The sequence below is a fragment of the Diceros bicornis genome, chromosome 29 (assembly GCF_020826845.1).
Source record: "Diceros bicornis minor isolate mBicDic1 chromosome 29, mDicBic1.mat.cur, whole genome shotgun sequence".
Classification (NCBI taxonomy): domain Eukaryota; kingdom Metazoa; phylum Chordata; class Mammalia; order Perissodactyla; family Rhinocerotidae; genus Diceros; species Diceros bicornis.
This window is the reverse complement of record NC_080768.1, coordinates 34722588-34840140: the sequence shown is the minus strand read 5'-3', so window position 1 is coordinate 34840140 and position 117553 is coordinate 34722588. Positions and strand designations below refer to the sequence as shown.

The window sequence follows — 117553 nt, the reverse complement described above, 5'->3', positions numbered from 1 at the left end:
ACAAAGAATTCTCAAAACTCAGCAGTGAAAAGACAAACAATGGAGCCCAAATTTGGTTTCAATACCATTCTTTGATAAGAGGAACAGGGCTTCTCGGAGAAATAACTTATTCTAGGACTAGAACAGGAAATATACAAGATGAGCCTGGAGAATCTTCTAGCACCAGAAAGGAAGGAAGGGCTCAAAAAAAAAAAAAAAAAACCCACACACAACGTCAAAAGGACACAAGTGAAAGCTCCCAATGGCTCAAGTGAGACAATTTGAGGAACAAATAAGATCATATTAGATCAAAACACAAAGTATAAAATAAATATCTATGAGTCCATACTGATATAAATGATTAAACAAACAAATAAATAAATGGGAGAGAATAGAAAAATCTCCCTTGCAGGGAAATTCCAAATAATTTATGTAGATAAACACCCTCAAGGAGGTGGAGGATGACTCCCCACTTCTTAAGAGTGAAGCTGCGTATAGTGACCCTCTTCCAAGAGTACAGCATGAAAAAGTACAAGTAACTTTACAGTGGAGAAAGCTGGCAAACACGACCTCAGCCAGCTGATTAAGGTTAACATCAATAGTGTAAGTTATGTTTATAGTATCCAGATTTGATATATGAGAAGGGCACTTACCTCTGTGGTCTTCCTCCCAAAAATCCATAACCCCTGTGTAATTATGAGAAACACATCAGACAAATCCCAGTGGAGGGGCATTCTACAAAATATCTGACCAGTACTCCTCTAGACTGTCAAGGTCATCAAAAACAAGGAAAGTCTGAGAAACTGTCACAGCCAAGAGGCTCCTAAGGAGATATGACGACTAAATGTAATGTGGTATCCTCAATGGGATCCCAGAAGAGGAAAAGTATGTTAGGTAAAAAGTAAGGAAATTTGAATAAAGTATGGACTTTAGTTAATAAGAATGTATCAATATTGGCCCATTAAGTGTGACAAACATACAAGACTAATTTCAGGTGTTAATTAATAGGGTGAGGGGCATACGGGAACTCTGTAGTATTGTCACAATTTTTCTGTAAATCTAAACTATTCTAAAATAAGAAGTTTATTAAAATATATCTAGTTAGAAAATGGGCAAAAGACATGAACAGACATTTATGGAAGAGGATACACAGATGGCAAATAAGCACATGAAAAGATGTTCAACATCATTAACCATTAAGGAAATGCAAATTAAACCACGAGATATCACTACACACCTATTAGAATGGCTAAAATAAAAAACAGCGACAACACCAAATAGCAGCAAGGATGCAGAGAAACTCATACACTGCTGGTGAGAATGTAAAATGGTACAGCTACTCCAGAAAATTACGTAGTCTCCTAAAAAATTAAACATACAACTACCATATGACCCAGAACTGCATTCCTGGCATTTATCCCAAAGAAATGAAAACTATATCCACACAAAAACTTGTACATGAATGTACATAGCAGCTTTATTCATAATAGCCCAAAACTGGAAACAACCCAGGTGTCCTTCAACAGGTGAACAAACAGTGGTACATCCATATCATAGACTACTATTTAGCAATAAAAAAGAACTACTGATACAGGAAACAGCTTGGATGAATCTCAAGAGAATTATACTCAGTGGAAAAAAGCCAATCTCGTTTGGTTCCATACTGTAAATGGTTACATTCTGTACAATTCTCCTTATATAACATTCTTGAAATGACAAAATTTGGAAATGGAGAACAGATTAGTGGTTGCCAGGGGTTTTGTATGGTGGGAAAGGACAAGCAGGCATGACTATGAGAAGTCAACAGGAGGAATAACTGTGGTGATGGAACTGTCTTGTATCTTGATTGTATCAATGTCAACATCCTGGTTGTGACATTGCAGTCACTTTTGCAAGATATTACCATTGGGGGAAACTGGGTAAAGGGTACACGAAACTTCTGCATTATTTCTTAAAACTGCATGTGAACTTACAATTATATCAAAGTAAAAATTTTAATTTAAAAAATATAGTACTCCCAGTTAAATCTGAATTTCAGAAAAACAATCATTTTTAGTATCAGTATGTTCTATGCAATATTTGGAACATACTTATACTAAAAGATGATTTGTTGTATACCTGAAATTCAAATGTAACTATAGTCTTATATTTTTTCTGGCGATACTACTCTTGGCATTAGCTTACCAAGATAAAGTATATATTGCAAATAAGAGAACATTTAAGGGGGGCTAGCCCGGTGGCATAGCAGTTAGGTTCCTGCGCTCTGCTTCGGTGGACCAGGGTTCGCAGGTTCGGATCCTGGGTGCGGACCAACGCACCGCATGTCAAGCCATGCTGTGGCGGCGTCCCATATAAAGTAGAGGAAGACGGGCATGGATGTTAGCCCAGGGCCAATCTTCCTCACAAAAAAAAAAAGGGGGGGGGGCCAGCCCCATGGCTTAGCGGTTAAGTGCGCGCGCTCCACTACTGGCAGCCTGGGTTCGTATCCTGGGCGCGCACCAGCGCACCGCTTCTCCGGCCATGCTGAGGCCACGTCCCACATACAGCAACTACAAGGATGTGCAACTATGACATACAACTATCTACTGGGGCTTTGGGGGAAAAAAAAGGAGGAGGATTGGTAACAGGTGTTAGCGCAGAGCTGGTCTTCCTCAGCAAAAAGAGGAGGATTAGCATGGATGTTAGCTCAGGGCTGATCTTCCTCACACACACACACAAAAAGAACATTTAAGGGTTGGCTGAGAGAAAAATGTGCCCTGACCCCAGAAACCCCTAAATCCTCACTCTCAGCAGCTGGCACCTCACCTCCTCTGCCTGACATTTTATTACAACAAATGTGCTACTGCCCACCACTCCTGGTAAGAAAAACCACATAGAGTATAAAACCCTCCTATTTTCACACAGGATTGAAAATTATCCAGATAATCTTCCCTTCCAATTTCAGATTTAAAATAGCTATCCTGCTCCAAGAAAGATTATGAAAAAATAATAACTAAACATAGTAGTCAGGAAACATTTTCTAGCAACAATTTTGGGTCTCCAATATAATAACACTGTAAAAAACACAACCAAGAACTAATAGACATCAGAGAAATATCTCTAACATGATAAAGGTTGGAGATTAAAAGAGAAAGGAAAAAGCTACTTTGGAGGAAATCCATTATTCAAGAAGAAAACATAAAGAAATTATTATCGATATCCTCAGAGATATAAGATGCTACAACCACAAACAAAAGCAGAATCCCATAATAAAGGAACACAGAGAACAAAAATTCTTAGAAATTAAAAAGTCAGAAGAAATATAAAACTCAATGAAGAGTTGGAAGTTAAAGGTTAGTAAATCTCCCACAATGCACAGCAAAAAGGCAAAAAATGAAACAGAGAAAAGTAAATCAAAGAATGAGTCTAAGAGGTCTATAACAGAAATAGCAGGAATTCTAGAAAGAGTTAACAGAGATTACGATAGTAGAGGAGAAAAACTAACAAACAAACAAAACAACAAGAAAATTTCATAGGACTTAAGGGCATGCGTTTCCAGAATGAAATGTGCCCAGCAAAATGGACAAAAACAGACCCATACCAAAGCTATACTGTTGGGAAATTTCCGAACAGAGGGGACAAAAATATCCTACAACCTTCCAGAAAGAAAAATTGTGTTTTCTATAAAGGATCACGAAAACACATTTTCAAACATGTAAGATGTAAAAAATTATCTCCCATGCACCCAGGAAGCTACTAGAGAACATTCTCTACCAAAATGAGGGAATAAACTAAGAAAGGGAAAGACATAGGCTACAGAGAACAGGAAACCAACAGGAGAGGCAAAGAGAATCCCCAGGATGAGCTGAAGATCCCAGAATGATAGTACACACCAGGAACATACAGTTCTCCAGTCAGAAGGCTCCAGGACAGACTTCTTCAGGAGTTTGAAATGGATAAAATATGTCTGAGCATCTTAAGAGAAAACTCAGACAGATGATGGAGGGTTTGAGGTCAAATTAGTCATAAGTACATAAGCAAACAAAATAAATAAGACCAATGATTAATTCCATGGAAAAAAGGAGTTGTTCAGGAACGGGAAAAGTAATCACAGTTTACTACATGACTGTGCTCTGGTTAGGTTTACACAGTCATAATAACGTACAACAAAATTACCATATAACTAGATTGAGAAATTGGGGCAAGGAGGACTGAGATGTGTGTATGGTAGCGGCAGAGAGATAAACCTAAGCCTTCATGCTCTATATTAGAAAACCAGTAGGAATGACCTAAAATTGATAAAGCAAGAAGAAGCAATACAATTGTTTTATTTAAAAATATGTAGATAATTTTTTTAAAAACTCAATTGAAGGTAGTTGCTTTTGTAGAAGGAAAAACGGGAGTGGGAACAGGAGAACGCTCCTTTTCATAGAATTGACTCTTTAAATTCCTAACTTCCATAGAATTATTTGAGTCTTTAAACTCATAACTTTTTTTTTTATAGTTTTATTTATTTATTTATTTATTTTTCCCCCAAAGCCCCAGTAGATAGTTGTATGTCATAGTTGCACATTCCTCCAGTTGCTGTATGTGGGACGCGGCCTCAGCATGGCCGGAGAAGCAGCACGTCTGTGCGCGCCCGGGATCTGAACCCGGGCCGCCTGCATCGGAGCGCACGCACTCAACCGCTACGCCACGGGGCCGGCCCGAAACTCATAACTTTTTGAAAAAGAAAAAGAAAAGATGAAAAAGAAAAACAGTCATCAACTATCTATCCCCTAAAAACCTGTTTTATAATGTCAATTTAATTTATATCCTTCAACTTTTTTTAATCTGCCTACCTTTAATGGTATTACATTAATCAACTAAAGAACTGTTTTCAAAATCCTATTTTTGAAAGCATTTAAAAGAATTCCACACCAACAATGTAGACACAAGCGTAACTCATCCCCTAGATACTTCATTAGAGCTTATCTGTCTAAATGTTGATGTCGGCATTTATATTTGGAACAATAGTGGCTTATTATAAAGAAAACAGTTGTGTTTAACATGCCAGGTCTGGGAACTTTATTCAAGATTTTAACAAAAATTATCCCCAAAGTAATATAAATTTAGACACTTTTAAAAATTCCAGATGTGAAATTTCAAGAAAATTTTGAATTCAGTCTGGAGTCAATACTAAGTCAAAAACTGAACCAAATTCACAAATCCTAAATACTATTTTCTGTCTTAAGTTCATTCTATTTTCTCAAACAGGTTACCAATTTAGTTTTCCTTTCTCTGATATTGGTATTTGGAATCATTTTAACATAGTTTACATTTTTAAGTTCTAAGTTTGTATTTATCCTGAATATCTTATTATTATTGAAAATATAAATCCAGAAGTGATAACCCTTCCTTACAGAATTCCAATTAATAAATGTAGAAAGAATGAGAGAAATAGAAAATCACTGTTAGAACGCCACAGTAGTAACTGACACAAGCAAGATCTGCCAATGGATACGAAAATGAGTGGGCAAAAGTTTAAGCAGAAACGGGACATTTGCATAGTCTCAAAGTATCTCAAGCAAATATTTAGTCATTACAAAGGAAAAGATAGTAAGTTTACAGCAGAGAATCCTAGCAGACACCACCTTAGGTAGTGGTTAAGGTTAACAACACCAGAAATACACTACATCATCAAGTGTCATGATATACTGTCACAGACTGGAGGACACTACGTAGACGACTCAATGCAAGGTAGGATCCTGGAGTGGATCCTGGAACACGAAGAGGACATTAGTGAAAAGACTAAGACAATCTCTACTTTTTAAACTCTACTTTAGCTAATAGTATTGTATCAAGGCTAATTTCTTAATTTGACAAATGGTCTGTGGTTATGTAAGATTTAACTAAGGGGAAGTTGAGTGAAGAGTATTCAGAAACCACTATTTTTACAACTCTTTAGGATGTCTAAAATTATCTCAAAATTTAAAAAAATAACTGTTAAAAAACATACACACACATATGTATATATGTGCATAATGTGTGTGTGTGTGTATATATATATATATCTATCTATCTCAAGTCTTCATGGAAACTGGTATCTCGGGCACTCAGTTAAACAATAATGTTCTCTCCTCAATTAGTCATTGTCTCACTGGTTTACAGTAACATAGCTTTAGGGTTTTCCCTCTTCTAAATTTTTAGTTTCAAGTAGAATTTTCTAATTTTCATAGAAAAGCCTCTTTTAATATTCCTATATTAGGCCAAAAGTAAAAATCATAGAATAAAAGTATCACCATATTATCTCATAAAATCACTCATCCCAACCATAAGACCCAGCCAATATTTTTACTCCATTTCTTCTCATCATATAATATGTTTGTATTGTTTTTGTTTTGTTTATAAGGAGAGGAGATGGCTGACAGATTTATCACTAATAGACCTGGCAGTCTAGGAAAAAAAATTACCACTTGGATATCTTATTAAGAAACAGCTGTTTTCCCAATAACAGATACTGTATACTAGAACTCACTTCAGATGTAAAAAAGTAAGTTATTTACTAAGTCTCTTCTATATGATAGCATAAAGCTACCCAAGCAAGCCCAGCTGAGACCCTTTCACTATCCCTTCCTTAAATTTGGCTCTAAAATGACTGTTATTAATGGTAATAAACATCTTTTTTATAAAACAGGCAATACTGTCTATGCAATTTATTCTAGGGAAATAAACATCAAATCTACCTTTAAAAGAAGAAAATAATTTCCCACTCTAGCTATGGCTGATTCATTCCCTGAGCATGAATCCTCTTTTACTCTCATTGTTTTTGACTATAAACTAAGCTGAAATCTGTTCATAGGGATCTTGATGGTGAAACTAATATTTTAGATGGAGAATAGCCTTTCCAAATACTCTTATTACTTTACTTCTGCAGTTACTATTTCTACTCACTGTGGCATTTAATTTTTGATCTGTATCTACCACAGTGCCCCATATGGAAGCAGCAGTAGTGAAAAGATAATTAAGGAAAAAAAAAGAAATTTTAAAGTGAATCTTTATCCAAATACAATAAAAAAGCAAAAAAGGAAAATGGCCACAAACATTTTCACTCCTATGCTCATGCCATTTCCAAATTCATCTTTCACTATTAACATGCAAAGTAGAAGTGGGAAAACTCTAACCTAATGATGTATACAAAAAAGGAGACAATTTACCTCAGGAACTCACTATACATTGCAGTATATTCAAGTGATGAAAAGATATAAATTCATTCAGAATTGCCATACTATCTGGCTGTCAATATAGTCTCTTGAATTATTATATTAAACATATTACTACAAAATGTACCAAGAAGTAGAGAATAATACTATATTTGTGAACTGCAAATAACAAAACAAAACAGAGGTCCAAGAAGGCTAAAGTCCAAGCTGTAATTTACACATGAAGTCTATGCTGAAAGCAGTCACAATGTACAAAAATGCGACAAGTAATCCACATGTTTAAAAAAACAGAGCCTGTTTGTCTCAGATTATATCCCGTCTCACCCACTAGGTTTCTGTTAAGCCTGTTACATAAAGTATATTTCCTTCCTGCTGATAAGAAGCAGCTTGCAGATATCCATAAATTTCTTAAGGAGTGAATCTACTTGGCAATGTTGATAACTCCACAGTTTCCTATTACATTCATTGGTCTGAAAACTGAAAACAACTCATAATTAAAATGTTCTTCCAAGTCTTTTACCAGTTTTCAAGTTTTAAATCAAAGAAAGTTGGAATGTATTGCTTCTTGTCATCAACAGGCATTTCAAAAGAGGGTAATTAACCAAAATCAAGAGTTCTTTGGTCAACTCAGTAACAGGCTTCCCCTTTGTTCTAAATCTTTTCATAATCCTTTTTTTTCCAGTTTTTCCAGTATGGCCTGAATTTTACAAACAGCCTCTTTCCTGGCCTGCCGAACAGAGTCTCTGCCCCCAGTTTCAACTGAATCCAGTTCCAAAAGTTCCTTGGTTAGCATTTCCTCCAGCAGCCAGTATGCTTTGTCTGTCTTTTTTCCTACGAACTCTTCTACTTCTTGCTCAAGATACTGGACCTTCTCCAGCACGTGTATGATTTTTTTAATACTTGGAGGGGTACCTTCATCTGAAGATAAACACTCTTCTGGAAGATTATTACTTTGATCTTGATTGCTGGGATGTTCATTGGTGGCATTACCATACAGCTGGGGCTCAGCACTATACTGGACTTGGGAATCCAAAAGATCTGAGTTATTGCTCACTGTTCCCGAGGACTCGTACTGATGGACAGTGCAAGGAAAGCTGTGCCGGTTCATGCCTTGATCTGATTGACTATAGGGGTATGAGGAATCCTTAGAGTGGGAGAGCAGAGAGGGGAAAAAAGCCATTTTAATGGGAATCCATCAACATCAGATTTGTTAGCCCACATCTTTCACCTGACCAGGAAGGTACACGAAAAGATTCCCCACCAATAAAACTAGACCTCCCTCCTTAATCATTTGAGAAAAACATAGCCCTAAAAAGATAAAAGGGAATAATGCCCTGTCAAGTAAAAGACAGAGAATTCCTGAGTATAATGGCTGGAACCTACCCTGAGGCAGGTCATCATCAGGAACACCTCATAATCTATCCTTACCACATCACAATGCATTCAGTGACTTAATAAATAGGAATTCGGCAGTTTTTCCCCTAAAGAGTTAAAACCTTAAGACAGATCTTGAAAAGGAACCTAGACAAAGGCAAATGAAGTTGAAGGCTACAGTTTAATTAAACCATATGATTTCATATTAGTTTTGTCTTCTGTCTATAGGTAATAAAATAGGTAATAAAATGAGGTAATAAAATACAATCTTTGATTGTGTTTAACATTCAGATAGTATTACAACAAACAGTAAATGAACATTTTCCTGTCTTTTAAAAAAAAAAGAGATGTGAACCTAAAACTGCTCTAAAAATGAAATCTAGTAAAAAAAAAAAAAAGAAAAAGAAACTTGGCTAGGTAAAAGTATAAGTAGTAGTCACCACTTTTTGCCATTACTCCCCATTTAACACAGACCAGTGCAGAAAAGTCCTGTGTTGTGCTCTCTTAATTACCCAAATGTCATCGAAAGAACAATGTTTAGAAGGTCATCTACCTTGGGCTGCTGGGGTGGGGGTGACGGAGGTGGCTGAGGAGAGCCACTGCTAGGCCATGGCGAAGTACTTTCACTCATGTAGAGATTCCCAGGTGGTGCTGAGGGTGCAGCTGAAGGCCAGGGGTAACGGGTTCCCATTCCGTAAGCACCAGGAGAAGCCCATGAATCCTCTTGTGGTCGTACAGTTGGTCCTGGTTGTGGAACACTACGATTACCATCCCCATAAAGATAATGGGGCAGGGTCATTCCAGGGTTCTAGATTGAGAGGAAGGAAATATGCTCGTCATTGCTACAAAAAAAACTTAAGTAATGAAAATATTCTAATATAAACAGATTCTGAGATGCTCCCTCTCTGCTTAACAGAGTATACTTTAGCTGCTACTGGGCTAAATTATAGCATCTCTACTCAGTTGCAATAAATTCTCCAAGCCTAACAAAGCTTGGTTCCAAAGATACCAGGGGCAGATTTGGCGATGATCAAACTCAGAAGGAATAGGGCCTAAAATACAATGGCTGAAGCATAACATAATTCTGCCCCATAGATATTATAAATAAATAGATCCATATGCTATAAGGAAGTACAAATAAAGACATATTAGAACTTCCCCTGACGTGAACAGAGAAATAAACATGGTATCATTTATAGAATATTAAAAAATATAAACCCAGAAGAAAAATGCTCACCTGTGAAGCAGGATATCCTGGAACCTGCCCCCTAAGAGGGGGTGCTTCAGTCTGGCAGTCCTGCTGGGGATATATCCAACGAGAGACTGGGGTTGGGCTGTTGCCAGGTGAACGGTAAGTGCTTGGAACCTCTGTGGAGTAATGGGTCTGAGTATATCCAGGTGTGTAATAAGCCCCGGAGTATGAGGCAGTATTTGTCCCGGGGCCAGTGGGGTATGGTGGGCCATATGCTCCATTTGTATAAGAATTCAAACTCTGTAAAAGAGTGAAGTTAAGAGAAAAAAAGATGAATCAGTAGAAGAGTTGAATGCCCCCTGACTTAATATCCAACTGTGAAAACCTTGAGAAGAAAAGAGAACAACCAATGAAAATATGAACTACGTAAGGAATCTCTGAAGCATTCGTTCTCTCATATATTATAATCATATACCATATATTAAACTCAGATTATCACTTTAGAGTCTGTGTCATAACAATGGGCGAGTATATTGTGATGAATGATGAAGTGATGGCCTTAGAGCAGTGCTTCCATAAGCATACCTAACAATTATACCTAACAGCAGAGAACTTGTACCCACAAACCAGGGAAGGGATTCTGGGAAAATGGCTAGAGAAAGAAGAAAATAACCATGATACAAGAGAAAGAAAAAAAGACTATAGAGACAGACCTAGCTCTGCCATAGGCTTTGTATTTAACCTCTCTGAGCTTCAGTTTCTCCACCAGGAAAATGGAGATCATAAACTTATCTTGCAGAGTTATTGGGAAAATTAAATGAGATGACATACAGAAAATGGTTAGCATAGTGTCTGACACATAGTATGTTTAACAAATGGTAATTACTTATAATATCATTGCTATTAGTATTATGGCAAGGTCAAGAAATGAACCCAAATCGGACTCCAAAGCCCATGTTCTTTGTACTGTCCCACTCTGCTTCCCAAATAATAACAGCAGACAACAGAGACACATTCCTCACATATTGCTTATTGTAGTTTTGAATCACCTATCCAGACTATTATTGACACCCAGAATCCTCAGTTTAGTAATCCAAACAAGATTAAAGCTAAACTCTAAATTTAGATGATTACCTTAATGTATTCTATTAATTTCTACTTTACCTTTTTAAAATGGTGAAAACAGAGAATCAAGTTTTCCCGTACTCATCTTTCTCCCTAAGACTACATAATCTTTCCCACTTTAGAGAGAAGAATAAGAAAAGAATCCTGTGATGTTAAGTAGATTTATTGTGGTGATCATTTCACAATGTATACAAATATTGAATCATTATATTGTACCTCTGAAACTAATACAATGTTATATGTCAATTATACCTCATTTTAAAAAAAAAGAATCCTGATATCTTGTACAGTTGTTAATGACTTAAGAAAATGAAATTCAAATTTGATTCCTAATCTAACACATCAAAAAGTGAGATGGACTGAAGTGGAAAGGAGGTCATAATTCTGTGGGAAAGAACCTAAATTCTTAGCCATACTTTTATGGCAAGAAAATAAAAGACAGGCTATTATCACCACATGGGCAAAGAATTCCATGCAGGGACAGGTACAAAAAGAAGATCCAGCAAGGCATTCCCCGAGCAGAAGGACAATGAACCACCCCTTTGTTAAAGCCACTATGAGGCTGTTAAGGTCGTCCACCTGTAAGTTGCTGTGCCTAAACAAGGAATCCCTTAATACAACATACACAGTTGGAGATTTGATAGAATATCATGTGACTTTTTGTACTGTTATTCAATTTTTAGAAATCCTTCCTAAGGAAATGATTCAACTAGAGAAAAAGGTATAGGCATGAATTTGTTCATCATAACATTATTTATAATCACACAAAATCGTAAACAACCTAAATGTCCTATAATAATGGAATGATTGAGTAGATTATGGGCTATTCATTGAGGGAATTTTATTCTGTCTTAAAAATTCACTGTTAGAACTGACTAAATATTTAATGATCTTAAAGAATTATTTTTAGAGTTTTTTTCTTTAAATTTTAATATGGCATTGTAATAATGTTTTTAAAACTTCCTTATATTTTAAAAATATGTACTTAAGTATTAACAAGAGAAATAAAATGATGTCTGGAATTTGCTTCAAAATACTCCAAGGATATAGATGAAACAAGATGGCACGGATTGATACTTGTTGAAGCTGAGAGATGAGTACATGGAGGTTATAATGAACGCTATTCTCATGACTTTCCATTGTGTTTGAAAATTTCCTTAATATTAAAAAAAAAGGAGTCCCTGTTGTTTCACCTTATAACATAGAAAGTACATAGGATACATGAAAAGTCTTATAAAAAAGTATATGTACAATAAGTTTAACGCTGTTAAACATGATAGGGAAAAGGCTGAAAACAAATATACCAAAATATGGATATATTAGGATAGCAGAAGAGTGTTTTTTCTCCTTTAATTTTCCAAATTTTTAATAATAAAGTTGTATTACTCTTCATAGTAAAAAAAAAAAATTTTATGCTATTAAAAATTTCATGAAACCCTAAGTGTGTCTGGAATGCAGTGGGCTGCTAGGACCACAGCTACCTCACTGGTGTCCAAGCAGACTATTTTCATGACAGGAAACTGTGTCTCAGGACAGTGAGCTATGACATGAAACTTGTCAGCTGACACAGCAACAGACAAAATCTGAAACTGAGCAACTACAAGAAGAATTAAATAAAATCTGTGATAGTTACTGAATTTCTGTAAAAGTCTCATTCTGGATTCTAGGAAAATATCAAGAGACCGGAGCTCTTAAAACTCAGAGAAATTTCAACTCCTGCTCTTGCTCTAGATATAAATATAGTATTCAAAGTCAAAATAATGTCACACCATATGGCATCTCACGGTAAGCTAAAGATTATCCAGTATGAAATATTTCCAAAAGCTGGTTTCACAGTTGATGGACTGTTGTGTAGATGTAGAATTCAAAGAGGAGAAAAGTGGTCAGGTTTCTCACCCAGAAAGCAATACACTGCTCAACGGATTCCCTTTCCATTTGGTATATGAATAGCAAACAGCAAGGAGACCCAAACCAAGCAAAAAAAAAACAAAAACGATTTCCTCTATCACCACAACTCCTCCTGCTGTGCTTATCTTGAAAACCAGGAAGGCTTCACCCAAAAGTACTCCAAGACTTCATAATTATCAGCAGTCAACAGCTTGAATTTCTCCTATTACTCATTTTTGGAATTGCCAAATCTATTATCATCGACCGGTTGTTTCTTCATGCAGTATCTCTACTGATAGAACTACTCTAATTTTTGTCTCACAGGAGCTCCTGACCACAGTACTTAATAAGCTGTATTTTACAACCCAGTTCCCCTTTAAATTAAATGAAAAAGTGTTACAGGTTTTGACCAATGTCTTTTTGTATCATGATTTCTCAATTCAGATTTATAAAAGGACTTCAGTTTTCTTTTTTAGAACATTTCCATTCCCAGGCACTCAGTGTTCTGTGGTGTCATCTCCCAGAAGCCAAGAGAATATCGTCTTTATCAGAAAATCAATGTGAAAACATTCGATGCCTTTCCTCCTCTAGGAGGTACATGGAAAAGAAGCTTTAGAAAAACAAATTGCATTAATGACTAGAGGATTTTAAACAAACAAAAAAACCAAAATCATTATTAGAAAACCTCCAAGTTTATCATACAAATTACTTCCTGGTTTTGAGATGGCTTCATGAGTTCGTACCTTCTTTTCCCAAGTAGCCACTGGGTCGACAGATCACAGAGCTGCAACGTGCATATTTACAAAAGAACATGGAGGGGGCCGGCCCTGTGGCGCAAGTGGTTAAGCGCTCGCGCTAGGCTTCCAGGGCCCCGGCTTCGCAGGTTCGGATCCTGGGCGTGCACTGACGCACCGCTTATCAAGCCACGCTGTGGCGGTGTCCCATATAAAGTGGAGGAAGATGGGCACGGATGTTAGCTCAGGGCCAACCTTTCTCAGCAAAAAAAAAAAAAATGAGGATTGGCATCGGATGTTAGCTCAGGACTGATCTTCCTCACAAAAGAACACGGAGTCAGGGGCCAGCCCGGTGGCTCAGCGGTTAAGTGTGCACGCTCCGCTGCGGCAGCCCAGGGTTTGCCAGTTGGGATCCAGGTCGCGCACCGACGCACCGCCTGTCGAGCCATGCTGTGGCGGTGTCCCATATGAAGGGGAGGAAGATGGGCACGGATGTTAGCCCAGGGCCAGTCTTCCTCAGCAAAAAGAGGAGGATTGACAGATGTTAGCTCAGGACCGATCTTCCTCACAAAAAAAAAAAAAGAACATGGAGTCAGAAGACTATGTATTAACCCTGCAGTTGCTAAAGATGTTGGCTAAGGATGAACTAACGCTTATATTTCAGAAATATTTCAAAGTTTCTAAGTCTTCTTCTGTAAAGCAGCTTGGCAGCACAGCAAAGAAAATATAGGACTTCCTGGTCCAGTTTCAGAGCCCTGATACAGAGGCCAAAGAGGAAGAAAATGCCTTTGTGGCTTAAGAAGACAGACTTCTTTCACCTCCAGAAGTCCCTGATGGAAATGAAGGAGTCAAGAGCAAATAAGAAGCAATCTTAGTTTAAAGAACTCAGAATACTTCATGAACTTCATCAACAGTCTGGTGAGACAGTATCTTCTGCCTCCAGAAATACAGCCTCTGTATGAGAGGGTGCACGCCAGTGCTGCTCACACACGCTCCATGAACCACCCTACATGCTCCTCTCAACAATCCTTACTATCACCTAAAGAATGAAGCTCTGAAAAATGAGGCAAGCTGTATTTCAAAGATTGCCCCCAATACCCACATAGCACATAAACTGCACCTAGAGTACAGCAGGCTAATCAACTTTGTGGACTGGTCAGAGGCCTTAGCAACAATTAACAGCTTCTAAAGAAATGGATGTAAATTCCACACTCTCAGGAAAAAAAAAAAAAAAGAAAAGCATGAAATTATGCATTCTTGTTTTATTAGGGCTGTTTCTGAATTAGAATTTTTAAGATTTATAAAACCTACCAAACAGAAGAATGATTATGTGGTAAGGCTAACATGAGGTGACAGCTAGAACGCAAAGGAGTGAAACCACTTAATTTTTAAAAAAGGAAACCAGTCATATCTACATACCATTACAGGAGGCTGTTTTGGTCAGAAGATATATGCGCAATCCCCATGTGATATTCCACCAGAAAATACACACGTGCTAATACACGTGTATGTATATATACCTTTGGGTTTAGAATCCAACAACTTGTATATTGTATCTAAAAGCTCTCTCACATTATTGCTGTTGCTTTAAAAAGTCATTACTAAATTATAAGTGAATCTTTCTTGGTTATATATAATATATACATGTAATAAATTCCTTTACTTAAGGTGGAAAAATGTCATGTCCTAAGAACAATCTTTATCAATAAGATCAATTGATGACATCAGAAAAACTAACATTGCTGAGAAAAATTGTGACTCATGACTTTAAGGAGTTTTGTCGTCTTCTTATATTAACTATAAAGGTAATGCATATTACTCCTATTGACCTATACTCAATCCCAATGAAAATCCCAGCTGCCTTTTGTGCTGAAATTGACAAGCTGATCCTAAAATTCATATGAAAATGCAAGGGACCCAAAATAGCCAAAACAATCTTGAAAAAGAAGAAAGATGGAGGACTCACACTTCCCAATTTCAAAATTTACTACAAAGCTATAGTAATCAAAACAGTTTGGTGCTGGCATAAGGATAGACAGACAGATCAATGGAACAGAACTGCAAGTCCAGAAATAAACTTTTACATTTGAGGCCAACTGATTTTCAAAGTCTTTTCAACAGATGGTGGTGAGACACTTGGATAGCCACAGGTAAAAGAATGAAGTTGGCGGGGCCGGCCCTGTGGCTTAGCGGTTAAGTGCGCGTGCTCCGCTGCTGGCGGCCCGGGTTTGGATCCCGGGCGCGCACCGACGTACCGCTTCTCCGGCCACGCTGAGGCCACATCCCACATACAGCAACTAGAGGGATGTGCAACTATGACATACAACTATCTTCTGGGGCTTTGGGGGAAAAAATAAATAAATAAATAAAATTATTAAAAAGAATAAGTTGGACCCTACATCACACCATATACAAAAATTAACTCAAAACAGATGACTGACCTAAATGTAAGAGCTAAAACTATTTTTAACAAAAAGTCTTAGAAGAAAACATAGGCGTAAATCTTTGTGACCTTGGCTTCAGCAATGGTTTCTTAGGTATGACAATAAAAGCAAGAGCAACAAAAGAAAAAATAAATTAGACTTCAAAATTAAAAACATTTGTGCTTCAAAGAACACCATCAAGAGAGTGAAAAGACAACCCACAGAATGAGAGAAAATATTTGCAAATCATATATTTCATAAGAGACTTGTATCTAGAATATATAAAGAACTCTTAAAATTCAACAATAAAAAGACAAATATCCCAATTTAAAAACAGGCAGAGGATCCGAATAGATATTTCTCCAAATAAGATATACGAATGGCTAATAAGCAAATGAAAAGATGTTCAACATCTTTTTCAGTCATCAGGGAACTACAAATCAAAACTCCAAGGAGATAGCACTTCATACCCACTAGATGACTAGGAAAAAAAAAGGGAAAATAACAAGTATTGGCAAGAATGTGAAGAAACTGAAAAACCTTCATTCACTGCTGATGGAACGTAAATTGGTGCAGTTGCTTTGGAAAAGTCTGCCAGTTTATCAAATTGTTAAACAGAGTTATTACCATATGACCCAGCAATTCCACTCCTTTGTATATACCCAAGAGAACTGAAAACATTTGTCCACATAAAAATTAGTACACAAATATTTATAACAGCATTATTTATAACAGCCAAAAAGTAGAAAAAACTCAAACTTCTATCAACTGATGAATGGATAAAATAAATGTGGTATATCCATAGAATGGGATATTATTTGGTCATAGAAAAGAACGAAGTATTGATACACGCCACAACGTAGATGGACATTATGCTAAGTGAAAGAAGCTTATCACAAGAGATCACATATTATATGATTCCATTTCTATGAAATGTCCAGAATAGGCAAATCCATAGAGAATAACAAGTAGATTACAGGTTGCCAGGGGATAGGAGGAGGGAAGAATGGGGGTGATAGGTACATAGTTTCCATTTGGGGTGACAAAAATGTTCTGGAATTAGACAGTGACGGAAGTTGCACAACCTTATGAATGTACTAAAAACAACTGAATTGTACACTTTAAAGGGTGAATTTTATAGTATATGGCCAAACCACAAGTATGTCACATTAGGCAATAATAATGCCTGCTTCTCAATTTTAGTCACAGGAATGAGGATGACACAAGTAAAATAGAAGTTTGTGATAAGCAGTAACGTGAGTTTTTCTTTATTTCACATTGCACTATCTCCAATCAACCTTATGCTCAAGTTCACATATACATGACCATTATAAGAAATCAATTGCTTTCATATTTTCCTTAAGTAAACAAGCAAATCTGGCTCTAACTTTAATAAATTCTTCTGGCTCAAAATCAATCTTAAAAGATATATTACCAAATTAATGAGAAAAAGAGGAACATAACTTTTTTTAAAAAATTACTCAACCCTATAAAGAAAATTATTTCTATTATTTTAGCCTCCACATCACTAGTAAATCAGAAAAGAACTGAACATAGTATTTGACTATTTGAAATCTATCAGGAAAATTACATTAGTATAGTTTATGGTGATCTGAAAATTTATCTGCAGAGAACATCAGTCTACAGAGAATTCTGACTTGGATCTAAAATTCAAATTCTGTGAAAGCTGCTTAAATACAGCTGCTTTAAAATTGTATACACTGCAATCATGTTTTTAAAAAATTATTTGCATATAGAAATATGGTACCTACATAGAAGAAAATAATAGAAAGAAATAAGCAAATATGACAATTATTGCTGGGATGGCCAGAAAATGGGTGACTAACTTTTTAAACATTTCCTCTTTGGTACAACCACTGTGAAAAGTAATCTGGCTATATTTAATAAAGATGTACATATCAAAACCCAACAATTCCACACCCTAGGGAAATTCTTGTCTCATATGTGTACAACAGAAAAGTGAAAAACAATGTCAAGTAAAAAAAGAAAGCTGCAGGAGAATGCTAGTACGAAATCACTCATATCAAGTTTAAAAACATGTTCAACGATACTATATAAATGTATATACAAGTAGTAAAAACACAGAAACATGAGATAATAAATATAACTTCAGGAAATGGAAAGAAGTGTTACGTTTGGTTTTAATTGTATTTGTTTTACTTCTTTTTAAAAAATCTGAAACATGGCAAATCTAACAGTCGAAAAAGCTAGGTACTGCATAAAAAGATGTACATATTTTCTGTACTCTTTCAATACACCTGAAATATTTAAATATTTGTCATAAGAAGTCAAATTTTTTTGACATCAAAAGCAAAGGCAACAAAAGCAACAATAAACAAGTGGGACTACATTAAACTAAAAAGCTTCTGCACAGCAAAGGAAACCATCAAGAAAATGAAAAACCTACTGAATAGGAGAAAATTTTACAAATCATATAATCTAGATAAGGGGTTAATATATAAAGAATTCACACAACTCAATAGCAAAACAACAAATAATCCTATTAAAAAATGGGCAGATGATCTCTATAGACATTTTTCCAAAGACATAGAGGTGGCCAATAGGCACATGAAAAAGTGCTCAACACCACTCATTATCAGGGAAATGCAAATCAAAACCCCAATGAGATATCACCTCACACCTGTCAGAATGGCTATTATCATAAAGACAAGAAATAACAAATGTTGGCAAAGATGCGGAGAAAAGTGAACCCTTGTGCACTGTTGGCGAGAATGTAAACTGGTGCAGCCACTATGGAAAACACTATGGAGGTCCCCCCAAAAGTTAAAAATAGGACTACCATATGATCCAGCAATGCCACTTCTGGGAATATATCCGAAGGAAATGAAAATATTAACTCAGGGCCGGCCCCGTGGCTTAGCGGTTAAGTGCGTGCGCTCTGATGCTGGCAGCCCGGGTTCGGATCCCGGACGCGCACCAATGCACCGCTTCTCCGGCCATGCTGAGGCCGCATCCCACATACAGCAACTAGAAGGATGTGCAGCTATGACATACAACTATCTACTGGGGCTTTGGGGGAAAAATAAATAAATAAAAATTAAAAAAAAAAAAAAAAAGAAAATATTAACTCAAAAAGATATCTGCACCCCCATGTTCACTGCAGCATTATTTACAATAGCCAAGACATGGAAGCAACCTAAGTGTCCACCGATGGTTGAATGGATGAAGAAAATGTGGTATGTATATATATATATATATATATACACACACACACAATGGAATATTATTCAGCCATAAAAACAGAGGAAATCTTGCCATTTGTGACAAGATGGATGGACTTTGAAGGCATTATGCTAAGTGAAATAAGTCAGACAGAGAAAGATAAATACCATATGATCTCACTTAAACGTGGAATCTTAAAACCTCACAGATACAGAGAACAGATTGGTGGTTCCTAGAGGCTTCAGCTGGTGGGGGGGGGGCGGTTGCAGCAGGTAAATAGGTGAAGGGAATCAAAAAGTACAGACTTCCAGTTACAAAATAAATAAGTCATGGGATATAAGGTACAGCATGGTGACTATAGTTAATACTGTATTGTATATTTGAAAGTTGCTAAGAGAGTAAATCTTAAAAGTTCTTATCACAAGAAAAAAAATTTCTAAATGTGTGGTGACAGATGTTAACTAGACTTACTGTAGTGATCATTTCATAATATATACAAATATCGAATCATTATGTTGTACACGTTATATGTCAATTATATCTCAAAAAAAAAAGCCAAATTTAAAAAACATAAGTACATTTTAAGTTTGTTGTTTCCAGGTCCTGAGAAATAATCCATTATGCCTCTAGCTACTTTTGCTATAGGTAATATTTGCCTAGATATTTCCTTATCTCTGAGCTAAAAACATTAAGATGATTAAGATAGAGTCCATTAAATAACAAAAGCCCCACACATCATTACTATGAAATCTCCATAGGTTTTGAAAATAAATCAATTCATTAAGAAAAAATTCAGAAAGCCTGTCAATTTTAGACCATACCTGGCCTTGCATTTCTGGTCTTACAGGATATGTACTTGGGTAAGGAGCCCTAGGTCGTGCAGGAGTATTCCAATAGTTAGAATTGTAGCTAGGATATGGTGGCTGCTCCTAAGACAAAAAAAGGAAAATAAATTCATTTTTAATAACATTCTTACATCATTCTGAAAAGTTGATAGAGGCAGGTATAAGTATCAAAAAAAAGCAATACAGCATTATTCACTCCAGCCAAGAACTGGAAGCAACCCAAGCGTCCCTCACCTGATGACTGGATAAAGAAGATGTGATATATATATATATATATATATATATATATACGTGTATATATATATATATATATATGTATACATATATATATATATATATATACACGTATATATATATATATATACAATGGAATACTACTCAGCCATAAAAAGGAAAAAAATTGTCCCATTTGCAGCAACATGGATGGACCTGGAGGGTATTATGTTAAGTGAAATAAACCAGACAGAGAAAGACAAAGACCACATGATTTCACTCATATGCAGAAGACAAACTAACACACGGACAGAGAGAACAGTTTGGTGGTTACCAGGGGGAAGGGGGTGGAGGGGTGGGTACAAGGGGTGAAGGGATGCATTTATATGGTGACTGACAAACAACAATGTACAAATAAAATTTCACAATGTTATAAACTATTATGACATCAAAACAAAGCGCTACAGACACAAAGCAATAGAACCCCACTGTAAAGTCACTCCTTATTAAATTGATGGAGAAGGTATATTATATGGTAAGTCACATGCCCTAGAAGAAAGCAATTATTGACTACCTAGTAGAAGGCTGTTCTTATGCATTATGCCAATGCTGCCATACCAACTGATATATAAAAAATTCTACTATGTCAAGACGATTAGCAAAACCAGATACCTTAGATTCCTTTATCCCTCTCCAACCACTAATCCCATCACTACTAATTTAATTAGTGCAGCACAATTATAGTTCTTTGCCATTGTTAAGAGTAGCATTTACCCATCTCAACAACTCTGGAACTTGAACATGTTACTACTAAGCTTTACTTCAAACACATCCATCTTCAGTACTCGTTTGCCTGGCCACACTCTAGTTTTTTTGTATTCCTCTACTCTCTGCTATGGCTAAGCTTTCTGCTGGCAGCCTAAAACTAACTCAGTTTCAGAAAGTGAAGTAGAACAATTACCACTCTAAGGAAAAAATCTAGCTATGACATTAATCTCTACAGCTTTTCACTCCAACTCAAAAAAGTTAATGCAATGATTTGCAACAAGCCAATAAACCCTATAGTCTCTGATAAGAGACTACAAAACTTTTCAGAGTCTGGTTTAATATAGACATGTTATTCTATAAATTGAGTTATTTTGCTTTGAACTTTATAATTTAAGTATAGTTTTAAACCTAAACAGGGCCGGCCCCGTGGCTTAGCGGTTAGGTGGATGTGCTCCGCTGCCGGCAGCCCTGGTTCGGATCCTGGGCGCGAACCAACGCACCGCTTCTCCGGCCATGCTGAGGCCGCGTCCCACATACAGCAACTAGAAGGATGTGCAGCTATGACATACAGCTATCTACTGGGGCTTTGGGGGAAAAATAAATAAATAAATAATTAATTAATTAAACCTAAACAGAATCTGAGAATTTTTTCTCAATATTGGTTTCACAAAGAAATTCACTGACAGCTGTAATCACTGAGAGTTTAATATCACCATCTTAGCTTAACTACACTACTTATCAGTTTCATAATATTTTGTTTTCAAAGCAAGTAATTATTCCATATGACATTACACAAGCTGGGGAAGTAACATCTCCTTTATATAGAAACTAGATCCTAACTACCAAATTTCTCAATCAGGCAAATTCTCCTGATTAATGTCCTCCCTTCCACCCTCTGGTTAAGGGGTGAGTATTTGACTAATTAATTGATTTCCCTCTACCAAGAATTTGAATCTTGAGTAAAGAAATGAAAAGACGACAGTGGAAGCCGACTCACCCAGGGGTGGTGACTAATACCTAAATCCCCAGAACCACCCTGGTTTCTGTTCTTTCCTACTCATTCTCTGAGGTACCCACATTTTTACTACTTCTCCATCCTCCCATCCCTCACCCCCACCATGTCTTCACTTCCTTCCTTATTCAGCTTCCCAACACCTTAATCCCTTGCCACTCTTTCCCTCACATATCCTCACCCTGCAAAAACCTAACCCAGTTTAAAACCAATCCTCTGCTGACTCCACACCGTCCTTCATCTAAATATTGGTGGAGAAAACATACTGAGCTCTCTGGTTTCACTGTAAATTCATGACACACCTTAGCAACCATACTACACTTCCTTAGTATGTCCATCTCACTCTCCAAAACAACTATGTCTCTCTTCTTGTCCCCTTAAATCTCCAACATCCTCTTATCCCACCCCTCATTTTTCAACTGACTTTATCTCATATTTCACTTTAAAAAAGAAAAAAACAATAATACAGAAACTCCTTCATCTTCCTACTTACTAAATCTACCAATGTGCCATATCTGTCACTGTCTTCCCAGAAAGCAGGAATGAAATGTCTTTGGTCCTATTAAAGGCCAATCCTTCCACACAGCTCTGGACCACATAAACTCTTACCTTCTAAAGAACCTTACTCCTGCAGTTACCTCTACTCTTTCATGAGTATCTATTTCTCCTAGTAGAGCAAGTCATTTCCATTAGAATACAAACCTGCCCTCAAGACTATCCTAAACAAATATTAAAACATATTTTTAAACTACCATAACAGTGTGGCAAGTGATTGGGTGTTTAAATAAACAAGATTAACAATAACCTGGTAATTGCTGAAGATGAGTGATGGATATCTGGGAGTTTTATTATACTGGTCTCTCTACTTTTACCTATGTTTGAGAGTTTCTATCACAAAAAGTTAAAAAACAAAACTGTAGGGGCCAGCCCCGTGGCTTAGCGGTTAAGTGCGTGCGCTCCGATGCTGGCAGCCCGGGTTCAGATCCCGGGCGCGCACCAACGCACCGCTTCTCCGGCCATGCTGAGGCCGCATCCCACATACAGCAACTAGAAGGATGTGCAGCTATGACATACAACTATCTACTGGGGCTTTGGGGGAAAAATAAATAAAATAAAAATTAAAAAACAAAACAAAACAAAAAAAAAACTGTGGGAGCCAGTCCGTTGCATAGTGGTTAAGTTCACACGCTCCGCTTCAGCGGCCTGGGGTTCGCAGGTTCAGATCCCAGGAGCAGACCTACGCACCGCTTCTCAAGCCATGCTGTGGCAGGCATCCCAAATATAAAGTAGAGGAAAATGGGCACGGATGTTAGCCCAGGGTCAATCTTCCTCAGCCAAAAGAGGAGTATTAGCAACAGATGTTAGTTCAGGGCTAATCTTCCTCACAAAAACAAAACAAAACTGTGGGGCAGGGATTGAAGGTAGACTTCCCTTAAATAAATCCTATTTTGTTCGTTTGACTTTAGAACAATCATAAATATTTTACATAATTATAAAAGATAATTAAATATTTTTAAATCCCTAAAAGAAAGCAAAACAAACCAAAAAAAAAAACACTGAGCGTTGAATTGATAGAACAAGCTCACAGAGAGAAACTATTTCAAGTGAATATAAAGCAAAGTAATTTGACCAACATCCCTACTGGGATATACTCTATAGACCAAAAACAAAAAGAAAAACAAACAAAAACTTGAATTTTTTTCAGGAATCATATTAATAATTGCCAACATTGTTGGTATTGTCATTTTGATACTGTTGTGTGGGTACTGTAGTTGCAAATGAATTACTATGTTGCTGTGGTTGGAAATCAGTATTCTCACAGTGGGAGATAAGAGATAAAAGAATAATGAAATTTAAAACCCTATAGTCCTTAATTTGAATTGGAAACATGAGTTTGAATTCAAACTGTATTTTATCTTTTAAAAAAAACTAACAAATTGATAACTAGACATAAAAAACAATTAATTCAAGTAACTCCTGAACAGTTTTTCTTTTTTTCTTTTTTTGTGACGGAGATCAGCCCTGAGCTAACATCCGTGCTAATCCTCCTCTTTTTGCTGAGGAAGGCCGGCTCTGAGCTAACATCTATTGCCAATCCTCCTCCTTTTTTTCCTTCCCCAAAGCCCCAGTAGATAGTTGTATGTCATAGTTGCACATCCTTCTAGCTGCTGTATGTGGGACGCGGCCTCAGCATGGCCGGAGAAGTGCTGCGTTGGTGCGCGCGATCCGAACCCGGCCGCCAGGAGCGGAGCGCGCGCACTTAACCGCTAAGCTACTGGGCGGGCCCCGAACAGTTTTCTGAATGAATATCCTTAGTGGTATGTCTTCTAAAGGCAAAAGAAATGCAAAGAGCATTACTCACAACAGCCAAGGCTTGGAAACAACCTAAACGCCCATCAACAGATGAATGAATAAAGCAGACATGGTGTACACACACACACACACACGCACGCACGCACGCACACACACACACACACACACTGGAATACTACTCAGCCATAAAAAAGATGAAATCTTGCCATTTGTGACAACATGGATGGACCTTGAGGGTATTATGCTAAGCAAAATAAGTCACACAGAGAAAGCCAAATATGTATGATTTCACTCATATGTGGAAGATAAAACAGCAACAACAAACACATAGACACAGAGAATAGACTAGTGGTTACTGAGGGGAAGGGAGTAGTGGGAGGGCAAAAGGGGTAAAGGGACACATTTGTATGGTGATGAATAGCAGCTAGACTTTCAGTGGTGAACACAATGTAGTCTATACAGAAGTCGAAATATAATGATGTACACTTGAAATTTATATAATATTATAAACCAATGTTACCTCAATAAATAAATAAGTAGAAACGTTTAAACTTTACATAGAATGTTAGTAGTAGTGATACAGTAGTAGTTATATAATAGTAGTTTTAAATTACTGTTTTAATTTTTAAACTATTTTGTGTGTATTGTAGAATAGAGGAAATAAATAAATAGAGCAATGTTATTGGGAACCAGTATTTTCAAAAGGGAAAGGAAAGATAATATACTGAATGGAGACAGATGAGGAAGAACCATGTATGGTAGGTTTCAACTAGAGGATCAAGTATAAACTCACATATTTCAAACATGTAATTTAACTTTTTATGCCCAACAATTAAAAGTAAAAGTGACAGTGTGCCAAGTCCAAACAAAGGATTTAGGAGACAATGCAAATTCTAGCAACCCCTTGCACTCCTGCCCTCCATCAAGAGACCAGCATATCCCATATGGGAGCTGTGATTTCAGCTTGAGTCCCAGAACACAAAGGCATATGGGCAAACCTAAACCCAACCTGGAGCCTGGAGAAGAGCCATTGCAGTGGACTCACAGAACATGAGCAAGAATACATGTTTATTGTTGTAAGCCACAACCCTTGGAGTTTTTTTTTTACTACAGGAAAGTCAACTAATGCAATAACGAAATATCAAGTTGGTAACATAACTACACAGCAAAAAGAATAATTTCAAATGACTTTTAAATCACATTATTTTGGGGACCAGCCCAGTGGCGTAGCGGTTAAGTTCACCCATTCCACTTCAGTGGCCTGGGGTTCACCAGTTTGGATCCTAGGCACTGATCTACTCATGGATCATCAGGCCATGCTGTGGCGGCATCCCACAAAGAAGAACTAGAAGGACCTAAAACTAGGATATAGAACTATGTACTGGGGCTTTGGGGAGAACAAAAGTAAAAGAGGAAGATTGGCAATAGATGTTAACTCAGGGCCAATCTTCCTCAAAAAAAAAAAAAAAAACACACACAATAAATCACATTATTTTGACTGTACATATTCTAAGGACAAGCTGAACTGCAAAGAAACCTAAACTGCATCCATCAGTTAATTGTTAGTCATAATATTGGCATTATCATTTTTATTAACAGCTTTATTGAGATATAATTCACTACCATACCATTCATCCATTTAAACTGTACAATTCAATGGTTTTTAGTGTATTCACAGCTATGTGCACTCATCACCACAATTAATTTTAGAACATTTTCAAAACCTCAAAAGAGAACACTGTACCCTTTAGCTACACTCTCCTATCTTCCCATTCCCCCAGCCCAATGCCACTATTAATCTACTTTCTGTCTCTATAGATTTGCCTATTCCGGATATCTCATACAAATGGAAGCATATAATATGTGATATCTTGTGACTAGCTTCTTTCACTTAGCATAATGTTTCTGAGGTTCAACTATGTTGTAGCGTGTCTCAGTACTTCACTCCTTTTTGTGGCCAAATAATACTCAACTGTATACAAATACCACATTTCGCTTACCCACTCATCAGTTGATGGGCATGTGGATTGTTGCCATCTTTGGGCTATTACGGATAATGCTGCTATAAACATTCATGAATAATTTTTTTATGTGGACATATGTTTTCAGTTCTCTTGGGTTTACACCTAGGAATGGAATTGCTGGATCATATGGTAACTCTGTTTAACAATTTGAAGAACTGGCAAATCGTTTTCCAAAGAAGCTGCACCATTTTACATTCCCATCAGCAATGTATGAAGGTTCCAATTTCTCCATATCCTCACCAATACTTGTTTTTTCTGTGGTTTTGTTTGTTTGTTTATAGCCAACCTAGTGGATGTGAAGTAGTTATTGTGGTTTTGATTTGCAGTTCCCTGATGACTGATGATGATGAGCATTTTTTCATGTGCTCATTGGCCATTTGTATACCTTCTTTAGAGAACTGTCTCTTCAGATATTTTGCCCATTTTTAAATTGGGTTATTATTATTATTATTTTTTTGTGAGGAAGATCAGCCCTGAGCTAACATCCATGCTATTCCTCCTCTTTTTGCTGAGGAAGACTGGCTCTGAGCTAACATCTATTGCCAATCCTCCTCCTTTTTCTCCCCCAAAGCCCCAGTAGGTAGTTGTATGTCATGGTTGCACGTCCTTCTAGTTGCTGTATGTGGGACGAGGCCTCAGCATGGCCGGAGAAGCGATGCGTCGGTGTGCGCCCAGGATCCGAACCCGGGCCACCAGTAGCGGAGCGCGCACACTTAACCGCTAAGCCACGGGGCCGGCCCTAAATTGGGTTATTTACAGTTTTATTGTCCAGTTTTTTATATATTCTACATACAAGTCCCTTTTCAAATATAATTTGCAAACATTTTCTTTCTTTTCAATTTCTTGATAGTGCCCTTTTAACAACAAAAGTTCTTAATTATTATAAAGTCCAATTTATCAATTTTTTTCTTTTGTTGGTTGTGCTTTATGTGTCTTATCTAAGAAACCACTGTCAAATCCAAAGTAATAAAGATTTACCCCTATGTTTTCCTCTAAGATTTTTCTAGTTTTAGCGCTTACATTTAGGTCTATGATCCATTTTGAATTAATTTTTACATATGGTGTGAAGGTCCAACTTTATTCTTTGTATGTGACTATCCAGTTGTCATGGCACCATATGCTGTGCCATAGACTATTCTTTCCCTCCAATGAATGGTCTTGGCATCCTTGTCAAAAATTAACTTACCAGGGGCCGGCCCCGTGGCTTAGCGGTTGGGTGCGTGCGCTCCGCTACTAGCAGTCCGGGTTGGGATCCCGGGCGCACACCAACGCACCACTTGTCCGGCCATGCTGAGGCGGTATCCCACATACAGCAACTAGAAGGATGTGCAGCTATGACATACAACTATCTACTGGGGCTTTGGGGAAAAAAAGGAGGATTGGCAATAGATGTTAGCTCAGGGCCGGTCTTACTCAGCAAAAAGAGGAGGATTGGCATGGATGTTAGCTCAGGGCTGATCTTCCTCACACACACACAAAAAAATTAACTGACCATAGACACGTGGATTTATTTCTGGACTTTCAATACTATTCCATATAAACATATAGGTTATACGTGCCTTTTTATTTCTTTTTCTTGCCCAATTGCCCAAGCTAGAACCTCCAGTATAATGTTGAGTAGAAGTTGCAAGAGCAGATATCCTGTCTTGTTTCTGATCTTAGGGGAAAGCAACCTGATCCCTTTATCAGGTTGAGGAAATTTCCTTGTATTCCTGGAGCATTTTTATCATGAAACAGCGTTAGATTTTGTCAAATGCTTTTCTACGTCTACTGAGATAATCATAGGGGTTTTGTTTTTTACTTTATTTTTATGGTGTATCACATTAATTGATTTTCATATGTTAAACCAACCTTGCATTCCTGGGATAAATCCCACTGGATCATGGTATATAATTCTTTTTATATGTTGCTGGATTCAGTTTGCTAGTATTTTTTTTGAAGATTTTTGCATCCATATTAATAAGAGATATTAGCCTGTGTTTTCTTTATTTGTGATGTCCTTGTCTGGTTTGGGTATCAGGGTAAAAATGGCTTCATAGAATGAGTTTAGAAGTATTCTCTCCTGTTCTATTTTTTAGAAGAACTTGTGAAGAATTGGTTTCAGTTCTTTAAACATTTGGTAGAATTCACTAGTGAATTCACTAGCCCACCTGGGCGTGTGCTTTGTGGGTAGTTTTTTTATTACCAATTCAATCTCTTTACTTGTTATAGGTCTATTCAAATTTTCCATTTCTTCTTGAGTTCGTTTTGGTAATTTGTATCTTTCTAGGAATTTGTCCATTTCACCAAAATTACCTAATTTATTAGCATACAATTATTCACAGTATTCCATTATAATCCTTTTTATTTCTGTAAGATCAGTAGTAATGTCCCCTGTTTCATTTCTGATTCTAGTAATTTGAGTCTTCTCTCTTTTTTTTCTGGGTCAATCTAGCTAAAGGTTCATCAGTTTTGTTGATCTTTTCAAAGAACCAGGCTTTAGTTGCACTGATTTCCTCTATTATTTTTCAATTCTCTATTACATTAATTTCCACTCTTATTTTTATTATTTCCTTCTTCTGCTTGCTTTAGGTTTAGTTTGCTCTTCTTTTTCCAGTGTCTTGAGATGGAAGGTTAAGTTATTGATTTGAGATCATTCTTCTTTCTTAATATAGGCATTTACAGCTTTCAATTTCCCTCTGAGCACTACTACTTTAGCTGAATCTCCTAAGTTTTGGTATGTTGTGTCTTCATTTCCATTCATCTCAAAGTATTTTTTATTTCCCTTTTGATTTCCTCTCCAACCTGCTGGTTATTTAGGAGTGTTTTATTTAATTTCCACATATTTGTGAGCTTCCCAAAGTATTTCCTGCTATTTTCTCCCTCCCTCCCTCCCTCCCTCCCTTCTTTCTTTCTTTCTTTCTTTTTTCCCCCAAAGCACCAGTAGATAGTTGTATGTCATAGTTGCACATCCTTCTAGTTGCTGTATGTGGGACTCGGCCTCAGCATGGCGGGAGAAGCGGCGCGTTGGTGCGCACCCGGGATCCGAACCCGGGTCGCCAGCAGCAGAGCGTGTGCACTTAACCACTAAGCCCAGGGGCTGGCCCTCCTGCTATTAATTTCTAATTTCATTACATTATGGCTGGAGAACATATTTTGTATTATTTCTATCCTTTTTAAGATTTGTTTTATGGCTGGCATACAGTTTATCCTGGAGACTGTTCAATGTGCACTTGAGAAGAATGTATATCCCGTCGTTCAGTGGAGCGTTCTCAAGATGTCTATTAAGTCTAGTTGGTTTACAGTGTTGTTCACATCATCTATTTCCATGTTGATCTTATGTCTAGTTGTTCTATCCATTATTGAAAGTGAGGTACTAAAGTCTCTATTATTATTGAATTGTCTATTTCTCCCTTTATTTCTGTAAGTTTTTCCTTCATTTATTTTGGTATTTTGTTATTAGGTGCATATATATTTCTAATTGTTATTATCTTCCTGATCAATTGACCTTTTTACCATGTCCCTCTTTATCCCTAGTAACATTTTTTGTTTTAAAGTTTACTTTGTCTGATGTTAGTATAGCCATTCTAGCTTTCTTCTAATTACTGTTTGCATGATAATTTCTTTTTCCATCCTTTTATTTTCAAGCCATTTGTATCTTTAAATCTGAAGTGTGTCTCCTACAGATAGCTAAGAAAAACCTACTACTCCTATGTTTCTCCTTTACTCTCACACTACTACCACATTCACAACACTTCTGATACAATATGTGTGGGGTTTTTTTCCTCACACTAAGCAATTCTGCACCACCAGCTGGGTGTCTTACAATTTAACTCAATTTTGACACTATCTTCCCGGATATAGCATTAGATCCCACAGGTTAGGGGCTCAGTCCCATGAGACTGCCTCCCACTAAGATGCACAAGTAGTAGGTCCGTAGGTTACCCACAACTTATGTCTGACTTGCTACAAATTAGAGGTTCCACTGACCTTCTCCCCCTTAGATTTGATTATTTGCTAGAACATCTCACAGAAGTCAGGGAAACACTTACAGTCATGCACAACATAACGACATTTCAGTCAACAACAGACCACATATACAACAGTGGTCCTTTAAGATTAGTACCATAGGTACTAGGTGTGTAGTAGGCTATACTATCTAGGTTTGTGTAAGTATACTCTGCGATGTTCGCACAATAACGAAATAGTCTAACAATGCATTTCTCAGAATGTATCCCCATTTTTAAATGACACATGACTGTACTTACATTTACCAGTCTATTAAAGGATATGATCAAGGATACAGATGAACAGCCAGATGAAGAGATACACAGTGCGAGGTCTGAGAGGGTCTCAAGTGCAGGAGCTTCTGTCCCCGTGGAGTTGGGGTGCATTATCCTCCCAGGATGTGGATGTGTTCACCAACCTGGAAGCTCTCTGAACCCCATACTATTGGTTTTTTTTGTGTGTGTGTGTGAGGAAGATCAGCTCTGCGCTAACATCTGCCAATCCTCCTCTTTTTTTCCTGAAGAAGACTGGCCCTGGGCTAACATCCATGCCTATCTTCCTCCACTTTATATGGGACGCCGCCACAGCATGGCCTGCCAAGCGGTGCATTGGTGCACACCCGGGATCCGAGCCGGCAAACCCCGGGCCGCCGCAGCGGAGCGCACGCACTCAACTGCTTGCACCACCGGGCCGGCCCCTATTGTTTTTTTATGGAAGCTTCCTCCTGTAGGCATGATTGATTATTAACTTCATTTCCAGCGCCTGTCTCCTCTCTTGAGAATGGGAAGTGGAGCTGAAAATTCCAAGCTTCTAATCATGGCTTGGTCTTTCTGGTGACCAGTCCCATCCAGGAGCCATCCAGGAGACCACCTAGAGTCACTTCCTTAGAACAAAAGACAATCCCATCACCCAGTAAATTCCAAGGGATTTAGGAGCCCTGTGTTGGGAACTAGGGTCACAGGCCAAATATTAGAACAAAAGATACTCCTAGTGCTCTTATCACTTAGGCATTTACAAGGGTTTTAGGAGCTCTGTGCCAGGAACCCACGGCAGAGAACAATATAAATATTTTTTCTATTATCTCACATAAGCATATAGTCGAGTCTTTTTTTTTAATCTAGTCTGACAATCTCTTTGATTGGATTGTTTAATCCATTTGCATTTAATGGTATTATTGATATAGCTGGATTTACATCTGCCATTTTACTTTTTTGTTTTCTATATCTCATGTCTGTTTTTGTTCCTCTATTCTTCCTTTACTGCTTTCTTTCGTATGAAGTGAATATTTTCTAACATAGCATTTTAATTTATTTAATGAGTTTATATATGTGTGTGTACGTATGTATATATATATATACATATATATACATATCTTTCCTTGACCACACCCAGCTGTTCAAGCTCCACAAATTTCCAGCTGATTTATCTACTGTTTTCAACAAGACCCTGGGACATAAATGGCTCCACAAACTGATTCAATCAAATTTGGGTTTCCTGGAGGGGATATTTACCCAAGTCAGTGTTTGAGATTTGTTCTGACCCCAAAGGGCTCCTCCCAGCCATCTCTTTCCTTGGTTCTCTCCAGCAAACTAGCTGGCCTACAGTTAGTTCATATCTCTAATCAATCTACCAGTTTCCTCCCAGGTGCTTTTAGCAACAACCTCCACAGTTTTTGAGAATATCCTTAGGCTTCAGCTTCTCCACACTCTGTTGCAAATAAAGTCAGTTCCTTTGGGAAAAGATTAGGAGCTACCTGTTTTACAGCATGCTTCTGCCTCCAGATAAGATGTTTGCACCATGCTCTGCAGCTAGGTTGGAGACAACGGTGTGCTTCTCTGAGAGACACTCCTGCTTTAAGAGCTGAGCACCTAGCGGAAAAAGGGCAGCAGCCTCAGGGCTTCTCAGCTTGCCTTACAAGCCAGGGTAAGGGTGATTAGAGCACCAGTATTCTCAGCAGTGCCCTGCCCAAGGTAAAGCCTCCATCCCCACAGTAGGGATGGGGCAGAGGAAGGGAAACACCACTGCTTGGCCACGCTTACCCAGAACTTGGCCTCAGCAACGGTAGCTGGGGCAAGATGAGAAATGTTAATGTGCTGCCCCTCCCAGGATGATAACCTCTGACTGGGACCTGCAGGAAGAAGGAGCCCTGTTTTCTTGGCTGTGCCAGTCTGGAAGAGAGTTTTTGTCTCACTAAGCTGGGAGAGGGGAGGAATGGAGTAGGTCTTGGTTCAGACAGCACAGAGTCTCACTGTTCTTACTGAGTTTGAGTAAATTTTCTGGAATAAATGTTTCTTCATTTGCTATAATCCCTAAGACCATTTCCAGAGACTTTAATTGGTTGTGTTTTTTAAATAGTTTTCACCAGTTTCACTGGGGACTGGGTCCACAGAGCTCCTCATGCTGTCATGCCAGAACTGGAACCTGGCATTATTTTGAACTTATTTTATATATTATTCTAAGGTTGTGAAAGTATTTATAATTATCTTAATATTGTTAGGAACCAAGATTTTCCATACGAGAAAAGTAATAAATATAATCAAAGAAGTAAAAATAATCTGTAATGTTAAATTTGAATATAAACATGAACTCATTTTTCTATTTAAAAATACTTATTTTATAACTCTGTCCCTTGAAAAGGTCCAGAATCCATGACAACACAATAGCAATCAGAACACCTAGCACTCAAATACAACCTCTGTACCAGTTATTAAGCTACTGTCTCTCAGCTCCAAACACAGCATTCTATAATTGGCTCTGTGACGCAGCATTGGGAGTCTGCAAACATTTCTCCTGTGCCACTTGCTTCCTATTTGATTCTGCCAATACACGGCATTAGGTTTGAGGAGGGGGGAATGGACTCGCTCCTTCCTGTTTGTTTGCTTCCTTGCTGTTTCTGTCAGCATCAGCCCAGCAATGCCCTTCAGCCTGGAGGCAGCAGTCAGTAGCAGTCTCCAGATTTTTCTGGTTTTCCCAGAACTCCCACAGAGGTACCAGCACCAGCTAGGCAGTGCCTCCTCCTGGGTTCCAGCTCCACCAGGCCATTCTTTCAAGTTTCCAGGTTCTAATAACTCCCAGCTCTTCTCTTTATTCCTCAGCCCTAGGAGTTGTAGCTATTTCCTGCCATTACTATCTTCTGTGTTACTTCCATTTTCTCTTTTTGCCTTTTCAGATCTCCAATACTGATGTAATTAGTTTCCTAAATCAAATTCTCTCTTATAAAAGGACTAGTGTAGGTTCTGTTTTCCCGCCTGGATTCTGACATATACAGCTTCTAAATATAATTCTCCATTTAAAAAGAATCAACCTTTCTTAAAGGAACGGCTGATTATATGTCTGAGACAGAATATACACAAAATGAGCCTGGAACATCTTGTACCAAAAATCAAGGAAGCTGTCAAAAATCAATGGGTCACAGGCCAGCCCATGGCTTAGCGGTTAAGTGTGTGCGCTCGGCTACTGGCGGCCCGGGTTCAGATCCCGGGCATGCACCGACACACCACTTCTCCAGCCATGCTGAGGCCGCGTCCCACATACAGCAACTAGAAGGATGTGCACTTATGACATGCAACTATCTACTGGGGCTTTGGGGAAAAAAAGGAGGAGGATTGGCAATAGATGTTAGCTCAGAGCCAGTCTTCCTCAGCAAAAAGAGGAGGATTAGCATGGATGTTAGCTCAGGGCTGATCTTCCTCAGAAAGAAAAAAAAACATCAATGGGTCACGTCAAAAGGACTTAGAAGCCAAGAAGGGGCTCCCACTGGCATAATATGGGAACATTTAAGCAATAAAAAGAATGACTGCAACTGATTGAACACATCCAAAATATTGAATACATACATATATTATGTAAACGAACTCATAATGATACTTAAAAAAACAAATGAGAAACACAGTTCCTCTTCTATAACTTTAATGGAGTTTAGAGAAGAATGAAAATTAAATCTTCTGTCTTATCCTAGGAGTCTTTTTTTTAAAAAGATGGATCAATATCTTTACCTTGATTGTGACAGTAGTCACATGACTGTAGGCATTTGTCAAAACTCACAGAACTATATCTTTAAAAAGGTAAAATTTACAGTACGTTAAATATACCATAATTTTTTAATGAAAAAAAAGAATGTACTCAATGAAGTGGTAAAAATCATATAATTTTATTGTCTTAATAAAAAAGGTTGTCTTCACTTTTTTTCCCCTTTTGGAGAAAATGGAACAAATCTAAAAATATCCCCAGTAACAATGAAAGTCTGCAGCTCATGGCCCTGCTAACGTGACACTAATTCTATGAAATAGCATTTGGTTTAACAGGAAACTGGCTGAAGCTGATCTCTGTTCTATACATCAAGTTGCCAATTTTGTCATGTACCTAACTCTTTCCTTTTTTGGTGAGGAAGATCAGCCCTGAGCTAACATCCGTGCTAATCCTCCTCTTTTTGCTCAGGAAGACCGGCTCTGAGCTAACATCTGTTGCCAATCCTCCTCTTTTATTTTCTTCCCCAAAGCTCCAGTAGATAGTTGTATGTCATAGTTGCACATCCTTCTAGTTGCTGTATGTGGGACGCGGCCTCAGCATGGCCGGAGAAGCGGTGCATCAGTGCGCGCCCAGGATCCGCACCCGGGCCGCCAGTAGCGGAGCGGGCACACTTAACCCCTATGCCACGGGGTCGGCCAGTACCTAACTCTTTATAAACTTTTTATTTGTTGTTGACTGAAACTAGACAAACGTGATAAAAGATGATGTAAACTAGAAAAGATAAAAGGTTTTTGCAAGGATAATAATGTGAATTAAAATTTTTATAGCAAAGGAAATTTGATTAAAATTATGCAAAAAGATAATAAATTTATTTAATTTCTTCTAAGAAGAAATACCTAAATCTCAGATGAAGGCTAGAACCAACCCCTTTCATATTTATCTTAGAATTAACTAGTTTTGTAAGAAGTGGATATATGGTTAAATTTACAAAGTGACTTACCAGCATGCACCCAAAAAATAACCCCAGCCCAAACAAATCTAACAGTAAAGGAATCTAACTTTGCGGGTACTAAGTTCCATTTACAAATTTGTTTAAATTTTTCACAAGAATTAGACAAAAATTATTGGAAAAATACATTATAAATTATTTTTATAGCTACATATTCCAAAATCACTGGAAAGCAATTTATGCTCCTGTATGACTATCATCACAAAGTTTTTATTTTCAATCTCATCTGGATCTCTTCCATGCTTCTCTACAATTCCTCCCTTTCTCCTATGTAGCACCTGTTTCAAACATATATCATATCAAATTCCCAGCTTACCCCATCCCACTTCCTTTACTCTCAGATGACCTAGCCTCCTACTTCACCAAGAGCTATAAACTCCCTCAACGTCCCTCCCCTCCAACTCCAAACTTACTTTTTCCCCCACTAGCTCGGAAGACATTTCTCAGCTCTTCTGCACTTCTTAATCTCCCTCTCCCCAAACCATATTCCACTCTTTTGTTCTCATCTTCTCAATCTACTAGGTTACTCTCAGCTTACAAACATATTCAAGCCACCTAATCCTAAAAATCCTTCCCTCAATCCTGGTTCCCAGTCAATGGACCACTTTCCCATTTACTAACAAACTTCTGGAAGTATAGTTTACACTAGTTGTCTTCTCATCCAAACCTCCCAGTTATTACTTTCCTATTATTTGAAACTCCCACCACTAAAGTCATTAACATCTCTTTAATTGGCAAATCCAACAGCTTCTTCTCAGCTCTCGTATCACTTACCTGCAAAATAACTGCGTCCTTGTTTGGTTGCATCACATGACTTTCCTGATTTTCCTCCTGTCTTTCTGAGTCTTCTCTCTCATTGTCTTCTTTTGGACCCTCTTTCTCTGCCACCTATTTTAGACTCTCAAAGATCTCCCCTGGCAACATCACCCAGTTTGGTAATGCAGTTATGCTTCTATTTGATGACTCTCAATCTCCAGCCCCCATCTCTCTCCTGAGCCCAACATCTATTGTTTTTGTTTTTTTGTGTGTGAGGAAGATCAGCCTTGAGCTAACATCCGATGCCAATCCTCCTCTTTTTTTGCTGAGGAAGATTGGCCCTGGGCTAACATCCATGCCCATCTTCCTCCACTCTATTATGGGACGCCGCCACAGCATGGCTTGACAAGCGGTGCGTTGGTGCGCGCCCGGGATCCAAACCAGCAAACCCCGGGCCACCACAGTGGAGTGCGCGCACTTAACTGCTGTGCCACCTGGCCAGCCCCAACCCACAGCTATTGTTTTGCTCCTACAAAAAACAACTCCTAGATGCCACAAAGACTAAACTTCAACACCAAAAAACACAAACAGAAAACCACAAATTTCTCTCTAATCACTTGCAGACATTGCATCCAGAGCTTGCACATTGTAACCACTTGTGACTAACTTGGCTTCCAGCAGAAATGAACTGAAAGCTGTACATAAACCCTTACCAAGTCTTTGTATTTCGTATTTTTTTAAGCTCCTCTATTAACGAATCATTAGTTCTTTTGGTACAAAACTAAACCATATCTTGCCCAAAACACCTGTTCCTCTTCCTTTTTAATTCCTACGAAATCTTTATTCCTATGAAATACTAAAACCTCAGAAGCACCTTCTGTTTCTCCTGCATCCCTCACTTCCAACTGATATATACCTTTGAAAATGTCTCAAATCTATGCAACTTGTATTGAAATGCATCCAAAAAAAAAGATGAGAGAGATGTAATAAAGCAAATACAATAAATGCTAATTACAGAATCTAGGTGGTATTCACTGTAGAATTCTTTCAACTCTTCTGTTTGTTTAAAAATGTTTACAATAAAATCTTGAAAAAACCCTGTCTACAATCAGACACTGTTCAAACGCATGCCCTTTTACTCTCTTCTGAACTACCCTGGGGGCCTAAGTGAGCTCTCTGTCCCCCATTCCTTCCCGTTGTAATCATCCTCCAAGACGGCTCCCAATGATCCCTGCCTCCTGGTGTTCATACCCTTGTGAAGTTGCCTCTGACACTGTACAAGAGTTGGTCTCTATGACCAATAGTATACAGCAGAAGTGATGGTATATCACTTGCGAGATTAGGTTGTAAAAGACTGCGGCTTGAGGCTACCATCTCAGCTCGTGAGCTCGCACTCTCCGTCTCTCTCTCTCTCTCATGACTTATTCTGAGGGAACATGTAAATCACCTGGGATCTTGTTAAAATGCACATTCTGGTTTGGCAGGTCTGGGGCATTTCCAGCAAGCTCCTAGGTGATGCAGATGCTGCTAGTTCAGGGATCAAACTACAGTGCTGCAAGTATAGCTAACAAGGTAAGAAAAGAAAGAAAGCAAGGAGCAGTAGATTTCCATTTTTTTCCCTGCCATATTTCTGTACTTTAATACAGTCAAATCTTTGTAGTGGTTCAGTGCAACATCACCTTAATATATTCAATTCTATAGAGCAGTGCTTCTCAAACGTGCGTGTGCATATGAATCACCTGGGGAACTTATCCAACTTCAGCGGTAAGTCTGGAGCAGGAAATCCTGAGTCTACATTTCTAACAACCTCCAAATGACACTGAAACCTCTGGTCCATGGACCACACTTTTTGAGTAGCAAGGTTTTTTAGTTGTTGTTGAGGAAGATTCGCCCTGAGCTAACACCCATGCCAATCTTCCTCTATTTTTCAGTATGTGGGCTGCCAGCACAGCATGGCTAACAGAGCAATGTAGGTCCATGCCGGAACGGAACATAACCACTAGACAACCTGGGCCACCTTGAGTAGTAAGGCTTTAAAAGGCTCCTATACCCTTTTTTTTTTTAGTTTGACATATCTGATTATATAAAAATGTAAAAAATATGTCAAAAACCACAATAAAGTTAAAAAAACAACAAATTTGGGGAAAAAAATTTGCCACATCTGTGACAACATGCATAACTTTTGCATTAATTTTCTGCTGCTGCATAAGACATTACCATCCTATACTGTTCAAGTTTCAGAAACATCAACCTGAAAGATAAACTCTTGGGATGGTTTACAAAGGCCCATTACACATTCTAGCTTTATCTCCAACTACTACAGCACCGACACCCACTCTATATGCACACCTACACTCAACCATACCTTACAACTCCCTGCATAATACTAAAATCTTATCTTCTCTAACCTTACTCCAAAAACACACTTTTGTTTTAATAATACAGCAAGCCCAAGTAGAAGTCATCAGTTTAACGGTCCTCTCCTCTTTCCCTTCAACTGACCTTCGGTCTAGTTTGCTACTTATAGGCCAAGCATTTTATCACTCTACTCTAACATGGGACTAAACTCCCATGGCCTACTTCTTCCAGATTTAGACAGAGAAAATATGGACCTTTCTTCACAATTAAACTTTTATTACTACATGTTTTTTCTCATGCAATTTTTTAAAGATATAACTAACAAACCATGAAACTCACCCTTTTAAAAGTGTACAATTCAATGGTTTTTAGTATATTCAAAATTGTGCAATCATCACCACTACCTAATTCCAGAATATTTTCATCATCCCCAAAAGAAATCCCATACCCTTTATTTATCATCCCCAACATCCCTAATGCCCCAGCCCCTGGCAACCACTAATCTTTCTCTCTACAGATTTGCCTATTCTGGACATTTCATATAAATAATATGTGGTCTTTGTGACTGGCTTCGTTCATGCAGCATGATGTTTTCAAGGTTTTTCCAGGTTGCAGAATGTATCAGTACTTCATTCCTTTCTACAGCTAAATAATTTCATTCTACGAATATACCATATTTTATCTATTCATCAATTGATGGACATTTGGGTTATTTCCTTTTTTGGCTGTTATGAATAAAGCTGCTATGAACATGCGTACACAAGTTTTTATGTGGACATATGTTTTTAGTCTTCTTGGTTATATATCTAGGAGCAGACTTGCTAAGTAATATGTTAACTCTATGCTTAATGTTTTGAGGAATTGCCAAACTACTTTCCAAAGCATTGAACCATTTTACATCCTCACCAGCAACGTATGGGAATTTCACTACTACATTTTCAACCAATGAGGATGTTATAAATCCCGAACGAAAAAAGAGGTGTGCCCCCCACCATATAACAATAATTCTCTACTAGGAATACCGCATTAACAAAACAGAAGTGTATTTCCGGCAGGAAAAAAATGTTATAGGGTCGGAGTATATTGAGCAAGTGAGTTAACCTCTCAGTGCCAACGGTTCTTTAATCGTAAAATAGGGACGCTGCAATGACATTTACGTTACAGTCGCCTTGAAATTAAATAAAACAATCCAGGTAAAGGTGCTTTGATTGGTGCGTAAAGGTGACTGATTATGCGTGATTCAGTCCTGGGCAAAGCATTAAGGGCAAAGGGCTAAATGCTCAGCTTCCTCCCCTCCCTTCGTGTTCCTTATCCGCGGGAGGGGTTCTGAGTGACGGCGGGGGCTGCAGCCACCTCCCTTCTCGGGGAGAGCCGGCCTGATGATCCACGCAGGATAAACTGTTAGAGCTCGAAAAGCAGAGCCAGGTCCCCCCAGCCCAACATCCTTCCAAGGCGAGAGATTCCGCATCCTGCTACTTAGCTTAGCAAGCCAGCGCAGGATTTTTTCCTTTTTTAATGGTAATAGACACATTTATTATGGTCGCAGCAGAAGAGGAGGGGCAAAGAGAACACAAGCATATTCTGCCACCCACGATCCCAGTCTGTCTCTCCAACCCCCTCATAAGGAAAACAAATATGAAACCCGATCCATTACGAACTCTGGAGGTGTATCAATCGCAAGGGTCCTCACCTCCCCAAACTCCCCTATCGGATCTCCCCTGGGAGATGGCGCAAAGCTTACCTGGTGGCTTCCTCCAGCTCGCCCCGGCTCCGGCCAGGCGCCTCCAGAGGGATAGTAGCCATCGCTTCCTCCGCAGTCTTCCGGCCAGGTGGTCTCAGCCGGGCCGCCCCCGCGCACCCGCCAGGAAATGGGAGGCTGGGGAGGTTCAGGGCGAGGAGGATATAAGGGCGGAGGTGGGTGCACGGGCACATCTCCAACCCCAGGTCCGTAGTAGCGGCCATAAGACGGACCGTCACTGGGGCCGTACCCCGAGCGCCTCAAGGCCGACATGGGCTCCACTGCCCCGAAGCGCTTCCCGCCCCCCACGGCCGGCCCATTGCGCAGGCGCCTGCGGCCGGGAAGGACTGGACAACAGTGAGGGGGGGGTCGGCCGACAACAGCCAATCCGAGGCCCCGTCCCGCCCCTTCGGCTGCCGAGTCCTGAGAGTGAAGGGAACAAGGTCGGTGAGTCTGGGGTCTAGGAAGCGGGAAAATGAGGGGCGGCGCCGTGTTCCTTAAAAGAGAGAATAAATTTTCGCACCATCTATCCAACCTAAATTCCTCCTTTTCTCAACAGGGATGGAGAAAGGGTGTCCCAGGACCGCCCGACGGTCCCGCCTCTTCCTGAGGACGGGCACGTGATGCCGGAAGTGGGTGGCGGTAATATGGAGGAGTTTCCGGCAGGCCCCGGCGGCTGAAAGCCGGGGCAGAAGTGCTGGTGCTGGTCCGGGTTCGTGTCCCGGTCCCGCCCAGGCGGCGACTGCGGTAGGAAGAAGGAGGTGTTGCACGCGCTGGCCCGCCGCCGCTATACATTGCAGCCTTATCTCAGCTCAAAATGAACTATATGCCCGGTACCGCCAGCCTCATCGAGGACATCGACAGTGAGTAGCCTGTCTCCTCCGGGTGAAGTCTGGGAGTCTGGGGTGAGACCCTTCCTCCTGGGCAGGTGCCTCTTCGGAGGGAGCTCGTAGAATGAGTCTGGGGCCGGGGGGACAGTGTGGTTTTAGCACAGCTCTGGATGTTCGGCGTTGACATCCTCCACGGGATGGAGGAGCCACGGGACACACCGTTTGGCCACCTCCTAGCCTACTATCTCTGCCCTGCCCCTCGCAGCCTCCGCCAGTCCCCGGTCTGGTGAGGCACAAGCTGTAGAATTCATTCCGGCTGCCGAAGGACGCGGCTGCTGAGGCCCAAATACGCAAGTTGCGCCTCCCGCCCCGGTCCACTATCTTGCACCTGCGGTATTTCGAAGTACCAGATTGTTACGGGTGGATGGATGAGAATACTTAGAGAAAGCATTCACCAAGAAACGAAAACAGTCAGACAACAGCAATTGGACTTAATTGCAGTAAACATAGGCTTTATGCTGTGTGGCCATTTGCAATCTTCTTTTACAGTGAGAGTCTTGAGCACGTTCAGGTTATGGTAGTAGAGACCGCTACCAGACAAGATCTTGACTTTTCTGGAAAGGCTGAGTCACCTCAAACTTCTTTTCTTTTGTTAGACAATTTTCTTTTGCTTTTACTGAGAAGACCTCTCTTATTGTTAGTCATTGTCTTGAAGAGGAGCTCAGTCCTGTAAAAAAGAGAAGCCACTTAGGGTTGTCCTGTCTTTCCTTTTTCTAAGCTCTCATCTGTGAATTATTCCTCAAGCAACATTTTTTAAATCGTTTTAATTGTGTGATCTGTCTCATTAACTTGTGATTGCTGCCAAATGGTTTACATACAATTCCAAACAAGTTACAGCTATATCTACAGTTAGTATGTATGCAAATTGAAGAGTAAGTCTATGATGAAATTCTCTTTTTATCGTTGTCTGAAATCATTTTTTAAATCCAAACTAGTGATTTACCTATTGAAGGAAAATTTAATGTAAACTGGACCAAATTCATATATAAGTAACCACTGTACTGTGTCTGCATTGTGTAAGCCTATCTGTATTGTGTAATGAAATGTTCAATTTTAGTTGCATGAGAATGCCCTTTTGCCCTCACCTCTCTTGTTATATATCTGAATTATTCGAGGCCCCTAACACATTCTGCCATTTTACTAAAAATAATTTTTATTCTCAAGTCCTCTAACCCCTTCTTTGTAGGTTCCAAGCCCCCTCCTTTACTGAAAAGTTTGAAGCCATTTCGTATGCCCCTTTCACTGCCTCCTTCACACACGCACGCTTTCCTCCGCTCTCCTCTGTCTTTCTGTATTTTCACCCATCCTCTCATTTGAATAGGAAGTATTCCTCCCTTTCAGTTTGTGTCTTTTATTATCCTTTCCTCCCACTGCTTCTGGAAATTTCTTCTATTGATATCCTTTTTTTCTCATATGTCCTCTCTTTCTCCTCCTGTATCCTTCCCTTCATGTATGTTCTTGTCTATCCAACTGAATTTTTTTCTCAGTTGTGTCTCCCCATCAAACTCCCGTCCCTTTTTCTATATCTTTACCCACAAATCTCTTGAGTCACCTCCATTTTGTCTCTACTTCCTGACCACCTGCCATAGACCACCTGTATTATCCCTGAAATCTGAATTTTGTTGTCAACACATCACTGAAGCTGCATTATTAAAAGGCATCAGTTTGATGTACTCTTCTGAGCTCTTCCTGCCCCTCTGCAGCATTGTGATACTATTACCACTGGATTCTTAATTCTCTTCTCTTGATTTCTCCAACAATGATCCTTACTCATTTTCTTACCTCTCCGACTATTACTCTTCCCTAAAATAGATGGTCTCGGGTTTCATCTTTGGCCAGCTTCTTTCTTTAAATCTCTGGGGACTCTCCTGGACTTAAATAGTTTTATATTAGCTCTTTGTGGACTTATCCAACATTGCTCTAATTCTGACCTCTTTGGCATTCCAGTCTTACATTTCCAGCTGCCTGTTGACTTGTCTACATAGGTGTCCTGGTAGCACCTCAGAATCACCAACAGCTAATAATCTTGCAGCCTGAGCTTGCTTCTTTTACTCCCAACTTCCCTAAGTGGTCCTCCCTGTCATGGGACTCAAAATCCATACATCATCTTTACCTCATCTCTTCAGCACCCCACTCTCTCACACATACCCACGTATACAAACTCAATTAGTTGACAAGTCCCATCACTTATAACTGCACAGTCTCAGTCGTCTCATCCTCTCCCTTCTCATCTCTACCTTGGTTCAGGTCTCTTCTTCACGTCTCAGACTCTGGGAATAGCCTCCTAAGTGCTCTCCCTTTCCTACCAGTTCAATCTTCAGTGTTTTCTTATTCCCTATGATGTCAAATCCAAACTCAGCGTGCTCCCAGGACTTTTCTGACTTTGTCTCCTGTTATTTCCCTTCACACCCTCAACTTTTAGCCAAACATTGATACATAACCCTTTTTTTTCTCCTTTCTAAATTACAGATTTCCCTCCCCTTCCCCTTCCCTGTTACTCTTCCCATGGCCAAAACTTAACTACCTTTCAAGGTCCAACTCAGATACTTCCTCCAGCTAGGTATAGTTTCTCTCAGTCTCATGTAATTAAGATTTGCTTTCTTGTGGCTCTTAATTATAGCCCAAGGAAGACTAAATTCCTTCAGGGAAGAATCAGTGTCTTGTTTCTCTGGTCTGCATCTAGAAAGTACTTTATGCATGGTATTAAAGAAATGAATGAATGAATTTTGCCAGCTATTCTAGTGACTGGCTTATTGTCATTCTTCAGTATCAGCTCAGAGTCACCTCTTCAGAGAGGTTTTCCCTAGCCATCTCTCTTCTGTAGCTACTTCCCCTGTCTCTTCATACTGTCTTGCTATCTTGTTTATTATTGCGTTTTACTAATCACAATAGCTCATTTTTTATTTGTTTGCCTTCCTTCACCAGGAATATAAGTTCATAAAGTTGGTGACTTTCTGAGTCTTATTCTCTACTGTACGTCTACGCCCCAGAACAGCACATAGTTCTCAATAAATATTATTGAATTTTTGCTCTAACTTATTATCAGCATCCTCATTTGACATGTCCGAGGCATTGTTTTTATTTAAAACCTTCCCTGATTCTAAAGTGTTAAATGGAACCTCTTCTAAGTTGAGGTGAAAATAATTCTAGAATTAAGATCATAAAGATTATCTAGACTAAATGTCTCAATTTGCAGATATAGAAACTGACATGACACTGAGAGGATTTAACTGTCAAGCATCAGCGTCTAGAGCCAGTCAGTCAGGCTTCTGACTGCTCAGCCAGGCCTTTTCCCACTGTGCGACACTGCTCTGATTCTTGTCACCACTGATCTTCTAAACCCAGAGCTGTCTTGGTCCTCCCTCTAATTTCCCAATGAACTTCTCTATAAATACATTAGAAGGGGAAGTAATAGAGCTTAAACTGCTATTACCTTTATTTTTGTTGTTACCCTGTAAACTCACTGAAGGTGTTTTTTAAAGATCTTTTTTCCTCTTCCCAGAAAAGCATTTGGTCCTGCTTCGAGATGGAAGGACACTTATAGGCTTTTTAAGAAGCATTGATCAATTTGGTATGTATTAGTTACAGACTGCTCTTATACTCTGGATAATGAGGGCTGCCCATTGTTTTTTTGTGTGTGTTATTTCATATTGAAATTTATTTATCTGCAACTTTTTCACGTGTCTGGCATAATGGAATACTGTTTTGAGTCATTACATCATTGTTTTCTAAATTATGATTAGGTGGTTCAATAGCTTGTATTCATAAGCTTGTATTTCTAAAACTGGTTTTCACTAGAACATAGGATTACAGTGTTTTGGCCTATTTTATTTTCCCCACTAGAGGGAGCCAAATGATAGACATAAACTCAATCCACTGAAAAGGTTGCTCATTTTATGTTGGCTTGGGTGTAACTACTCTTCAAAGCACTTGCTGCACTGAAGGTAATCCCTCCCTGTCCGATGAAAATGTGGTAGGAGGCATTTCCTGAAGCTTTTGAGGGACCTCAATATTAAGCTCAAGATACTACACTTAGGGATACATTAGACTCAAGAGTCTCCATCTCTGTTTTGTATCCACCGTTTTTCTAAAGAGATCTGTATTTGCTTCTGTTTGAAGGAACTTCGCAGTTCATATCAACATTTGCTGGACATCTGCTAGATCAGTGAATTTCAGCATGAGGAAAAACAACATAATTGAAATACTTGTAAGAATGATAGAAGATAAGAGCATAGATATCTGCTTTTCTTCAAATAAGACAATACCAGTTAAAAAAAGAAAAATAATTATTCTTAACAGATTGAAGTTCTAAATTTTAAGTCAAATTCATCAGACTACTTTGAGGGAAAAGTAGTAAATACTGACTTTTTACTCTCAGATTACCAGGTATGGTTATCTGACACAGTGGAAAAATAGGTTATTGCTGTATCATAATCCATGGATACTTGCATTGGGTTAAGTGAATCTTAAGTACTGAAACAAAGTTAAATCTTTGGTAAATCACATACACATACCCATACAACATAAAAACACTGTTTACTTCTAAAAAATCAGAGTTTTAATCTCTGCAGCTGTAGGTTTTAGAGTCTTCTTAGTGCCCTACTTATTTATGTTTTCTTATAGCCATGTTGATATTAGCAATTAACTGATAAAGGAATTTAATTTTCTTAACTTATTCCCACCATCATCCATGTGTTAATGCAACATAATTCCAAATACTCTCTCAGTTTGTAATTGTTTTAAAGTCTCCTACGTGCTATGTCTTGATGAAATAAGAGAAGATTGTTTGAAATTTTAGCTTTTCCCAGAATTAGAAAGTTTGGAAATCATGTTTAGCTAAATCTATTATACTCAAAATAACTGATTGATTGAGTTATGGACCTTTACCCAATAATTTAAACTAAATATCTTTGTTTCTTCCCTATACACTTATAGCTAACTTAGTGCTACATCAGACTGTGGAGCGTATTCATGTGGGCAAAAAATACGGTGATATTCCTCGAGGGATTTTTGTGGTCAGAGGAGAAAATGTGGTCCTACTAGGAGAAATAGTAAGTGAAAACTGTTAAGCTGCTCTGGGTCTTAATAATCATGCTAGTTAGGTTTCTTTTTGTCTTTTCAAGAAGGAAAAATTATATTTTCCACATTTCACCCAGCTTCTCACAGGAAACCGCCAAAGTAGCTTAGGAAAGCTACAGAGAATAATTAACTTTGTTTCAGTGCCTCTTGGCATTTTAAAGATTTTGATCCCATTAGCAGCAAAATATCATTGATTTTACCTGATACCATAAAAAGTATCATCCTATACAAATGTGTTCATTAATATATTATTTCTGTTATCTATACAGCAGAAAATTGAAAAACTTGATACCTATCAAGAGAAGAATAATTCAGTAAAGTATGGTTTATATACATTGGAATATTTTGCAGTCATTTAGACAACAATTACAAGTAGTTTTTCATGACATAAGGTTAATTAGCAGTGTTTGGGCAGGGGAAAGACACATTGCATGTACAATGTGATATCCATGTTTTTAAAGGGGGGAAGGGGAAAGAATGGCTGTAGGAGAAGCCTTTCTGTTAACTCTTCTGAGAATGGAGCTCAGCTTCACCTGGATCCTTAGTTCACAGCCGAGGAGGAGGTACCTGTGTATCTGTGCCAGGAAGACCAGCTGGCAGGTGAAAAGTTAAATCTTCTAAAATGGTGTTACTGTAGGTCTGTGTGTGTGTGTGTGTGTGTGTGTGTACATACATACACACAACCATACATACACACATATGTGTACATATATACATACACAACTATTAGAAAACTATTTTATATATATAAAACTATTAGAAGTACTCAGACATTTTTAAAAGAAAATAAAACTTGATTTCATGTTTTACATGAAACATTTATTTAAAAAGAGAAGTACCTTATTTAAAACCTTTGACTTGATCCTGATTATTGCTTGCTTCTGATTATTCGGTTTGCCAGGAAAATAAAAAAAAAAAACTGTGGCGTTTGCTTAATTTTATCTTTTTGTATTTTGTTTTTAAATTTTTCAATAATGTTTCCCAGTACTTGGCCACATCTTAAGTCATGTTTACAGAAGTCTTTGGAGTGGAGTGGTTTGGTCCATAGCCATTTTTTAACAGTAAGCCATTTGAGACAGTAAGGAGATAATTCTGCCAGGGTCAGCTTGGTGCAGAGACTCATGCTGAAATGGTTAGCTAGAAATGACTAATTAATACTATCAGTACTACCCAAGTGGTGCTATGAAATGTATCAAATACCTTTTTCTAATTTTTAAAATATTTTTGTGGTTGATATTTTTGGTTCACTTTATCATTTCTTGCATATTTAAGCAGCAGCAGTTGTCATCTCCTTGTATTATGTAAACGTTGAAATAAAGCGCTATAGAACCCACGGGTGTGGGAGAGTCAGGGTAGGGAAGGACTGTAAAGTGGTCTGCCAGCATATTAAGAGGGGCTAACTCATCTCTGGGCAGTAGGATTATGAGTGATTATTTTTTCCTTTTTTTATAGTTTTCTGAATTTAATTTTAAAAGAGGAAACGTATTACTTTGCTATCAGGGGAAAAGATTTAAGTTAAAATATTTACATATGCTCTGCTTTGGTTTTATAGTAGCAAACATCACAGAAATGTCTTCCGTGCCAGTTACATTGGCACAAATGTGCCCCTTTGTAGATAGATGTGTATGGGAGGAGAAGTGGTGAACTTGTGTTTGTTCTTGAAGACTCATTGTTTCCTAGGAGCTCTTTTGTGAGAAAAGTGCTCTTTTTTATATGTTATGGTTTGGATGCTGCAGAATTTTTACAGCGGTATCACTGAAGAAATACGGTTTGGGAATGCTTACATAGTTATATGAATCAGTAGTCAGTTTGAAGAAATTAAGTACAACCCTAGGGACACTCATACCCAGAAACCATATAGATTCTGCAAACATTCCGTTGCTTAAGAATTCCTGGATTCTGCTTCAAAGGTGATGATGCACACAGCCTAAAGTAATAAGACTGGTTGTTGGGAAGCAGCATAACCACATGAACAGCTCAATGAATAACATTGAAAAGTCCAAGAGGCAGTACACTAAGCTAAGAACATTATCTTCTCTTCAGCTGCTACCCATGGGTTATGAGGGCAGGTTACACTTGATAATATATATTTTGCTGGGTGCAGTTAACATTTGACCCAGGGCAGGGCTTGCTTATGTAATTTGTGTGGCTTTCATTCTGATCTCTCTGGTGAGAGTCCTCCATCTGATAGTCACGGCCTGTGGGTTCTGAGGCCTTGGCAGTGGAGATGATTATCCAGTGGTAGGCTGGAACATCTGGAGAGTTTGCGTATGTGTCATGCTTTCCCAGAGTTTTATGATTGAAAGTTGTAGAGGAGGATGAGAAATAAGAATACCCTGTCTGTGTAGGCTTTCTGTGTTACAAAAACATAGAATAATACCTGTATGTTCATGTTAAGGAGAGTAAACTCAATCTATAGATAGTAAGATACTTTTATAGTAAGGTTCTGCATTAAAAGATTAGTTATGAAATGTTTATAAGGTGTTCAAAAATAAAAACACTAAGCATATGATGCCATATTAAGTGAAAAAAATTACAGTCAATATTTGCATTGAGGGGGATTTTTTGGAAGGATAGTCACACAAATGTTATCCCTCCATACTGGAATTGTGGATAATTAAAAAATTTTTTCTGCTTGTCTGTTTTCTAAATTTCATAAAATGAGCATGTATTTTTTAAATAAGGGAAAAAATAATTCTTTTATCAAGCAAAAAAATTTTTGCTTGATAAATTAAATTTTTAATTAAAATAGTGGGGGCCGGCCCAGTGGCATAGCGGTTAAGTTCACACATTCCACTTCGGCGGCCCAAGGTTCGCTGGTTTGGATCCTGGGCACAGACCTACTCACCGCTCATCAAGCCATGCCAAGGTGGCATCCCACATAGAAGACCTACAACTCTACAATTATGATACACAACTATGTACTGGGGCTTTGGGGGGAAAAAACAGAAAAAGAGGAAGATTGGCAACAGATGTTAGTGCAGAGCCAGTCTTCCTCAAAATAAATAAATAAAATAGTGGAGAAATATATTGGGGCCAAACTGGTTTAGTAATCTGACTGGTCTGCTCAGGTTTTCTCTAGAAAACTTGTTGCCCTAGAGGAGAAAGGAGTCTTGTGTTATAATTTAAAGACTCCTAGTTAATGCAGCAGAGGGACAGTTTGTTGCCTTTGTGGGGGGAGGGTGCTGCTGCTTTGAGTCAGTATTCTCTTACCTTCTTAATGAGCAACCCCTGGAAATTAAGCTGACTTTGATGATGTAAAAATACAAAACTTATCTAAAGCCATCTTGGCCTCAGTAACTTCTCCCTCGGATTCTCTGAGGTTGGGGAGATGGCTGTTTATAAGAAGCCCTAATTTTTTTTTAAAAGAAAAGTAGTCCTTGACTAATGTAGGACTTGGGATAGCCTAAAGCTTTGTTATTACACACGGCGATACTGTTCCCTATTACCACATTCATATAAGCATGCATGTAGTATGTATGTAGTATGTAGTAGTGGGTATGTGGTGTAGTGGTGTTGCTAGCCATTTCTTTGTAAAACGTCTCTGTCCCTAGGAGAAGGCTATCAGCCCTGTCACAGGTATGAAAAATAACCCGAGCGTGATAGAGGAATCCATTTGCCTTTAGATCTGTAATGTGTTCTATTCTTGGTCATCAGCTGAAGTTTTTCGAACCTGCTTGTTTTGTAGGACTTGGAAAAGGAGAGTGATACACCCCTCCAGCAAGTGTCCATTGAAGAAATCCTAGAAGAACAAAGGGTGGAACAGCAGACCAAGCTGGAAGCCGAGAAGCTGAAAGTTCAGGCTCTTAAGGATCGAGGTCTCTCTATTCCTCGAGCAGATACTCTGGATGAGTATTAAGTCTTTTGCTCAGAGGCTGTTGCTCTTGGGGAGCAGGAGCTGTTACTGAATGAAAGTGACATCCTGGTCACCTCACATGTAGAGACTGCAGAGTTTTGAAAAATCATTTTTATTTTGAATTCTTTCACATATGCAACATGAAGAAATCAGGTGGCTTTTTTTCTCCTTTTTAATAACAAAAGCATTGTTTAAAGAAACGGTGGTATGGACTCCTTTCACACCTCACTTTGGAGCCAGCAGCTACTTCTTCATATTGCTCTTCTCGTTCCAAATTAGAGTTTACAGGAGACGTTCTTCATTTACTTGTAAATAAAATATGAATCTCAAAACTGTCATGTTATTTCCCAAGTTTGAGTTGCCTCCAGTGAATAAAGAAAATTAAGTTTCTGCTCTCAAAGATATAAGCAGTCCATATGCTGGGATTTCCCGCTTCTGTCACAGTTCCAAGTTGCTAGTTACTTATAAAGGAATATTTTCATGCTAAATGTCTTGAGAGTCCTCCCTTCTCCCCTTTGCATGTCTTTATCTGATAAAACAAATTTTCAGGCTTGAGATCCTGCTTCACCAACAGCTATTCCAAACTACGTTCCCATGAGATCCACCATTTTACTAAGGTGATTTTTTTCTCTAAATCTTCTGTTAATTCAGTTAGGTTTTCTAGTACTTTGGATTGAGTCTTGAGCCTCTTATGCTGCCATCAAAAAGGAGCACAAATAAAATGGGGTTTCAGTGACTGATACATCTAGGTTATTCTTGGTCAACATGTATCTCAGCTGATAACCCACCGTGATGCCACTTTTCTGGTATGATGTTGGTTGCATAGTACATGTAACAGACTGTACGTTAAAAGAGTACAGTGTGGTTTAATGGACAATGTACTGAACTAGGAGTGGGAAGACATGGGTTAAAATTCTGACTTTGTTCTCTCTAGCACCGTGGGCTTGAGCAAGTCAGTTATCCTCTCTGATTCTCATTTTTTTAACTGTAGAAGTATTCCAGATACTGACTTTTTATAGTCTGTTGAGCAAAGACATCCTTTTCTTAAGATATTTATATCTAATTCCCATGTCTGAATTATTTTATAGTATTAAATATACTTAACATTTTATGAGCTCAGGTTTTTTAATTTTTTTATAAGATGCATTTTATTTTTTATTTATTTTATTTTTTAAAATTTACCATCTTAACCATTTATTTATTTGTGAGGAAGATCAGCCCGGAGCTAACATCCATGCCAGTCCTCCTCTTTTTGCCGAGGAAGACTGGCCCTGAGCTAACATCCGTGCCCATCTTCCTCCACTTTATATTGGACACAGCCACAGCATGGTCTGACAAGCGGTGTGTCGGTGCACGCCCGGGATCCGAACCCGGGCCGCCAGCAGCGGAGCGCATGCACTTAGCCACTATGCCACGGGGCTGGCCCCTCAGGTGTTTTTAAAACTGCCCAAAATTCCTATAAACCATTTGACTGCTGGGCTATTCATCATTGGGTTATTTTTAAAGTAGATAATTTGTGAAGAAATAGTTGGACTTAATGATTTATCTGGTGTGTTTTGCCTTTCATCTTACTGTTTTAATAGCCAGAATTTGATAATATCTCCCCACACAAAGGGAAAAAAAATCCATCACCAACTTTTGAAAAACAGAGCTATCTTCACCTAACTACTAGAAGATATTCTTGGAGGGTCAGCAGAATTACAGCATCTGTTTTTCTGAGCACCACTGTTTTAGAACATCTGACACCTTCAAGAGATTTGGATTCACTATAGTTATCTTGCTTTTTTCAGCCTCCTTCAAACGGAACTCCAAATGTAATAACAAGAGTTATGATTTATTCTTATGTTAACAAAGAGGAAAAGGGACTTAATTTCCACAATAGGTCAAGAATTTCCAAGCCATAGCAAGGTTTTGATCATTGCTTTCAGACCCTTGTCACACAGACAGCCGCTAAGAACTGGACCTAGGGCCGGCCCTGTGGCTTAGCGGTTAAGTGCGCGCGCTCCGCTACTGGCGGCCCAGGTTCAGATCCCGGGCAAGCACCGACGCACCGCTTCTCTGGCCATGCTGAGGCTGCATCCCACATACAGCAACTAGAAGGATGTGCAACTGACATACAACTATCTACTGGGGCTTTGGGGAAAAAAAGGAGGAGGATTGGCAATAGATGTTAGCTCAGAGCTGATCTTCCTCAGCAAAAAGAGGAGAATTAGCATGGATGTTAGCTCAGGGCTGATCTTCCTCACAAAAAAAAAGAAGAACTGGACCTAAAGACTGAGACTAGACTATGTGCTTCCTTCCTCTGAGTCTCGAGGCTGTTCTCTCAGCTTACCCGCAGCTCTGCCCAGCCCAGGCGTTTTGCAGTTACTGAAATCGGGTGCTTTTTTACTGGACCACTGCTGGTACTCTCTTCTCTTATTATTAGACTTCATATTCAACCTCAATTCATACCTTTGTTTTATCTTAACAGTTTCTTCCAATAGTGGTTCTCATGAGGCTGCTTTCAAGGGACAGATAACGAAGATGAACCGCAGCCCCTTTGCTGATCATCTTTATTCTGGTGTACTTGAGTGCAGCGGCATATCTCTTGCTCTTCCAGCTGTGCTGTTTCTTCTTCCTTGGCCCTTGACCTTACGTTGCTCGCTCTTAGCTAAGTTTATCTGCTCCCCTCGCCCCTCTGATAAACTCCCAACAGGCCCTGAATACTTAGTAGAGCCAGACACCCTTGTATTGTCCTCTGTGGAGGGCTTCTCAGGGAAGCCGTGTCAGTGTAAACCCCAGAGGTACTACACTGAGGTGAAGGCTGGAAAAGGGTCTCATTTTGCTCACAAGAGTATGGGCTGACAGGCTCAGGCAGAGCGTAGTACAGATGGCAGATGGCGTGAGCAGGCAGAGCAGGCACACCAGGCAACTGCTGTGGGCAGTTCCCAGCCTCTAGTCTCAGAGCCATACATGAGATAGACGGCAGCACTGCACAGCTCAAGAAATGGATCTCGGGAATTGTACCTGGCAAGAAATATTAGGCAGTTAACGAACTGTTCCACACCCCCTGCCCCACAAAAAAGAAATTATACATATGTACACATGTGTATGTGTGTACATACCATGGGCCATTTTATCTCCCTCCAAAAGTCATGCTAGGAGATCAGCTCCATCCAACTTCCTTTCCCCCTAGGAACCAGCATTCCCAGTTAGGTATCAAGAAGGCATTCTCATCGTAGATGTTGCAGGCCGATGCTCTAATGCTGAACCAACCCTCCAGCTTTAAGCTAAAACCAACCCTGCTCATAATCAAGGAAAGAAGAACAGGGGACAGTCTAGTCTGAGCCGTCACCTTGGAGTTAATGTGAGCTGAACAGGAATGTCATCTGTGATACAAGCTCACATGCACACGTGCTCTACCAACGCAACTGACTCCTCAAGATCACCCCCAACCTGTTAGGACTACACTAAATCCTAGAGAGGTAAGGTTTTTTCCAGTGAGGCTGAACATGATCAACCTAGTTTAAACCCAGGTTGCAATCTAGGTCTTGAAATGAATTTAGTTGATTATAACCAGCATTTTTTTTTTAACTTGGAATAGAAAATAGAGTGCATCACATATAATAAAATTAGGTTGTGTGTGAAACTTGTTATATGCATGTACACAGATATTGGCAATATAAAATATGTTACTGTGGATAGCTGTCAGAAACATTTGAAAAACACTCCATTAGTTTGTAGTAAATTTTTATATGTTTATTGCAAGTAGGAAAAAAAAGTACATGTCCATTCCCCATCTTTCATCTCAACCCCTGAAAATCACCTGTGCCCTGGATGGGGCTGGAATTTGCTATTCTCTGTGCTTAGAATCTAAACACCTGCCCCAGATATTGGCATGAATCCTTCCCTCACAATCTTCAGACCTCTGCTCAGATTTCACCTTCCGTAACTACCTCTTTTAAATAGCAGCCCTCTCCCTCCTCCCACCTATTTCTTTTCCAGATTTTTCACCATAGCAATATCACAATCTGACGTAAATTTTACTTGTTTACTATCTGCTCCACTCCCCTACTACAATGTAAACCCTTAAGCACAGGATTTTTGTCTGCCATGTTCACCACTGTATTCACACATCTAGAATGATGCCTGGAATGTATCAGGTCTCAATATATATTTGTTGAATTGAAGGACGATGGATAAATGGATGGATGGATGGGGGCATGCAGTGAATCCAGGCTGGTAAACCAAGATGCTTCAGAGACCAGTAAGGCACCAAAAGATGAGGACAGCTGGACCCACTGAGCAACCAGGAGTTGAGTAATTAGTACAGATCCTTACATTGAACATGGAGGTGTTCTCCTACCGTGGGGCAGCCTTCACTGTAGACCACACCCTTCCAGGTGTGAAGAGTTTGGAGAGAATTGGTGTAAAAATGTCTGACAGAGCATCTCAGGGAAACATCGGGTTGGGGTGGGGGAGGACTTGTCAGCGTTGCTGAAAGTAAACAAATACTCGTCTTCAGCCTGTTTTCCTCCCAACCACAGTGCCCCACTCCCATCTTGCATGTCACCCCTCCGGGGATCCCCTGGATAAGAACAAGGGACTGCTTCATGGGAGCTTGCTTTTACCAACTAAGCAGGTCTTGTATGCAGTTGCGTGATACAAGATCAAAAGTAAATTTTTCTATCCCCTTCCTGAGATCTTCTAGCCTGAAAGAATTAGAAAACCAACCCTGGAAAACAGAGCATCTCTGCCATTCGCTCGTCCCAAAGCTCTGGACTGGGCCACCTTAGTTAAGACTCCCCAGCCGTCTACTCCTCCGGTTCTGCCAGGGCTACTGAGAAGCAGAGAATAAAATCAGGTCCTTCTTTTATTTTCTCTTGTCTCACTTCACTGCTTTGCCTCTCTTTTCCCCCCTCATCCTCCTATTTTCTACCAATTCTTTTTTAAAAAAAATTTTTCCCTAACTCCAGCCACTCAGTAGCGGGTGCTGCCGCTTGGGATAAAAAATGGCTTCCAGTGTTGCTGCTCTGGAAGCAGAATTGAGTGGTGTGGGGGCACCTGCTGGCCAGCAGCTGGAACTAAAAGGAAGAGAGAGGGCTCAATGCTAGGTGTATCTCAAGGGCAGAAGCCCAGATTGCCTGGGAAACCATCTCCAAGATCCAATTTTATTGACGTATAATTTATATACAGTAAAATTCACTCCCTTTAGTGTACAGTTCTATGAGTTTTAACAACAGCATATAGTTATGTAACTGTGGGAGATCAAGATTTGGCCACCCTGAAATATATCTCTTTACCTTGATTGTTTTCTCTGAGGAACATTTGACCTCCCCCACTAACTGCCTAAAGAATTTGACATGGTGGCTCCTTCCTGGAACAGATCTTCTATCATGATGGCTGTAAAGATAATGTAGGATAGAGGTTACAATAGGAAAGGCACCAAGCCTCTTTTATCAAAAACTCTGTCTCTCCCTGACCACATTATCTATAGATGACCCTGAAAAGAATTGTCCTCCTGCCCTCTGAAGTCCCAGGCCACTACCCACCCCCAACACGCTCCTCGCCTTTAGCTGCAATACTTAAGCAAGCAGCTTAGACAGAGGGACAAGTTGCTCATTTCTGAGTTTCTCCCATGTATACATGTTATTAAACTTGGTATTATTTTCTCCTGCTAACCTGTCTTGTTAATTATTTGGCCAGCCATAAGAACCTTAAGGAAAAGGGCAGAGGGAGATTCTCTCTCTTCCCCTGACAGTTTTGGCGTAGTCGCCAGGAGCCACACTGGCTGGCAAGTTGCCTTGTCTGGCTGGAAGACCTGCCTTCTCCCTGGTCTACTGCAGATGATGAGATATGGGAACGCCTGACGAAAGCCGGCAAAAGGTAAGACTTCTTACCACGTCAGCCTCCCGGAATCTCTATCTGCGGGGTCCGGCAGAAGGAAGTGGTGAGAATTTTTTCTCTTTCTAAATTTAGATTTGCAGGAGAAAATATTTGGGAAACTAGTTTCTTGTGCTTTTAGTGACTCTTGGTTTAAATTTGGTAGAGTACTCTTGGTTTTGATCTTGATCCTTTTTCCTCCCAGATAGTCTCTGTCTTGTTCTGTGTCCTGAGAAAACTTGGCTTTGTGACCAGTGAGAATATTCTCCTCGGTCTCCACCATACGGAAGGTGCATTTACCGGGGTGCCCCTTGGTGATCAGTTGAGAAGACTGGGGTTCCGAACTGTCTCTTTGTCCGGCTGTGCCAAGCTCTCAGGGGAGTTTGTCATAAAGGGACCAGTCCATAAGGGCTTTTGTCGTCTTAACCTTCATTGCTTGTTAGTGCTGGAAAAATCTCATTCCAGTATCGCCTGCCCGGTGTCACAGATTAGTGGGTCTGTGACTGGAGGCGTCCCACACTATTGTGGGAGACCGGAGACAGCGTTTTCACTACACCATCCTTACCGCCTGTGCAACGAAGGTCTTTATTTTCTCTGAATTCTTTGGGAGTGAATTCTGTGGATCATGGGGGCTACATCATCTGCGCCCTCACCAGGGACGCCTCTTGCATCCAGGGTAAAGATTTATTCTAAGCGTGGAAAGTTACCTCCAGGTCTTTCCTTAAAAAGGCTTATTGCATCGAGTCACTATTGGAATAAATATACAAATGAAGATCCTACTCGTCAATGACCAGACGACGGATCCTTTGAATTGGAAAAACTTCTAAATTGGGGGGAAAAAAATGTTTTGAGAGCTCTCACACAATTGTTTAATTGGTACCTAAAAAAAGGCCAGAAAAAGGAAGGGCAAAATTTAAATAGCCTTAAGACCTTGACTCAGGTTACAATTGAATTGAGAACATGTAAAAGTGTAAGTGTTGATAAGATTATAAAGGTTGGAATGTTTGAGCTAATTTTATATAAAGAGGTTACATCAACTTTGCCTGAGTATGTTTTAAAATGTCTGACTGGGAATGCTTCCCTTGTCCAAAATTAGAAGACCAAGACCTATTGATAAAAAATCTTAATGATAACTATGTTTAAAGGTATAAGAGGTGATGAAATTTACATGAAATTTTGTAGGAAAAAACTGATGTTATTTCTATTACAGAACTGGTTAACAAAAATAGTAATTTAAATGATGGCTAATTTTATCTGAAGTCTTATGAAGTCTTGTAGGCAATCTAAATAATTATTGGGAATAAGTAACTAAATAGTTGTGAAAAAGATGAATGTTGGATGAACTTTACACAATAATTATGTGTTATGGTGGTTACAGCTTCCAAACTCTTTTTGGTGACTTAAAACTTTAGAGTTTTGCTAAATTTTATGATAAAAATTCACTGAGTATCATCATTTCCAAATAAGATATTAGACATTGATTGCTAAATGTACGTTTGTCTACTTTTGGCTTTTCATTACAGGAAACCTAAAAGGTGTTTTGGGTCTATTGATAAACACGTGTTTTATTAAAAGCTTGTACTATAAAGTAATCTATTTCTAGAAGTTATGAAGTGTTTATAAATTTTCCAAGCCACAAGATACTAATGTAAAAGAAAGTTTATAATTGTTTACTTAGTTTTTACTTACAAATTAAAGTTTCTAAAGGTTAAAATTTCTAATTAGTATATGTGATCGAAGCTACTAAAAATTAAGAAAAATATGTCTGTGTACAAGGAAAGTAAGATGTATAAAGGTACAAAGAATGGAAATGTTTTGTTTGGTTGATTAAGAAAGATAAATTTGTCCTCAAGTACTAGGAGGGAAAAGAAAGACATGGGACAAATTCTGAATGTAAAAAGAAAGTTATAGGTTTGTGGAAGAGGAATTCTGGAAAAGGAGTTTTTGCATGGTCAAGTTAAATTCATTAAATTAATGAATTTAATTAAGTAAATGAGTTTTAATAGCAGAAGTAAGCTGGTGCAAAATTAAAATTTCTCTTAAAAGGCTAATTTGCTTAAACTTGATAAAGAGGTTAGAAAAGATTTTTCTTTACCTTTGGGTAAGTCTACCTCAAAGACAAAAAAAAAAAAAAAAAAAAACTGTTAAAATAATTTCCTGTGTTCAAAAGACTGAGGTCTCTCTTAAGGCTTTTTGGACTGTTAATGCTCTGTTTGCTTTGACTTTTTATATTTTTGACAAGCTCCCCAAAATTCATATCTTAAATAAAGTCTTTTTTTTTACTTTTTTTCTTTGAGAATTTTCAAAGGGCCCTGAAACTTCTCAAAGAAATTTGCTCTTTTCCTATAAGGAGGAAGATACTAAACTCATTAGGCTTATTCAGTACATTAAATTACATGGAAAGCATTGTCAGACAAGTTATGATAAGCCTGCTTAGGTGGTATTATGTGGACAAATGTTATTGACATAGGTGTTTTAAAATTGTATAACATTACTGAAATTCTGATCTGTCCTGGTTATCAGTCATAATTCTGGTTATTATTATTTTAAAATGTTGTATGTCACAAAATTAACCAAATTTCTCTGTCAATTGCCATTTTGAGGTCTTGTTGTTTACAGACTTATTTCTTTGCTCTAATGCTTTTGCAAAATATGTTTCAACTTCAAGAAAAATTCATGGAAAGGACTCTGACAGTTACACTGGAGTACAGGCTTCTGATAAACTTGCTGATCATAAAACTGAACTGGGTAAGAAATTACAGAAATCTGATGGAGAAACTGATGACTTCATGAAGCCACTAACAAAAAGATTGGGATCAAAAATGGATTACACAGGACTGAATGAACTGATAAGGATGATTATAAATTTTATGATTTTTCATTTGAAGTATTGCTGAATTTTTAATGTTTTGTTTTTTCAGATTTAAGGAAAACTTTTTCTCTTTTCTCCTGAGCTAGCTATGACTTATAGCAATTTGGTAAATGATACTTTTGTAAGTAAAATTGAAATATTTATCTTTTTCTCTCTACCTGATCCCTCCAGGATTTGGAAACTCTTAGTAAGTGAGTACTGTTGTTTTCATGGCAATATAGGTATTTGCATAAGTTCAATAAGAATCTGTTCTCCTTATAACAGGACACAATTGGAAACACTGGTTATATTACCAAGGTTGTGACTGGAACATCATATTTGCGATATAACCATACAGCTTTTGAGGAATGAAGATTGGACTTTATGGAATAAAGCCACGTGGAAATATTGGCCTGGTACCTTATGTTCCAAGCTGCCCTTACCAGGATAAGTAAAGAATGTCACTTATCTGGTACCTTTGAGGTACAAGGAACCTCAAAATATTTTGGGGGAACCTCGGAAGAGAGGAATTCACCCAAATCTGTAGGTATTACAGGCGAAGTCTGATGACAAAATCCTTGGCTTGGCTTTCCTGGCCTTGAGAGGCCTTTGAAGTTCAATGTGAGATTCCTTATAAAAAGTTCCAGCAAAGCAGATTTAAAAGAGCCTATGTGATCAACGGCTATTCTTGCTGTACTTATGTAAATAATTGGGCCGACTCTATTGGAACTAGACTTATTTTGCAAACTAGTTAGTTTTAATTTGGCTATCTTAATAAAAATGAGGGTGATTTTAGAGAGAAAAATTATATTTCAGTAAAAACTATAGTATACATTTGCGGATATTAGATCCTAGTTTTGTTAATTGTCTTTTGAGGTTTTTGTTTTATATCTGTTGACTGGACTGGATCCTGATTTCTTCTAGTCTCCTGAAATATCTGGCTACAGAGATCCAAACTAACGTTTTTGATTTTTTCCATCATTTTCATTTGGAATCACTGAAAACTGAACCTGCCCTTTTTCCTGAAGCCTTACAAAGTGAAGCCGATGGACTTGATATAAACTTAAGAGATTACCCGATGACATCATCAGAGACATTTTAACCGCAAAAGATAGTTTGACGCTGACATCTAAAAATCTTCTTAACTGGCTGTCCTCTAACTCAGAAACTGCTTTACAACTTGCTCCAACCATTAACCTTGTTTTTCTTTTGTTTACATAGAAATGCTTCTATTAAATACTTGATTGCTTGCTTCCACAATATAGGCGTAACCTTGAGAGCCCACCTGCATCACCACCTTCCAAAAGGAACTTAATTGAACTGATCTATTATCAGGTCTAAGAAATGTGTTCAGTGAGATGAAACAATCTACCAACTCAGCTTCTGGACTATGAAACTTCTTTAAGTTTCAAAAAGACTGTGAAACTTTTAGTTTCAAAGGCGGGACTGTGGGAGATCAAGATTTGGCCACCCTGAAATATATCTCTTTACCTTGATTGTTTTCTCTGAGGGACATTTGACCTCCCCCACTAACTGCCTAAAGAATTTGACATGGTGGCTCCTTCCTGGAACAGATCTTCTATCATGATGGCTGTAAAGATAATGTAGGATAGAGGTTACAACAGGAAAGGCACCAAGCCTCTTTTATAAAAACTCTGTCTCTCCCTGACCACATTATCTATAGATGACCCTGAAAAGAATTGTCTTCCTCCCCTCTGAAGTCCCAGGCCACTACCCACCCCCAACACGCTCCTCGCCTTTAGCTGTAATACTTAAGCAAGCAGCTTAGACAGAGGGACGAGTTGCTCATTTCTGAGTTTCTCCCATGTATACATGTTATTAAACTTGGTATTATTTTCTCCTGCTAACCTGTCTTGTTAATTATTTGGCCAGCCATAAGAACCTTAAGGAAAAGGGCAGACGAGATTCTCTCTCTTCCCCCGACATAACCATCCCCTGCCCCTGCCCCTTTGTATTTAACTTCTCCCTCCTTCTGCAGCCCCAGGCAACCACTCCTCTGTTTTCTGTCCCTATAGTTTATGTTGGCAACTAAAGCAAATTTTTCTTAAAATAGTGTACAGGTCAAATAAAATATCCGGAAGTTAAATTCAGCCCACTTGCCTTCAGTTTGCTCTTCTGGTTTAGGTTATTATGAAAGACAGAAAGCTCTAACTGTGTTCCCTGCCAAAATCCGTGGGCAAAGAGACCTAAAGTCTGGCTGACCTGCTGGAAATGGAGAGTGAAGGGCAAACTAGGGAACCATATATAATTTAATAGTTGAGTCATCTTTCATCACCCTGAAATTCGTGCAGTGACCACTACATGCCAGGTATGAGAGGCAACCATTGGCCCTGTTCTTCAGAGACAAACATGAGATTTTAAAAGGTTAAGCTGTATAACCAAGAGCACAGACTAGACTGCCTGATTTTGCATCCTGGTTTCTTAATAGCTTTCTGAACTTAGTCAAGCTGCTTACCCAGTGCCTCAAGTTCCTCATCTATAAGATAGGGATAATAATAGTACCAACTCCTCGGGTGGTTGATATAAGGATTAAATGAGTTAATACGTGTAAAGAGCTGGCACAGACGGAGTGCTCCGTGTCAGCTTTGATAATCTGCTGAATCTCCAACACTGTGCCAGACTCTTGGGAGAGATTCCATACCCTCAGTGAATTTTTACTTACCGCCTCCTTTGTACAAAGAAGAAGGATACTTGTGAAATAATGGTGCCAACTCAGATTAAGGCATGAAGTGCTGGATTACATAAAATGCACTGTGAAGGGAGGTAATCCATAATTACCTCAAGCCCAATGAGTCAAACTTGCCTTAACGTTCTGCTGCCATCTCACAGTGGCCCCTTTGGAGGAGAACACTCCACCCTTTCCATATTAAATAAGCATATACCCTATAAGCAGTCCAGGGTTTGCTCTCATCTCCAGGCTGGCCACCCTTGAGAGATGGAAGAAAGTCTCTACTTATTGAGAATCTACAAAGTACCAGGCTTTATGCTTTCCAATTTATTAAACATTTATTCAGTATCTATTAATTCTCTAGCACTGTGCTAAGTGCTGGGGATTCAAAAACTTGGAAAGGATCCAAGTCCTTATGGCATTTACAGGTCGTTATGGAGCCTACAGACACATGAAAAAGGGAGAGCTGCATGTGTGGGGCAGGGGTATATGGGAAATCTCTGTACCTTCCTCTCAATTTTGCTGTGAACCTAAAACTGCTCTAAGAAAATAAAGTCTTAAAAAGATGTGTATGGGGGCTGGCCCCGTGGCGTAGTGGTTAGGTGCGCGCGCTCCGCTGCAGCGGCCTGGGGTTCAGATCCCGGGTGCGCACTGACACACCGCTTGTCAGGCCATGCTGTGGTGGCGTCCCATATAAAGTGGAGGAAGATGGGCACGGATGTTAGCCCAGGGCCAGTCTTCCTTGGCAAAAAGAGGAGGATTGGCAGATGTTAGCTCAGGGCTGATCTTCCTCACACGCGCGCACACACACACACACACAAAAAGAAGATGTGTATGTGTGTGTGTTGGGGGGGAGGCAATAGTCTTATTGATACTACAATAAACATTTATCTAGAGGGCCCAAAGGAAAAAGTATTGAATCTTAATTAAAGAGTAGAGTGACTCACTGTTCGCAGATGACATGAGTCTACATATAGAAAAGCCTAAAGAATCCACCAGAAAACTGTTAGAAATAATCAACAACTACAGCCAAGTTGTAGGGTACAAAATCAACTTACAAAAATCAGTTGAGTTTCTATACACTAATAACGAACTAGCAGAAAGAGAAGTCAAGAGTACAATCCCTAACAACAATGTACAACCAAAATTTCACAATGTTATAAATTATTAAGACAACAATAAAATAAATAAATAATAATAATTCACCACAGGGGGGAAAATACAATCCCATTTACAACCACAACAAAAAGAATAAAATATCTAGAAATAAATTTAACCAAGGAAGTGAAAGACCTATACACTGAAAACTATAAGACACTATTGAAAGAAATCAAAGAAGACATAAAGAAATGGAAAGCTATTCCATGCTCATGGATTGGAAGAATAAACACAGTTAAAATGTCCATATTCCCTAAAGCAATCTACAGATTCAATGCAATCCCAATCGGAATTCCAATGACATTCTTCATGGAAATAGAACAAAGAATCCTAAAATTTATATGGAACAACAGAAGACCCTGAAAAGCCAAAACAATCCTGAGAAAAAGGAATAAAGCTGGAGGCATCACAATCCCTGTCTTCAAAATATACTATAAAGCTATAATAATCAAAACAGCATGGTACTGGCACAAAAACAGACACATAGATCAATGGAACAGAATTGAAAGCCCAGAAATAAAATCACACATCTACAGATAGCTAATCTTCGGCAAAGGAGCCAAGAACATACAATGGAGAAAGGAAAGTCTCTTCCATAAATGGTGTTGGGAAAACTGGACAGCCACATGCAAAAGAATGAAAGTAGCCCATTATCTTACACCATAGACAAAAATTAACTCAAAATGATTAAAGACTTGAATGTAAGACCTGAAACCATAAAACTCCTAGAAGAAAATATAGGCAGTACACTCTTTGACATCTTTTTGAATACCATATCTACTCAGGCAAGGGAAACAAAAGAAAAAATAGACAAATAGGACTACATCAGACTAAAAAGCTTCTGCAAGGCAAAGGAAACCATGAACAAAACGAAAACTGGGAGAAAATATTTGCAAATCATATATTCGACAAAGGGTTAATTTCCAAAATACATAAAGAACTCATACAATTCAACAACAACAAAAAAACCCGATCAAAAAATGGCAGACGGGCCGGCCCCGTGGCTTAGCGGTTAAGTGTGCGTGCTCCGCTGCTGGCGGCCCAGGTTCGGATCCTGGGCACACACTGATGCACCGCTTCTCCGGCCATGCTGAGGCCGCGTCCCACATACTGCAACTAGAAGGATGTGCAGCTATGACATACAACTATCTACTGGGGCTTTGGGGGAAAAAATAAAATAAAAAAAAAATTAAAAAATGGGCAGAGGATGTGAACAGAGATTTTTCCAAAGAAGACATACAGATGGCCAACAGGGACATGAAAAGATGCTCAACATCACAAGGTGATGAGATATCACCTTACACCTGTCAGAATGGCTATAATTAACAAGACAAAAAATAACAAATGTTGGAGAGGATGTGGAGAAAAGGGAACCCTCATACACTGCTGGTGGGAATGCAAACTGGTGCAGCCACTGTGGAAAACAGTATGGAGATTTCTCAAAAAAATTAAAAATAGAAATACCATATAATTCAGCTATCCAACTACTGGGTATTTATCCAAAAAACATGAAGCTACAATACAAAGAGATTTATGCACCCCTATGTTCATTGCAGCATTATTTACGATAGCCAAAACGTGGAAGCAACCCAAGTTCCCACCAATGGATGAACGGATAAAGATGTGGTTTATATATACAATGGAATACTACTCAGCCATAAAAAAAGACAAAATCGTCCCATTTTGGACCTTATTATGTTAAGCAAAATAAGTGAGACAGAGAAAGACAAATACTGCATGATCTCACTCATATGTGGAAGATAAACACAGGGATAAAGAGAACAGATTAATGGTTACCAGAGAGGAAGGGGGGGGCGAAAGGGGTAAAGGGGCACATATGTATGGTGATGGATAAAAACTAGACAATTGGCAGTGAACACAATGCAGTCTATACAGAAACTGATAAATAATAATGTACACCTGAAATTACACAGTGTTATAAACCAATATGACCTCAATAAAATAATTGGAAAAAAAAAAGAGAAGAAAACAGGCTGTTGGGATTTTGATTGGGATTGCATTGGATCTGTAGATCACGTTGGGTAGTGTTGCAATCTTAACAACATTAAATCTTCCAATCCATGAAAAAAAATAAAAAATAAAAAAAACAGTGAGTGAGGTGGGGCCCAAAGGGAAGGCTTGGAGGGGAGATAATACTGGGAGCTGCCCTGAATGTAGAGAAGGTATGCGTGGGGCAGACTGTAGGCAGGCACCTCAGGTGTGTGCTGAGCATTGCTGGAGAAGAAAGCCAGGGTGAGAATTTGGAGGGTCCAGAGAATGGGCTAAGAAGTGTGGACTTCATCTTGTGGGCTCTTGATGTATTGTTACCTCATTTAAGCCTTATAACCACCCTGAGAGGATTACAAAAAGAAAAAGAAAATGTATCCCTATTTTACAGATCAGGAAGTTCAGACTGAGGAAGTGAGTGGCTCACAATCCTAAAGTAAGTGGTGGAACCAGGATTGGAAGTCTGAACACAAACCCTGTGCTTTCACTCCAGTTCACAGTGTCCTGACACTACCAGTCCAGTAAACCAAAAGGTAAGTGGTGTTGCCCAGTGCTCACGTCCTCTGAGCCGGGGCCCAGGCAAGCTCAAGGTCCCCCTCCTCAACTCTCAGTCTCGGCCTCCTAGGAACCTGCAGAGGAATCTTCCCATGCCCACCCTTCATACTCCGACTTCTGCGTCTCTTTCCAGCCTTCATTTGCCACCACACCCTACAAACATTCCATGGCTGAACAACCCTCAGATCCTTTCTTCATGCTGTTGGCCATTTGCTCTACCTGAAACACCCACACCCTGTTCTCTCAAACCTGGCTAACTCCTGATGTACTTTCCACACACTCAGCTCAAACGTCACTTCCTCCCAGAAGCTTTCTATAACACTCCTCCTTCCCGCTGTGTAATTAGGTCTTCCATCCTCCGTACTTCCAAAACTCCTCATCTACTCTACAATTCTCCATACTGGGTCATATGGTTCATTTTTCCTCATAATTGTAGAGCTATACAGTGGTCACTCAATAAAGGACTGTTGAATGAATGAGTGGAGACCTCTTTTCTGCTCTAAAGCCCTGCTCCTTCCCCTGGCCCTGGGGCCCTCCTCTCCAGCACTCTGCACTGCCTGAGCCAGATCTCTGGTTATCTTCCTTCCTGGCCTGCTGACTCCATCTGGTCTCCACTCTTGGGGGCTCTGCCCTCATCAAAAAGCAAAGCCAGGGCCGGCTTTGTGGCTCAGCGGTTAAGTGCGCGCGCTCCGCTGCTGGCGGCCCGGGTTCGGATCCTGGGCGCGCACCGACGCACCACTTCTCCAGCCATGCTGAGGCCGCGTCCCACGTACAGCAACTAGAAGGCTGTGCAACTACGACATACAACTATCTACTGGGGCTTTGGGGGGAAAAAATAAATAAATAAAATCTTTAAAAAAAAAAAAAGCAAAGCCAGATACAGATGACTTCTAGAACCAGAGGACATTCCCACACCACTCTCCCCACCTTATTGCTCAGAGGGACAGTGAGAGTTAACTAGTCTTTCAGCCTGGAAAGGATGAAGAGAGAAAGAGAGCCTTGGCCCTGGGGGAGGTCACTAGCACCCCCTCCCTGAGTCAATGGCAGCCTCTGACATCAGCAACAGCTGTATGCCCCAGTCCTCCCCACACCACCACCTCCCCCTCACAATGGCCATAATTCTGCACCGGATGGCAACAGCAGGACCTTGAACATTATCTGCATGTCCTGTCCCACAATAACCCCCTCCCCATCACCTCCACTGAGGCACACATGTGCATGAGGGTGCACGTGTACCAAGTAGGGATGGGAGCTGGCATCCAGCCTTCCCAGCACGCCCTCTGCACCTTCTCTTTTTTCTTGTGTGAGGAAGATCAGCCCTGAGCTAATATCTGATGCCAATCATCCTCTTTTTTTTTCTGAGGAAGACTGGCCCTGAGCTAACATCCATGCCCATCTTCCCCCACTTTATATGGGACACCGCCATAGCATGGCTCGACAAGCAGTGCGTTGGTGCGCGCCCGGGATCCGACCCGGTGAACCCTGGGCCACTGCAGTGGAGCGCACGCACTTAACCACTTGCACCACCGGGCTGGCCCCTGCACCTTCTTTCTATGTCTGTGAAAGGCAAAGGGCCCCCGGCATAGGCTGGAGCCTCCACCTTCCATGCTGTCTTCCCTGGGACTCTGCAGGGCTGGAAAGAAAGCCTACAGGCAGGTTTCCTAAGTCAAAGGACATACCTGCGCCCCCAGCAGCTTCTTCAGTTTGTCACCAATAGAGGAGCAAGAGCCTACTCTGTGCCCTGCCCGGAGCTGAGTGCTGGGGTGCAGGGTGAGAGGGGAAGTGGACATGGCATCTGCCTCAGGGAGAAACAGTCCCACAGAAGAAACAAGCAAACATACAAACCGATGACACAAATCAGGACGAGATGGGCCCTTCTAGTGGTACTGACATAAAGGTGTGAGTCAGAGGAACAAGCCATTCCAAAAGGTTGGGGTGGTCAATGGAGGCTTCAAGCAGAGGAGGGGGCCTCAGCTGGCCTCGAGGAATGGGCTGGGGGCCTCTAGGCAGCCACTGCTGAGAGAGGAGCCCAAGACAAGGGCCTCTCTGGGTTGCTGGACCCTTCCCACTGCTTCACCAGGGGTTGAAATGGGGGGTCTGGGACTCACCCTGTCCTATATGGGCTCCAGGCCCCCCACCTGGCTCTGAGCAGGTCCTGTCCCTTTCATCCTTTCTGGAGTGAGGGAGACAATGAGAGCCAGTGGGGACCTGCTACTGCTCCCCACTTGGTAGGCCTTCCCCTGCCTCCATGCAGTGTTGACAGGACACAGAACTCTCTCACACAGGAGACAGGCCCTGGGCCAAGGACAAATTTAGTGTGATTCTCTCTACCTCCAATAGTCTTGCCCAGTGAATCTGGCTTAAAAGCAACCTCAAGGTCAACCTTAAAGGGAAAAGATTTTGTCAGAGACCAGCATGCAGGCTGGCGGGGATCTCCCTCACTGGATCTGGGTGATAGTGTGGGAACTGCAGACCAGACTCAGCCGCCTCATCAGTCCCTGTTTAGAACACAGGGCCCCCAAAGTACAAAGACTGGAGTGAGCACCCCAATACCCTGTCTTTTCAACCTTCCAGCTCATGCCAAGCCCTGTAGTGCATCCTGCCCAGCTGAGGTTACTCAGGGAAATTGTGAGGAAGGGTGCGGGACGCAGCCAGGCCCAGGGCCCCTTTGTGTCTCTGACCAGTTCTACCCTCTGCTTAAAGATCTTTCAGGACTCAGCCCTGAGGGATCACCTTTGCTCCAGCACAAACCCCTAAGAAGGGAACTGACTCCGAATAGGGCTTTGGTAAAGGCTGTTTATATAAATGGATGAGTAAAAAACTGAACAGAACAACTGAACACCAACCCTCTGGGGGCTGCAGAAGGAACCGTGTAAAGATGGACTGAAGGTCAGAGGACTTGTGTTGTTGTCTCAGCCCACCCACTGACCAGCTGTTTGACCTTGAACCGGTCATCTCCACTCTGGACTTCAGGCTCCTCATCCAGGGGCTGGAGGGGCTCCACCAGCTCTGACCCGCTAAGTTCTCTTAGCAGACACCCTGGGCACTCCCAGGGCACTGCTTTTCAAAGCATAGTGTGCAGTTCACAGAACACCTGCACGGCAATCACCTGGGAATTTTTTTTAATGCAGGTTTCAGAGCCTCAATTCTAGACCTGGTAAACCTGGAGTTTCTTTTTTTTTTTTTATTTTGGTGAGGAAGATCAGCCCTGAGCTAACATCTATGCCAATCCTCCTCCTTTTGCTGAGGAAGACCGGCCCTAGGCTAACATCCATGCCTATCTTCCTCCACTTTATATGGGATGCCGCCACAGCATGGCCTGACAAGTGGTGCATCGGTGCATGCCCGGGATCCGAACCCGGGCCGCCAGCAGCGGAGTGCACGTGCTTAACCACTACGCCATGGGGCCGGCCCCAAACCTGGAGTTTCTAAGGATCGGGGCTAGAAATCTGCATTTTAGGCATTACTCACGTGGTATTTGAGAACCACTGTCAGATGGTGCCTGCTTTCTTCTAAACTGCCTTGACCTCAGCTGCTGCTTTCTCTCCTTTCCATCTTCCCATGTCTGGCACCAACCTCCCCCCTCCCCTGCCACGTTTCCCACAAATGGCCAAAGCTGCAGTGTGAGGCAATCCCTCTATCCTTGACCCCTTCCTTTGTACAGTGAGTGATGGCTCTTTTATCTCTTGATGATGAAGCACAGCCTTCAGCTGGGGCATTTAAGACGCAGAACACACGGTTGCAGCCACAGCTGCAGGAGCCAGAGGCAGACCTTGACAGGCTCAGGAAGTCTGGAAGAAGCCACCCTCAAGAGCAGAGGCGGCAACAGCAACAGCAGCAGCACCACTCCATCTGCCCCCGCTGCCAGGAAACAATGCTCCTCGCGACGTTTAAGCTGTGTGCTGGCAGCTCCTACAGACACGTGCGCAACATGAAGGGTGAGTTCCCCGGGAAAGGGGGGTTCCGGGTGGTGGCCAGGAGCTCTCAGGCAATGAGGCTTAGTGGGGCAAGTACTGGACTGGGGGACAGGCCACTTAGGTTCTCATCTCAGTTGTGCCTCTTACTGGGTGAGTCTGTGCAAGTGTCTTCCCTTCAGAACCTCAATTTTCCCACCTGAAGAATTGGGCTGGACACTAAAAAGTCTATGTCCCTTCTAGATTCTGTAATTTCTGGTCTCCTCTCCAGGGCTCCAATCTTTCTTAAACTATTCCTGACTGCCTTCCTCTAGGATTGGTACCAACGGTACTAGGAAAGTCCTAGCCAGTGGTAGAGGTAGGAGTAAGCCTTGACTCCAATAAGCAGTGTTGGCAAGCCTGAGACAGGGGCAGGGAAGAGAAGGGGAGAAGGAAAACAACGGGGAGCCAGACAGCAGAAGAGCAAGGTAGTGAGAGAGGGGACGGAGCAGGGGGTCTTGTTATCACTGTACAGTCAGGAGGTGGAAACATTACTGAAGGCCACTTTGGTAGAGCTGATCAGGACCCAAGGTCATTTGAGTCAGTTCCCTGTTGTCATTGAAGGATTCACAAACCAACCTAACCAAGTCCTTTCCAATTACAGTAGGTTGAATTAGCCCCGGCAGTGCGGCTGTTCTCACTAGATCAACAAGACTCACCTGGCTCAGACTCTGGGGGCACACTGAGCAGTTCCTCATGCAAAGGACCCTAGCCGCTGGCAGCTACACAGACCTCAGGGGATGGGTGTTTTTAATTCTCCTGTAGCAGGATTATTCTCGTTGTTTGAACAAACCTTCTCTCCATTTCAAGAAGGAAACTTCAGCAGGCTCTGGCGCAGCCCCTGCCTCCAGGCAGGACCAGGCCTAGCCAGCCCAGATGAAAGGCAGATTCTGGCCCTGGAGGCACGTGGTGCATTGTAATGAGCACTGGACTGGGAGTTGACCTGGCTCTAGTTCAGGTCCCTACTAGGAATCTGTGTGTTCCTGAGTAAGCAGTTTCCTCATCTGTGACAAGATAAAGGGGTGGAATGGGCCATCTCTAAAGGGCTTTCTTGGCTCCTAAGCAAGTTTCCTCCCCTCCCGTCAGGGCTGAGGCACCAAGCTGTGCTGGCCATTGGCCAGGAGCTGAACCGGATGGCACTGGGGGGCCCGACCCCAAGTGGGTGGATCAACCAGGTTCGGCGTCGGAGCTCTCTGCTTGGTAAGTGCTGAGGCTTCTGGGCTTCTGCCAGTGGCAGGAGGCTCCCGGGGTGCAAACGCTGTGCATGTGGCTCAAGTTCCCTCCCCCACCCCACCCCACCCTGGCCTTTCTCACTCACTTTGAGGATGGGAATGGAGTCCCTCAAGGCGAGATCCCCTCCCTGTCACCTGCAGCTGCTGTGTCTAACTTGACCTGCAGGCTGGACCCTATGGCTTTGGTCTTGGCTCTTCAGAGGAAAGAGCAGATCCAGAGATCAAAAGGATAAAAGCTGGTGGGAGGCTTGGGGACCAGAAGGAAGCTGGGTCTCTCCTTGGCTGTGTATCCAGGTTCTCGGCTAGAAGACACTCTCTACAGCGACCAGGAGCTGGCCTATATCCAGCAGGGAGAGGAGGCCATGCAGAAGGCTCTGGGCATCCTCAGCAACCAGGAGGGCTGGAAGAAGGAGAACCAGCAGGTAAGGGTGAGTGTAGAGGAACTGCCATTCCTCACCGTTCCACTGCCATCCTCAAGGCCAGCTGTGGTCTCAGAATTCCTGCCTTGTGCAGTACTCACCCAGCAGCAAGTAGTTTTAACTCGAGAATTCTCCTTTCCCAAGAACATATTGTCAGATACTGCCCCCATCAAAGACATCTTGGAGACTCGCGTTTGAGAAACCTCCAAGCATTGTACACCTATTCAGCTAAAGCCATGCAATGGGGATTCCGCCTGCATTAGAGGCCTCATCACCCTGGGTCAGAAGTCCCAATGTCAAGGTGCAGTGTCTGTGCTGTTCAGCCCACCTTATGGCTGATTTGCAGGGGTGATCCAGGCTCACCTGCAACAAGGCTGGACTAGAATACAGATGGCCCAAGGCCTTCTGGGGCTCTCTACTCCTGAGCACTGCACCTTCACTGGGAACCAGTAACAAGGCACATGTTAAAGGCCAGTGGCTCTGTTGAGACTTTGGTGGCTTAATCTTCACCAAAAGCTTACATGCTGCCCATTGCCCAAAGTTTAGGTAAAACTTCTCCAAGCTCTCAGTTAACAGACAGACTACTGGTTTGGGAGTCGAGAAATGTGGGGTCTAGGCCCAGCAATGCTCTTAGCTAAGGGTCTCTGGGCAAATCACTGACCTTCTCCGGCCCTACATCCTTCTTGTGTAAAACGAGGTATTGGACTAAAGAAGTCTTTTAAGATCCCATCCAACATTCTATGGATGTAATTAACTGCTTGTAGACCAGACTTTTCCCACTCCCAGGTTTGTCTCTCTCAGGATCTTTGAGCTTCTGAAGTCAAGTAAGTGCCTTTTCAGTTGGACCTACCCACACCCATCAACATTTACTCCCAAGAAAAGAGGGTCCAGGGAGCACACAGGTTACCTCTCAAGTCTTCAACAGATGTCTGAGGCTTGTGACAGGAAAGATTACCTACTCCAAGTTTTTTTTTGTGTGTGTGAAGAAGATCAGCCCTGAGCTAACGTCTGCCAATCCTCCTCTTTTGCTGAGGAAGACTGGCCCTGGGCTAACATCTGGCCGATCTTCCTCCACTTTATGTGGCTCGCCGCCACAGCATGGCCTGACATGCGGTGCGTCGGTGCGCGCCTGGGATCCGAACCCGGGCCCCCAGCAGCAGAGCACGTGCACATAACTGCTACACCACGGGGCCGGCCCCCTACCTACTCCATCTTAATCAGAAATAGTTCCAGGCTTCCTTATGCTTAGCTTAGAGTTCCTTTTGCTGTTCTCCTTCCTGCCTTGCCTGGCATTGTCTATATGCCCTAGGCCAGGAATATTTTTCTCTAACCTTTATCCTGGAGCTCCTTGCTCTCCCTGATAGGCAAATGGGGACAAAGTGCTGAGTAAAGTGGTTCCAGACGTGGGCAAGGTATTCCGGTTGGAGGTGGTGGTGGACCAGCCTGTGGAGAGGCTTTATGAAGAGCTTGTGGAACACATGGAGGCCATGGGAGAGTGGAACCCAAATGTCAAGGAGATCAAGGTGAGGCGAGTCCAGGTGTGGGCGGCAGGGACCCAAGGGCCCAGCCTGAAAAGGCGGGCCAAAGACGGGGCTGCAAGCCGTGGGTGGTGCCTTAGCCCCAACACTGGCTGAGCAGTGATTCTGGTTCCCTGTGGCCTGGTAGGTCCTGCAGAAGATTGGAAAGGATACAGTCATCACCCATGAGTTGGCTGCAGAATCAGCAGGAAACCTTGTGGGGCCCCGTGACTTTGTGAGTGTGCGCTGTGCCAAGCGCCGAGGCTCCACCTGTGTGTTGGCTGGCATGGCCACACATTTCGGGGAGATGCCTGAGCAGAAAGGTGTCATCAGGTAATACTGGCAGCAGGCTCAAGAGCTCCCTTTCCTAACACAGGCCTTTGGGCATGCACCCACCAAGTGTGTGATGAATCCCCAGCTCCAAGAAACCAATCCTTGGTCCCTACCCTCAGCTTCCTTCTACTAAGGAAGATTCTCATTTTCCATAGCAGGGAAGGGAGACAAGATTGGCCCTACTTATACTGGCCCAGTTTGTCCTGACCCTCCCAGAAAGTTTAAGAACCTTAATAATTTTCTAAAACAAGAGGTAGGGCTGAGGTTTAGCTGGTATGCTCAGGTACGACTCTACTGTTGATTAAAATATAATCCATACCACTTAGAACATAGCTGCTACCTGAGTTTCCCAGGGGCCCTAGCCACTACCTTGGACCCTTTCCCCACTCTCCCAGTCATCCAGCAACTAAAAGGCACGACAGGAAGCCTCCAGGTTCCAGCTCCAGCTCCATCCAGCATTTGTTCTAATGAGCTGGTAACCACACTAACTGTTAAATATCACCCTTGGCAAAGGATACTTCTCTGATGAGATTTGGAAAAGACAAGGTACTTGAGAAACGTGGCCAGTATAACTAGTCAGCATAAAAGAGAACTCTCAATTGTCCTCCTGACCCGACTACTTCTCTTAATTTGCCAGAGCCGAGCAGGGTCCCACTTGTATGGTGCTCCGTCCCCTGGATGCAAGTCCCTCAAAGACCAAACTCACTTGGCTGCTCAGCATTGACCTCAAGGTGAGGGGCATGGGAGGTAGCTCAGTGGGTAGGCAGTGGTGAGAAAAAGAGGCTCCTACCCCTCCCACATTATCCCACACAGAACAAGAAAAATCCTCTTCCATTTTGAGAGAATCAGACTGTTGGAGAGGAAAGAGACTTAAGTTAATGGTCTAATTGCTATTCCATCACCTCAAAAGACTGCAAATGGCTCCCTCTTACCTCTCATATCAAATTTCAACTCTGTAGTTATCATTTTAGAAAGGAAACTTAGGCCCAAAAAGATAGGGTAACTAGCTCAGGGTCACACAGCTGGGAAGAGATGGCTGAAATTTGTCTTGACAACAGGGCAGTAATGCAGCCCTTGACCCTGGTCAACTGCAAGGTTGCACCTATAAACAGAGCCGGAAGACCAAGCCCTAGGCAGCCCGTAGTGTTTGTGATAGGGTACAGAGGTGTCTAGAGTGGAACATCACCCACAAGATGGCCAAATTCTTCTATCTTCTACTCTAGGGATGGCTGCCAAAGACCATCATCAACCAGGTCCTATCACAGACCCAGGTGGATTTTGCCAACCATCTGCGAAAGCGCCTGGAGTCCAGCCCTGCTCCTGAAGCCAGGTGTTAAAGACCAGCTTGCTGCTCCCAACTCTTCCTAGCTGCACTGGCTTGCAAGCTCATCAGGAAAATCCCTCCTAGAAGCCTGCAAGTCTGTTTAAGATCTTTATCTGAGGACAGTGCGATGAGGTGGTAGTGTATTTAGAGTATGATACTAGGACTCAGACTGGTAAAATTTTAGTACCAAGAAAACGTGGACAAGGCTCTTAAAGAGAAAGAGCCTTCCAGCTTCTTCACTGATTAGCTGTGAAATGAAGGTTAAGGGTCCCAAAATATTTGCAAAACTTTTTATGGGCCTAACGTCTACCTAAAAACATCTTAAAAATGCTACTAACTGATATAGGGTGCAGAGGGTGCGAAATACAAAGACTGGAACCTCACGCTTTATGGGCTCAAGAGCTCCATTCCCTGCAGGCAGTGTGTGTGGACATTCAGGGTCTTACAGAGGGGCTCCAGCAACCCTCTGCTCCTCCACCAAGTAGGAAGAGAACTGCACCACAGAGTAAGCAACCCTCACAGTAGGTACCTGCCAGAAACTTAGTCCAGGTTTTCTTGACAAAAAAATACAAAACTAATTATTAGACTGGTTCCCCTACTTCTTCCATGAGCAACAGTCAGAATAAAGAATCATAATTAACACAAAAACTTCAGTCTGTACCTCTTTCAAAATTCTACTCCTAGGAAAAAAAAAATCTATTCTAGTAAATTGCAACTTCATACTAAAGGAGTCCTGGGCAAAGATTTTAATTAGTTAAATAAACTAAATCCTCTAGCTCATTAAAAGGAAAAACTATTGAGGACTTATGTCATTCAATTATTTGGAATCTGTTACCAGAATCTTTCATAAAAATTTAATTTCCATGATAAGCACAAGCCTAAATCAGTTCTTGAGTTCTCTATAACTGTTAGCTGATTAATGGGCATTGAAAAATGAAGATTATGACTGAGGATTTTTATTTACCTAATTAAAAGGACAGTCCCAAATATGAGAGAATGAACGGTATTACTAAGATAAAATTAAACAAAAACAAATTTTATTATTTTCCCATTAGTGACTGTTTAGACCTAAAGATGGAACTGAATCTTCAGCTCAGTTACTATACCAGCTTTCAGCGTGGCTCGGGCTGCCAATTTCCCTGCTTTAACAGGTCAGCATTTTACTATTTTGAGAGGAGATGGCTAGAAGGGGTAATATAGTGTTAGCAAATTCCCTTTCCAAGATACAGAGAAATTTTGCTTAAAAATATAAATTGGGATGGGATTATTTTGCTAAAATGTATAACTAGGATGAAAAACCAACATTACCACTTGAAGCTTTTCCATTCTAGTTCTAATAGCATTGATGATTTATATCATTTGGAAACAGAGCTCTAGCTTATTTATTAAATTAGCAGTAGTGGGAATGCTCATATTTATTGAAGTATTGAAATTTTACAACTGATAGAGGTATTTATTATCATTATTTATTCTGATTGTTTCTTAGTCTATTTTTGGCATAGAAGAAACTGGTTATCTATCCAGGAGCTTCATAGTGAGAGAAGATAGCTGTAGTAGTATTTCTAGAACAGAATTATCATCCACTCCCAGCTAAAAGAAATGGTTACTTGTTTAAAGACGTATAAAGCAATATATACTCTGGTTTCAAGAGAACAGGCTGATAGTAAAGAAATGGGTTTTCAACACACACTATGGTTTTGAGCTCGATTATAATTTGCCTTCTTCAAACTACACAACTGTCTTTGAGGTGACTGGGGAGATGTTGTCCCACTTATTTAATTTCACATTGGAACAAAATAAGTTGCCAGTGATGATCTGCCTAAAGAAACCATTTTATACAGGACTGTATGAAGAGTGGGTATTCTTTGAGCCCTTCAAATGAACCTTCTCAAAATACACACACACTTCGAATATGAAGTATAAAGAGGCAAAATCATTATTTCTGTAACTTCTGATTTATGAAAGCCAAATGTACAAAAACCTAATTTTATCATTCAAATGAAGAGTGGGTGTACAACTTACATATGTGGTAATTTATATTACAAAGAATTTACCTCCAGCTTCCTCTAAATAACACCACCCTCATTTTCTTAGAGTTCTTCAAACTCTGATGATCCAAAAGCTTTATAACCAAGTCTGCCCTTTAAGACCAGAAACGAATGAATAGGCGTCCAGGGGTGACAGGTAGAGACTTCAGCCTACGATCATACTGATTCTGTTAGATTTCCTGTTAAGAGATGTGGAATGGCCAAAACAAAGAACCTGGGTGATTCATTAGGAGACAAATATATTAGTCAAAGCTACTGTGTTAAGATACCAATAGTCACTTTAAATTTGGGAAATTTCTTAAACACACATAATATATGGTGATTCTTGGCAACATTTAACCTACCTCGAGGTGAACCACTCTACCTATTAACCTAGGCAGAAAGTTATATGCAGGGAAGTCTCTGGGGCGATCCTGGGAGGGCGGCACAGCCACTGATGTATTAAAAAGGGAGATACGGAAGCCACAAAGAGATCTCAAGGGAAGGCTCATTATCACATCCCAGTTTTGAGTATTCTGAAAACTGCGCTTTAATCATCAGCTATTACAAAGGAAGATAAGCAAGGCAGGAAAACAACCTGCACATATCAACACACATATTCAAAGGAAAAGCAGGAGGGAGACTCTTAAACTCCTGTTCACCTCCTTGAGAGTCCGATCTTCACAGGATAATGAGGGTGGTTGAGTTGGCTGGAGACAATGGAAGCAATAGGAGAGGGGTTGAGATATGAGTCAGAACTCTGTCTCTTTCCTCCAATGCTGGCTCCCTGTCCTCAGATTGCCCACATTTCTGACACTGTCACCAAGAAAGGTGACACCAACTGCAACCTGAAAGGGAAGCAAAGTGCCACACACACTTGAAGACAAGTTTTATTTGGGAAGAGTTTCTAATTGTTAAAGCTGCAAGGAAATTCCTTTCACAATTAGAACAGTTCTAATGACCTAGTAGTTTCAGAGATCCCAGTGTTCAAAAGTATATTTCAAAATTAATAACAAAAACAAATCCACACCAAAGGAAAGAGCTTTTAGACTGGTTTGGAATGTACAGCCATTGATTTCACTTGTTCTCAGAAACAGGCCCACCACTTTCTTAGAAATCAGGTGGGATGGACTCAACGCTCAAAGAAGGAAATGTCTTTAAATAAGTTAGCTACTTGGACAAGATTGTTTCACTCCTTAGAAAGTACAGTAAGGTAATAAGTCCCAGTTGGTGGGGTACGTGGTATAGCACCAGTTTCACAAAGAGCTTATGGGATCCTAGGGTCAGCAGTTGTTGGCATATGGCACACAAAATAAAAGCAGTCACCAGGAGTGGGGAGAGTGTGGAAGGGCAGGGAGTCTGTCCCAGTCCCACCCAGCCTTTCAACTTGCTAACAGCAGAGGCTGTGTTCTACAGTATCTTCGGGAGAACATTTGCGACAGTTAAAAAAACACACCAATCCCCTCACCCCAGGATTATTCCCCAGAAAGTCCACATATGCAAAGAAAGAGGGACCTGGTCAGGGTTCCCATGGGGGACTCCGCCTCCCATCCACTTCTGTTTCCACATGATATAAGACATCAGCCAGAGTATGTTCTACCACAGCACCCCAGCCCATGTCACTCATCTGTGGGAGAAACAAGAAACAGAAATGAATGATTAGAATAACTACAGCGAGAAGTAACAAAGATACTGAGGATGCATGGGGACATTTGGAATGTTACTCACAGGGCGATAAGTGAGATCCTTTGGAGGATACTTGAAGCACGGTCCAAAGTTAATGGAAACCTGGGATAAATTCAATTCAAGCGCACATGAAAAAACAGAAGAAAATAGTAAAAAAGTTAATGTGACATGGGAAATTTTTCTCTTTAAATGTAGCTGTGATATTCAGGATATAACTGGAACAAATGATATATACTAATATTGTTAAAAGTCAACACTCTAATGTCCATCAAGAATTAGACAAATAAAATAGACTTGTGTTGATTTCTGTTTATAACCTAAAGGTTTCCTTATTTTACTTTGATGATGGCTACTGACAGACCAAAAATACATGGAAACTTTTTTTTTTAATAAGTTAAAAAAAAAAATCTAACAGGCTGTAATGTAGTCCCCTTCATGCTGGATCATATTTTTTTAAAAAACCAATATATAAGCAACAGTTACTAAGTAATGATGGTAGGTTATCATGACATATAACACCAAACTGATTTATGCAAGTATACACTTCATATCCTTTACACTGAATAATAACATTTATCACACAGTACGTTCAAAGGAGAAGTGTGGGGCACACTAATTGCACAATCTTTATCTATCAGAGCAAATACTTCCCACAACACCCAACTGTTTTTGGAACAAACAGTAACAGTAGGAACACATTCCTGTCTCACTCTAAGGCTCTTCAGATTTCTTTCTAGAACTCAGTTGATGCCCTTTTGTCATAACCATTCATCTGTTTCCCTCAAGTTCTGTTCACAGGATGAAGAGATGATACATACCGTGCAGCTCTTGTACAGTGAGATGGCTGGAAAGTAAACCCCCTCAAAAATATCTTTGTAAGCCACACCTTGATTGACACCATTTTTATAAAATATTATCTGAAACAAAAACCATGGTTTTACTTCAGAATTTAAAAGCAGAACAAACTACAAAAGAACTCACTTGGAGAAGGCTTTGGAAGTGCTACCACCATGCTGGTAATAATGTATTCCAAGAATAGCATATAGCTTGTGTAATAACAACATCTTACATTTATATAACACTTTAGATTATTAAGAGCATCTTTACATGCACTATTCTAGCTGGTCTTCAGGTTTATTTGCTTTCTGAATTCCTATGCTACTTATACCAAACAGTTCTACTTTCTATTATCATTATATTGTATTTATAAAAAGTAATCTGGTCTTCCACTGATTCCTTGGAACTATACCCTTCTAAGCTTATTTATTTATTTGTCCTCTTCCCTTGCATCATGTTGCTACTTCTGCATTTCTACTTTGAAAATCTCTTAGGATCTTCTGTCAAAATCTCTGAATCCTCACTTTCTTTGTCCTTTCTCTTGCAACTATCCTGAATATTCTCTCTTAACCACTATATATGGACTTTAGAAAAGGCTCCTTCTTTTGAAGTAACTTTCTCTGCCTCTTCTTCCTAGCAGAGGCTATATTTTTGGCTGTATCATCCATCCTTTCTGGCTGTATCATCCTCAAATCTATTAACTGTTACCTTTACTATTTTCTTCCTAAAAACAACTGGAACCCTAGTTTAGTTCTCCTACATTCACTTCTATTACTGTCCCAGGTGGATTCACAGCATTTTTATGGAAAAATGTTTCCAGCTCAGAACTTTTCTCCATACCATCCCCTTCTATTTTTTGGCCCTTGTGGCTGGTCCAAATGTGCCAGCTCTTCTTTGTGCTATGTCCAACAATCCTGGAGGTAAGGAAATTTCTAGAGGACACTGAATGAGCCATTATAGCTCCTGCTGCCTTCAGGTCACATAGCAAGGTCCCCTCCTCTCCTATTTCAGTGTTGCTCTCTCTGTACTTGATATCTCTTCTAATAAAGAATAAATATCTCTGACTTGCTTCCTCAATTGCTTGTAGATTTCCTTATTAGGCCCCAGTTTTTACCATTTTCTCTACAGAGTGTTCCTGAAAGAACCCTGGTCCTCTCTCTTGGTACCACAGAAAGACCTCAAACACAGAAGGCAGGAGAGGGAGCTTACTCTGCTGCCGGCTAGCTAAAAATCTCTTCATTCCCCTTTGGGCTTCATTCTTCTCACTTTTGTAATTAGGAGGTTGGTCCCAATCTTCAAGTTCTTCTAGTTTTGACATTTTTATGACCATGACTCACCTCACTATGGGGAGTCTGCTTTAGGCTCTTCTCTGCTTTATCCACAAAGTCTTTTTCCTCAAAATACAAATAACTCTTGAACTTTATCAAAGCCTTGAAAACCGAGAGAGAGAGAGAAAGGAAAAAAAAACATTGAAGCATCAGCTACATCATCATGGAAAAAAAAAGACAGATTCACACAAATAGCACTGAGTCCTTGTGTTTTGCAACAGAAATTTAAAATCTTTACAGTTGGCTTTATTAGATTTTGAATAACTATGTGCTTCTTAAAAAGTACCAGATGGTACATGTTTATTAAACATTTTCTAAAGAGGCCTTTACTAAGACTATTTGTGAGGAAACACATACATATAAATACATATACACTCTCAACACAACAAAAACCCACAGAGGTGGGTAAACAATTCATAGATTTTTTTTCCCTCAATAATCTCAGTGAAAGAAATGAAAAGTTTACTGAGCCTAAAATTCCCTATTCTATAAAAACATTTTGAGGGCCACTTCCTTCCCTCCTAGTCCTCTACCTGTTTCTCCTACAGGTGATCTCTGGATCACCCCTTTCCTGATAGTTCCCAAGAGTCTGTTTAACCTTCCACTCCCAGATAAATATATCACATTAATTTTTTAAAATTTGAATTTCTTAGCACATACATATATTAAGCATGGTAAAAAAAAAAATCAAACACTAGAGAAGAACATAAAGAGTATTTCTTCTCTCCTCTCACCATCTCTCTCAACACTCAGTTTCCCTTTGCGATCACTGTTCTGCGTCCTGGTACCCTTCTAGAAAGTCTAGGCATATATTAAATCTTCAAAATTGAAGAACATACACACAGAGAAAAAAACACAAACCAGACAAAAACACAAAGAAAGAAGCAGAAAAGGCATACAAATGATAGCACATTATACATTCTGTTTTACATCTTGAGTTTTTCACTCAACATTATACACTGGAGATCATTTTATATCAGCATATATGGAGCTTTTGAACAGATTCATAGTATTCTGCTGTATGAACATATTATTCCCAAATTGCTTATTCAAATTAAAAACAAATTTTTATAATACAAATGAAAAAGTAAATAATTTTAAAGACTCCTATAGTATCTTTTGACGTAAGTGCAGACCTCTGTTTTTGGTAAAACCAGGCACTAATGTGGTGTACACTTAAGGGTTCTAGACGGCAGGAAGAGCAATGAGAGTCCACAGTGTGATGCAGCCAATAAGATGGGATCTTAGGCTGCTTTTTATCAGAACAGACTTGGAGGATCTACACTACCCAAGTGGTAGTGGGTGTACTCTAGAGCTACAATAATCGAGACAGTGTGGGACTGGCACAAGGGTCAACAAAGAAATCAGTGGAATAGAGAGCCCAGAAACAAACCTCTACTCACACAGTCATTTGATTTCACAAAAGGGACCAAAGAAATGAGGAAAGTTTTCAAAAAATGGTGCTAGAATATTGGATATCTGTGTGAGGAAAAAAAAAATTAACCTTGACCCCTACTTCACACCATACACAAAAATTAATTCAAGTGAATCAGAGACCTAAATATAAAAGCTAAAATGATAAGATTTTCAAAGGAAAACATGGGAGAATATCTTGATGACTTGGAGGTAGGCAAAGATTTATTAACCCATAAAAAGCACTATAACTGTCAAAGAAAAATTTTATAGCATTCATAAAAATTAAAAACTTCAGTTCATCAGAAGACACCATTAAGAAAATGAATAGATAAGTCACAGACTAGGAGAAAAATATTTTTTAAAAAGCCATTTCTAACAAAGGACTTTAATCCAGAATATATAAAGAACTATATATAACTCAATAAAAAGATAACCTAATTTTTTAAAAAGGCAAAATATTTGAACAGAAACTTCACAAAAGAAGATAGGTGAAGGGCCAATAAGCACATGAAAAACTGCTCAGTACCATCAGTTATCAAAGAAATGTTAATCTGAACCATAATGAGATACTACTACACCCCCACCAAAATGGCTAAAATTAAGTTGACAGACAGCAACAAATGTTGACAAGAATGTGGAGTAACTAAAATTCTCACATTGTTGGTGGGAATGGAAGAGTCTGGCAATTTCTTTTCTTTCCTTTTTTTTTTTTTTTTTGCTGAGGGAGATTTGCCCTGAGCTAATATCTGCTGCCAATCTTCCTCTTTTTGTATGTGAGCCGCTGACACAGCAAAGCCATTGACAGACGAGTGGTGTAGGTCCGTGCCCAGGAACTGAACCCAGGCCACCGCAGTGGAACATGTCAAATTTAACCACTAGACCACCAGGGCTGGCCCTGACAGTTTCTTATAAAACTAAATATATAACTACTCTATGATCCAGTAATTCCATTTCTAGGTACTGACCCAAAAGAAATGAAAATATGTTTACAAAAAGATTTGTAGAGGAATGTTCATAGCAACTTTATTGCTTTATCCCAGACTTGAAACAGCATGTCTATCAATAGGAAAATGGATAGTTATATGTCAATTATATGTCAATAAAGCTGGAAAAAAAATGAAAATGGATAAACACACTGTGGTATATTCATACAATGGAATACTACTCTGCAGTAAAAAGGAATGAACTACAGGTATGTGCAACAACGTGGATGGATCTCAAAAGCATTACGCCAAACGATAAAAGCCAGATACGAAAAACTACATATTGCATGCTTCCACCTATATTAGTCCAAGAACAAGCAAAACTAATGGAATAGAATTGTGATGGGGGAGGAATTCAAAACAGTGGTAGCCTCTATGGGGGTGCGAGTTGGGACTGACTGAGAAACAGTATGAGGGAACTTCCTGGGTAATAAGATTCTACATCTCAACAGTGGTTTGGATCAAACTCAAAACTCAGTGAATATACACTTAAAATCTGTAAATTTCATTTTATGTAAATTTTATATCAAAAGAAAAAATTAACAAAGGTTGAACTCCAGCTAATGATATGTATCCTGAAGTACTTGGGGGGCGGTGTGGGGGGGAGTGTACTGATGGCTGCAGTATTCTCTGAAGTGCATTAAAAAAAGATGAATGAATGGATGGGTGGGTGGAGGAATGAATGGATAACATGTTAATGGTAGAATCTAACTGATGGGCATCTGGACACTTTAAAATTCTTTCAACTTTGTTATCTCTGAAAATTTTTTCATAATGAAATGTTGGAAAAAACATGAATGGTGGTCAGCATCACAAGAGAAGACACAGGCCACAGGTGCAGGCACTGGCTGCCACAAGTCTCTAAACCCAGGACTTGCTTGGGAGGACAAACTCACCTTATCTTTATAAGTATCGGGTAGTGACTTGGCTGTCTCTGTATCTTCAGGAAGATTGATATAAAATCCCAGGACGTCTCCCTGTCCATAGCCAGAAGAGTAGTGTTTGCCAATGGACTGGTGGAACTTGGTTCCCTTTTTGCTCCGCCAAGAATAGCTAAATTTATCATAACCTAAGGGAGCTTGAAGGTTACCTGTCCCAATAGAAAAATACACAGGAAATCAGAGGACTGCAAGCCAACTCTGGTTTGCAAAGGAAAAGATTCTACTCCTTTTTATTTGTATTTTTTTGGTTAATTTTGTAAAATTGTTAATTTTTCACAAGCAAAGAATTATAAAAATATTCCTAGGAATTGAAAACCACCTAAATCCTCAGGAGTTGAATTTTATGCCCACAATCCGATGAGCCCCAAAGTCATGAAGCTTAGCCAGATGCTCTATGCCTCTCCACCCACTGCAAAGTCCATGTTACAGCTCCAGCTTACCTAACGGCTGGGACCAACCCAGTCTGGCAGCAGTGTCCGGCGGCATCTCATCCACTGTGATTTCGAAGTACCAGGCACCTTTCCGTACCCCATGAGAAGCCCGAACCATGGAGTAGCCCTTCTCTCCAACCACGGTCAGCCGGTCATCAGAGATCTTTAACTGGGGAGCTGTGGTGATGGAGATTAAAACAAAGGCCTGCAACTTATCTGAGGTACTTGGAGAAAACTGTCACAAAAACATGAGTCTCTTACACTCCAATAAAACAAAATAAAAAACAGAAAGATCAGGTCAGGAATTTAGTTCAGGAGTTTAAAAATCTCAACATAAGATACAGATGAAGAAGGAGAAAGAAAAAGGAAGAAAGCTATTAGGTAATCTAATTTTTATTAAATGTGATTATATTTAAGATGATAGGTTAAAATTAATTATACTGTTTATTCCCTAAAATACAATGAAACAATTGTAATGTGTTCGGGTCCCAGTATGAATAAACCATCCATTAAAAGACTTTTTATTTTGAAGGAATTTCAGACTTTCAAAAATAGTCGAGTCCTCATACGCCCATCACTCAGCTTTCCGAAATGTTAACACCATTCATACCCATAATATAACCAGCAAAACCAGAAAATTAACATTGATACAATACTATTAACTAATCTATACATCATCTTCAAATTAAGCCAAATATCCAAATAATATCCTTTTTCTGTTCCAGGATCTAATCCAAGATTCCACATTTCATTTAGTTGTCATGTCTCCTTAGTCTCTTCCAATCTGGGACAGTTCCTCAAGTCTTTCATGACCTTGACATTTTGAAGAGTACTGGTCACTTCAGCTTATAGAATGTCTCTTAATGAGGTTTGTCTGATGTTTCCTCCTGGTTAAGTCTAGGTTATGCTTTTCTGTCAGGAACACCACTGAAGTAATGCTGTGCCTCTCAGTGTATCATATCAGGAAGCACGTGACATCAAAATGATAACATGAAACTTGGATCACTTGTTTAGGGTGGTGCCGTCATTATAAAATTACTCCTTCATTATAAAATTACTATTTTCCCTTTGTAATTACTAAGTATTTTGTCGGGAGATAAAAAGACTGGGCTGGCCTGGTGGCTTTGTGGTTAAGTTTGCGCACTCCGCTTCAGCAGCCTGGGGTTTGCAGGTTTGGATCCTGGGCACGGCCCTATGCACCACTTATCAAGCCATGCTGTGGCAGGCGTCCCACATACAAAGTAGAGGAAGATGGGCACGGATGTTAGGCCATGGTCAATCTTCCTCAGCAAAAAGAGGATCAGCAACAGATGTTAGCTCAGGGCTAATCTTCCTCACCAAAAAACAGATATTTGAGACAATCAAGGAAATCTGATTATGGACTGAAATGAGATGATAGTAAGGAATTACCTATTTTGTTAAGTGTGATAAGAGCATTGCGGTTATAAAATAAAATAGCCACACTTTTTAGAAATACTTATTTTTTTAGACTATATAGGGTGAGATTTACTTCTTGAAAATTCAGAAAAAAAAGAGAGACAAAGAAATAAAGGAACAGGTAAAGCAAATATGGCACAATCTTGATAACTGTTAAATCTGGGTAAAAAGTATATGCAGATTTATTGTATTCACCGCTCTACCTTTGTGTACTTTACTACAAGGCCATCATGTAAGATAAGGGGACAGTCTGAACAAACTGGAAGGGATACTGTGACTTGGAAGTGAAGAAAAATGTGATGAAAGGGAGAATATTGCTAGGCTGTGTAAGTTGATTTTATCAATGTAGAAACATCTCCGATCCAACTGAAGACTTAACTGAGGAAAAAGCATCTGAGACAGTGTTTGTAACACTTTAGAAGTTGTCTGAATTCTACTGGAAGAAGCACAAAATTTAGATTAATTAGCTTTTACAAACGCATAAAGATATATGAACCCCTATGTTCACTACAGCATTATTCACAATAGCCAAGACTTGGAAACAACCTAAGTGCCCATCAACGGATGAATGGAAAAAGAAGATGTGGTATATATACACAATGGAATACTACTCAGCTATAAAAAAAGATAAAATCTTGCCATTTGTGACAACATAGATGGACCTTGAGGGTATTATGCTAAATGAAACAAGTCAGGTGCAGAGAGTCAAATACTGTATGATCTCACTCATAAGTGGAAGATAAAAGAAGAACAAACAAACACATAGATACACAGATTAGATTGGAGGTTACCAGAGGGGCAGCGGGGAGGGAGGAGAGTGAAAGAGGTGACTGGGTACATGTGTACGGTGATGGACAGTAATTAGTCTTTGGGCAGCGAATATGATGTAGTCTACACAAAAATCGACATATAATGATGTACACTTGAAATTTACATAAATGTTATAAACCAATGTTACCTTAATAAAAACTAGCTTTTATAAAGGTCTTTAGATTTACAAAGTTCTTTCATAGGTAGATAGGTAGACAGACAGACAAACTCACTTCACCCTCACAACCACCATGTCCACTGTGCAGATGGAGAAGCAGATCATGTAGCTGTCGAGATCACACTGCACATCGAGATCACACTGCCACATTCAGTGGGAGAGGCTGACTGAAACTTTGGCCCTACACTCTTTCTGTTACACCACAATGGCTCTTGTGTTAGGCAGATACAAAGATCACCTCCTTAAAGTAAACGCATGTTGTTTAACAGAACTTTCTTAGGGATTTGGCAAATTTTACCTTCTCAAATACAAATACTTCTTTTACCCCTTCCTGAGCAATTCAGTCCTAAAGTCATTAGGTTGGGCTGAGCAAGTGTCCATGATAAAAATGGGATATTAAAGGGTTTACCTCCCCGCAAAATACTTATTAATTAAAACAAGGGAAAAAGATGTAACTTTACAGTGGATAAACCTGGCAGATACCACCTTAGCCAAATGATCAAAGTGAACATCACCAGTAATGGGACCAGTTAAGATCATGTACCACCCAATAGGATACAATATGAAGAATACAGTATCATTTCTGTGATATTCCTGTCAAAGATGCATAACTTAAATCCAGTCATGAAGAACCAGACAAACCCAAACTGAGGAATGGTCTATAATATAACTAGCCTCTAATTTTCAAAAGTGTCAAGGTCATCAGAATCTAGTAAAGATGCTGAAACTGTTCCAGATTGAAGAAAACTTAAGAGACATGACAACTAAACGCAGCAAGTGATTCTCAACTGGATCCTTTGCTGTAAAGGACATTACTGGATCAACTGAAGAAATTTGAATAGGATCCAAGGATCGGATGGTAGTAGTTAGATGTTAATTTCTTGATTTTGATAGTTGTATACTGGTTCTATAAGAATGTGAAAGTTTAAAAACTATCCACTAATTCTTTGATATTCTTCCTTTCAAGAAGTGGAGCCTAATTTTCCTCCACTTGAGTGTGGGCTGAACTTAGTGACTCACTCTAACAAAGTTGTAGCAACTGTGTAACTTGAAAGGTAGGTCATAAACGGTACTCAAACTCTTTATTGCTCTCTCTTGGATCACTTGCTCTGGGAGAAATTAGCTTCCATAGATGTGGACAAATAGCAGTCTTTGGCGAGGCCCACATAGTGGGATCTGATGGCTCACTCACTTGGAAACAGACCCTCCAGCCCCTGTCAAGTCTTCAGAGACAGTAGCCCCAGCTAAGAGCTTGATTGCAATCTCATGAGTTTTCCTGAGCCAGACCACACAGCTAAGCTGCTCCCAGATTCTCAACCCCCAGAAACTGTGGGAGATAATAAACATTTGTAGTTGTAGACTGCTAAGTTTTACGGTAATTCGTTATGCAGCACTAGATAACTAACACAAGGAGAACGTCCTTGTTTGTAAGAAATACACAATTTATTTTTTTATTTTTTGTGAGGAGATCAGCCCTGTGCTAACATCTGCCAATCCTCTTTTTTTTTTTTTTTTTTTTTTTTTGCTGAGGAAGACTGGCCCTGGGCTAACATCCGTGCCCATCTTCCTCCACTTTATATGGGACGCCACCACAGCATGGCTTGCCAAGCAGTGCGTCAGTGCGCGCCCGGGATCTGAACCAGCGAACCCTGGGCCGCCGCAGTGGGCACCTAACCGCTTGCGCCACTGGGCCGGCCTCAGAAATACACAATTTAAAGTTCTCATAGGGGAGAAGGCACCATGGCAACTCACTCGCAAATGGTTCAGAAAAAAAAAGTTTTATACTGTTCTTACAACTTTTTTGTAAGTCTGAGAATAATTCAAAATAAGTTTGAATGATACACTATAGATTTATCGTTAATTTCTATAAGGTTCAGCATAAAGAGCAGGCAGCCACTGCTATCCTATATATTAAGTGCTAACAAGTTACTGTTAAGGGCCAGTGTTCTCACTTTTTTTTCCCCATCCAGAATTACGGCTACTATGTGTAGTGGAACAACAGTGACAAGTCTCACTTCTTAAACCCTGAAGTCACTTATTTGGCCCTTCCCTACTATCAAAGTATGCTTGTCACTAATAGGAGTCAAACAAATCCATGTACAATGGACATTGCACCATGGGATTACAGTACTTCACTTCCAAATAATGAGCATCAATACAAGTGTTAGAGTTTTTAGCATTAAATCAAGAAATAATGGGCTTCCAAATGTAATAAACATATGGACCAGTTTAGATCCAATTCAAAGAAACAACTGAAAGAGGCATAGGCATATTTTAAGGAACCTTGGAAATGTGAATATAGACTGAGTATCAGATAATCGAGCAATTATTATTCACCTTAGGTATGATAACGGCATAGTGGTTATGTTTTTAAAAATCCTTGTTAGAGATAAATATTGAGGTATTTATGGGTGAAATAATATGCTATCTGGAATTTGCATTAATACTCCAGAAAAACAACAACAAAAATTCATGAGGTACACTTGTCTAAAAGTAGTTTATTTAAATCCCCTTTCACATTCTAAAGGATAATGAATGCTATCTTGTTAATAATTGAATAAATTATGTCATTAAAAGAACTACTATACATCAAGAAGACTTTTGCATGACCAAAAAAAAGTCATAAACAAAGTCAAAAGACAACTGAGAAACTGGGAGAAAATGTTCACAACATATACCACAGACAAAGGGCTAATATCTCCAATATATAAAGGGACAAGGGACCAAAATCCCGACAGAAAAACGGGAAATAAAAACACACAAACAGGGCCGGCTCCGTGGCTTAGCGGTTAAGTGCGCGCGCTCCGCTGCTGGCGGCCCGGGTTCGGATCCCGGGCGCGTACCGACACACCGCTTCTCCGGCCATGCTGAGGCTGCATCCCACATACAGCAACTACAAGGATGTGCAGCTATGACATACAACTATCTACTGGGGTTTTGGGGGAAAAAAATAAATAAAAAGTTAAAAAAAAAAAAAACCACACAGATAATTCACAGGAACCCAAAATGGCATGCAAACACTAACAAATGAACCTAACTGTATTACAAACGAAAAACATAACCAGACTGAAGGAGGTAGGAAAGAAAAGAACTAATCTGAGTTAACAGGATCCTGCCAGACTAAAGACAAAAACAACTATACATAAATGCTGTCATCTAGTTAGTGAATGATCCTCACAGGGGTTGGCAATTCTGAACTACTTTATGTGCACATTAGAAATGAAAAATAAGAAAATACATGGTAGATAATTATAGTCAGGTTTCTCATTGTTGAAGAAAAAAGTTACAAATAAGGAAAGGTGTGGTGTCTGACTGGAATCCAAGGTATCAGTGTAAACTCAGTATAGCCATGTACATATGTGTCAGTTAGTATACATACATACATCTCCTACCTTTGTCCAATGATGGAGTCTAGAAGCCACACCCAGTAACAGTAATAGTGACCATACCTAACACTTAGATCTTAATTTCTAAACACCATTGTCCAATCAAAGGAAGCAGGCTCCACAGAGAAGTAGCTGGTATTTGGCCTGGGGCATGGAAAATACAAGATGAGCCTGGAACATCTTGTGATGCCAGAAAATAAGGAAGTACTAAAAAAAAAAAAAAAATGGGGCTTATCAAAAGAACACAGGAACCAACCTAAAGAAGCTAATGGCCTAATGGCCAAAGCTGGAATAATTTGAGCAACAAAACAAATTATACCCTACAGAATAAATATCTATGAGTCCACCCTGATATAAATAATCAATTAAACAATAAATGGAGAAGGGAAAGAAAGAAAAGAAATCATCAGGCAAACATTGCATCAATAATTGCTGCAGACAAGATCCACTGATGGATGCTACTAAAATTAGTGAACAAAACTTTACAGAGAAAGAGGATATTTGCATAGCCTCGAAGTATCCTTCTCCAAGACATTTATTAACTACAAACGAAATACAGTAAGAAAGCCAGCAGAAACTACCTTGGCCAAATGATTGTGGTTAACATAACCAGTAATAAGACATACTGACATCATGAACCCCATGAGATGATGCAATGAGAAGGGCTCATTTCTGTGGTGTTCTTATAAAAAATGCATAACCTCAGTCTAATCATGAGAAAAAGTCAGACAAACCCTGAGGAATATTCAACACAATAACTGATTAATACCCTTAAAAAGTGTCATGGTTATGAAAGACAAGCGATGACTGAAGAAGTGTTAAAAACTACAAGACTAAGAAGAAATAACTAAATGCAACGTGAGCTCCTAAAAAAGAGGCATTAGTGGAAAAACTGGTGAAATTTAAATAAAGCCTTTAATTTTATTAATAGCATTTATCAATATTAATTTCCTGGTTTGATAATTGTACTATGGTTGTATAAGATGTTACCATTAGGAGAAGCTTGATGAGAGAGATATGGAAACTATTATTTTCGCAACTTTACCGGTCAATTTAAATTAGTTCAAAATAGAAAGTTTTAAAGAACCATATATATAAAAATGGCTAGAGCTTATAGGAAGAGACAAAGAAGGAAATTATTTCTTGCACATTCTGACCGACTCTAGTTAGACATGGGGGATGGGGGAGTGGCAAGAGTGATAATAGACTGACATATATATCTAATTCTAGATTGGACAAAGCTGATGACAGTAGTTCAAAGTAACACCGGGTCCAACATGAACATTAACACCATACATACCTCGATCATGTAAGGCTAACAAAACCCGTTCATACAAGCAGGCTCTGTAGAGGTCTCCAGGAATAGGCTTTCCTGCCCAGCAGTCAAGTTCAAGCTTCTCAGGATCAGGGGCATGGGGATCAGGCTCAGCGAGAATATACCGATAGCCATCTTTATTAAACGGGTGTTCCAACGGGTAGCCATGTGGGGGAAGGCGCTGAGCAGAAAACAAAGGGTCACTGCAGAAAGGAAAAGATAAAATCAAGAAACTAAAACCCCTCTAGCTCAACTGCCTTCAATTCTGTAAGAAAGGCCTCTGATTTATTAGATTTTGGCTGGAACACAGTCAGGTTCACAACTGCTTTTCATTACTCTAATAGGTCACCCTGCCCTCTGCAGGCAAAAAAGGATAAATTACTTTAGTCTGTAGCGATTTCTATGAAACAGAGCCAGTACATCATTGGGAAGAAGGGAGAAGAGGAACAAGGATGATTTCCTTTAGTATATTTATTATTATAACACATGAACCGAAACTCAGGGATATGAGCACTTACTGTCTGTTGCCCGTCTAAATAAGAAATGCCCTGGATATCATCACCTCAGTATTGAACAAAGGGAAGGGAAGAGGTCTGAGAGGGGAGAGGTGGAAAGTTTAAGTACAAGACTTAATGCTCAGTGTTGGTTTCACTCCCTCTCCCCCATCTATCCTTTCTCAAGATGCCTTCAGAGAACTTTACTCCCCAGGTGAATCCCCACAGGGTGCTGCCCCAGGGCTGTGTTATGTAGTAACAAGTTTGTAAAACAGGACACCTAGCCAGAGATTATTTTACCCCTCAAAGCACTCAAGATTTGAGAAAAATGAACAGGCTTTATAACCTCTGACACCTGAGCTACTGAAGAGTAGGGCTCTTTTCCCTCTGATAGACTTTGCCAGCACCAAAGAAACCTCTAACAGTGGTAAGTGGGGGTGGGTGTTCTGCCCACCTCCGGGCCTTCTTGGTGGTCCCTGTGGTCCCTCCATCCTGCTGTTTGCGCTTAGCTCCTCTTCCTTTTCCACTGCTTCCTGCTGCAATTCCCCCTTTGAAGAGAAGGCAGATCACTTTCAATGAGCTGTGATGGAAGCACCATGTGGATACTGAAATTCCATAGGGACTAACACTCCCAAAGTGCATTTGTGTAACACCACAGGAGGATTTCCTTCCTGAAAGCATATTGGATTTCACCTCGGTTCTGAATGAGTCTGTTGAGTGTCTCACAGCCCAGAACACTGGGTTCTGGCAGTAAGCTCAAATGAACCTCACCCTGATTCCTATGTTACATTTTCAAACTTCCTTTCTCAATGAACTGCAATCAGTACACTTTCTGAGGATGTGACACAAATGCATTTTCATTCATTCAGATTCCAAACATCCACAGCTACAAACAATTGCATGGATAAAGATTTTTTTCCACCCAAATCAATACACACCCATCAAGAGAGAATATCCTCACTATGAGTAGATGTTCATTTGCTTGAACTACACATGATATATTCCATAAACATAGTAAAGGCACAATATCTGCTAAAGCACTGAACTTGAATATCCAACAAGACAACAGTACATCAAACATGGAAAACAAAAACAGAAGTACTGAAAAGGTGTTTCTCTCCAGTGCTGTTAGGTATCCACTGTGGTTGTGCATGACACAAGTAGGAAAGAAGTCTCTAAATTTAGTAGGCAATTTTTGCAACAATGATCAAGATCATGCCAATGCATAAAATTCAGGTTAGACTAACCTGGCTTGTGAAATTAACAGCAAATATCAATAGACAGTTTATATATGTTACACACAAAAAAATTTAGTTACATGCTAAGGCCACAAGGAATACAACCTTGTGTATTTCTGATATAAGAACTTTGAAATTTTTGTCCAGTTCTGTCATTGCTCTCAATTAGTTTTTTTGTCTTCCAGAAAATGTCCCTGAACTGCAGGAAAACACCTTTATGTAAACAACTGCATAGAGTACTGTATCTTAATTTGGGGCAAGCCTGAAAATTATCAGCAGTTCTGCTGCAATAAAAAGGATCAAGACGTTGAGGGCAGGTCACATTCCACATAGACAGGACCAGATTTATACAGAACTTCCTTTTATGAGCACATCAGGTGTTATTCCTATTTCTCATAAAAGGTTTAACGTTTAACTGTTACAATATCAATACCTCTAGTTTGAGTTACTTAATCAAAAAACTATTAAGTTTTTATTGTCATTTATATTTTAATCATTTTAAGAGAGAAGTTTTAGATCCACCTTGAGTAAAACAAGGAATACTAAGGGGACTCCTGGTCCTGTTAGGCAGAATATGACAACGTACAAGCTTTGAATTACTAACATTAAACTGGAACTGTTTCATAATAAGTGCTACTGCCACCATTTTCACAGTGCTTTAAAATTTTAATTTAGTTTCAGCTTCTACCACAACTCAGCAAAAAGCATTTTCCAAACCACAAAATACTTAAGTCTGAGAGGCTGAAAGAAGACAGAGGAGGCATTCACCTCCAAAAGAGGCTCCACCTGTAAGAACAGAAGTGGCACCATGTATTTGTCAAATTTTAACAATTAAAAGGGGAAAAAATGGTGTAAAAAGATAAACAATACACTTGGCTATTTCCAACCCATCTCAGAATATTAATAACAGTGTATCATATTTAAAAATCATTTCAAACAGGAAATGATTACATATTTAAGATGCTACGACTCCAAAAGACAAGTTAATGATGCCATGTGTTAGATGAATAGCTAGCTACCTCCCAGCTACCCCAACTCTCATTAGTTTACCATTAGTAGTGAAGGGCATTCCCACTATTAGAAGGGTTACCAATAGAAAAACATGCTACAGTGGGTGATCAATACAGAAATGGTGTCATGTGAATAAGCTGAAGTTTCAGGGCAAGAAAAATTAGATGAGTACAGGAAGTTTGTTAAATAACAGCTGAATTAAGGGAAACAAGTGGAAAGCAAGTGAATTCTAAATTAAGTTTTAGTTATGAGGATACATATAGGGAGTCTAATATAAACACCGTAAATCTGACCTTAAAGTTGTACTTTGTTTTACACTAAATTTGTTTCACTTAAGACCAAACTGTGGTGTAAAGTGACAAAAAAGTTTTCCTCCACTAACATCTATCAAATCCTTGGCTAGCTCCTAAAAATGGAGTTTTGGACTTTAAAGCATCTTAGTAAATATCCAGTTAAGAGTCAACCCAAAGAATGCCCAATTCTAGGCACACTTGGATTCAACAGCTTACAAACATTTCATCAATGAGACACTGAAACACTTACCATTTAGATTCCCACTGGTAGACACAACACTGCTTTGTTTTTGATTGTCATAAGCAGGACCAATGTTACTAAGATCCTAAAAGGAAAAATACTCAATTATAAAGAGAGGCTATATAATCAAACCAATCTGGCAATGCTCAAAAAAAACAGGATAAACGGGAATTGAAACCGGCAATCCTAAAGAGTCTGAAACTTGCAAGGGTCCCAAACGTGGATGCTTCAGGGATTAGCAAGTAACGTGTGTGAAGCAGGCCAAGTATAAGGATCAAAGTGGTTTAAGAATGACGATGAATGGCAATCAACCAGTGGTGGGGGTGATGGAGGGGCCAACGGCAAACTGGAGTACCCAAGCTCCATTTCCTCAGCTTCCTGTGGGAATTCAGGTCACGTACTCAGATGTTCTCATTTTACAAGACATAAATCTGAATTTCCACGTGAAATCTTGAATTTTCAATGATGGCAAATCAAACATTTTAAGGTACAGCTGAAAGATCTGACCTCCTGAGATGCCAAATGTGACTCTGCCATTGAACAAAGAGGGGAAATTTTCTTTTTCCTGTTATGCTAGATGCACAATACAAACTCTTCTTCAAAACAAATTTTTCTTTGCAATAACAAATATTTTTAATAGCAGAATTTGAGATGGAAAGAAAATCAGAAACAACTTGGAATGGCATATTTGTGTTACAAGGGAGGAAACTAAAGTGAAAAAAGATAAAAATGATATGCGTAAAGTTATAATATTTTGGGGAAGAGCGAGAACTAAAACAAGTCTCCTGGTTTAAGGTGAGTGTTCTTTCTTTCTATATGTAGCAAATAACCGTTTACTGGGAGCTCACCATGTTATGGGCATGTAATGGCCGTATGTTACATGGAGCAAACACACAAATGTAAACAAAATCTGATTCTCTGTCCCCAAGTGGCTTAAAATGAAAGGAGAATATAAAGCATATTAATGTACCTGATCCAGAAGTCCAAATTTGGGGTAATCTTCTTCTGGGTCCTTACTCCCTGGATCAGGGTGTTCCTTTACCAAGAATACATCTCTTTCTTTACTCTAAAAGGAAACAGTATTTTAGTATTACTGGAAATTTTATACTTAAAAGAAGTACTGAATGGATGATCAATCACCAACTCTTAATTCCTAGGTGTAATCTCCAAAAAAGACAGTATTGTTTTTTCCCTTCGATTAGAATATTAATACATGACCATCAAAAAATCCAAACAGGGAAACTTAAGAAAGAGAGAGCCAAAGTCCTCCTAACCCTCCACCTCCCAGAGATAAGCACTGTGAACAACTTGCTGTTGACTTTTCCCCAGGGGCTCTCTTTAATTCTAAGGACAACAATGTTTAGAACAGTGTTATTTGCTTTTTTTCCCAAATCAAATTAAAAAAATCGTCTCCAATTTCAATACAAAATTATACTTGCAAAAGTGCAGTGGACAAAGGTTTCAGTGTCATATATAAAACTACTACAGATGATGTTCACTTAAGACACAAGGTACAACTTACTAATTTTGAGCGTGAAAATTGTTAAAATTCACAATTAGCTACATTTCACTCTCCAAGATTTAATACTAAGTTTTTCTCATTTTCTTAGTCATCACATTATTTCAGTGAGACTAAACAGAATTTAATTCTTACACAGAATGCTGGTTTTCTAAATGTCAAGTCTAATCAATTTTAGTTTACTTACCATCGTTTTAACAATGTTATTTGGCCAAGTCATTTTTCCAGGTCTCTGTCTGGTCGTCATGCACTCCCAGTGTTTATCAATAAAGGGTATGATATCCTAATTTTTCAAACGAAATATATTAAGGCTTTTATAGTTGCTTTCAAAGTTATGCTCACAAAAAGGGAAAGAAAACTGCAACATTTTCAAAGACCTTGTCAGAATCAAGAGAAAATCCATGTTTAGTCTTTTAATGACTGAATACGTAATTGCATGCAAACAACACATTGCAGGGAATTTCAAACAAGTATATAAAAATCTTAGCCACAAAGGGCTTACAATCCAGCTGCAGGAAAAAGATCTGCCCCATTCTTTTTTTTTTTTAATAATTTTATTTATTTATTTTTTTCCCCCCAAAGCCCCAGTAGATAGTTGTATGTCATAGCTGCACATCCTTCTAGCTGCTGTATGCGGGACATGGCCTCAGCATGGCCGGAGAAGTGGTGCGTCGGTGCGCGCCCGGGATCCGAACCCCGGCCGCCAGCAGCAGAGCGCGCGCACTTAACCACTAAGCCACGGGGCCACCTGTTCTCCTAGTTGCATCTGGAAGATGACCCCCAAGTTATTCTCTCTCCTGAGCTCCTGTTTGTACCTGCTGGAGACGTCGCCATCCGGACATCCCACAAGCACTTCAGATCTCTTATGACTAAAGCTGAACTCTGTATCTCACCTCACAAACCTGCTCTGTAGACTTCTATTCTTGCTCTTAATACTTAGAATCACCCATCACCCAGAATCATAAGCTAGACACCATGGAGTCATCCCTTGATTCTTCTTGTACAACCTCCACATCTATATGATCACCAAATGAATCTTAAAGTTTAATAAATTTCTCACCAATCAGGCCTCCAATTCTAATTCTCTAATTAGAATTCCTCTAATTCTCACCAATTACGGTCCTCGTCAGTTCTTGCTTGCATGACTAAAACAATGTCTGAGCGTGACCTGGCATCAACTTTCCCCATTCTAGACCATTCTTGCACAGTTCACCAGAGTTAGTTCTATGAAAACCAAATCTTTACTAAAAGGAACCAGGGTTGACTCAGAGAAAGTTCAAGGGCAGCCTGGAATATTTTGTTGTTCCAGAAAGTAAGAAAGAGTTGAAAAACTGATAAGGACATATCAGAAAGTTTCAGGAGTCAGCCTGGACGGGGCTACACTGGTCAAATCTCAGCATCAGAAATCCAATAATGGACTATAAAAATCCACAAATCCACAGTGATACTTAAAAAAAAAAGGAAGAAAGGATGGCAGGAAGGGAAAACTCTACAGAAAATTGCAACCAATGAATGTATTCTGTTTTACAATGACCACTCTATTAACCGATGCAGGCTAGGATAATCAGTGGTTGCTAACACCACTGCTTGAAAGGATTATGAGAACAAGACATTCACACAATCTCAATGTATTGTGCCACATATTACATAATAATTACAAAGAAGAAAGGTCTCTTTACAATGGAGAAATCTGGTAGATACCTCTCCTTTACCCAAATTTAGGATCACTAACAACAAAACAAACCAATATCTTATGCCTCCTGATGTGATACATGCAAAAATACACATCACCTACATAATAGTCTTGCCAAAAATGTTTAACCTGAACCTAATGAGGAGGAAACAATCAGATAAATGCAAATCAAAGAGCATCATGCCAAACACATGTCTAGGCTCTTCGAAAATATTTTTTTCCTTCAAAATTTCAAATGTCATAGCAGACCAAAAAAAAAAAACAAAGTAAAATAAGTAAAAGAACTGTTCAAGATTAGAGACAAAAGACACACTACACGTAAATGTAATGTGTGATCCTTGACTGGATTCTAGATGGAGGAAAAAGCTATGAAGGATATTAAGACAATGATATTGAGAACATGTGTGTGTATATATATACACACACACACACACACACACACACTATATGTAAAAAACATAAACTGTATATATTAAATAGTTGTATCACATCAACATTAAATTTTTTGAGTATGATCATCATATTGTGGTTATGGGAGAATATTGGGTAAAGTACAATATCTGCAATTTAGTCTCTCATAGCTTAGGGGGAAAATATAGATATGGGGAGATAAAGCAAAATATTAACAAGTGGTAAATCTAGGTAAAGAATAAATAGATGTTCATTGTACTATTTGAATTTTTCTGTATGTTTGGAAAATTCAAAATAATAATTTGGGAGAAAAATAAACTAAGAGAAAAGAAACAATTCTAATCACAGCACACCTCTATTTAAAGCACTTTATTTTTTGCTGAGGAAGATTAGCCCTGAGCTAACACCTGTTGCCAATCTTTCTCATTTTTTTTTTGCTTGAGGAAGATTAGCCCTGAGCTAACACCTGTGCCAATTTTCCTCTACTTTATATGTGGGTCGCCACCACAGCGTGGTTGACAAGTAGTGTAGGTCTGGGCCTGGGATCTGAACCTGCCAACCTGGGCTGCAAAAGCAGAATGTGCCAAACTTAACCACTACACCACAGGGCCAGCCCCGAAAGTACTTTTAATGCAGGAAGAAAAGCAGGAAAGGGGATCCTCTGCTGACTCCTCCAGCTTACAAGATTTAAGTCCTAACCTCTCTGTTTAGTAGAAAAGGCCCTTGCCAGTCTGACCCTGACTAAATCGATCTCACTACACATCCTCTACCAGTGTCTTTCAAACTGTAGCTCACAATCAATTAGAAGGTTATAAAATCAATTTTGTAGATCAAAACTAGCCTTGACTAGAACAGAAAATATCAGAGTGCAGAGGGAAAATATCAGAGGGTAAACAGTGTTTAGTGAAACTTTTGTTTTAAATGAAAATGGGTAGATATGAATATATATACTAGGCCACAATATAAATTCCATCATTTTAAAATTTACTTAATTTTCATACTTCTTACCATGAAATCACAGTAGGAAAGACTCACGGATGGCCCAATCATCTAATTTTGAGTCCTGACTTTAGTCACGTAGTTTTCCAGTTTAATAATAAAGGATAATTCTTTATTTTATTTTATTTATTTATTTATTTATTTTTAATTTTTCCCCCAAAGCCCCAGTGGATAGTTGTATGTCATAGCTGCACATCCTTCTAGTTGCTGTATGTGGGACGCGGCCTCAGCATGGCCAGAGAAGCGGTGCGTCGCTGCACGCCCGGGATCCGAACCCGGGCCGCCAGCAGCAGAGCCTGCGCACTTCACCGCTAAGCCACGGGGCCGGCCCAAGGATAATTCTTTTTAATAAAAGGCATGTATAAACTGACGCCTTTACCCCCGACAAAATCTATGATAGGCATCTATAAAAACTGCCAAACCAGGCTGAGACGGTTCACCTCAAGATCCGATTATTAACTGTGAGATGGACAGTTGTTTGCTTCCATAAAGCCAACTAAAGCTATTTAAGGATTCATCCTACTAATAGCCAACTGACACAATGTGCATACACTAGGAAGTTAGTAAATTATATGAAAAAAAGAACAAAGTGACCACTGAACCTACAGTCATATACTCCTAAAAATTGGGGGGAAAGTACTTATTGTTAAAGAATGGATTTAGAAGTTCCACCTGATTCTTTGGCATAACTGTATTAACATTAATTCCATCTCTACCTTATCTTTGGAGAACATGGTTTTTGGATGTTCATCCTGTGTTCGGGACTGCCACGTTAGGTTGGCCAAAGCACTAAGGCACATTTCCTTCAAGTCTATCAAAAACAAAAAGGAAAAAAAAAGTTATCTATAGTATTATATCCCTATTATCAAAACAATAGTCAACTAGATAGTCCACAAATTAACAACTACAGCAGCGAAAAGTAGAGTCATCATTTGATCTGAAATGGACAATAGCAATTACTCAGAGCTAAAGCCCAACGTAACTTCTACCAGCTACCAGCAGAAGTCAGCTACCTGACTCTGCTAAGCCCAAGTTCCTTTTCCTTTTCAGCTAACCAGAGTACGATCCTTCTGCAGTACTCCAGAGTTTGTTCTTACTTGCTTGCTTCCGGAGGAAATAGGTATTCCCACTATGATGGCACACATTGCAGTGAAAACTGTAGTTGGTCATGAAAGGTAGGCAGGATCTGTAGAAAAGCCAAATTATACACATTAGTGAACTGCTGAACACATACTTCTTTATGAGAAGTAAATCAACAGGGACTTTGCCCCTCTGTGAAAGTTAGATAATCATGTTAATATATTAATATACTCTTAAAACTTAAAAAGGTCACCAAAACCAAAACTGGGCTCACACCTTTATAAATACCTGGATTTCTCTGTTACAAATATTTAATAAGACCTTGTCCACTACAGTGGATAATTCAGCATCTGGCATCTTGTCCAAGCTAGATTAGTGCAGTTGTTGAGCACCTAAAAAGAGCATGCCAGGCCATACTCTTTATGGAAGAGTATGGAAGAAGACACAGCAGTCTCTTTAAATATCTTTATATTTAAATATTTGTATTTGAATTATATTTAAATATCTTTAAATATGTCTTTAAAGTGCCGATAACATTGTTGGAAAGGGCAGAGAGAAGGTATGAAAAAATTAATTTAAAATATAAATAATTATTCAATAAGACAACACAAGTCACAAAACATTACTTGCCTCATTACCAAATGAATCCTACAGACGATAATTAGTCTGTAAGAGTTAAAGGATCCAAGTAGTAACTTCAGATTTAAGAGTTGGGAAAGATTTTTCGAGGATGTAAATTATGAACTGGATTTGCAAAGATGAGTTGGTTTTCTTTTCCACAAGAGAACTATGTGTAGAGGTGAGAAAGCTCAACTAGGGGGTAGAGGGGCAAAGTGGTGTAAACAAGTTTGCCTAGGAGAGAAGATTTGTCAGGCATATGGTAAAAAATAAGGCTTGAAAGGCAGGAAGTACAAGAAGGCCTTACATGCCAGATGGAATTGGATTTTTTCTGTGGGTAACAGGAACTCCTTGAAGGAAAAGAGACATGGTTAAAATGATAAGTTTAGCGACAAGATGGGGCTGAAGGGAGGAAGAGATTAGAAAAAGCGATGTATATAAGAGCCTTTTGTAACAGTTCCCACAGAACGTAAAAAAAAGCCACACCTAGATTGATATTAACACAACGGAAAGGAGAAGAAGTGCATAAGAAGAAAAAAAACTGGTAAAGCTTGGTGACTGATTAGATGGGAGGGCAGTAGGAAGTGAAAGGAGTTCTAATCTCTAAGACTGCTTGTACCATGAAGAGGAAATCTCCTAAGAGGTGAGTTCCAGGCAAGAAAAGACTTGTCTGTTTGAAGGCAGAGAGGAAGAAGCCAGTGGAGGGAGAGACTAAATATGGCAGGGACCAAGGACATAACTGAGGAACTGAGGCATTAGAGAAGGGAAGTGTGGTGGTGAGTGTACTGGATGACTGGAAAAGTATAAGGAGCGCTTAGTTTTGAAAAGAAGTAAGTGACAGAAAAATAAAAGACCAGTTTAAGTTGGAAGAGAAGAAATCAAAATAAAGGCAGGTTTATTTTGGACTCTGCTGGAACTAGCTAAAGGTATCCTCAAAGAGAAGGTTCCTAAGTATGTGTCTATGGCCACCACTCAAGAAATTAAGGAACATTCTGGTGAATGTTAAGACTGAGTTTCCTTACCTTAACTTCTCTCTAGAACCCCTTCTGTTAAACAGCCTGTTGTGGTAAACTTACTTATAGGAGGCAAAGCCTCATACCAGAGATAGGTAAGTATATAGTTATTATTTCATTCAAACGCAATTGGGTGTTTAGAGCAGCCTTTTTCATACCCTGCTAGCTCACTTCCTCTATCTCAGATGTAAAAGAAAATCTGTCCCATCTAGCTGGGCTTTAGGTGTAACTTCTCAAATTCAGGTACAAACTGCTCTCTACCAAAACTCTGTACTGTGGTTTGATTCTTCCCTGGACTGCTCCAAGTTATCTCTCTGGGAAATTTCCCTTCCTAGGCCCTGTCCATCGAAACAAATTCTCCTTGGCCAAAGTGGCCCAGGATATTAAGTCTTTTCTAAGTGACCAGCTTTGCTTAGCTTATTTTCCCTACAGATCTTTCTACCAAGATCAATTCTTTCTTCCTGATCCTTCAGTATTTTTCTTTCTTTTTTAAACATTCTATCCTTGGTCACCAGTCACGTTAATTGGAACACTAGCATTTCTAAAACCCACTTTATCTTTTTAACTAGAAAGCACACAACAAATTATACTGGAAGGTATTTCTTCATAACCCCACCCAAGGGGGATTAATTTCAGAATTAATAATGCAGCATTATTTTGAGATAGTCTTATCTAAATTTATTTGTATATTATGGACCATAAAGAACACCACAGAGAGCCAGCAGTAGTTATTCCCACAGACAGTGAGTCAGTAACACTCACTTGCTAGCTGTTGACCGACTCCCTAAAATAAGGAAAGAAGTCTTTCATTCTCAATCAATCATAAAATGATTTTAATTCACTAGAAGAGGTAAAGAATTGGAAATAGGTTTTGCTGAGGAGAGAACTCAGGATACCTAAAGGGAGTGAGTTAGAAGCCAAAAGCAAAAAAGGATAGCTCAAGCATAAAGAGGCACTAGCCATTTCAAATTTTAAACAACACACTTTGTCCACCATATACACCAACACTTTCCCCAAAACCCACAACACCCAATACAAGATTTAAATGATACTGTCTTAAATTTGTTTATACAATGCTTTGTAACTGCACGTTTTTGTCTCCCAACCAGGTTGTAAGCTCAAAAACAGGGATAATACCTATCATTGTACCTATTAGGGCTGTGCTCTCAGTAGGTAGAAAACACGCTCAGGCTATTAACACAATTTCTGACTCAACATCCTACTACTCACTGAATAGAGGTTGAGAGACATAGGAAATACTATGCATTTATATTTGTGTATAAACTATCCAACTGTTGAACAGGTTGAAATCTATTTTACAGAGTGATTCTTACAAAGACTATAAAAAATACTCACGAGGTATCTATGCCAAAGGTGTCTGCTGTGAACCATTTTGTACATATCCCACACTGCAGCTCTACCTCTCCCAACTGTCGGCCGTTCTCTTCATCCACAGAGCCCGCCTGAGTGTCCATCACCTCTGAAGTATCCCCAGCACCTTCCTGTGAGCACGGAGCAGTTAGAGAATCAAGTCAGTTGTTAGCAGTGCCCTTGAATAGATTCCAACTACCAGCAACCCTGTGTACAACAGAGTGGAACCCTGCCCGGTCTTTTTGCACCATCCTCTGACCTTCCAGCGCTATATCAGACAATGCTCCGCTGCTATTCACAGAGTTTTCAGTAAGTTGACCTGACTGTGTTTCTGACTCGCTTAAAAAACAAACTCTATTGTGCCTTGCAAATGTCCAAAAAGAAATACTTACTAGTGTATCTTTTCCATTAGAGGATTCTGTCTCCAAACCACCACTTACATCAACGGAGTTTGCATCCCTGTAAGATAACGAAAGCACTCAAGTCAGAATTTTCAAGAGACAAATCTCAAAACGCTTATTCCCAAAAATGATGATCAAAGTACAGCTGAACTTCACACTCCTACGGCTTTTTCAGCCAAGCCTGTTCTCCGCCTGGATGCCCGGGGTCAGGAAGAATGTGGCCAAGTCAGACGCAGGCCCATGGGGCAGAGGGAAGGCTAATCGGCCCTTATAGATAAGTCTATCTGGGATGGAACTGGTGCTGGGGGAGGTTCGCAGAGACGCAGCTCTCCCACTCTGTTTTCATAGGAACCGTTACTTCTCTCAGTCTGAATATGCAAAGTGGTTTCTTCTCCGAGATATTTGAGGAGTGTCTGCAACAAGAGCGAGCTACCAGTCCCCTACCGGGGTGCAAGGGCCGGAGATAGGACAAGAACCTTGGCGCTCACGGACCGGGAAAGGTGCGGAAAGGGGCGTGACGTGAGACACAGTTCAGAGAGGACGGGCCAAGCGGCGGGCGGGGCTAAAGTCCCGGAGCGGGCAGGGCGGGCCGTTGGCCTCAGGGCCCAGGTTCGGAAGGGGCGGGCAGAAGGGCTCCGGAGCCGCGGGATTGCAAGGGGGGTGGCCCTCCCTCCCCGTGTTCTCCTCAGGCCGCAGGACGTCCTACCCGCTTTCGGCCTCTCCGCAACCGGGCTCTGCTGCTGGAGCAGCAGATGTTCCCTCTCCGGCCAGAGCGGCTGCTACCGCTACCACCGGCTTCGGCTCTCCTTCCTCCGCCGCTGTTGCATTTGCGGCCGCCGCGGGGCTGGGTCCTGTACCCACTCCGGGTCCGGGTCCGGTTCCCGCCGCCGCCATCACTGCCGCCTCCCAGACTTCTCGCGAGAATACTATCTCCGTCTCGCGCGAGTTGCTGACTTGCTCTGTAACCTTCAAATAGTAAAGGCCCTGTGGTGGGTCCACCGCCGCCTGAGGAAGGCACGCTCCAGCCGCACTTTAAGGGCGGGCGGCAGGCAGGCTGAAGCGGGCGGGGCCTCGGGGGTTAGATTGCCACAGGCAAAGCAAGGTGAAGGCGAAGGCGAAGGCGAAGGCGACTTGGTTATTAGTTGGATTTCCCTAGGACTCACTTCATTCCATGGGTGGATGCTGCGCGTTTTCGTGGCCAAATCATCGTGCAGAGCAGGCGCCTTGAGAGCGGCGGCTGTCTACGGGCTTTGGACGCTGTGATGTGCTTTGCAAACGTTTGGCTCTGTTAAATGTGGGAAACGCCTTCCAGAAAGACGAGCACTCCCTGCCCCATCCCAGAAGTAGTAGTTTGTTATACTGCCCTAGTGATCTGCCACTTCGAGCACGTTTCTAAGTGGCCCCTAGAGATGGGAGCCTCGACTGTCTGAATGCGGAGCCTCAGCTACGCAGGCAAGAGCCGGGGAGGGGATGAGGATGGAGTATCCAGGCAGAAGAGGTAAGAAGCAAGGTGGGTTCTAGAAGCCGCAACCGCTTACTGTTGTGAGAGGAGGAAAATGAAGCCCCAGAGTTAGGAAGCCAGGTGCTGGGCTTAAGAATTTAGTAAAGTTTGGTCCTTAGAGAAAGTAGCAGGTATGAACTAAAGGTAAGAACTAGAAGAATCAAGGGCAATGTTGGTAGGTGAAATCATCGGAGTGACTGGAATCTTTCAGAGCCATGGTCTTCAAACTCAAGAATACAAATCCTTAGAACTATTCCGGCCAGAACAGTTTTCAGGAACTCAGTGTTTACATTCTAATTCCTAAAAAGTTGCCTAAAGATACACCTTTTCTCCTACTTTACAAAAGAAAGGCATACCCCTTTGCAATCCTGAATCTAAACTTACTATGATGGGGCCGGCCCCGTGGCTTAGCGGTTAAGTGTTCGTGCTCCGCTGCTGGTGACCTGGGTTCGCACCCGCGCGCACACTGAGGCACCGCTTCTCTGGCCATGCTGAGGCCGCATCCCACATACAGCAACTAGAAGGATGTGCAGCTATGACATACAACTATCTACTGGGGCTTTGGGGGGGAAATAAATAAATAAATAAAATCTTTAAACTTACTATGATGTATTGCCCCAGGGTGTATAAACCTCTGGGACACCAGACACTAGAACAGTTGGAAATATGATTTCCCAATTGGTTCCCAATTGTTTTCAACAAAATTGAAGGAGGATCTAATTGAGTTACCAGCTGATAGATTACTTAGAAAATTGTTGGTGCTAAATGCTAAGAGGTTTAAGAAGAAACAGGATAGTTGCACAGACTAAATATCTCCTCTAAAATAATTATTAGTCATAGTGGCGGTTTTAACATATGACCACAAGATCTTTGATACTCCTTCCTCCAGGAGGTAAAGCTTGAATCCTCCCTCCCCTCGTGTGTGTGTGTGTGTGGGGGGGTGGGGTGGGGGGGGTGGGGGGGTTGGGGGGAGCCCCGGGGGTGGGGCTGGACTTAGTGACTTGCTTCTAAACAACAGAATGTGGGAAAAGAACAATAATTTTTACAGTGGAGAAACTGGCAGACACCACCATAACCAAGTGGTCAAGGTTAACATCACCAATAATGTCATGTTGATATCGTTTATCCCGATATGATGCAATAAGAAGGCTACTTCATCTTTGTGGAATTCTTTCCAAAAATCCGTAACCCCAGTCTAATCAAGAGAAAACATCAGCCAAATCCAAACTGAGACATTCTAGAAAATATGCTTCAAAACTGTCCACATCATGAAAAACAAGGAAAGACTGAGAAACTCATAGATTAGAGGACACCAAGGGGACATGACAACTAAATGCAGTGTGGTATCCTGGAACAGAAAAGGGACATTAGTGGGAAAACTGAAATCTGTAAAGTCTGTAGTTAAAATAATAGTATTACAGCAATGTTAATTTCTTAGTTTTGATCAATGTACTATGCTTTAAGATGTTAACATTAGGGGAAGCTGGGTTAAGGGTGTATGGGGGAACTCTTTGAACTATCTTTGTGACTCTTCTGTAAATCTAAAATTAATTTAAGGTTTAAAAAAATAATTGTTGATGGTAGATCATGTGATTTGGCATGGAATTTTGAAGGAGTTCAAAGAATTGAGTTCAACTGATTCAATAAATCCTAGATGGGAATCTGCTTATTTATGTAAATAGATTGTCAGTTCTTAAACTTATAAAAATGAAAAATAGGAATAGAATTGATGCTAAACCTGTCTCATTCTAGCAATAGTGATATTCATTCATGGACACATGGATTAATTGAAAAAATAAATTCTCAATCTCATTAAGAGTTGCATCTCCAATAAAATTTTAATTTTTTATGTTTATCAAAATGAATAATATATTTATTTGATCAGTTGTGTGTTAATAATTGATAATGCAATCAAGAAGAAATATTTTAACACTAGAGCCTTATGGTCACAGGAAGTTTTTAGAAAATTTCAACTTTTATATGTATTTCTACTGCAGAGAAGTATTATAGACTTTCTAGTGTAAAAATAGATATATACACAAGTCTATTGCCTATGTATTGTGTATATATGTATATATATTACATTTTATGTTATGAGGGAAGAGGAATGGAATTCTGAGTTTAAAGAGAAAACGAGGGCCGGCCCCCTGGCTTGGCGGTTAAGTGCGCGCACTCTGCTGCTGGCAGCCCCGGTTCAGATCCTGGGCGCGCACAGACACACCGCTTCTCCGGCCATGCTGAGGCCGCGTCCCACATGCAGCAACTAGAAATATGTGCAGCTATGACATACAACTATCTACTGGGGCTTTGGGGGTAAAAAATAAATAAATAAATATAAATTAAAAGAAAATGAGATGATATAAAATTTCCAACTATGAAAGAAAGCTTTTTCATGTATTTTTTGAATGGATGATGGCAGATACCAAATCACTACAGTGGAAATCTTTTTTTTTAGTTTTATTTAACAATGTTACTGTTTACAATCCACTGGAAATCCTCTGCAGCTAATTAAACTTACAGTGATAAACTTATGCAAACACAATTTTGAAGACCACTAATTTAGAACGATGTCTTTCAAGTGTTTTGACCACAACTCACATAAGAAATACATTTTGCAATGTGACTCAGTATACACATTATTTACAATTGAAATAAAAGATTCATGAAACAATCTGCACTTTATTATATATTATATATTTTATATCACATATATGTTATATATATTTTATTTATTTATGTTCTTTCTTTCTTTCTTTATTTTATTTTTTTCCCCCAAAGCCCCAGTAGATAGTTGTATGTCATAGCTGCACATCCTTATATATATATATTTTAAATGCCAGCAGTGACACACTAAATGGATTTGAGGACCTCAGCAATTTGAAAAACACTGATGTAGCATTTTTTTCAAAGGGTAGTGATCTGAGAATTGAACCTTGGGCAGCACCTACATTTTATTTATTTTTGGTTTGTTTCGTTTTTTGTTTGTTTTGCTGAGGAAGATTGGCCCTGAGCTAACATCTGTGCCAATCTTGCTCTATTTTTTGTGTTGCTGACACAGCGTGGCCACTGATGAGTGGTGTAGATCTGTGCCCAGGATCCGAACCCGAAAACCCGGGCTGCCAAAGCAGAGCGTGACAAACGCAACCACTCTGCCACAGGCTTGCCCGCACCTACAATTTAAATGAAAGTCGTGAATGATTTCAGTAGAGTCGGAGAGTGGTGGAGGCAGAATCCACACTGCAATGGATTGAGAAGTGAGTGGAGGGATGGAAGTAGAAATAGCTGTGTAGACAAATCTTTTCAGTTTTTTCCTGAGGCATTTTTTTTCTATCAAGAAATGTGGACATTTGCTAAATTTGCTTGTTTGTTGCATGATCCTCTGCATTGTGTCAGTGTGTTTGAAATAATGCCTAAACAAACGTTTGGCCCTGAAGAAGGGAAAACAATTGGATGGTAACTGGAAGGGAATATAGGTTGGGGAATAGGCTGATAAAACAGTTTTTTCATCAGTAGGGAGCCAGAGGCTGAAAATACAAGAGAGATGGTGGTTGATGGAGCAGCTTTCTAAAGAAAGTGAGTCAACTGGCAGAGATAGAGAAGTTAGACTTGATGCCAAGGAGGGAATCCAGTCATCTCCTGAGACTGAGAGAAAGAAGTATGGAATAAGGATGTCCTTGGTAATTATTAAGGGGAACAGGAGACCAAGGGAAGATATTGGTGGCTGGCACTGAAGCCTGGCTGACCTCTGAGACTGCACATCTGTTGTGGCTCCAATTGTATCTTCCGTGCTTCCCTCCAACAGCACTAAGCTACATGAGTTGAATAGTGAAGGTGAATGGAAACTTGCATCTGAGTTTTCAGGTTTGCCCGGCAGGTAAAAGGAAGAGCCAGGATAAAAGGCAGTCAAAGATGACAGTGAGAAAGCAGTTCAGAGGATTAACCATGGCCCCTGAGAAGGCAGAGGGACAGGAAAAACTGGAGGAATTGAGCGCCCAGAAGTCTGGATGAGAAGGCAGGAACTAGAATGGTGAGAGGTTGAGGTAAAAGAAGAGAATATTTGAGTTTTAAGATTTTAGGAGAATTCCCTGCCTCTTCCCCATAGCCAGCTCACCTGAGGGTAAAAGTGGGTGAGGCTAAGATGGAACCTGATCTAATTTCTGGGATTGGAAAGCAAAGCATCCACCAAACTGAGAGCTTTCTCAGGGTTGATTGAAATCACTAACAGAGCACCGGGTTGGAAGTTTAGGATGGACAAACAGGAGAAACACAGTTTTAGAAGCTCTCTGCCCCGAGCCGGGGGGTAAATTACTTACCTCTGATCCTCAAATACAGTATTCAAAATGCTCACAAATACCCTTCCTGAGTGGTGGGATTATAAAGACTGCTTCTTATTCTTTTCTCTGTGTTTTCCAAGTGCACATGCGTTGCTCAAATCAGGGTAAATAAAGGCTTTAAAAAAAAGAAAGTGTTTTTTGTCTCCTTCCTCGCTTTTCTCCACCATGTCTCAGAATTGTCCCTTCTCAGTTCTGCTTCCTCCCACCAGCCTGTTTGAAGTTTTATCACCTCACTAGGATTACCACAATTGAATCTTCCCATTCCAGGTTTTCCTATTCCCGTCCATCCTGGCCAGTCCTTCCCCACCTCTGCATCACTTCATCTTTCCTGAGGAAGCTACTTACTGCGTTTCAGAGAAAACTCAGACTCAGTTCAGTGTCCAAGAGCACCCAGCAAATGATCTCCCAGTCCTGTTGGAACTCACCGTTCTCAGCATACCCCACCCCATCCTAAGCTCTCCAGGTTTGGTCCTACTTCCCTGCTTTTGCTCTGCTTTTCCCCATTTGGATTGCCTCTTGCTCCTTCTTCTCATATCCATGTGCATTACATCAAGACCCAAGTCAAAGTTATTTCCTTCAGAAACCTTGCTTCACACAGTTTTTATGATTCACTAGCCAGCCCTGGTGGTCTAGTGGTTAAGATTCCATGCTCTCACCACTGCGGCCGGGGTTCATTTCCTGGTCGGGGAACCACACCACCCATCTGTATGGTTGACATACTGGGATGGCTGTGTGTTGCTATGATGCTGAAAGCTATGCCACCAGTATTTCAAATATCAGCAGGGTCACCCATGGTGGACAGATTTCAGTGGGTCTTACAGACTAGGAAGAAGGACCTGGCCACCCACTTCCAAACAAATTGGCCATGAAAACCCTATGAATAACAGTGGAGTATTGTCTGATGTAGCCTGAAATTCTTGCATTTCTGACAAGCTCCCAGGAGACGCCTCAGATGCTAGTCTGAGGATGCACTTTGAGTAGCAGGGAGTAGAGTATTTCTACTATTTTTGTGTGTGTGTATGAGGACGATCAGCTCTGAGCTAACATCCATGCCAATCCTCCTCTTTTTGCTGAGGAAGACTGGCCCTGGGCTAACATCTGTGCCCATCTTCCTCTACTTTATATGTGATGCTGCCACAGCATGGATGGCCTGACAAGCGGTGCATCGGTGCATGCCCGGGATCTGAACCCAGGCCGCCAGCAGCGGAGCTCTCACACTTAACTGCTACGCCACGGGGCCGGCCCCAGAGTATTTCTAATTCTATTTCACCTCCACACTAGCTGCTCTGATGTGCTCTCTTTCAACAGGGCTTTGTGTAATGCTCACAGTAACTAACCCTGCTTAGGTAATAGCTAATGTAGCAGAATAATTCTGAAATAATAATGAATTTCTCCTCTTTCTTTTTCCCTCTTTAGTCTTCTTGCCACACTTCTCCCTCTCCCTTCGCACATAGTGCTTAACCCTGGCTATACATTAGAATCACCTGGGGAGCTTTACAAACAAACAAAAAAGACAATGCCCCTTGGCCAACACAACCAGACTCTAAAGGAGGGATCCAGGTAGTGATAGCTTCAAAAAAGCTCCCCATGTGGTGTAATGTGCAGCCAGGGTTGCACTGTGTTTCATTACCTCAAGGAGAGATAGGGCAGAGTGACAAAGAAATAGTCTATTATCTCTGTTTGTCAGAGGAACAGAAAGAACTCTTAACATAGCTAAAATATTTGGGATAAATGCTTTTACTCCCATGCCAAGAGATTACCCAGGAGATGAGAAAGGGATGGGCCATGACTGTGTAGGAAATCTGGATAGACTGGGACTTAGCCTGGCAGAGATTTTGGTGCCCTGGTGTGGCACAGATGAGGGGGATGACTCCAGTTTCCTCTAACCTGGCCCAGAAGTAGCAGAAGGAAGACCCACGTGGCTCCATAGCTGAATCCTGAGTGCGGCAAGGGAAGGCTCAGTGGATGCCTAAGTGGATGGATACCATTAAGGACCAGCTGTCCCTACCCTGACACCTGAATCCCTGTCCCCAAAGACTTAGACACAAACTCCTGTGAAGAGAGAGGAGCCTCAAATTAAGCTTAGATATACTGCCCTCAATAAAACAAAGTTCAAGAGAACTTTATGTTGGATTATAAAAAGAAATGTAAAAAGAATAAAAAGATAAATTATGTCGGATTTTAAAAAGATAACTATATTTTTTGTCAACTTGAGTCGTGGACCAAGATTTGCATCCATTATACTGGCAAAGATTAAAGTGTTAGCCCTTCGGAAATCTTGTATTTGTACTTTAAACAGAGGATTCTTGACTACAGGAGGCCTTTGGTACCCAAGGGAGAGAACTTGTATAGAAACAAGCATGTCCTAGGGCTGGCCTAGTGGCGCAGCGCTGCGGCAGCCTGGGGTTTGCAGGTTCGGATCCCCTGCGCGCGCCAACGCACCGCTTGTCAAGCCATGCGGTGGCGGCGTCCTATATAAAGTAGAGGAAGATGGCACAGATGTTAGCTCAGGGCCAGTCTTCCTCAGCAAAAAGAGGAGGATTGGCATCGGATGTTAGCTCAGGGCTGATCTTCCTAAAAAAGAAGAAACAAGCATGTCCCATCCCTGTACCAGCCCAAAGGCTTCTGGGCCCTTTCCTCAAAAAGAGCAGTGGGTCAGATGCCCAGGGCCCCTCCTAGGGCCCACAACTCCTCCCACCCCCACACCCCCATGGTTTTTATCATCTATAAAGCAAAAAAAAAAAAAAAAAAACCACTTTGTCTTTGTTGTAACTGTCAAAAAGATGAAGATAATTGTGGTGGTTCATCTCAATGAAGCATTCATTTAGTCTCTGCCTGGGCTCCTGGTCCTTAATCTCTAGTGCTTATAAATTGAGTTGACTAAACACTCTAATTACTTCCAGTAACCAGATATCTAAACTAAACACATTAAAAAAGAGTTCTATTTTTCCTTTTATTAGAAAAAGGGAAGCTCCATGTGGGTGGGGATTTTGTCTGTTTTGTCGTAGCCCAGACACCTAGAACAGTACCCAGCACAGAGAAAGCGCTCAAGAAATACTTATTGAGGGGGCTGGCCTGGTGGCGCAAGCGGTTAAGCGCGCGGGACCTGCTGTGGTGGCCCGGGGTTTGCTGGTTCGGATCCCAGGCGCGCACCGACGTCCCGCTTGGCAAGCCATGCTGTGGCAGCATCTCATATAAAGTGGAGGAAGATGGGCATGGATGTTAGCCCAGGGCCAGTCTTCCTCAGCAAAAAGAGGAGGATTGGCAGATGTTAGCTCAGGGCCGATTTTCCTCACACACACAAAAAAAGAAATACTTGTTCAATGAATGGAACTGCATCTCTCTCCTGTGAATGAGGCTTGTCCCACTATGAGGCCAAAGATGCCACCAACCCCACTGGGGAAAGCAGCCCAGAGAGTTCAGCAAGGGGATCCTCTGGAGTCTAAAGAGTTTGGAAACAAGTTTTCTTTGCCTGCCCAAGGGCACAGGGGCACCAACTGGCCGGTTCTCCCCTCTGGCCCTTGTAGTAGAGGTAGGCTTGCTGTAATAGGCTTGGACTAGTAAAGCTGGTATCCTCAAATTCTGTAGCTCAACAGTTCTGTAGCTCAACAGTTCCAAGACTAGAAGCATCAGTATCATCTGGGAAATTATTAGAAATGCAAATTCTGAGGCTCCACTCCAGACCTACTGAATCAGAGACTCTGCGGTCCAGCCCAGCAATCTGTGTTTTAACTAGCCCTCCATGTTGCTGATGCTCTCTCAAGTTGAGAATCGCTGATGTAGCAGGATGATGGGCAGGAGGATGAGCTAGAGGAGGGACAAGCATTGGAAGCTCAGGGCCCATTTTGAGTGCTAAGGGAGTAGGCATCCGAGCAAGGAGATGCGTCCTGTTCTCTGGCAGTTCCTCAGCGAGCTTGTGATGAAGACTGTTTAGAATGCATGGGTTAGGCCATCGTAAGTTTCTCTGGTGAGAGCCCCTATGGAGTTTTGGAGGCCAGAAAGGTGGGCAGGGAGAGAGTGAGGTTAAATTTCACCCCCGTTCTAGCATATTCAAGTTCTGACCAGGATGCGGTAGATGGTTGTTCTGTTGGAATTGCAGGGGTAAGGCATAGTGAGGAGCTCAAAGCATAAACGAAGCCATGTAGTACAAGAAACTCAAATATCTGGGAAAGGTCAAGAGGACAGCAGTTATCGGAGGAGACTTGAAGTAGGGGAAATCTGAGAGTGAGCGTGCCTCATTTAGGTGTAGATAGACTGCCAGGAATAAACAATGTGATGACCTCCTTTCTTTTCCTTCCTTGACAAAACGAAGGTTCTGACTGAACCGTAAATGTTTTTTTTTTTTAATAATTTTTTTATTTATTTTTATTTTTTCCCCCAAAGCCCCAGTAGATAGTTGTATGTCATAGTTGCACATCCTTCTAGTTGCTGTATGTGGGACGCGGCCTCAGCATGGCCGGAGAAGCGGTACGTCGGTGCACGCCCGGGATCTGAACCCCGGGCCGCCAGCAGCGGAGCGCGCGCACTTAACCGCTAAGCCGCCAGGCCGGCCCTGAACCGTAAATGTTAATGTAGTTACTCCTTCAGGGATTTAAGTTTTCATGATGCAGACCCAAGAGCCAGGGCCCTGGCTACACCCCACTCTGGATCCAAATACCCATCTGGTCACACACATTTTGTGTAGCACCTTTGTGAGTGCTACACACAGCAGGTCAGCTGTGTCACAGGTCAGGATCCACAGCTCTCCTTTTGGGCTGGTAATGTTCTCCTGTTTGCAATGGCCCATCCTCAACCCTGGAGGAGCATGAAGGAAGATGCCAAGTCCGAGGTAAGGAAGAAAGACTGGAGTCTCCAGGAGTGAGAGAGGAGGCAGTGACTGAAGGTTCTTGTTGGAGGTGCTAAATAGGATATTCTGTCAACGGAGGGACTATCCACGCACGATTGAGTGGCATTTCCAATTATATCTTGACTACATCAAAGAATGGTGGTGCTGTCTTGTTCCTCTGTGGTTTGAGATCTCCCGAACATAGGGCTGAGTAGGGGGAGGTGATGAACCACAGGGCACACACACTAGAAGATGCCCACACAAAAAATTCTCTTTTGCCTCTTGGGCAGTAAGATGGCCCCTTGCACTGCAAAAGGCTGATCTGGTTTAGATGCCATCTATGGAGGAAAGGAGAGAGGAAGTCATGCTTCTTTTCCCCCAAATCCGACTGGTACCACTGGCATAATTTGTCAGTGAATTGAGTAAGAGCATGGCAAAGTTCATCAGGCTTACAGAGTATTTGGGTGTCAATGCCACTATGTGGGACATCAGAGCTTTCTTGTATGCTGTAAATATCACTTGTCTGAGTTAAGAGGCTAAGCTGGGGAGCTAGGAAACACAGGTGTGGATGGGCTTCTTGGTGGTCCCTGAAGGGCTCGGAAACTGAAACTGTCCCAAGAGTTGGGGGACTACTGTAGTGACATCCTTGATTCCAATGCAAATCTGAGCCTATCCTATGGAGGCTGAGGAAAGGGTTTTTAACAGACTAGAGTCGTGACTGTCCTTTTGGAAGGCAGTCTTGCTTCTCCCATGTTAGGGTGAAGAGACTAGGTTTAAATGCAACCTAATGGCGGAAGCTCGAGTTGAGAAGCCACACACGAGTCAATTCTGTTCCTAGGCAGGTGGAGCCACTGGCTATTGCTGGCCAGTGGTGAGTTGCGGGTCAGAGGGCAGTATGGCCACATGTGTGGCTGTTTGGCTTGAGGGAGGGGGTAGGGTTGTAACTAGCTTGTCCCAGACAGGGTCTGAACAGCATGGGAGTGTCTATCACTGGTTCTGCCCCCAGTACACCTCTGGTCACCCTGCCTGGAAAACCGCTCCCTCAGTATTCTTCTCAGAGAATGAGGGTCCGGTTGCATAACCTTGAAAGAGGTAATGTGGAGAAGTGTGCTTAAGTCTAGAGTACATGTGGCACCCTTCGCTTTTCTTCACATACCGGAATGGAATGAACTGTTTCTGAGATGCACGCTTCCTTCCTTGTTTTAATGAACTCGTCCAGCAGGAGGCAGCACTAAGTTGAGTGTTGTAACTGGAAACTAAAAAACTTTCATTCCTCTGGAGAACCTGAGTAAGGAACGAACCACACCTCACAGGTCTTCCTTTAAAAACTGGCTTCCTGTGGGGGTCCTCTCTCCCACTCTCCTTGCAGGATACATTCAAGTCAGACCCTTTGGAAGGTGTAAAGTCAAGAAAACCTAATCTTTAGGGGTCGTACTTCTCCCCAATTAATCTGCAGTTTCCTTACCTTCTCATGCTCATTCAACCTGCTGCAGATGAGGAGGGAGGCTTTGTTCTAGTTATTTCCGGAGACCGAGGTGTCTACTGCCTGTCACTGGGGCCTGGCTCTTCACGCAGGATTAATTGTCCCACAACAAGGGGCATGTGTCCTCTGCTTAGGGGACGGGGAGGGTCGGCCACGCTAAATTCTGCACCTTATTTTGATGAGACCAGGTTTGTGATTTCAGCAATGAACGCTGAATGCACAAAACAAGAATCACACATGGCCTCAATCCCTAAAGGTATGTTACATCCATTAGGTCTGCTCCTGGGAGGCAGGGCTCAACTTTGCCCACTGCTCTATCTCCAGTGCCTAAAACAGTGCCTGCACATTGGCACACAGTAGGCGCTCGGTAAGTAGCCCTGCATAAATGAGAAAATGCCATGAATCTTCTTTCCTTCCTTTGTTTTCATCCCCACCCCACTAATTCTAAGCAACCCATAGAGCATCTGACGACTTCCTGCCTCTACTGTCCTTCACCTGATTTATTTTAACAGTCTGTCACTGCCTTGTTCTAATACCTCCAGGCAACATCCTAGTTGCCCACAGCTCAAGTCTGAACAGCTCAGACTTCAGTTCCAACCAATGTGGTATAAATAGCATGGGCTCTGGAGCTGGACAGATAGAAGTAGGAATCCTAATTCTGACACGCACTAGCCACGGGCACGTGTAAACTGGGAATAAAAACACCCACCTTATGTTATTGAAACCATAAATTAGATTGTAGTAAAGATCCAGACATACAGAAGGCATGCAAACAATGCTGTTTTTTTCCCTTCTAATAATGGAATCCTATGCTATTTCAATTTACCTTGTGCTACCCCACACACTTCAGCTGCATGTAATGTCCTTGCACACACCATGTTGATTCCAGACACCACGCCTTTGCTCGTGCGGTTTCCTCCACACTCTTCGACTGCTCCTGTCCTGCTGACCTGTCACCCTCTCACTCTGCTTATTTGCACTTAATCATGCATCCTTGGACTATTTAATTTTTTTCCTTAGGTGTTTGTCTCTTGAAATTCTCTTGTATTGCCTCGAGGGCTAGCATCATGCTGGGTCTTTTGATGAATCCCGCTGTTCCTGCAGTACTGGTCTTCAGACCATGGAATTTCTGGGTTGGCCGGATGTCCTAGGGCCTTTGTGTGAGTCGTTTCAAAGGTGAATGTCACACTAGAGGGTGCCAGTAGAAAGATGGCCTCCATTGGCACCTCAGGCTGGCTACCTGGGAATTGGCGAGATGCCCACAGCTGTGCCAACAGCAGCGTGGAGGGTGGAAAATCACTGGCAGTTCAGGTCCCTACACTCTACCTGTGCTCACTGGGAACATTCCCCAAGGTTCTGTTTTTGGCCTTCTGTTTACTCTGTGCAACTCCTAAACCAGCATTCCTTACTGACCTTTCCTGGGTCACCCAGACTGGAAACTTCCATGACACTTCCCTTTCCACCTCACAAGTGCTGTCAAGCTTCCTTGCCCAGTGTAGCCTATTCCCATCTCCACTGCCCTGGGTCAGCCTCTTCATTCATGTATGGAAAACCCAACAGCTTTGACATTCCTCCTGCTAAATTGCTCTCCTGGCCCCTGTACCTTAGGCCATTCGTGACCCAGGAAGGCCTTCCCTGAATTAAAATCCTGCTAGTCCTATCAAGTCCCTCCTCTTCTGTGAAGGCTTCTCAGATTCCCTTAACTCACGGCAGCGACACTGCCTCCACGCATTGGACAGAAACATCAGTATTGCTTTAGGACACTTCTGGGTGTCTTTTTACTATTCATAGCACCTCTCATCTCCAGATCAGGTTGCAACCTCCTTGGGAACACACACCATAGCCTAAACACTTCTTTGTATTTCCTGGTTCATAGCATGTGGCGTCCGTCCCACTGTTGTCACTGGGCTCCCCAACTGCAAAAACAGTGCTTTTGGTGATGCCAGAGGGTGGGCAGGCCAAACTGTGATGGTCTCCTAGAGTATCTCTACAAAAGCTTTGAGACCTGGTACATTGGGATGTTAAACTGCACCACAGCAGCCTCATCTCCCCAGATTTTAACTTCCTTAAGGACAAGGACTGTCACAGATCTTTGTCACTCCACAGCACCCAGCCAGAATGATGCTCAAGAAATACCTGGGTTTTCTGGAGGATATTTTTGCTCGATGGGAAAGGTGCACAACTTGGAACCATTTTTATTGTGGTCCCTGAACTACCAGAGAAGACTTTTTTTTTCGCTGAGGAAGATTTGCCCTGAGCTAACATTTGTGCCAGTCTTCCTCTATTTTGCATATGGGTTGCCGCCACAGCATGGCCACCTCCGAGTGGTGTAGGTCCGCACCCGGGAACCAAACCTGGGCCACTGAAGCGGAACATGCTGAACTTAACCACTAGGCCATGGGGCCAGCCCCAAGAAGCCAATTTTTTTACCCTGTCT

At 40.6% G+C, this 117553-nt stretch overlaps 4 protein-coding genes and 1 pseudogene across 9 annotated transcripts; 3 read left to right on the top strand and 2 right to left on the bottom strand.

Annotated features, from left to right (window-relative positions):
- Positions 1-7294: 7294 nt before the first annotated feature.
- Positions 7295-40599, bottom strand: BAG4 (BAG cochaperone 4). 2 transcript variants are annotated; one of them, XM_058525211.1, is made up of 5 exons: positions 40095-40599; positions 19921-20028; positions 9772-10026; positions 9088-9342; positions 7295-8304 (listed from the first exon to the last, which is right to left on the bottom strand). In XM_058525211.1, exons 1-5 carry the CDS (start codon positions 40362-40364, stop codon positions 7822-7824), a joined length of 1371 nt encoding a protein of 456 aa, XP_058381194.1. In that variant the 5' UTR covers positions 40365-40599; the 3' UTR covers positions 7295-7821. The 2 variants fall into 2 exon arrangements, with proteins under 2 accessions (XP_058381194.1, XP_058381195.1); XM_058525212.1 differs by lacking the exon at positions 19921-20028.
- On the top strand, positions 11408-13597 carry LOC131393848 (origin recognition complex subunit 3-like; annotated as a pseudogene).
- Positions 40600-40752: 153 nt separating the features above from the next.
- On the top strand, positions 40753-50252 carry LSM1 (LSM1 homolog, mRNA degradation associated). Its single transcript, XM_058525218.1, has 4 exons — positions 40753-40954; positions 44484-44552; positions 45917-46032; positions 49749-50252. The coding sequence occupies exons 1-4, from the start codon at positions 40909-40911 to the stop codon at positions 49917-49919; spliced, it is 402 nt and encodes a 133-aa protein (XP_058381201.1). The 5' UTR covers positions 40753-40908; the 3' UTR covers positions 49920-50252.
- A 4915-nt stretch (positions 50253-55167) lies between these two features.
- Positions 55168-74894, top strand: STAR (steroidogenic acute regulatory protein). 4 transcript variants are annotated; one of them, XM_058525214.1, is made up of 10 exons: positions 55168-55781; positions 64875-65016; positions 67742-67927; positions 68737-68976; positions 70078-70191; positions 70518-70651; positions 72007-72165; positions 72308-72492; positions 73130-73223; positions 73716-74894. In XM_058525214.1, the coding sequence occupies exons 4-10, from the start codon at positions 68913-68915 to the stop codon at positions 73827-73829; spliced, it is 864 nt and encodes a 287-aa protein (XP_058381197.1). In that variant the 5' UTR covers positions 55168-55781; positions 64875-65016; positions 67742-67927; positions 68737-68912; the 3' UTR covers positions 73830-74894. The 4 variants fall into 4 exon arrangements, with proteins under 4 accessions (XP_058381197.1, XP_058381198.1, XP_058381199.1 ...); XM_058525215.1 differs by lacking the exon at positions 67742-67927 and having other exon boundaries at positions 68742-68976; XM_058525216.1 differs by lacking the exon at positions 67742-67927 and having other exon boundaries at positions 70518-70645.
- Positions 74895-75453: 559 nt separating this feature from the next.
- On the bottom strand, positions 75454-103889 carry ASH2L (ASH2 like, histone lysine methyltransferase complex subunit). Of its 2 annotated transcripts, XM_058525209.1 has the most exons (17): positions 103680-103889; positions 102965-103031; positions 102558-102703; positions 99588-99676; positions 99207-99301; positions 95575-95670; positions 94839-94934; positions 93878-93953; positions 91540-91633; positions 90577-90794; positions 83475-83642; positions 82990-83183; positions 79704-79796; positions 78348-78446; positions 77572-77631; positions 77359-77470; positions 75454-76691 (listed from the first exon to the last, which is right to left on the bottom strand). In XM_058525209.1, the coding sequence occupies exons 1-16, from the start codon at positions 103865-103867 to the stop codon at positions 77363-77365; spliced, it is 1887 nt and encodes a 628-aa protein (XP_058381192.1). In that variant the 5' UTR covers positions 103868-103889; the 3' UTR covers positions 75454-76691; positions 77359-77362. The 2 variants fall into 2 exon arrangements, with proteins under 2 accessions (XP_058381192.1, XP_058381193.1); XM_058525210.1 differs by lacking the exon at positions 75454-76691 and having other exon boundaries at positions 76813-77470.
- Positions 103890-117553: the final 13664 nt, after the last annotated feature.

Bases quoted from the DNA above. Each gene is read 5' to 3' on its own strand.
- BAG4 (XM_058525211.1), bottom strand. From the start codon at position 40,364: ATGTCGGCCTTGAGGCGCTCGGGGTACGGCCCCAGTGACGGTCCGTCT. The intron at 9,343-9,771 runs GTGAGCATTTTT...CTCTCAATCTAG, and splicing joins CAGGATATCCTGCTTCACAG to AACCCTGGAATGACCCTGCC. The intron at 8,305-9,087 runs GTAGATGACCTT...TCCCACTCTAAG, and splicing joins CCCCACCCCAGCAGCCCAAG to GATTCCTCATACCCCTATAG.
- LSM1 (XM_058525218.1), top strand. From the start codon at position 40,909: ATGAACTATATGCCCGGTACCGCCAGCCTCATCGAGGACATCGACA. The intron at 40,955-44,483 runs GTGAGTAGCCTG...TCCTCTTCCCAG, and splicing joins CCTCATCGAGGACATCGACA to AAAAGCATTTGGTCCTGCTT. The intron at 46,033-49,748 runs GTAAGTGAAAAC...CTTGTTTTGTAG, and splicing joins TGGTCCTACTAGGAGAAATA to GACTTGGAAAAGGAGAGTGA.
- STAR (XM_058525215.1), top strand. From the start codon at position 68,913: ATGCTCCTCGCGACGTTTAAGCTGTGTGCTGGCAGCTCCTACAGACAC. The intron at 68,977-70,077 runs GTGAGTTCCCCG...CCCTCCCGTCAG, and splicing joins ACACGTGCGCAACATGAAGG to GGCTGAGGCACCAAGCTGTG. The intron at 72,493-73,129 runs GTAATACTGGCA...TTAATTTGCCAG, and splicing joins GAGCAGAAAGGTGTCATCAG to AGCCGAGCAGGGTCCCACTT.
- ASH2L (XM_058525209.1), bottom strand. From the start codon at position 103,867: ATGGCGGCGGCGGGAACCGGACCCGGACCCGGAGTGGGTACAGGACCC. The intron at 91,634-93,877 runs GTAAGTGTTTCA...TTCTCTTCAAAG, and splicing joins TACCAGTGGGAATCTAAATG to GGGGAATTGCAGCAGGAAGC. The intron at 77,471-77,571 runs GTGAGTAACATT...TTTCTCCCACAG, and splicing joins AGGATCTCACTTATCGCCCT to ATGAGTGACATGGGCTGGGG.